This window comes from Patagioenas fasciata, chromosome 9, assembly GCF_037038585.1.
Source record: "Patagioenas fasciata isolate bPatFas1 chromosome 9, bPatFas1.hap1, whole genome shotgun sequence".
NCBI lineage: Eukaryota > Metazoa > Chordata > Aves > Columbiformes > Columbidae > Patagioenas > Patagioenas fasciata.
Window position 1 is genome coordinate 10,954,877 of NC_092528.1, and position 142,799 is coordinate 11,097,675.

Below are 142,799 nucleotides of genomic sequence, written 5' to 3' on the forward strand. Positions count from 1 at the left end.
ATCTTGAGGTAGTATTATGAATGGCTTACTAATTTCCTAAATATTCTGTGAGTTATCTTGTAACCTGAATTACTGTATTGTCATAATTAGATCCTTTATTTTAGAACATACAGAGGCTTTTATATATTTAGATTAACTCCATAGTATTGCAAAGTGTGTATTTCATATACAAAATTATTGTGAAGAGCTGTTAATTGCCAGGAGTTAATACTTGCAGTGCAGTGAAGTAAAACTCATTGCAGCCTTAACTTGGAAGATGGTAAAGACTGATGTGACACAGTGGGTTTAAAGAAAAGGTGTTATTAACATGTAGGTGGCAGAGCTGTGAGACAAACCCCACTGTAAATCTGAATGAAAAGCTCCCTTGAAACTGCAGTACTTCAGTTTGCTGTGGATCAGGGATACAGCAGTGTTGTGGAACACAGTTTATCTCTTTCAGTCTGAGACGCCCAGCGTTTGTCTCTTTTCACTCTCCTGGAAACAGACTAGCCCTGGATAAACCCTGGCTCTTATACAGAGCTTAGAGTACTAAACTCACTAGGATAATGAGGAATTAAAATGCCAGTAAAGAAATCGGAACTTGTAGCAGAACTGTCAAAACCATAGAGTTCATGTTAGAAAGAAGTAATCTCATCCTCTCCAAAATTTGCAACCTGCCAGTAGCAGCCTGGTGGTGTATAAACTGTTTAAAAAAATGGTTGTTTCTTCAAGTACAATCATCTATGTTGTGCATACAGAGAAAATAGATACTGCAGTATGTAAAGAAAGGATTGGAAGTTTTATATTTGAGTCACCTAAAATAATATTGCTTGACACTTTCATTACAGGCCTGCCTTTTCAGCTTACAATTCTGCCAAGCTTCAGCCATGTGAGTTTAGAACTTTTTGTATTAGATGTCTTCAGCCAAACAAGGGACCTGTGTCAGGTTTAGTCGTTTTTTAAAAGGTATTAAGGGAGCAAAAAATACCAGCTTTGTTAAAATCAGCAACAAGATAATCATCAATATTTTTAGCAGCATCTGATATGGACTTAATTTAAGCAAAAAAAAAAAAAAAGTATTAATTGTTGTAGCACAGTAAGTCACCTGCATGATAATAATGAGGAGAGAGATGTCCATCAGCAGGGAACTCTGACAAAATAAAAGGTTATCGGTGAGAGTGAAGAAAGTGTTTTACATAATATAAAGACTCCAGTTCTTACCCTCTTGTGCTACAGCTTCTTTAAGTGCACTTGATTCATTAGATAAGTGCTATCTTTATGTCATTCATGTAATCACTTAGCAGGAATGATCTTGAGGGGCTTGTTACTGCTTCTGATTTATTAACACTTACGTCTTTGCGTTTTGTTTTCTGGAGGCTGTAGTCACAGTTTTGGCATGATTCCACTTCCATTAAGATTGGTGTCAAAACGGCAGGCCTTGAAACCACAGAAGTGGTTTGGAATGCAGCAGTATCTCATCCCAGGTATTCCAAGTTTAGAGCATGTGATTTCTTTTTTTTATCAGATTTACAATGTCTTCCACTGTAGCTGAATGTTGGTATTAGTGTTCTTTTATTGAGTTTTGAGGCTTCAGATAAACGTATTCCATTTTCTCTGCTCTTCTTTAAAGCTATCATCTGTCAAACTGTTTCTAAGATCTGATTCAGCAAGCAGTTTAGTTTGCCCTGAATATAGTCTTGAGATAACATAAACTAGAGAATGTATATAATTATTTCTTCTTATCTGAGGAGTATCAGTTCAATAGCTACTTAAAAATTTCTATAGAGGTATTCACTGTTTCAGAACAAAAATATTCATTTATTTTCACTTTCAGTTGCTATTATATATTATTACCTTATCACTGCTGACCACAGAGTTGGAGTGTGCTTGGGAAATGATTCAGCATAGGGTTTTCCATAAGCTTGCAAAAATTATTTATTGAACAATATTACCAATAATCAGAATGATGTGTTGCCAGCACTCTGGAAAAATGAAAATACTGCATTTGTTTTCTATTACTGTTAAACAAGGTTGACATAGACATTTTTTATCTAGATATAAGGTGGTAATAAAACAAGATTTAAGAACAGCACTATGGACACTTAATCAATGTGAAAGGTTAGTGGCCAGGCTCTGATAATTGACTATAGCTTGTGAATGAACAAAGTTTGTTGTTTTCTCTTGATCAGGCAGTTTTGTGTTTTCCAGATGCAGAGGTGAGGTTTCAGCCCTGGTGTAATGTTTGCATATACAATGTATATAACAATACAGAACCAAACTGTCACAGCAGATTTATTCACTTAAAATAAGCTGCACGGTATTAGTGTCTGAATATTTACATTAGGATCTGTTTTGCAGGAACAGTAATGATGTTAAAACTACTTTATGTGATTGCAATGATATCAGACAGTATCTTTCAGTTGAGTATTTTCTCAACAAATGAAGGGAAGGAAATGGAGGTTAAAGAGTTGCTGTCATTCCTGTTACTAAGATCCTATTGCTTAGGCACTCAGCCCACATGACCTAGTGCTCTGCTATGAGCAGTTTTTTGGTTTATGGTTTGATAGCAGTCAAATGCAGGTCAGGCTTGCGGTGTGCTAGGCACATAAAACCAAACCCCAGCTATTTAGTTTTGCTTTCAGGTCAGGCTAATTTGTGCAGTGTGTCAGAAGAACCTTTTAGAAACCCCAAATATGGCTGTAATCCAGAACCATTCTTTCAAGATATGCCTGTCAAATGGAAAAAATTGGAAGTTGCTCTGTCAATGGGTTGGAGGCTTTTTTCTTTTAATTTGTTTTCAGTAGCACTAATATGTAGGGGTTGTTGTTGTTGTTTTGGGTGTGGTGTTTTTGTTTTTTTTTTTTAAATGTTAAGACCGCTGTATCTTTGTGATTTGAGCTGCACAGTTAGATGCTTTCTCAATTTGCATTGCAGTTCAAACGATTAGCAGTCACAGAACTGTATGGCATGTGTGTAGCTTTGAAGGTACTTCTTTGTATTTGACGCTTTTTCTTCACAATGACACAGTGACAAGAAATTTGTTGTTGTGGTTTAACCTAGCAGGCAGCTATTCCCTCACTCCATCCCCAGTGGAATCATGGTTAAGAATCAGAAAAAATGTAGAACTTGTGGGTTGAGATATAGACAATTTAACAGGAGAGAAAAGGAAGGGAAAATAATATTAATGATGATAAAAAAAGTGATGCGCAAGTGCAATTGCTCACCACCCAGAGATCGATGCCCAGCCTATCCCTGAGTAGTGGCTGCCACCCACTGTCCAAATGCCCCCTGTTTTTTGTTCAGCATGATGTCATATGGTCTGGAATATCCCTTTGGCCAGTTGGGGTCAGCTGCCATGGCTGTGTCCCCTCGCAGCTTATTGTGCAGCCCCAGCCGCCCCTCTGGCAGGGCAGTATGAGAAGCTGGAAAGTCCTTGACTTATTGTAGTCACTGCTCAGCAAAAACTAAAACATCAGTGTATTATCAACATTGTTCTTGTCCTGAATCCGAAACACAGCACTATGCCAGCTACTAGGAAGAAAATTAACTCTATCCCAGCTGAAACCAGGGCATTTATGGAAGACAGCAGTCAGTGGTGAAAGCTGTATTTGATTTTATCCTTGTTCTTTTATAATAAGCACACATAAATCAGGTATTGCCAGAGGCAAATGTTACAATGTATTTATATATACAAGTCCTGTACAAGCTCTGTTTCTTTTGTTTTCCCATTTCTAGTGAAACCTGAACCATTAAATTTTTCAGACATACATATATGTAATTCAATAGTAACAGCATAGGCAAATTCCCCCCTCCCTCCAGTTAGTAATAATATCATCTATACATGATTTTATATTGTTTATTAGGAGTTACATTGAATTCTTCTATCAAAAAATGGATATGCAATATTTTCATATGGCTGTCCAAATTAAAATAATATATGGCTAGTATGTAGTTGGAATTTAATCCCTTCAGAATAAAAGCACCTGTAAAATTGTGATACAGTTTAGACTAGACATCTTGTCAGTTACAATAGTGACAGTATTTTTTGTTTTGAGTCTGTGAAGGGGACATGAAACTCAGTATCAGATAATAAAACCATAGGATGCCTCTCTTACCTGTGTGTTTAAAAGCTTCTCCACTAGATGACGCCTTGATCCTGTTAATGTCTTTTTTTTTTTTTTTTGTAATATTTTCTTCGTCTATTATATTGATAACTCATTTTTCTTGGACAAAACCCCTTTTTAAAACAGCTTTCTTCATGATTATTTTTCCATGTCGCTCTGGTTCACATCTGTAACTTCAATGTAGAAGCAGGTCAGGATGGCGTCCTTCACACCACCTATTAACAGACATCTAGCAGATGTGGATAAGCGCTTGTATAAATGTGTTTCATTTGATGCACATTTTTCCTTACCGGGAGGGTGGAGGAGGGGAACAAACTATACTTTAATAAAGTATTTTAATTCTGGCATAACTGTACCCATTTTATAATATGTACTCACATTCGTAAAATGTACACACATTTGTTGTGCTGACAAAATCCAGGCTCATTAGATGGGTTTGTAACTGGAAGAGATGCTGTTCACTGTTTGAAACTTTTGAATTATTTAAAAACAGGCTTTAACAAAAATGGTATCTGGATTTTTATGTGAAGTATTTAATGACAGCCGATGAATATCGTCGTGTTAAACGTAGTAAAAATTAACGATGGAGTTGTTTGAGGGGCTTCTCAGAGTTGGGACTCAGAGGACTGGCTCTGACTGCAATCAGAAGGTGGGACCTTATATAAAATAACACTGGGAGCCAGTGTTATATTGTCAGCAGCATTTTTGGTGATTCTGTGTTGGCTGACAGAATTCTGTTGTCTGGGAAAGTAGATTAAATTTGGACAAGACAAAAACTGGGCTTTACTAGCTTACATTAGATTTGTATTTATACTTTTAGTGACAAAAGAAAGTTCCTGGCAATAAGCCTTTGCAGTGTAGACCAGACTTTTGAGGAAATTTTCCTATACTGAAAATGACAGCATAGAAAAAATATGTTTCTTGTATTACTAATTTTTATTAAAAATGTCATTATATAAATTATCTTCTTAAAAAAAAAAAACTAAATTAAAACATTTGTCTTCAGAGAAGATGCTGTAAATTCTTCTGTGGCTTCAAGTAACTTTGTAAAGGGCCATGGACCATATTAATATTAAGTATTTAAGAAAACTTACCTACATCATGTGTTCAATGGGACAGTTGTGCTATACTTTGCAGCTAATTTCACTGTACAGGGACATGGTTACAATCTTACACATTAAGGAGGGCTACATAAACCAAGATTTTTTTTCCCCCTCTCTATTACTGGCAGATAAGAAGACCTGGCATTGAACTAGGTATAGAAGTTCTCAGATTGAATCCTCTCCTACCTAAAGGTGTTCTCTGGCATCTTTTTTGATACATAATCATTATAATGTGGGAGGAAAATGGTAATAAAAGCACCAGGCTACCTTTATACTCTTCAGTCAGTGGAGATTAATTACTGCTAATGCATCTGACAGGAAAGGATAGGAGTAGTAATGGTTTTCATTACCAAAATCTAATGGAGTGGTCAGGAAAGAAGGATAAGTCTTAATCTTTCAACAGTCTGAGACCAGTTTCTGTATTTCACTCTTCGGTCCAAGTGAAATCCAGAAAACAACTACAACATGCAGCCCGAATGCTCTAGCACTGATCTAATATTTGAGAAAGTGATCTGAACTGTAAACTGCTTAAAGTGAAACTGACTGTTCTGTGTGAAACTTTATACATGTGTGACTGCAGAATTATATTCAGAGTGTATATATTTAGTAGTTTTGATTGTTACAATCGTTGGTAATCTAGGCAAAGGACTACGAACATTTTAAATATTTTGCGGACCCATATTCTTAGATAAGTTGTTGCACTGCTGTTATATCCAAGAGAGTGATACTGATTTACTCTATGAAAGAATATTAGTGTGTCTGCTTCCATTAGGAAATAAATTTGCAGTGAGAGGTGAATTATTTATGTCTTTTTAAGTGTATTCCAGGGTGTCAAAATATGTTCTGCTTTTCATTGGAAGATTCCTAATATGTTCTAGGTCTCATTTTATTTAAATTATTTGCACTAGGACAGCTACAGAATTCTGTCATGTACTTTATAAATAAAAACACACACCTGGTAAGTTATTATAGTGTTTTCATGCACAGCTTTGCTTATAGTTCATTTATATTGAGATCTACAGTAAGCCAAACAGATTTTTTTTCTTTATTTATGACTTTGGGAAGGATTGACTTTCTTCTTTGAAACAAAAGACAAACATAAATTGTATCAACAGAACATAGAGATTTATCCTTGTGAAAAGACAGGTTATGAAAACCTGTAAACCCAAGTCTGAGCTCAAGTGCCATAATCTTCATTGCCTTGCACTTCACGCTGTGTCAATGGAACATTACAGAGGTTTAAACTACTATATTAGTATACGCTTTGCCATTCATTTCAGTTAACTTATTCCATGGAACGAGTTCAGACAGTTGGTATGAGATCATCTGATAAATATGACCCTCTCATAGTACTGCATTGCTCCTGTAGATTCTCATAGTTCAGGTACAATGCAAGCTAAGTGAGGTAAGTCTGGTAGGAAGAGTTGTAACATGAACAGTTCGATAAGCCTGTTGCTGTGAGCAGATGCTGTATCTGGGAGTCCAAATGGGAGCAAGGGCTGGAGCTGTCTAGACTTCCATCGGGGACCACACTGGATCCTGCAGCCCAATGGCCAACATTTAATTTATTCCTGCCATCACAGTCAATGTTCATTTTGCTCTGCTGCAGAATGACTCTGCAATCTGTACGGCAGTAGAAAAATCTGGTACTGCTGCCTGTTTTAAATGGCACAAGTTCACTAAAACAGAAATAGTTCAATTATGATTACACAAAGCCCTTCTCTGGAAAATAGTTATTTTCCTTTAGTGACTTTTGATGTGCTAACATTTTAACTAAGTGTTCGTGTTTTCTGTGTATTCAGTTTATGCCATCAAGGAAAGCAATTTGCTGTAATGCCACTCAAGGCACCCATTAGTAGCAAAGCGCAATCTGTGTTTTTAGAGAACCAAGGCTGTTATTTCACAAAGGGAGCCATTCAACGCTGCCTTAATCCTCTAACCAGTAAAGCTCATCTTCCAGGTGTTATTCCTGACTGTTTTACTGATATGGGCTTCTCAAAAATGTTCAGAAAATGACAGTCTAATTTGATAGGTTGTTAGCGATTTATTTTAAAAAATACAATGTGATATATATCTATATAAATAAATGTTTAATTCTCAAATATTTTTTTGAGATAACAGAAAAAATTGCCATATGTCACATGCTTTTATTTTTAGTTGCATGTTTTGAACATCTAAATGAAAAGAAAAATATTAAACTTAAAAGCCTTGTTACTACACATTCAGGAAACTTATTGCATTATTTTGTTGTTGAAACTTTGAAGCAGATATCAATAACAGTGACTAGTAATACACATTTTTCTGACACTGCTACTTTGAATACATTAAATTCTGCAGCTTCAGCATCTGTAGTCTATGTTATCAGTAGATATGTATGACCTGACTCAGGATCTGATCTGGCTGAAAGGAATAAACGTCAGCATAGCAGTACTCTGACATAAGTAGAACTACTTTCAAACCCAGCTCCAGTCTACAGTTAGAGGCCCTTATAATTATTTCAGAAGTTGAAAATTGATTAAATGGGTGTAAAAAAAAAAAAAAAAAAGATAAAATTATGTATTTCAAGAATACACTGTTGGTTTACTTGTCATGCCAACTGAATTTTACTAAGACTTCACTCATTTTTGTGACAAAGGCTCAACAGCCTTTCTCTGATCGAGCTAGAAGGTATGACCATGGAACATGGTATTTTTTAACCAATGAATCAAGGTGTTGAAAAGATATACTAAAGTATTCAGCTGGCTTTTATGACTACTGCATTGGATGTCAATTTAGAAGAGCATTACTTTAGTCTGGACACCAGAAAATTTAAGCTATCTTTCGCTTCAGGGCTCCTCCTCCAGGAAAAACATATACTTAATCTTCAGTTCTTCAAGTTCTTTTTCCCTCTGCACGTGTAGGAAGAGATGAGCAAATTTCAAAAGAAAACAATTGATCAGATACTAGAGATAGATAACCAGAAAAAGACAAATCAGAGAATTGAGTAAGTAGCAAAAATATTAAATATTATAAGGTAGTCAATAAAACAAATACTACTGTGAGCAGCAGAACTACCAAAGCTTGGTTCCCTATGGATTTTATCTCATGATTGAATTCATTGGCAACAAGACACAAGTTCCAGCCAAAGATTTTCCATGGTTACAGGCATTTATTGGGTTTTTATCCCAAGTGATTTTTCTGATAAACATGAGTACACCCTGTAGCCTGTCTTTTACCGAAAGCTTTCTATCTGGCCATTAATTTTCACATAAACTTGTAGAACTGTTAGATCTTAGAGAGTCTTTTTGCTTGGAATGAAATCGAAGTGACAGAAAACATACAAACAAAACCATTTAAAACTATAGGAAAATGCTCTGAGTGTAGTGACGAAAGGCAGGAGAGGGTGCTACATTTTAGAAGCAGTTCAAAGGAAAGCCCTCTGCAGTTTTCACAGGGAGGCATTCTATTTAACTTTCATGCTGTGGTTTATTTCTGAAGTCATAACTAATTTTACAGGAAAATCCTTTGTGAAGGGTTTATCTGGTTTTCAGAAAGCCTTTCTATGATAGACTGTTACCTAAACTAAAACCAGCAGGAATCCAAAATATAGCAACGTGAAAATAGGTAAAGAGAATTTCCAGTGGTTCTTCTGGCTTGTTTCTGGGTCTTGATAAACATGAGTTTATGCTGTAGCCTTTCTATTACTGCAGGTACTCTGTTTGGCTTTTTTTTTTTTTCATAAAAACATTAAGAATGCAATGTCCTTGAGATCTTTCTGGCAGTCTTTTTTTTGGCAACTATTGCTACAGATACAATGAAAGACTTGGCTTGATTTGTTGATGAAAGTGGTTAGTATGGTTGGACCACAGAGACTCCACAAGCTCATCTGCCAGACTCTTCCAGCCCTTCATTATCTTTTGAGCACAGAGGTGTTACCTAATGTCCACCTGAAGCTTCCATTCTGAAATTAAAGTCTGTTACTTCTTGCCCTGTCTTTCTTTTCCCACCGTGGATGTTAGTGTGCCCTCATTCCTTTAGCAGCAACCTTTCATGTTTGTGTTCTTATGGCAAGTGGTGTCTCTGTTTGCTGTCACGTAAGGCAAAACTCCTAATCTTTTAATGGATTCCTCCACCTCTAAGAACTCTGGAATATATCCTGTCATCTATTGCATTCCCATTTCTATTTAATGATGACTGAAGAACTGTAGTGTGAGATATAATTAAAACAAGTGTGATATTTAGAGAATAACTGATTTTTTTTTTTTTTTTTTTTGCAGCTATTGAAAAGCTTGTCTGGTTAATTTTATTTCAAATCACATTTTCACAGAATGATTTCTTCTAATCTTCACCATCTGCATAACAAGTGTAATCACTAAGCTGAATTTAAAATATCTGCAACCTCTGCCCTCCAAATCAACCACAAATTAAACCTGAAAGTATGTATTCTATTCAGAAAAAACCTTCCAAATGCAAACAGATGTAATTAAACAACTTTCGTGTGTATATGATTTTTTTTTTGTCCTCATCGGATCTTTAAGTATATGCTGATTTAGAAACCTCAGACTTTTTGCCAGATGGCAGCGGAGTAGACATCTTTCACAAGCAGCAGATCTGCAGAATGCACAGGATATTGATGGAAATTTTGAAAGTCGTTCTGTGCACATAGTACCTAGGTGACCCTTCAGAGCTGAATAGAAAGATAGCATCTTAGGAACTAACCACAGAACATTAGTGGTAGGAGAATTTACATCATTCTTCTACAGCATTTGCCTGCAGTGTTGCTTTCTTCTTTTAACAGTTGATAAGAAAATGCTAGCTGACTTTTAGGGAGAAAAATGGGCTCACTGCAGAGGATTTTTAGAAATCCCAGCATAACCATTTCTTACACATACCTTTGTCATTGTCATTTGAAAAGTCCAGTGACAGGTAATGGTACTGACTCTTTGCCCAGTACCCTACTCACTAGCAAGTGCTTTTGTACAGGCTTTTCTATCTTCTTGATCAGAATGTTGCTGTTAAGTTCCCTTCCTGTTAGCTGCATTTGAGTAATATTCTCTAAGAGGAAAAGAATCAATGCAAAATAGCTGAGACGGCACTGCATGCCAAAGGGCTGAAAAAATGTGAACGAGCATTCTCTGATTTACCAGTTAGGTCCATTCCTCCAGTGCAAGTATTTAATCTACTGACAAGGAGACAAGGTACTTCGTACAGCTTAGAGACCAACCTAACATCACAGATATGATACAAACAAGTATGCCTTTGGAAGTAATTATAATGCAACATAATTAATATCTCCTCTGTCTCCAATGCTGTGCATACAGTTGTAAAAGATGCTGCAAGTTCTTGCATATCAGTAGGTGCAGGAAGAAAATGTTGTTTTGGCATGTAAAAACCTTGCACATTTTCTCCCTGTTCAAAAGTCTGGAATTTTCATTTCTAAAATTTTCAAAAAACAGGGTCAGATCCAGTTTTCTCCTAATCAAAGTCTACTCAAGTGCCCAATTGCCTACTTAATTTACTTCTCAGCCATATCCATTAGATAAAACTAGTAAGCATAATAAGAAATCAATTGAAGAATGCTTGCTTTCCGACTTCAAACTCATAATTTGTGAATTAATGACAGTTCTTTGTGATAGATGAAAGTTTTTTCATTGTTTTATGATTTGGTGTGAAGCTATGAAGTCCTGCATTGTGCAGGCTTACTCTTGGCAAGAACCAGCTGAGGGAAATGTCACTGACTAAAACATGCACATTTTATTTTCTAGTGATTACTTTGTTCTGATAACACTTTGAAAGCTTAATGAACTGTGGTACTTCTTAGCCTAATAACTAGCAGAGACTTAGAAACATGAATTAAATATGTTTCTACTGGAAAGTCCAGGTCAGGGCTGAATAAGAAAAAATAAGGAGTTTACCAACTCCAAATGCAGTTTCTTTGATGTGAACTGACATTAGAGCTTTACTCAGGTGAAGTGCTCAGGAAGTTTGATACCAGGTCACCTTTTATCAGGAGAAGCAAAGTCCATTTTATACAAATATCCCTACATATGCACTTATTTGCCCATGGCCATGTATGTATTAGTGACATATTAATCAGATTTGGGTTTTTGCAGACGTAATCTTGTTTTCAGCTGGGAGACTGTCTCACTCCTATTCTGAGCTATTGACAGTGAGTAGGCTCAGCAGGAGGTGGGGATGGGGAGAAAGCATATGGTCCTCCATTTCTGCAAAGCTTTTTTCCACATCTTTTCTCCTATTTCCTTACCACTGATCTGTTTAGTGAATTTCCACTCCTCCCATACTAAACAGAAGATGGGGGCATATGGACATAGGGAAATGAAATGGTGACAGTTTCTGTGAAAGTTTATATGCAAGGCAAGGTTGTAGGAAAGACAGTAAATTTTTATTAGAATAATTCACATAGTTGGGAAAAAATAGATGAGCTTTTGGGCATACAAGTCCTTCTTCAGTTCTGTGAATGTGTGCACAGATTTTATTGAATAATTTCAGTTTCCATCTACTGAAGTAGCGCTCACCATCCGTGGTTAACTTAAACTTGCCTATAGCAAAGAACTTGAATTCTTTTGAAAAACCCTAAATAAAACTGAGGAGAGTAGTGTGGAAATGACTTTTCTTTTTAAAATCTCTGAAAGGTAGGTACAAGGTGAAGACTGCATCATGCTGGGTATTCTATGCACAGGGTACATACAGCCTGTGTATGCTCTGCAGTTTTCCTGTTATGCCCATAAGTATGCCTTAGTTTTTGCATCACGGATCAACTCTTGAAGGTAAAGTTTGCTTCAAACAGCAAACTTCTCTGCTGGGATTATTAGTAGGATGCCAATTCTAACTGGAAGTTAGCAGCATTGCCACTGATCCACTTTAGGACAGTATTGAGGAGCTACAGCATTTCACATTGGCCATGAAACATTTATCAGGTGATAACTACTAGCAGCTATAGACCTGGGCCAAATTCAAATTAATAACCTAGATGTTAAAGGCTGCTTTTCATTTTCAGTGAGCCATTCTGTTACCTGAAAGTGTGGACTTAGTGATGCAGGACTAAATTAAATAGAAACAGTCCAATGAATATCCGATTTTACTCAGTCATCCAAATATATTAGGATATTGCAGCACTGTGGAGAGATATACTGTGTTTGAGATAATTGTGGCTGTTAATTTTCAACTGTTGCTAAAGGACATTCCTCTGGAAATGAATACAAAGATGTAGGAAAGCATTATTTGAAATACAATTACTTTTATTTAACTCCAGACTGAAGACAAAGGAATTTACAATGTTTGCAACTGTTTGATGTTATTTCCATAAAACTTGTTTGTTTCCATAAACAGGCACAAAATACATTCACAGAGAAGTGTCAAAGAATTATTGCAAATCTGACTTGGTTCTTCTTTTTAGACAAAATATAACAGCATAATAGTGTGATGAAGATCTGGGTGGCTTTCTGATCAATTTTATTTTTTCTTCCTAAATGTCTGATGGCACACCTGGTCTTCACATGTCAGTTCCTACAGTATTAAAACAATTAGTAAGTATATAGAAGTTGTATTTTGCATACACAGCAGATCCCACCAGAAATTACTACAACGGAGCCACGGCATGGAAAAGATATGCTTATGAAATAGAGAACAGAAAGAATAGTCTATGATATGTACCCAATCAGCAGGCATGCACTATATGTTGCATTAATTAGATTTTGATACTTGAATTGAGCTCTAAGAAGAATAAACATGAAAAATGCATAAATTTGTTCTTTAATGCAAGGCTTTTTCATGCTTTCTTATTAAAACAATGTACTGTAATAGTTTATGATTCACATTACCTCATCATTCATGAGAAGTGATGAAACAAGGAAGTAAAGAAAAAAAAAAGGAGGAACCTTTAAAAAGGTGAGGACATTTGCTTCAGAGATGTGCCCAGCCTTTTTTGAGGGGCCAGAACAACACACCATTTTTGCCCAGCATTGCAACTGACCATCCGTTTGGTTAGTCTTCTGACTAGCCAGCATTCCTGTGCCAAACAGGACTTGGAAGCGAGCTGAAGCTGGCTTTTTGGCCAGCAATTGGCCAAACTTGCAGTAGAGTTTCTGAAGACTGTGGTATGAATCTACTTCATCTCTCCATCATGCTTAGCCTGAACCCTGGTGCCAGCATGTAGAACCTTTGTTGAATCAGTTTATGCTAAAATAGAGTCTAAAAAGTGTACTAGACAGTTGGCTTTTATTTCAGTGGAAAATAGTGGTTTTTAATTCATTGGTTTGACCTTTCAAGCACATGGGCTTGAAACAATCTGTAGCGTCAACTCACAAAGGAGTAGATATCTAGATGCAAATCATGAAACAGAAAAATAAGCTCTCCTCCATAATCTTTCTGCACCTACCTATTGCACCATCCAACATTATAATGCTCATTTCTTCATTGCTCTCCCAAGAAATTCTGGAATCATTATCTCTGTGTATCTACTATTTTGAAATCTTTCTGGACTTCACTGGCTGCTTATTTCCTGCACAGGCACTTCTGGAATCTCTTGGTCTCAGATAATTTTCTTTGGGCTCCAGCTTACTAATTCAGATGTATGAATGTTTTGAATTTCTACTGTACAAGCACAAAATAATTGCCGTGTAAGTTGTTTGAAGGATCCTCTTGAGCATCCAGAGGTTTCTGATATGTATTAGAGCTTCATAGTACTTCTTTCAGAACAAAAATCAATATTTTTCTTGCAGTCTGTCCCATACTGTGTGGTGGTGGTTGTTTTTATTTTGTTTGTTTGTTTGTTTTTCTTTCCTCCCAGTGATTATGTAAGAACTAGATGATGTTAGCGGTGCAATGTAACAAGACGGGTTAATAGCTGGAGGGCAGTGGACTGGAGGAAAAAAAACAAGGCAGGGTTGTGACCTAATTGTGAGCAGGTGGAAAGAAACTGAACGTTCCCAAGTCATAGCAGAGGGGGCATTTCCCTATAGTTCAGAGATCAGAGCTGTCTAAATAAAGACCATTCTAACTAGAACAAGTAACAAGCCCTTTGAAATGGAAACCCATACTTGGTTGCAGTCTCCATTATGTGCTGTGTGTCTGTACAGCAGCCCTTACCAGATGCAGTATGTCCCCTTCAATCCAGTGCTTCCAGCCCCTGTTTTTCTTTTCACCTTGCTGAACACATACCAGTTTGTCACCATCCCAGGTCACTAGTGTCTGCAGGAATCAGATAGTTAACTCTGATATGTTAACAAGTTCATGAATACATGAAAATAATCTCAATCAAGCAATGAGAAGATATGATTGCAGTTGCTTCCTACCATTCCCCATCTTCCTCCCAAAACAACCCAAACCTTTAATAGGTATTTTGATGTGAAGCTTTTACAGTGCTTTGTTGTCATTTCCATGTATTTCTTCACGTACATGAATATAAAGTGTTCATACTAACCAGCAAATTGCTGAGAGAGTTAACAGATACTTGTGCAAGTCATGCAAATTGTATTTTTCCTTTCTTGCCTGTTTGTAAGGTTTCATGAGTGAAGACCTGGGTGCTTATACTAACTTGTGCCATGCTGACACCTTTCCTAGCTCTGCATAAAATAGCAAGATGAAGTGTATGTTAATATTATCTTATACAATAAATTTATTGATTTATTTTCAAGCACTTTCATGAAAGATCTTTGAAGAGATATATGATCATAAGCTGGACAATATTGTCTGGCTGACCCTAGCTGAGCAGGGGGGTTGCACTAGGTGATCTCAAGAGGTCCCTTCCACCTTCAAACATGATTTGGTGTGATTCAGAGTCTGTCACTAATAAACAGGGTATCAGGTATGCTGATTCTTGTCCAGGTGCAGGATTACCATATCTGTAATAAAAAGTTCTCTTTACATGCTAAATTCTCTAGTCAGATACGCTAGAGTACATTCAAAGCAGCTTTGTTTGAATTGTTCTAGAATTGAACCATTGTACTTTAGGGAGATATTTAACTATGTATCATAGACAAATCCTCATCAGAGACCGCTTACAGTCAGTGTAAGTTCAGTTATTAAAAAGCTCTAAGAGTATTGGGAGTTTAATTCATTTTCTAGTTCAGCCCTGGATGATTTATTTCTCTTATGAGGGGAATTTCTATTAATAATGAGACAAAACTAATTCTATTTCAGTCAACTTCTTTCTTATTTACGGAATTTTTAAGCTACATGCTCTTTAAATTATCCATGCCCTCTTTACATTTAAATGTTACTTGGCACTTTTAGCACCTTCAATTAACTTCAATGACTTCAATGTGTTTGAGGCATTGTTTTGTTAATAAAATGACCAGAAAACTCTTTTAGAACAAGACATGATTCCTTTTTCCTTCTCCTCTTGTCAGAAACAATTAATATAATTTGTTTATAAAATAATATTAGACAAAAATTATTAAATCGGGTAGGGTTGTAATTGTACGAGCTATTTTTCCTTCCTTCCTTCCTGCCCGCCTGCCTCCCTCCCTCCTGATAATGAAGAGGAGCGTCTGCAAGTGAAAGGGTTTTGCACAGAAAGGCAATGGCTTTGAGAGTGCTGAAGAGCATTAGAGGAGCATTAGTCTATGGATTTATTAGGCAACTAATGAGTTCTTAGATCCTTAGAAATGCTTTCCACTGATCTAGAGGGGTGTGGGAGTAATGTTTTAAAGCATGAACTCTGTCACAGGAATATGTGTAACTGAGTGCTCACTGGAGAAAGTGGTGGGAAGGAAAATTAGAGATAGGGATATTCATGATACTGGATCTTATTATTTGATGGCTTGTAGTGCTGTGAATGAGAAATAGTTCGGAAGAAGTCATAGGAATTACACTGCACAAAGTTAGTTTGAGAATGAAAAGTGATCTACAGTAAATAAACAATGTCTTCTGTTAAATTTGTGCCACTCCAGTGAAGGATGATGTGAGTTCAAATGTAAACATGTCCTTTATGCTGCCAATTTCCTGTGGAAATTGCCAAAACAAAACAGGTCTTGTTGATAATGAGCTTTGCACCTTTGTAAAGTTTGGCAACAAGTTCTGAAAACTGTTTATTGGGAAGATACGGATGGACAGGACAGCATATGTTTGGAGAAGAGCAAGAGAGCTCAGAGCTGAATGGAAGAATGAAACTGTGGTAATTGGCAGAACAGTTGATAGGAGTAGATTCAGGGAACAATGATGAAGAGGGGCAAGTGTTGCAAGATTAGCTAGACTCTAAAGGGGACAGACTACGGAAATTTGAGATCTACTGGCCTTTCTCCTTTTGAAAATCTTGCTTAAGTATTTTAGAGGTGAGAGGAGAGTAAAGCAGAAGCAGTATTGACACAGAAACATGAAGCTGAATTCAGTAAGTGAATTTAATTAGTGCTCATCTGCATTCTTTTCTTTGCTGACTTCCCAGATACAGCCTTGTTTGAAAGCCTCACAGGAACAAATGTATTAGTTGACTCTGTGTCAGGAGGTAGGGCATGGGCTGACACACAACATGGTCCTTAATCTAAATGTTGGTTCTCCACATATCTCACCAAAAGGTGTCTGAACATATGCCCACAGTTCCCCAGCGGAATTTTGAGCTCAGGTTACCTCTGTAATCCTAAAGATCCTAAAGCATGCACTGCTAGGCCTCCTTGCCTGTCTGCCCCTGCCAGTGGGCCTGTCACCCGTGTCAGTGGTACCTTTGGCTCACAATTTTTTATTGTCCCTTCCCAAACGTCCCTTAAGATTAGTAGCTGAGTGCAGTGTCCAACTGTTTAACTGTCCAATGGAGGTTGAGCAGGCTCAGATTAAAAATACAGTGTGAACCCAACCATTCAGAACTGAAAATATAAATTGACACAGAGAAAGACCTAAATTCAAAGGACTGAATTTATGGTTTCATTAAGGAAGATACATAAGTAAAAATACAGTTTTGCTACTTTCTAAATACATAAAGGTGTATCATAGAAAAGCCGGAACAATCCCCTACTGGAAAAACATGTAATTAATGATTCTCCTCACGTATATGAGTAATCATCCTGATTTGCATTTCTAATAAAAGCTTGTATCAGGAAAGAAAACTGTCTCAAGATTCAAATTATTTCTGCTTTATAAAAATCCTCTAATGTTTGTAATTTTTTTTTTAAATGTATTCAGCTGATTTTTGGAACTGCTCACTCCTGGTGCTGTAATGTAAACAGATATCAGGTACCAAGCTTTTACCTTTACCACTCGGTTATCCAGTCCTTTGGTGTGTTCTTCAAACTCCACTCCCACAGTGTAATTCAGTTCATAGTTTCTGAAAGTACTGAGTGTTTTTGTTTTAAAATTATCTCCATCTTGAATAATCTCCTTTGTTTGTTTCAAGTGTTTTGCAATCTTACGAGTTGCAAAATCAATATCTGCCAAAAAATAGAAAAGAGAGCATCACAATGAAAATTCTAGTATTTGTTACCAAAAATCATAAACTACAGCACCTGTTTTTACACATAATAAAATAGCCCAAGTATTTTATGTGGAACGTAGTTCCACAAGTGATGTTTTTCCTGCAACATTTTGCAGAGAAAAAGATAATTTCAAATAAAAATCACCTTGTGTTTGCAAGTAGACTTTCAATTCAAGGATCTTCCACTGATTGCAAAGTTAGTTATTAACAGGATATCTGTGGGAATGCTGTGAGCAGAGCTACAATGTACAACCAGTGGTGCATAGATGCGGGCACGTTAAATCATCCAAATTTCCTTCTTTTTTTAGAGACAATGGGGGCTATTAAGACTGACACTGCCTTTTTGGCCTCACTCACACATGAAGCTGCAGGATGCCAGGAGTGCAATTGTCATCTTAGGCCTGGGAGCCATTCCCTTTTCTAAGCAAGTACTGTAAATCATGTAGCTCTTGGTCCTTGCGGGGTTACAAATGTTGGCCACCCCCAAAATAAGGGTCTCAGAATAATATTCCTTTTCAGAAAATAAGCATGTTAGGGATTTTGGCATGTTCTTTTTATGATGTGGGAGTATGCAAGAGGTTAATTAATTAATTTTAAAATAATGGAGATTATACTAATGAATAAAAAATAAAAAATCAAATAAAAGCTTGTTTTTGTTAGACACAGAAATGAATTGTAGCTTAGCTGTTAAAAGGAGACAAATTCAAAGTCAAAAAAGTATCAAACTACAGCATTTGACAGTTCCTGTTTAATATTCTGTCAACATTTTATGCAGTATTGACCTTCTTAACATCCTTATTTTGTTCATGAAGACTAACATTATAATGTAAACAACTGCTTGCAACTGAATGCATTGAAAGTTATCAAAAGGAGAATATATATTGCCATGATGACAGTTTGCCCCAGACAATCCACCTAATGCCAGCTGCCTTACCATCTGTAATAAATATTTCTGACCAGCTGGCAGTGAATCTTGTTATAGTGCTATATGCAAATGAAATAATCTCACATGCTTCTGCAAGAGATTGAAATACGGTTTGGGTTTGTTAGCCACCCTTTACTGGTTTCGCATGTGAGTTAATCATTGTCAGCTCAGCAGTGCCACATACTAATGGAGCACTTTTTTTTTGGTAGATTCATTATACTACTTGTGAAATACTAATTGAGTTGAGTCAGAGGATTGGCTTGAAAAAAAATGGTGATTTTTTAACGTGGGAAATAATGCTCTTGTTCAGTATTTATATTCAAGACTTCTTGGGTATATTTTATCTGCTGTGGTGGGTTAAAGGTGTCGCTGAGTCTGATTTATAGCCAGGTAACAAAATTTAGTTCTCTCTGAGGAAAAAAAAAGTCTAGACTTCTAAAGAAATGCTGTTTCTGACTAATATATTAGCCTTGTGTCTCCTGGAGAAAAATCAGGGGAAGTTTTATTAAAGCATAGTTTTCATAACTGCATTTTGAACAACACAAGCAATAAAAATGATACAGTGTTCTATTATAGTAAATTAAAACACTTTGTAACATGTTTATGATAAAATCAAAATTTCTGGTTTAAAGGGCAAAACTATTCTTTAATTAAAGCATAGAAATGTGTATGCATTTATTAGAAGGATGGATGAATAAAAAACAACAACAAAACCTCAGTGTGCTTTGAACATGAGCACTTTAGTACTTAAAATATCAACTACATGTGGAATTGTGAGAAACAGAGCAGAACAATATATTTTCACTGTTTCGGTGTAATTTTTTTCCATTCTGAGAATCACTGATAGCCATATGCATCTTTGCATTGTTATCAATGATGTTCAGTTCTTTTGCTAAGTCATTGGAAGTTGTTGATTAATATAACTTATATTATATATCTATGCACATATCTACAAAAAGTCCTGATGTACTTCTGAAGGGCCATATCCAGACAACTTGTGCAAACAGTTTCTTCGTCCCAACCAGTTGCTGGCATTCTTATTGGGAAAGTAGTTTTAAAATCTTATCAGAAAGTTTTTATAATTGACGTCTTTACAAGCAAATATTTTGGAATCTGAGCAAACAAGTTCTTTAGATATTCATTAATTTGACTCAACACCTTTTGAACAAAGCCACAAATCTGATCTCGACGGCTGATGAAAAGTACAAGGCAGTTTGATCTGAAAAAACTCCCACACATCAACATCATTTTTACAGAGGTGTCAGCTACAGTGGAAAGGCGGAGAAGAGCAAATGCTGAACAGAATATAGAAATGAACGACCACTAGATAGAAAGCATTGGTATGTCTGGGAATGAGCAGTGCATAGGTCCAGTTCGGCCCTTGAGGGCTATCAAATGTAAGCATTAAAATCCAATACAGGTTTGATTTTTGCCACATGCTAATTTATGATTCAGAGCCAGACAGACTCCTCCAATCTAGATTAAATTACCCAACTCTAATGAGTACTTTTCTTGTGTAAGTTTCATAGCCATCTTATGGGGTAAGGAAACAATGGTCCTTTATGCCCTTCATCTGTTATATAGTAGAGTTGGGAGAAGATTCCTGATCCAAAAGATTACACTTCTCATGCATGTATAAATCTAACTCCCATATTTTTTGGTGGTTTTGGAATGCAGCTATATTATTGCAGTGGTGGAAAGGTGCTAACTATTCTTTCAATGCCAGTTCAGGGTGTACTGAAGAAATTATTGAGAAATGCTGATGTGTTCTATTATTTCTTCTTTTCAGCAAATTAAAGATCTGCATCTCTGCTAACCTAAGTAGAAGAAGGACTTCCTGCACACTACTTGCATAATCATAATGACCTAGAGCAAAAGGTTTATGCCTTTACGAGAATGAAAATCCTTGAAAGGCAATTTATATTGAAAGTAATAGGTGCAGTGAAAGAAGACATTTTTCGCATAAAATTATATCCAGTCATTACAAAAATTGAGTCTGTCAGTGTGGGGAAAAATAAGTACAAACAACATAAACTTGATCTTGATGTGAACTGACAAGGATACTTCTTGCATTCAGTTAACAGTGTTTCGGCATTCTAGCATCTACAAACAGTATGCTTAATATCTAATACATTGGATACACAAACTGTAGCTATCAGGCCTCTAATGATAAAGAGGCTAGTAAAGTAGTAAAATAAAGTTGCCTAAAGAGCAGAACATCTCTTTTTGCAGGTATATATATATCGTTGTCGTCAATGATGGCCGTAGCCAAGTGAAATGAAGCTTAGTTAAACATGTTTGAGAACTCCTGTGACCTAAGTCTCCTTGGTGTGTAAGGATGACTCCCACAGTGTCTTCCCATTTATCTTTTAAGGCTTTTAAAGGCTTTTCTTGCCTTTGCCATGCAATTGATGCATGCAATTTCTACTAGTTCAAAGGACTAATTAAGTACTAAACACTATTGTTGCTTTAGTGATATAAAATATTCTATTGTTCTTTAACACAGCCAACCAAGTTGTGGCGTGACTGTTACAGCAAGTATATACCAGGAATAAAAACAGAGCTTCTGTATCTGACAGCCTATTTTTTTTAAAATCCATCTGTATCTGTTTTTTCATTTAACTAAATAAACACTACTATTTTTGGCTACAAGTCTTCTCTTGCTTATATACTTAGATCATTCTAATTCTAAGTACATTACAATTACTTGATTTTTAATGTAATTAGCAGAAACCCTTATGCCACAACAGACATTACAGAAATAGTCTAATTAATTTTTAGAAGGATTTTACTTATAATTGAAACGCTTTCTCTTTATCACTATATAGATAATATTTTTTCATTTACCTAAAGCAACCATGAGGCCTTCGAAGTTTTCATTGCTTTCCATTTCCCATGTTCCATTGAAATCAGCAGGCATGGTGGCAAGAGCTTAAAACCAACTTCAGATCAAAATGTGAGGCTAGAAACAGGATCTGCTAAGGGAATATTTTATAAACCTTTTCATATCTTTTTTTTTATAAGGTTTATGGTTTTCTAGGTAATAAAGTCTAAGGGTCAGAGTGATAACCTTAGAAAACCTTGCCTTCATTAACAAAGTTCAGCTAAACAGCTGGCAGTCAAGGAACACTTCCTGAAATATATAGTAATACAGGTTATGATTTTGCAGTGACCTTTGTAAAGAACTACTGGCTATTGTGGGATACCTTTGAAATATATTGAATACAGTGGCAAATTGTACAATCCAGTTAAAGTTTCCAAGGTGAATTCTCTTTTTCAGTTCTTTTCTATGTGTCATATTTCCCTATGAAGAACCGGTCTTACAGAGCTGATATACCCAGAACTCCCATTTAAAGTGAATGGAAGTCTTGAACGTGTAGCAAACACAAGGCAGGGCAGAAAAGGGAATACTTATGTTGAAAATATTTTCATTTTCCTTTGATTTTCAAAATATCTGTATACTAATAGCTGCACTTATACCAACTGTACTTCCATATTTTTCTTTTAATTTAACAACAAGTTTAGCAAATATAAAGTAAATTGAAATCAGTCATAATTTGTATCAATCCTACCCTAAAAATTACTTTTTAATTACCCTGAAACAGAGCAGTTGATATTAGAAAGGTATTTTTCATCCAGCAGCATTGCATTGTTGTGGGGAAAAGTACAAGATTTCAGTTGTGCAAATAAGCACATTCAGAATATGTCTGAATGGAGAATTTGAATGTGCAGTAGAACTTTATTGTCGATTAACATAAGCATTAAAAGCAAATTAATATCAGTTTAAAGTTTTAAATTCTTTGGCTTTAGGTAGTTGAGGTAACTTATGGATGGCTCTACAGATAGAATAACTGAATTGATCAGGAGTCCAAAACTCCCTGCTTTTCTTTATCTCTCTCTGTCATCTCTTTTTTTTTTTTTTTTAAATAATGGGGATAGTATTAAAAATTTTACTAGGAAAATATTAAGGTCTAGAACTCCAATTAAGAAATAAGTAAATTGAAGAGATACTGATCTTATGATGTCTTCTGTATGCTTTCACTTCGTTAAAATTTAATTTAAATTTCCACAAATGATGACTAATTATACAGGCACTAAAAAAGAAAAAAAAAACTAAAAAAAGTTCAGAGTTTCTGGGAGCTGAGTTCTTAAAATGTCTTTGCATGATACTTAAGGACATCATTAAAGACAAGCAGAACAAGTATCTTGATCTATACCTACAGGAGATATTAAGAGGGTTTTCAATCAGACATCATAAAAAGGCTCAGGGAACTTCAGTGGCTGAAGGTAGAAGTTAGGTGGATTCCTATGTGAATGCAATAGGAAGATTATCTGTGTTTTAAACTGGAGTATAGTTTGCCTATAGACCAGCTTACCCAGGGAAACTGGTAGGCACTGGAATTTTTAAATAGGCTGAGGGTGCTTTTCTAAGTCATATACCTCATTATTGGACTAAACGCATCTGCTCATGTGCTGGCTTCCCCTATAAGAATTTTTACATGAAACATTATGAATGATGTTATGTCAAAAGTGAAATTTGAAAATCTTTGTGTTTGAAACATTGTTCTGTAGTGATATTATGTAATGCTTACACAATAGGTTTGATTTTACGTGTCTTTGTGTACTTTCTCTCTTAGCCTCCACATTGCATCAACATTAACAAACACATTATTATTATTTATGCATTTTATATGTATGTACTAAAAGATTCTAAACAAACGTTATAACTCCCAAGTCAACCATTCACAACCACTCAAAATCAGCTGTGTCAGCAACAGCAGTTCCTTTGTGCAGATGCATAATTTTTAAGTGCATTATCACACTGTTTTTTCCAACTGGAAGTGATTATCTGCTTCAGTGTACTAAAGGGATGATGTCCAATTTATAGGCAAGTACTTAGTGTTTTAGCTTATAGCTCCAAATGCCTAGTGGTGGATTATGAGGAATGAATCAGGCTGAACATCTATAATACAATCACCTTCTAAAAACAGAACATATTCTAGAAGCTTGTGCAGGGAGATTGTATACAGTCATTGATTTTAGATCTGAAGTAGTTTGTTTCCTCTGACAGTCGTTGTCGTAAGATGCAGAAGTGACTGAAACTGTATCATGTGATGATCAGAAATTAGCACCCATTAAGAACTAATAAAGAAACAGACAGTGCTATTGCTGTAGATATGCAGAGTTAGGCACATTCAGAGAAAATTAATTATGAGATGAGAACATCCTTTATATATAAGGCCATAATTAATTAACAGCATACACATATAATTGTACAGGTTTTTACAATGATGTTTTGTTTATGCCCATCCCTTATTATTTGGTTTTTTGTTTGTTTGTTTGTTTGTTTTCAGTGTGTGTCTTTTGTAAACTCCATGTTAGGAATTCTCTAAGCCTGTGTTTATCCATCAACCTGAAATAGCTCTTTTGAGCCTTTTCAGGTAAATATGCAACTAGGAGGTTTACAGACATTAAATTTAACCAATCGAAGAACCAGCTAAGTAGAGAATTAATAAAACATGAAATATTGACTTGACAAAGTTCTGTGATGCTTCATGAGCTAAAGAGCATTGTGTTAAGGTTCTCAAAGAGAATTTTTAGTTTATGAATCAGGATCTTAATAGGCAGTAAAACCTCTACCAGATTTGAATGCCTGCATAAATCATATTGAGCCAAGAGACAGTACAGGTGCTGCTATCACATTTTTTTTTAAATCTGTATCTGGCTAATTGTAAGTCAGCATTCTCTTGGGTCTCTGCCTGCTAGTTATACTGACCCACTTCTTGTCACATTGCAGCTTTAAAATTTTGACTTACTATCCACTTCAAATCTTAGAAATTATTCTATTTGCTCTGTGTTTATTGCTTAGACACTACATACTTAGAGACAAACTCTCTAAACTGTAAAACATTTCCTTCCTATACCACAAGTATAAGTTTGGAAAAATGAAAGAAAGGTGCCCTCTCTTAATTGTCATGCTTATTTTGTTCTCAGCATCCTTTCCTAGCAAGATCACCAGTAAAATCGGTAGGGATGCCATGTATAGCATTTATTGATCTCTGGGAAGAGGAGGAGGAAGGTGTCTTCTTCAGGTATTCCAATATGTCTCTTAAAAAACAAAGCTCTGAGCTCATATTATAGCTTGTATGTCAGGTTTCAACCCAGGGATAAGTTTTATGGCTGCGTAATAAGACCTTGGAAATAAAGTGAAGTCATGAAAAATCAAAATACTTTTGTTAAAAGCCTAAGCAACTTTTCCAGTCTTTATTTGTGTATGAAGAAACAAAGGTGATGTTTCTTGCCTCTGTCATACAAATCAATACTGATTAGTGGCAGTTTGAAACAAAACATCTCATACAAAGAGCCTAGACTGGCAAGACTGAAGAGCAAGGCCCAGATGCTGTTTCTGTGGAATGAGCCAGCAGTCATGAATGCTACTTCTAACACCTGCCTCCAGCTCCTCTTGCAGTATCTGAGACCTGCCCAGAAGAGAAATCTGTCGGTAGCCGAAAAAAGTTCAGCTTTCTTGCTGTTTGAAAGAGCTGGTAGTGTACTCTCGTTGGGAAAGATTATGCTAGAAAGCACTGTTAGGAGCACTATATAAAAACTAGAGCTACTGGTCAAACTATTTCTTCTGTAAACTATTGGACATGGTATTTTGAAGAGACGGTAGCACTCTGCCCTTGCCTCACTTCCGTTTTCCTTTTAAATTGCCTAATATGTATATATAACACAGGAGAAAAATGCCTTGTACTCCCCCGATCAGCTCCTACACTTCTCATACTTGACAGCTGGGACTTTTGCCTATAGTTATTTGGTTGTTGTTTAACACATAGAAATATGGCAAGCTGCATAAGTTGTTCTTAGCAACTGAATTTCCCTGAAGTATTCAGACAGAAGCAGCATGGTCACAGACACCTATTATTATTTTTAACTTGTTAGCACATGTGCACTCACTAGGTTTATTTTTATTTTTAAGAAAATTAATCACTTGAAATGTGTTCAGTGATGGCCGCTACTGCAAAAACTGTCAGAGGTGCTATCTCACCAGGCTGGGGGCTCTGTTTACCACAAACATAAGTAGTCACATTATGACAACTACAAGTAAGTCGGAGGGAGGCAATCCGGTTCTTGTCAGTATGTAAGATGGCTTGGAGGCCTTGGGGACGCAGCTGGGTGAAGATAGTTGTCAGCTACTGGGCAGAGAATTTACTAACAAGTCGCAGGAGCAGTAGGAGAGACATGTACAGCAGGAGAGGACAGAATCAAAAGGTGTTATTTGCAAAATGGGGTCAGTAAACAGTGTTTGATTGCCTGGTGGTTATTGGTTGCCCTCCCCCAATATCAAATGGCACTAAACAACCTTGGATATCCCCAGCTTATAAGCTTTCTTGCCAGGTCAGATACAACGAAGTATCATTAAGCCTCCCTTAGTGTCTTGGGAGTTAATTAGAGTTTTGGCTTCTGACTCTGAAGCTTACTTGCATGTTCACGTCTGGACCCTATAGAGAAGGAATGGAAGTTTTGACCAGTTGTACATATGGTTGTTGGCAAGCACTTACTATTTGATGTCAGTTCTTAGCTGATCATGCCAAAACAGAAATCTGCAGGGACAAACTTTTTGTTGACACATTAGAGAAGGGAGAATTCCTTCATTCACATCTCAGTAAAGGACCGTGTCTGACATCTTGCTGACAGAGCTGCAGGGACAGGTTGCAAATGCTGTGGTAGGGTGAGGATGAACACACAGCTTGCAGTTATGCCAGTTTGGTACATTTCATATTTACCTTCAATTTACAAAAAGATGCACAAAAATATGTTTTAAATCAATCTTTTAGAAATAAAATAATAGTCTTTCTGCCATTGGATTTTCTTTTCTTTTGATCAATGACTGTCTGTGTTCAGTCATTCTTATCTCTTTTACTCCATCTGCTTTTGCTGACGGGAGTTGGATGCAGGTGTTTCACACTTTATTAATTAGAAGCCTTCCTCCCCTCTAACCAAGGACTTTAGCTTAGCTCTTAGAGACTTCATAATGTCACTAGTGATCATGTTACTGAGTTTGATAATAATAAAGTCATCCAGTGGATCCTACTGGCTTGTGAATTCACTTTTATTAAAGCGGTTTTCATTATGAAAAAGTATGCTGTAGAGAAATAATAGCCAACAGATCTTGATTTTCAAAATAAATGAGGAATAGTGAATTTATTAATTCCTTAATTCTCCTGAGCATTTATTGAATGCTCTTTGTGCACAAGCTTCAAGGAAGCATTAGCTTTTGTAAAATCAGAAAAATCTAGGGCAGGGCATGGTTCGGCCAAGGGCAGGAATAAGCCACTAGTCAGAACAAGTTAGCAAGTATAACTGTTTATATTATCCACTAAAGCATGTTTCCTCCTGGACTAACTTTAATGTAACATGAAAACCCAAACTCAGTTTAAGTGCATTGTCATTGCCATTAGGCATTGCCTAAGTTTTCCCTCCAGAGATTTTTTCAGGATCTGAATTGCCTGCATGAGCTGTGCATTAACATCTGTAACTGTAATCTATAACTTAATTGCATTTATTCTGTGGCGAAGTTTTGTAATTGCAACTGCCACTTCTTATCTTCATCAGATAAAGACTGCATTACTCAGACATCGAGCTGGAATACTGATTGAAGGTTTTGGAATTAAAAGAATCTACAGAAAGCAGTATGGGTTGGCTTTTTTTTGATGCTTCTATGACATGCACAATTTATCTGAGAAAATGTGCATCTGCTGTTTCCTCATGCCTGACCATAAAAGCTGAAATGTCATTTTAATGTAGGATCTCATCCATTAGAATAATATGTTAAAGAATCAATTTTGTCAAACAGAAATAATCCTTTTACCTTATCTGGAGAACACTTTATAGGGGTACTTTCAAATATCTTAGACCTCAAGTTTTCACATACCTCAGAAGTGGTATCATTTCATGATGGAAAGATTTTTCTAAAAGTTCTGGAATCCAGATGAACAGAAAAAGTCATATCAGCTGTTACAATTACTCCACAATTTTGAATTCACTGTAGCCATTTAGAAAAAGATTAAAACCATTCTTGTGATACCCTTAAGGGCATAAAGCCACTGCTCCAGGAGGACTGTAGATTAGGTCCAGATATACTGAGAAAAAAACACAACAATATTCTGCCTGTTTGTTGTCTTTCACTATATTGCTACCAGTGCAAAGCAGTTACAGAACTGTTATCCTAGTCCCAGGAAAATTCCTGGGTAGGTGACTGTATCTATTTCCTGAATGCTTTCTTTTTGCCAGAAATCCATTTTACTGCTTCAGCTAGAAAAAATTACTTGCTCAGTAACCCAGAAGCAAAATCTTCTAGGTAACAGAATGCTATCATCCTGCGTTATTGCAGATCTCTTAGAATACAGGCATAAATCTCTATTTCCTATTGATTAAGGGTTGCTCTGTGTTGTAAATCTCATAAATATATTTCTCTTACAGTGCTCTATTGTTATTCTTTTCTGCCCGCATCTCCAGCTCCACAACAACACTCCAGCTGTGGGAAAGTCTCTGGCTTCATATCTATATATCCTATTTGAGAAACTAAATTAGTGTTTAATTCTCCAGTACATCCTGGAACTTATTAGAAAATAATTTGTTGTAGTAGCAGTGGATGGTCTTGTGGTGAATTTCTGGCTTTAAGTTTGCAGTTATTTCATAGAAACAGCATTTAAGGTAGTTATAGTAATCTTTAAAGAAATGTAATTCAAAAAATCCAAATAGTGTCTGATACAGTTAAATGAATTTGTATAATCTGTGTTACTAAAATGCAAATCCAACATAGCCGATGCTGCAAGATGGCTCTTTAAGCATGTATATAATCAGTCAATTTAAGAATCATTGGTGGTGGGCTAAGCAATATAACTCAGGACACAATCCTGCAATTAAGAATTCTCCCAGACCTCTGCCAAGATAGGTTCTTAATAGCAGTGATACCATGGGGCTTCAGGAACTGGAAGCACATGCATGTGAAGCAGGAGAGAGGATAATTTATATCTGATTTATTGATGTTTCCACTGGATGTCTGAATTGAAATAGGGAATTGATGTGTATTGTAGAAGAAAATGTATAGATGTAGATATAGATATAGGTATATAGATATAACAGAATGGCAGACTTTCATGAGAAGATTAAAAAAAAAAAGAGAAAAATAATTGAACAGGGTGATATCTAAATTGAAAAACTGAGGCCTAAATATAATGTCAAATTAAAAAAGGATTCCCCAGAAATTCAGAGTCATGATCATGATTATAGGTTTCTCTAGTTTATATGTGAAAATCAAGTTAACCTAACCAATTGATTAGGAGCATTACTTTTCAGACAGTATTTGAAAGTTACTTTTCCTAATTTCCACTAAAAGGAAGGAAGGGAAGGGAGGGAGGGAGGGAGGGAGGAAAGAAGGAAGGAAGGAAGGAAGGAAGGAAGGAAGGAAGGAAGGAAGGAAGGAAGGAAGGAAGGAAGGAAGGAAGGAAGGAAGGAAGGGTCTTTATTGATGGATGTAAAAGTATATTTTCATCTGTAATCTATTATGTAATTAGTATAACAGCTTGCCTAGAATGTTGCCCAAAAGAACTTAAGGAAGCTGAATGAAGAAGGCAGAACAACCATGTTTATCTATCTTGCTAAAACTATTCGGGAATTAGTGCAGGATGAAAATAGCCAGTCTGGTCTCTACAGATTTTTCCCACTTGTCCCTTTCAGGCTGTATTTGAAGTTGTAGTTTTTAGTTGTTTGGCTTCACCTTGTTTGTATGGGAATTTCCAGATGATATGAGGTTTGAGCAGAGAAAAACACCAATATGGAAACAAGTATCTCATTCTTATCAACAAACACAGACCATCAGGTGTGTGACAGCAGTGCAAGTGAAGTGCCAACTTTGACCGCTGTGATAGCAATCATGAAAAAAAGAGCTTGAGCTTGGAAATATATTTCCTCAGTACCATTGGACTCCCTATCCAGAGTCTCCCTGGGAAAACAAAGTCCTGTGCTGAAATGAAATGTGTTACTTGTAAAAATATAGATACCTAGGTAATGTTTTCTTACTTGCCAAACATAAACAGGATTCTTTGTAGCAAGCTATATATCTGTTAGAATGAAGTTTAGCATTACCTTTGTTGCTAGTAAAAGACAATCCTGTCAGGGAAAATAAAGTGTATTGCTTATCAAGGTATTGTCTCCATTGCTTCCCAGTTGAGAGATGAACTCTTTGGGAAAAAGACTGCTACCTGAATTAGCTCCATTATCAAGAGATTGCAACAGACATTTAACGATAGAAAAATATCTGTTATAACTATATTCAGCATACGAGGTGGAGAAATAATCCCGTTTCCTCCTTGTGAGTAATGCAGCTACATCTTCACCCAGCATTTCTAAGGATTCAAATAGCACCATGTTGAACAGTGACAGTGGCAAAGTACAACACGGTTGGCAGGTACATGGGTCCTGCTAATGGACCGTTGTGAAACTGCTTTCTGCCTGCCAGTCATTGGAATATGCTCATTGTCTGTGAAGGCTGATTTGCTATCTCTGTTCAGCGATGTGTCCTGCACTTGTGACTAAAGGTTATATTACTGCGTGGCAATCAGAGATATCTTAAGTTTCAAAGAAGCCATAGTATAATTATCATAACCTTTTATATAGTGCCTATTAAATGAACACTCATTGAACTGAGTCTCTAATGGGATGCTTTGAAAGTTCAGCTTTATCAAAAACATCCCCAAACTGTTCCTCTTCCCCCCATTAATAAGTTTCATTAGTGTCTGATCATGGAGGCTGCTGAGTAATCTGCCTTTTATCCAGACAGAATATCTACATAATTTTTTTGCTTTCTGTCAGTAGATAGAATTGTGTTTTAATCATTTCTGTATCAAGTTAGAGATCTCAGTACCTTGCAGAATCCCATTCAGGCACATTTACATTGCAGACAGTAGATTGAATTTAGATATTTAATTACAACAAGTAAAAATATTTGCATTGATCTTAAACATGGTAATAATATATTTTTTAAATCCTTGGTGCAATTACAGGTAGTTTTGCTATACTTTCAAGGAGAAAAAGAAAGAATGAAAAAAAGTGTTATTTCAGCAAATACTTTCATTGTAAAGAGAGCAAATTATCTGCAAATAAGCACCGAAAATGCCCCATGGTACAGCTTTACAAGGCTGAATCTTCTAAAAATAGGAAGCACTTGCATGAGAAAGGAAAGGAATATGAAGAAAGGGAAATCTTTTTTGCTTTGCCCAAGCTATTTCCTTAATGTTGTGGTTTTGGGATTTTTTTTTTTTTTTTTTATGCTATGGAATGCACATGTTGCACAGCAGCACATAATGCACTCTGGAAAATGTTGTAGCAAGTCCAGGAAGAGTGTAACTTCACAAAGAAATACCTCTTATGATAAGTACCCTTTTCTGTGAATGCCTATTACCTTTATTTTTTCTCTTGATTTATGCTGATATTTTTAGGAGGAGGAATTACGAGGCAAGATAAGAAGTCTGCCATCCTGTATTTAGGCACAGGATCCAGTGTCTTGAGGTTTTATGCTTCAGACATGAAGTGTCGTGAACCTTTGGTCATCTCTGTTACTGAAAGCTGTGTTTATTTTGCTATTGATGATTTTATTGTGATGGGGCTTTTCTTATTTTCATTGTGCAAGAGGGATGTACTCCACATTTGTGTCCACTTCACTAAGATTTAGGTATTCCTGCTACAAAACTTTAGTGTCTGATGAGAGAATCTGATTAATCCAAATTGATCTGTTTCTTTGTACTGAAAACCATTCACTTCAGGGGAATATGTGACTGAGAAGGCAACTAGAAGTTCCTAAAATTACACAAGCTGGAGTGGGAAGTGCTGCATGACACTGGGCCAGCTTTTCAAAGCATGTATGTGGTTGATGAGGGAAAAAGGCTCTCCTAAAAAAATCCACATGATATTAAAGCAAATTAGGTATTTATCAGGTATTTTAAGTAACAGTTGAGCACCTGGTAAGAGTTTTGGGTGACCTTCAGCAGTTTAAGTGCCTATTTGTTTCTTTGGTTACCAAAATGCATTTGGAAATACAGTAAAAAGTATATGCCATCATGCTGGGAGTTGGAAACAGAAATGGAATTTCGTGTAATGTGGTACTTTAAGCATCTACAAGACAGACTTGCTGTGTGAGAAAAATGCATTATAAAGGATTGTACATATGTTGCAAAAAAATATTACCTGAAATAATCCTGCATATGTTTTTGGGAGACATTTGCCTTGTGTTCCATTGCACAAAAGAAGACAAGGATAGTTTCTAATGGAAATTTGGAGGGTTTTGGTCCTTAAGGAACTGGAACCAGACTGTTGGGCAATTATTTTGCTGTGAAAATCTGATGTTCTACTTTTTTTCTGAGTCAACTGTTTCTGCATCGTTTAGGACAGTGTGAAAATTAGCTTACAGTTCTTGTTTGTCTAGTTCCTAAATCAGCCCCCATGTCTGCGATTGGTTGAAGTCAGTCTCAGAAGTTGTTGGTAGTATGTGTTACTGCTGCAGTGTTGTGAAAGCCTGTTCTGTGCTTTCTGCTGTTTCTTTGTTATAATAGGTCTAAAACGCATGAGTAATTACGTCAGAATTCTTTTGGAGTAATCTGTGAGCAGCTCTTAGGAACTGAGAAAGTATATGTGTTTATATTTGAAATAATGGAACATACGTGTTGGAATAAAGGAGTAGTGATGACTAGCTTTCTGACTAGTGGTATTTTAGACCATATGCTGCCCTTAAGGATTGTCCTGAGTAGTTAAGTGTCTCTGAACTCTGGTATCAGTGATAGAGTGGAGAGGACTGACTACATTACAGTGAACTACATTGTTGAACCTAAAAATGAGCGCTTGAAGGAGATGCTTGGTAGTGTATTTGAGTAAATTCTTTCCTGTGTTTCTGTAACATATATAAAATGGCTCTTTTCTCCCCTTTTCCTCTCCAAAAATAAACTTGGAAATGTCAGCATAAAGAATTGCAGCATGTTTCTTGACAGGATGAGTGAAAGATCACACAGTCGTTTCACAGAAGTACCGCTGAAATGTGTTAACTTCTGCATGCCCTTAACATGCCCAGCTGGAGAGAAGTGTTAGAAATTGTAATGGTTATGGGTAATAAGCATCAGTGTCTTGGTAAGAAAAGATGAATTGAATCATGCTGATTTAGAATTAGAGAAGGGGAGGAATGAACTGCTGTGAGTCTTGTTGCACTTGACTGAATGTTAAGTTTCAGTGAGCTCACCCCATATGCTATGGTTCTAAGCCCTAACAAATTATAAAGTGAATGCACTGCATTATAAATACCTCCTTTTTGTGGTGAGTGCATGGACTAGTGCTTGAGGAAAATTCAGTGCGAACATCAAGACAGAGAGGGACCTTTCAGTTTAAATGTTAGCTTCAGATTTCAGTACAATTTAGCATTAGCACCTCTGAACTGTGGCTTTGTGGAGCAGAAAGGGTAGGGGAAAGAAAGGCCAGCCAAACAGTTACAGGAAAGCTCTTGAAGTGATTCCACAATGTTGGTAAAAGCATTTTTAAGAATGGCACATCTTTGCAGTTTACTGCTGATAATCACACCCTGTGTATATCTGCACAGGCACAAACAAATTATAAACGTTAGCTACTTAATGATGCTTATGCACCCATAACTAACTGCTCATACTTCTGTTTCAATCTTGAACTATCAAATAGCTGAACATTTAAATAAAATAATTTAAATTTTAAATGCTCTTGTCATAATATTGTCATTTTAATTTGCTCACAGCATTAGAATAGTGTTGTACCATCAGATAAATTCTCTTGTTATAGAAATAACTGTAGCATTGAAACCCACAGACTGTTTCCCATCCTTCTTGTCCCCATCCCTTTAAGAAGAATGTGGCCTTAAAAGATGGAATTTTGTTCTGCCTCCATGGTGTAGAAACCTAATCTTCAGGCAGTCATATTGAAGAGACTGGTGAAGAACTGAAATGCCATTTTGCTTAAATGTTCCATGTGGATGCTCATTATCAGCTATTGATAGAGAGAAAGTGTTTGCCCTGGTAGTAAAAGAAATGGTACTGAAGGAATTCTACTTGTGTGTGCACTTTTGCCAGACAGAAGTAAATTATCTAAATAAACATTTGCTTTGAGGTTAAAAAACTCCTTAAAATAGAAATAGCAGTACCACATAGGTAGTATTCCAAGATAAATGTATTACTAATAGTGGATGAAAAGATGAGTAGCCATGAGTCTCTTATGCAATTACAGATGAGACTGTCCAAAAAAGAATATAGGAGAATATGAAACACACTAGGAAGTTTTATTAATGTTGTACAAGAGAAACTTTTCGCTTTTCCATTCGCAGTGCTGCTGTAAGCACTGGTCTTCCCTTACAAAATTTAAAATGTCCATTATCTAGAAGCAATGCAGTTGTGCAGAAATACAGGTTGGTATTGGCAAACCATAGCTGAAATTATGGGGAAGATCAAAAAAATTAATATGAAGTTTGATTCCTGAGTAGAAAGCAAATCTCATTATGAATTCACTGTGAAGATCTTGGCTACTAAGTAGCTTTGAATGTAGTTTAGGAGGATGATGTTTGTCAAGGAGTTATATAAGGATGTTATATATGTTATATATTCAGTAAGCAGCTATTTTATGGAGGAAGTTTTAAATTACATGTTATGATAACAAGTTCCTAAAGGTTTATGGAAACAGCATGGCCTATTTTATACGGATTGTTTGGAAGCATCATCATGGAAGCAATGAAAGAATATAATTTCCTTTTCAAAGGGAAATGGTTGCATTGCAGTAGAGATAAGAGGTTACACTTATAATGTCAAGCAATTGAGGTGATTTGAAGATAATCTATTCAAAGTTAAATATTTCCAAAGTTTCTGTATTTTATGTACGTGAACTGTGTAAGTACTTCCTGAGCTTGCCTTTTCTCCGTAATCAGAATCAGGTTATATTGTTTCTGGTTGCTAAGACACTAGTTACTAGTATGGTGCTAAATTTGCCGTTGTACCAAATGACCCAAAGGGAAAAAGCTGTCTGTTTGATTACAATAATAATAGCTTTTAACAATTGGATTTGCTTAGCTAGATGTTAATTGATCCATTTACAACCTTCTGCAAAAAGGGTTTGTGAATGTTACACAAGACTGCAGGGAGCTGCAGGCAAAAATTAGAAGACATCTGGTAAATTAAGGGTTATGAACTGCCAAATTCTATTGAAGGAAAACTACATTTCCAAAAAGGTCTCAGTTCTGAATATTAAAATAATTATTCAAGCTTTAATTGTGGATAGTGGTGTGAACCATCTCTTTATTATGTAGCTTCAATTTTCATATGAGAAAGTAAATATAGGTGGTCTGAAAAAATTAAAATCTGTTATAAATGAGAAGCTGGAGTTCATTCCTTATTTTCCATTGTTCTCTTGCCTTTCTTGGGGCTGAGACATATCTGGAGGGTGTGCATAGTTATGAAATCAATAATTTAGAAACTTGAAGGAAATAACTTTCTGTGTCCAATAATCTTTCAAGAAAAACAAATGACTGAGGAACTGAAATTTGGCAACTAGGATATCCCAACCTTGTGTAAAGTGATAACATTTTAACTAGACAGCTATTTGCAATTTCACTTAAGCAGAACTATGTTTTAACCCGAGATACACCCTTCTGATCCTTTTCCCTCCTCTACAAGCTTCCTATCTTATTTAACTGTAACCAGTGTTGACCTGTCCCACTTCAAGTACAAGAAAACAACCAGCATTCACTGCTAGTCTGTGTATCAGTCAGGAGGGACACCCATTTAGCTATGGAAACAGAGCTAGATGGCTAACATGCTTCCATGAGAGAAAAACAGCTTCTGCATGCATCTGGTTGACTAGGATTTAAGTATTAATCCCAGAGTCTTCCTTAGGCATAAGTATTACTCAAGAAAAAAATTACAAGGGAACTTATACAGTTGCATTACATATGTCTGTAATTTTAAGTAGTATGAGCCGCAGCTGTTGCAAGAGTAATGCGAGAATTTACGTGGACAGTGGGTATTTTTCATCAGTTTATCACATGGGGATGGTTTAGTCTTCATGCATGATATTTCCTCTGTACTTTCTGACGTAAAGTGGGAACCAAAACTTTACAAAATTGAATTAGATGTCCATTACAGGACATTTGGTGCTACACTCATGTCATATATATTATGGTTGCAACACCATAGTTCATAAAGTTTATCATCCCTGCTGTCCTAACTTCATAGTTTACAACAACTGTCTCTGAACCTCCACTTCTTCATGTTAGATCAGGCTGAAAGCTTTTCTAAACAAGCTTAAAAATAGTGCATATTTTAAAACTGTCCCTGGTTAGCAGAGAATGGCAGTATTCCCATTTACATGTCTAATATTCCTCTCAGTCTCAGTGCTGGGCTCCAAAAGAAGGCCAAAGCAATGCTATGCACAGGAGTTGCAGTGGAGTAGGGAAAGGCAGGTTCTTGCCTTAGAGCACCACAGACTCTGCCATAGCAACTTCCCCACGATTAAGTCCCTGAAAATGGCTAATAACAGTTATTATGGGAGAGATTTGTAATACCATGTCACGTGCTAAAGGTCTGATCCAACCAGGCATCCTGTATCCTTGTATCTTTTTGAACTTAATGTGAAGTGGTGGTGCTAATTGTATATCTTGTGTGTTAGGCTGAAAATATGACAATTTGGTTTGCAAATTACTATTACTATAACTAGTGGTTAAATCAGCATTGGAAACTGCTTGGCCAGTGCTTTGTTACACACTTCGCCTGCATGAGAACATGACTGTGATGGGTTGTAAAAAGCCTGCAAATGATATTGTACAAAGCAATGCTTGTTACATCTTTTGTATGGTGTGTGTATCAGCATATAGTTTCTAGCAGTGAACTTACTATTAATTTCTCCAGAGTAAGAAAAAAAAAATAAATGGGCAGATGTTGGCTAAAGCATTCAGAAAAAAAAAATGCTCCTTGGCCATACTTCTGTAAATACTGTTTTTCCAGACTATTGATCCATACCATTAATTATTTTGAGAAACCAGATTTTTTGGTTTTGGCAGAGTACTTTCAGTGAAGTACTGCTCCATTGGAGCTGCTGGTAAAATTGTCACTGGCTTCTTAGAAATCAGGATTTAAATGTAAGCCACAGACACTCTGGTTCACTTCCTTACAACTACAATGTAACATCTGAAAACAAGTCTTCCTGAAAGCCCCTTCCTAAGGCTATGGAAGGGTGATTTCCAATGCAAGTAAAAAGTGAGCTTACAAGGTCTTAAACTCCCACATCTTGTTTTATATCAAACAGTCCTATTTTGGTATAGTCAAGAATTATGGTATGCACACATTTGTAGTGTTTAGTATCTTTAATTGGCATTTCTAAAAATAGTTTTATTTGCAGTTATTTCTTTAAAATGATTTGTTAAAAATATTTTATTCTAGCTATACAGTTCTAATGTGATCTTCATTTCTGTATTTGCTCACATCACTGATGATGTTCATGACTTGCATTTGGAGATTTGGTGGTAAGTCTGTAAATCCTAGTGTTCTTCACTTCTGTATCAGCTGTAGAGTCACTGTACCTTCTTAAAGACCTGCTTACACTTGACTCCACACACTCTTATTTCCTAGGAAGAGAAAATAATTAAAAAATACAACTTTTACATAGGACACATGCATTATACATTCATGTGTATGTCCAACTTAATTTGAATCCACAGTTTCATATCAACTTAGATTAGGTAGCTTGTACATATTTTAGACTATTTTTAATACTAAAAGAAGCCAGCTAGTTTGGTTTTGTTTTCTGGTGAAAGGTGGAGTGAGAGAAGTTATTTTGGGATCTCAGATCTTAAAGGGTCAAATGTGTTCCTGGTGCATTATTCTCTATTTGCAGTGTGTGCAACTGCTTAGGTCTCTGAAATGGACACTCTCTATTTTAGACACACAAAGAAATTACTGGATTTGACTAATGAGTTCTGAATCTGTATGTTGATGATTGGTAGTTCAAGCCTAAACACAGAAATCACTCGAAAGCCCACTCTAGTAACAGGATGAATACGGCTAGAAAAGCACAGGTAGTTGCGTACAGCTAGGTCTATAAATCACAGCACAGCAGGGAGTTTTGACTGAACTTGACCATACTGGCTGCCTAATGCTGTCTGCTGTTCCTCTGTGTCCCATAAGAGCTTTTCAAAAATCCCTACTTGTGAGTCGTTGGATCATCGTGAACTGTGCATAAGCAGGTGCAATTATGTTTCAGTTTGGGCAGTGATTTGTGAGGCTTACTACTGCTTACCTAATCTCACTGAAGATGCAGTTTGATCTTCTCCATTGCTAAACTATTTAAGTTAGACCTGAGAAGTGCATACAGTATGTGTGGAGATGTGTGGAGGTCTTGACTGGTTTGGTAGAAGAAGAAGAAGAAGAAGAAGAAGAAAAAAGAAGAAGAAAAAGAGGTGGAACTTTGTAAGGGACATAAAAACAAAGGTTATGTATGGCCTAGCATAAGTGATGTAATTTTTATTTCAAGATAAGACTTTGTATAAGACTTCCTGTACAGTTATGTACATTTTCTTATGGGGGACTTTGACAAAATCATGTATTTAAAAAACCTTACACTGAGCCAATAGCCTTATTGGCATACGCTGCTAGTCCCTAGTAAGAGACAGTGCTTCATGATAAATGGATGCAACAAGCAGACTGACACAGTGATTTTAGTTAGGACTTGTTCTGTTCACTTCTATATAGGTAACCTGGAAGAAGGAGTGTGCAATAAGGGTTAAGAGAGCTGCTGGCAGTGACAAAGACCTACAGAGCAGAAGCAATCAATACAATAGAAAAGGACAATAAAACTGAAAAGGAAATGGAGAATGGTCAAATAAGTCACTCACATAAAACAATCTAAGGAGGAAAAAGAACCACAAAGTACAGGCCACAGAATGAAATGGAGAAAAAAGGAGGCAATAAACTACTCAAGTATGTGGTACTGCCTTCCACAGAACTGTGGAAAGAATTAAATTAACACTTCGCTTGTTGTGTAAAGTTCAATAGAATCATAAAGCTATCGAAGTATCAATTTTAGGGAGGTAACTGCCCATTGTATCAAAGGACTCTGAAGAGTACAGCACTTAGTAATCTTAGCTGGTCAAAAATAAGATACTAAATGGGACTCTTTTACTGTATGTTTAATGGAGAGAGTTACATTAACAAGGATTCAGAGAAATAAAGAGGACATCTTTTGAAATTAATGAAATATAAAAAGTGATAAAATTGAAATATTGGGGACTGACCTCTAAAATACTTCGTTACTTCCTTTGCATGAAGTACTTATGAACTGACTGTTGTGTACATGGGAGATAGACTGTAATAAATTGTGTAAGTGCCAGCAAGTGCGTGGATGCCTGTGAGAGCTGGCAGGTATTATAGAGTACAGAACTTTTCACAGCCTTCTGAAAAGGCAGCCTCAGATCAGTCAGGTTACCTTGTGGTACTCAAAATGGCACTAGACACATAGGTTTGAGCAACTGAATCTGAATTAATGACTTATAAAATTAAACTTTTGAGAGGGTCAGGTATAGAAAGTGGTCTGGCCTAGACATCCATGGCTAGGTTGTATGGCTAGAGCATGAATCAGAGTAAGGACAGCAGAACTTTGGGCCAAATAAACTGGTGCTGGGGACAGGAAATGGGAAGAAATAATGGCTGCGGAGCTGGCAAGAGACAGAAAGCAGGATGCAATACAGAGAAATCCAAGAGCAAGTAGTGCTACCGCTTCATATACATGCAGATGAGTGCACAGATGTGTATGATTGAGTGCAGCAAGGTGTAAGCTGAACTAGCCCAGATATTGTCTGGCTAATTGCAACCTGTTTCCCAGCAGACAAAATGAAAGGGCTGATGCGTGGTGTCATGGCACCAACTGTTGTGATGCTGGGAGGTAGTTTGGAAATACTGTAGTGTGTTTCTATATAGATAGAGGGAATATGTATACACAGGAAATTCTTGAATTTTCTTTTTATTGCTCCCCCTTACTTTCAGTGAGCCCATGAGCTCAGCTAGAAAGTATTCACTTATGCAGTAACTTTCTCCCTACCTCCATTATATCAGGTAAGCAGTCCAGATGGCAAGATCTGTCATATACATTCCTTTCCTGAACTGGTTTCTGGGACTTCCAGTACTTCCTGAAAATTGTGTTTAGTAATAAGGAGTTTGGGATATTTTAGCAAAGATTTCATAACTCTGCTACTGATTTGAATATTTAGAGAATATCCATTTAGACTGCTGAATGCTAATAGTACTGAACAGTGGACAGAAATGGAGGTTGGATTTTATTATCTTGGCGAGAAGACTGCCTTTTACCCACACTGATGAGAGAGTAAGGATGCTGTAAAGAGCTGTGTGAGAAAATAATAGGGATCCTCTTTCAGGTTCTGTCAACTTAGAAAGATAAAAATGATGATTTGAAAAAACATGACATTTCAAAATCTTAATTGCTGTTTTAGTACTCTAGGCTATAATGCAGTCAGGACTGTAATTATTTTAAAAGAACAATGGAGTATTTTCCTCTTATGGCTTATTGTTGGATGCATAATTTCACCAGTTCCCATACTGAGTATTTTGCAGACTGCATGAAGGACATTCTGTTAAATGTCTTCTTCAGTGTAAACATTTCAAACTGGTATGTCTGGACAGACAGTTAACACAGAAAGAGAACTGCTTTGAAATCAGGCAGTCTTTGTAACGGACATAAAAGCATAATGGCTCGAAATGAAATTGTTGCTTTAGAAACAAGTCAAATGCTGCACCAATACATAATTATGTCAGAGTAGCCCAAGATAACGTAGCACACAGCCTACTCTATTACATCTAACCATTTTAGTAAAGTGGCATTTAGAACCTGTTACATGATCTTACCAGGTGCATTTCATCTCCTTCAATCCACTGGGTCCAACCACGACCTTCTTTTTCTCCATTCTGTACACAGAGAAGCTTATCTCCATCCCAAGACACCGTGGTCTAACAAAACAGACATGTTCAGTGTTACTGTAGTGTTCTCTGATATAATGATTAGTTTCCTTAAAGCAAAACTTCTCTCTAATATAATAAATGATCTCATAAGAAGAATAATTGTAGAGTGCTGTAACACTTAGGATAATTACAAAAGAAATTATCTTAAATAGCAAGTTGCTGCCTAACTGCCTGTCAAAACCTGGAAGGATGAGATAAAGCTGTCCAAATGCAAGAAAATATTTTATCATAAAAATCGTGGTGTAAGAGGGTACTCCTCTCTCTCTGCTGACAAATTACAGCAGCAGAAGGGATGTGCAGCCTAACACTGTATTTGCAAAAGGAGCTGAGAACTTGAGATTCAGCTGTTTGTTTTTTTTTTTTTTCCATCATGAGAAGGACTTCCCAGCAGCTGCTCTACCTGAAAAAGTACCCACCTACTGACAGCTATGGATGAACAAGGCTTTTAAATCCTGAGCTGGTATTTTTTTCCCATGTCTTAATCTGCCTTCCGTCATTGAGCAGAGTGGTCTGGAATTATCAGCAAATTGGTAACTTTGCCAGCATCCTGTTTTGTGTAACCATAGCTGAAGAACTACTTGAGCCAGGAATGGCTGAATAAGAGTGTGAGTAAAGGTGTTGCAGGATCCAACACAGCATTTTTCTGAATATTGGTGCTGTCCTGAGTAGTTCGGTAGAACTGGATTCATAAAACTATTGAAATGTTCAAGCATGAAATCTACAACTTGTTACTCTGGTTAGACTTTACTGACAATATGACTTTCATGTCATCCTAAGACAAAGATGAGCAATACTCTATAATATTTAAAGAGGGAAGGTGAAGAGCAGTGACAATTTGTGCTCCATGAGAATAGTTTAACATCAATATTAGCACATGGCTTTTAAACCAGCTTGTTTGAAGTGAATGTGAGAACTAACTAGAGAATTACTGTCTACCTTGTAAAAGTCTTCAGCCACCACCTGTATGAGTAGTCAAATACAGAGAGAAGATGAATTCTGATCTGTCATTAAATGAAAACTTAATGCATCCATCCTGTGTAGTTTCTAAGAAAAGAAGTCAGCCTACATTTATCATTCTGGGAACTAAAACCAGTTCAACATTCAAGAACCACGCAGCCCTATTTATTTAATTTGTGAATATCACAAACAATTAATTCTTAAATTATAATTATGATAGCCACTATCTTTAAATGAGTGGAGCCAGCAGTCTTCACCCCTGGGAAGCTTTAGACTGAACAAGCATGGAAAATGAATCACTAGAAAGAGTGCCAGCCCAGATAATGATAGGCAAAGCATTGTTATTGATCCCATATAGTCTGTTTGCACTGTATGTGGTCTCCGAAAGACAATCTCATGTGTCCTTGCTAAAAATCTCTCAAATTTGGAAAATGCATTCACCAATTCTTCTGTTCACTCTTGTAAAATGAAGTATTTAAAGTATTTAAACCAAATAGTCGGTAACATTTTCAAAAAGCCATATCATTTTAATGTACAATATGCTAACGCAGGCAGGAACAACACATTTTGGTAAAGCTGAAGTTAGTGTGGTCATCAGAGCTTATATGCTCTTCTGTATATGTTTTGAAACTGTAGATGTCCAGTTGGAGAAGATACCAAATAATACTAGTCGAAGTGAAAAAAAGTTAATTTATAAGTTAACATAGCTAAGGCTTTCTGACATTCTAAAAAATTAATATATCAGAAAATGAACATTATTTCTACTGATGATTTGTAGATGTGAGGGATACTATAGAATGAAGCATTTGTATGTGCAACTTTGCTTAGTAACCACATTCATTATTATTCATTGAGTATTAGCTCAGCATAGTTTAATCATTAGACTAGTTAATCACTAATAGATAGTTAAATACTTAAATTTTGTGGCTTTATATGTGCATTCAAACGCAGTATACCATGATAAAGTAAGCTCCAACTTTATTAGTACTTCTAGTGTTCAAAGTCAGTTGTGGACATTATTAGTCCTGATAATATTCACTAGCTTAGTACACTTGGGGGCAATTGAGAAATGTTTGTAGCAGCACAAGGAAATGTTCACTTCTGCAGCCTCCAAGGGTGAATGAAATTGTTTCATCTCAGAAAACAACATACTTTTTTTCTCCAGCTTTCTTGTTTTTCCAGTCAAGATTAGATATTACTTTTGGCAATTTGGTGATAACCACAGAGAGTATAATACCACAGACTGTTAACCAAGCTGTTTTATCAGCCAATATTCTTGGTTATTATCCTCTGCTTTCCCTTTGAGAAATATAAACACCGAAGGGACATGAGTAAACCGTACAGTTTGTATTTTTGTATGTGGCTGTTTTGCTATGAAGGTTATAAAGGAGAGAATATATTGCAGGAGAACACAATGTCCTCTTCTTTATTAGCAGGAACAACCACTTTATGACAGTAAGATTAATCAGTAGCATTTTAATATTTTCTTTCTTTAGGTCAAACTGTAATGTCTCATTCAATAAAAGACACAACTAATATAGAAGATAGAAACTTCTCTTTTAACTCAGATTGAAACACGTTCTTCCATTCCAGACACACACTGAGTATGTGTTGTGGCTGGAGTTGCTGTGGTTGTTACTTGAGCACTGGCTGCTGCTCAGAGTCTGCACAATGGCTGAGATCCAGCAATGTTTCCCTTAGAACATTTCCGAATATTTGAGTCAGAACATAATAATAATAATATTACAAAAATACCACTGTAGGGCAAATGTTGCTAAATATAATCTCTTTTGTTGTAGATAAGAGCAAAGGTTTATTTTTAAAGATTGAATCAAGATGTTGCCATTGTATAATTAGGAGTCAAGCACTTGACTAGACCAGTAAGTCTTTCGTTAGTGATTTAATCTTTCTGTTACAAAGATTTAAGCACATGTACATAGCAACATTATCTTCCTGAAAATTAAAGCTAGAAGAAATTATAATTATTCTCGTTACTGTTTCAGTTATGAGACAAGATAGATTTATTAAAGTAAATATTTTGTAAAAACAAGCCAAATCTATTGACTACGCATTTGCATTTTCTCTAGTAGCAGTAACAGTAGTGAAGTCTTGAAGAATTACAATATATAATACTTCCAGCTTCTAGTGGCAAGTCATATTGACCCACAGGCAGAGATACTGACTTTTGTAATTTACTGAAACATTCATCAAACAAACTGTTTTCTCAGATAACTTTACATTTCCCAGTGAGGTCTAAGTGTAAAAACATTTGATGCTGGCTCTGCACAATGTTTCTCATTCCCATGCTGGCTTGTGTCATGCACTCTGCAGTTGAAGATACAGAATGTATTTCACAGGTGAATGAAAGAAAAGAACTTTAAAAAAAAAGAAAAAAAAAAGTAGTCCCTGAACATTTTACATTAATGACACATAGATTTTCAACACGTTGCATTTACAAATATGAACTGCAGTCACCACCTTTCACCAAAAAATATTCTATAGATTTTCCCATCTGTAGGAGAAACACAGCAGTACCAGTTTTGTTTTTCTTCTACTTCCCTTCAGAGTGTTGTCTCTGTATTACAGTACAGCAAATGTCTGCCATGCTCTAAAACTGCACTGCACACTCCATGCTCCACCATAATCCAGTAATTCTCTGCTTATGAGAATGACCAGTCATTTCGCAACTGTAATTATGATTTAAGAAGGATTAAGCAATGGAAAGTAATTATTTAGGTTAGATGACACTGGAAAACTCAAGTTGAGCTGCATCCTGTACTGTGTTTACTGATAGCATGAAAGAAAATATCCTAGAATTTTTGGCCAAACATGGCAATACATCCAACAAGATATATAACACCTTCCAAAGGTAAAGCATTTTCATCTGTACTAAGTATCAAAGGGATATTAAAAACCTTTAGTAAGTAGTCTGCAGGGGAATTTTTTATCAAATAAGTGTTGTTAGAATAAACTAATGTTGATACCACAGACAAAATCTAATGTAACTGTGAAGGGGCATTCCATGATGCTGTAGTCAGCTATGACCTTGTGCGTAGCGGGCATGCAGTGCACTGCTAACAAGAGCGCTCCAATCATGTTCAGAGTCTGTCATCTCTCCATCCAGTAAGTCCTTTTAGTTCATCAAATCTGTACTGAGCAGGCTGGTGACAGACATATAAACTACTGAGGAAACAACAACAAACCCAACAGGAAAACAAGTGGTGGGATTCCCAGTCTTTGTCTCAACATACTGTTGCTGGACAAAGGCTACACATCTTTAGCCATCCTGTAGTCAGGTTGGATGATTTAGTCTATACCAACCTTTCCTTCCCTTACTAACTTCAGTTCAACCCTGTAGAAGCACTTAAAAATCTTACCTCCCATCTCACCATTCCTGCTTTTAGCCATGCAGCAACGGAACTCCCAAACTTAACTCAACTCCTAGGAAATAGCAGGTAGTATAACACAACTAATTTCTCAGCTGCTCGTGGGGCTGGCAGATGTGATGTCTCATAACAGGTATCTGTAGCTACAGGACTCTGAAATGTGTTCATGCCTTTACAGGCTTGCTCAGATTGTTATGAAAAGACAAGCTGGTTATAATGTGGGCATTCTGTACCTGACTGATAAGCTTACTGAAGTTCACTGTAGTCAAAAGATGAGACACTTGTAGTGTATTTTTCTTCTGTGATTGTCAGCATCTCCATTGCTAGCAAAGAGGCTTAGGATTGGATTGACAAATTTTAGATCAAAGGGTAGGCTGCTGTCAGATAGGATCAGACCTGAAATGTTACAATTCCTTATTTTGAATCCTTGCTCACAAGAGCAATGAAGGAAAGCAATGACTGCAGACATGTTTCAGGGAAAGTAAATGTGGCAAAGCTCCAGGGTATGCAGGTGAAAATTCGTGGGAATGTTTTTTGTTTGTTTTTTTTTTTTTTCTTACTGAAATAAAATCATACAGAAATAATACAAAAATTAGAAAGACTTGTGTATATCCTATGCCATAAAAAAATACAAACCAGCGGATCTAATTCACTACGTAACAAGGATCAGAATCAATTCTAAGATACTTATTGTTTAAATTAATGTATATAACTGGTTTATCATCTGTGTAATTTTAGCAAGATGCAATTGTACATAACAGTAATGGTTTGTCATTCAAAATTGGATTTGGTAAGTCTGGTCTCAGCTTTCCAGTTGAGTCCTTCTGGTTACACTTTCTGCATTCATAACTCTGAGCTTTATAGGATCCACAAAAAGTTGAAATGCTAAGCCCATCCAAAACCACCTCCCCTACAAAGCTTCACTATGTTTTCAGTGATTTTGTAAATGATTAGCTGAAAGCTTCTGATCAGTCACAGGTTTCAGGCATGAATCCAGCACTGCAAAATTTGAAGTTAATGACATCTTAAATTATATGGCAAAAGATTTTAGAGATCTCATTTGATATCACCATGCAAATGTGCTGGGCCCATCCCTTACAGGTAATAACCGGTACTGCCAAAAGCGTGCAGTGTGAAACAAGGCAGAAAAAAGGAAACAGCTCCTCTTTACTGAGCCACAGAGACTGAATGAACCAGTGTTTTAGAGAAACTGAGACAGATCCAAGAGTGGCCCTGTGTCCTCTGAAGCCTCAGAGGGATTGCTTGGAGGACTGTTCTTCCTCACTTGTAGAAAGTGGTTTGTAAAAGGTTGGAAGTATCAACAGAAAACTACGTGAAGACTACCTTCTTTAAATAAAACCTCCCAAAAGTCAGAGATTACTCCAATGAGGAGCTGGGGATTTTACAGTGCTGCAGAGAGAGAGGGTACTAGATGTGAAAGAAGACTTGTACATGCACGCAGGCAATGACATAAAAACACCTCCCAGAAACAGTAATTCTAGAACAATGTTATATCGTATATGGAAAAAAGAAAAGGACAGCATTTGAAGAGGTAAAGAAGTCAAACAGTTGATTCAGAGGGATCGAGTAAACACATATTGCTGATCTTGCATCTTACTAGACATGCACAATTTGCTCTGAGTCTTCTCACCCTGTGGGGGATCCCTACAGAAATTTCAACTATTGGAATGTCTTTTTTTTTTTTTTTTTTTTTTTCCCAGCAGCAGAGTGTTCATTCCAATACCTACTCTAAACTAGATCAACAGCTGTGAATTGCAATTGTGCAACAGAGGAACCCTGCTTAAACAGTTACACAAGCTTCACGAGCCATTTAACTTCATAATAGGGCTTTATTCTGACCTTGCAGCAGTATAAATCAAATTATGTCCAGAACAACTAAACTTAATTTCATTTTTCCTGAATACAAACTAGAAAGGAATCAGTTTCACATTAGGCCTATTTGTTATCTAAAACAGAGCCATGATGAGTTTGGAACAACTTACCTCCTTTCACTAGGATACGACACATGTAACTAGCACTGGTCTGTGTGACAGATGGATTGGTCAGGTACCTATGAACAATCCTTATGTAGCTGTTTTAAACATTAAATGACTAAATATTTCCAGGAAGATACTTCATACAGTAAGATGAATGACAGATCTGATGAGTGAATTCTACAACTCCCAAATTGCCCTTACCCTACAACACCTCAGCAAATCTTAACTATGACTGGAAGTTATATTAGTTTCAATAATGGAATCCTAAACACCCATTTGATAAGTGGTTATATTCTGTTTGTATTCTGGTTTGGGTAACTAAATGGTTCACATGTACCATTTGCCACCTTCAGTTTCAAATTTGTGCTCTTTCATCTGTTTACCAGTCCCCAGTCATGGTCATTTCCTTTCCTGCTTCAATGTAAGAAGAAAATCACTATGCCAAAGAACACAAGGCTCTGAATTACTGAAGCATCCTTCACTTGCTTAGCTAAATATTAAATTCTAATGCAACTAATACTATTTTCAGTTACCCAAGAAATTCTGCTGTTCTTTATTTAGAATATAGAATCTTCTTTGATTTTTTAAACAGATGACTTGCCCTTAGTCTCTGTCAAAAGATAGATTCATTCTGGATAGTGTGAGCTAAAGCAATTCAGTCTCATTCAAATGCTTTAACAGCAGAGAAATTATAATGCAAAAACATCCTCTGAATTTAGCATTTTAGCATCTTTCATTTGAAAAGCAAAAGTTTTAGGGAAGTAATTTTTGCATCTGAGCTACTTCATTCTCAGTCTGCTTTGATTCATTGGGTGGGAAGACTTGGAACATGACACTTCAGCCTTTGTTTCAGCCTTTAAGTTTTTTCAGTTAACTTTTTTATAAACTTTTGGCTGTTGTACTAAGCAAATGCACTGTGAAGGTACATAAGGCTAACTTTTCTGCTTCATGTCAGATCCTGCCCTGTTGTTATGTTTACTGGTATATATATCACATTGCAGATGTTTCCTCATATTCACTGTTTATTACTGATGGTGAAAAAGGGAGGCAAAATTATCTGGTGATGTAGAAGACATACTTGCAGAGATAGTTTTCAATTAATTTTTGTTTCAATAAGGTCTTGCCTCTTGTGCACAGTGAATTTTTTCCACAGTAAAGTTTATGTGCCTGAAACAAGGTTTATACTTAGGGCAATACCTGAGACACTCAGCAAATTAATCACAACTACAGATTATAGATTTTATCTTTAAAATCAAGGAAATTTTATTATGAGACTGGAACTTTACTGAGAATGGTGACAGCAGGATAAAACATGCAGTTCAGGAAATACTCAAGCCATACTCATCCATTTAACTTTAAATTCATGTCTTTGTACACTATATGTCTGATATATTACCAATTAAAACCATGAACAAATTCTTCAGAGTAGTAGAAACTTTATCACATGGACCAAATAAAACTTCACATCATATGAAAAATAATGTAATACAATATTAATATTCTAAACTTCTTTCTATACCATCTAATGTCCACCTTATAACATTCATAAAGAATAAAAGGTGCTCTTGAATATATTAACTTTCATTTTACCTTTGTAGTTCAAACTGCCAAGTTTTTAACAACCCTTAATATTAAGTATGATTAAACTTATAGAAACACATCTTTCATGAAATTGCCAAACAAACAGACAAACTCTTATTTAACTTTTATCTAGGAGATAAGATCTCTGGGGAAAAGCACCAGGAGAAGCACGATAGCATTACAAAGCCAAGTGAATGCGGATATCTGGTCCGCATTTTTTAAGAGACCCGACTGTGCTGCAGGTTGCTCCAAACAGGGTTGCAGTAACACTTAGAACGCCTTGAGTATCAACTGTCTTCTTGGAAGCACCTTGCACTGTGATTTGTGATCCTCTCCCATGTCTGCACATCTGTGTGGTCAACTCTCCTGATCTTTGGTTTTACAGAACAGAGAAACTGCATCTTTAACTAAACTAGCAGATATTTTTGAGTTTTTTGAGATTGCAAAGTACCCAATTTTCACTCCCAACAGAAGTAAAATCTAAAGGAACTGATGTCACCAGCTGCTGTCCTCTATATCCCTTAAGAAAACAGAATCACCTAAAACCATGTTGCATACAAGAAAGCAACAGTTAAAGGTCAAAAAAAGGACAAAGTGAAAATGCTGAGATTTATCCAGCTCAATTAACTCACTGTTCCAGAAATTTCAGACAGGCTTCCAGAAGTGGCCAAATGTAAAAATGAAAAAATCCTAACTGAAAGAGAGGGCCTACACTGTCACAGGAATATCAATTCAAACTGTCAAGCCTTCGACTTCTAAAATAAGTATCAGCAAAACTTTGTAGCCTTTGCTCATCACAGACAGTATTGATTTGGAATTACTGTAGTTATATTCTACTCTGACTTAAAGATGTGTTTTACAACTGAAAGGTGAACACAATTTCAGTGAATTATACACAAGATCTAACCTGTTTGCTGGGCTCATATTATTTTTACTGATATGCTAACCTTAGTTAGATGATATATCCTTCATTAAAAGAAAAAATTATCTATATCTATTGGATGAATTACTTCTAAGGTTATTTTTGCTAGTCTCCTGATGATTGCTCTGCTATATAGATTAATGTTTAAAGTGTAATTTGTTTTATCTGTGTTACTTTGTACTTCTCATACATTGAGCTACCTGGATAATACTTGCCCAGTGGTCTGCTCTGTCCACAATATAAATTACAATAATTGATTCACAATCTCTCCTATTACACAGGTTGATTATTAATGATTAAGCCATTTATGGCATGCTGTTTCACAAGCTATAGATCAGAAAAGGAGACACCAAGAACGATATGATATTCAACCTTTGCTTTATGGTGGTTTTCTTCACAACACCACTCAGGCAGTGGTCCATGACCCTTCTCTCATGAGACTCTTTCTGGGCTGTTGGAGCTATTTTGTTGCGTAACAACAGCAAGTTTTGCCTGACATTATGGTTGTCAGATTTGTGCTGAAATGACTTCAGGACAGCTTCTTGTACCGCTTTGCCTTTGAGAAAACCGAATTCTCATGTAGAAAAGAAACCTTTAATACGAAAATTGAACTATAAAGGATGATACATTGCTGCAAGGCAAACAGAGAACCAGTGATGGGTGACCTTAACTGTGCAGCTGCAGTTGGTATCTGTTGTTGGAGGCCATGAAGGGACACAGGGGATTTCTGAAAGTTTATGTAGAGTTATGTGCCTCAGTCATTCTTCAGAATACAGACAGTGAGGGTTAGTGAGTACTGCTTGGGGATTTTTGGAAAAGACAAGGGAATGCTGGTACCTTCTGTTTCCAAAGCTGAGGAAACATTTTGCACCAAACAGCCAGGAGATAAAATGTTTAAGCAACCCTTGCCAGCAGGGTGAGCTAGGTTCCACAACAAATCAAATAGCTGTTGTAGCGACAAGAATAATCTTTCTCTAATTTCTTCTTTCTGGTTCAACATTTCGAATTCTTCCCCATCGCTCAATTTAGTAAACCAGGGAAGATAATTTTGCCTGCTACAAATAAATAAGTATTTAGGGTATTTTTTGAGAAGTTAAGAGTTGTGTGTTAGATCTATTCAGCATTTCAAAAGCAGGACTAGGCAAGGGCCACATTTCCATGTCTTCTGAATCTGATTTTTCAGCACAGTGGTTGTCTGACACGCATTGCAGGTACACGGTAGACAGCCTCAGAGAACACTTACTTTTTTCCACCAGGTAGGGGATGTTTTAGTCCTGCAGCTGGGGTTTAATGCTGTTTGAGATAATGCTTAGATGGAGATAGTTATGTACACACACAAACCAGTGCTTCACTGACTCAAACATTAAAGACTTTGGACATTTTCAGCGCTTGAGCAGATGTTTTGAACATTGCTACCGTTGATAGTAATTTAGCTACTTAAGTCTAAGTCTTTCTTTGGGCTTGTAACTGTTCAGTGGATCTGGACCTAATTATCCTGATTAACAGCTTTCCTGCAGTCAAAAATCTATTATGACACTAGGGCACCTTCCTGTACACAAATACACATTTCTTCTCCCTTCTCTGAGTTCTGTATTCTGAACTCTATCATACTTCTACCCTCTTTAATGAGGAGCACAGAAAGATTAGTTGAGGCACTCGCTAACTAGTCATTCTTTTTCCCCGATCTTCACAATCTTTGCCTTTCCTGCTATCACCAGAGCAAAGGCAAATTTGCATATCCTAGTGTTACAGAACAGTATCAGTTTTAAATGGCACTATCTTTCTAAGAATGGAAACCTATTATTTATTTTTTATGTGATTTCTCCTCTGTAGTCCCTCCTGAGATAATTTTCTTTTGCCCATCAGCTTCTTCACTGTAGGATATTGCAGGTCTCATGCTTTCAAACTAACAAGAAAGAGCTTGGTATTCTCAAGTTTTTCCCCGTTAATTGGTATTTATCAGTCATAAGTTAGAAAATATTGTCTCTCTGGCAAGCAAAAAGAGCTCATAAAGCAGAATCCTCAGTGTTTGCTTATTGATGACAGAAAGATTCGTTCCAGTAGGCTAATTAACGTGTCTGCTCTAATAAATACACCAGGAAGGAAGGAAGGAGCACAGGGACAAGAACCAGAAAGAAAAGCTGTTATTCCTACGGATTGGGCCATTCTTACACATACGGAATAAATAGTGCCTGACCCTGTAATCACTGAATTTCCTTTACTGTAAAACCTTACTTAGCCAAGAGATTCTGAAAGTTTAAACCTAAATGTCCTTTTGACTAACAAATATCTCAGTATAACTGAGTAATGTCTCATTGAAGTTGCTATTCATTCATTGATAAAACTGTTTTGTGCTCCTGATTAAAATTAGCATTTCCTTAATGTAAAGACATGCTAAAAACTGTGTGCAAATCTCAGCAAACTGAGAAAGACAGAAATAATTTTAGGAATAGCCACATAAAATGGTTAACAGATGTGGTCTGTGAAATGCCTCAGATTATTAATATCCCTTTTTTTGTCCATTGTTACAGCTGTAGTTCTTACCATGCATTTGCGATCATCCACCCCAGCCAAATCCTCCTCAAACTCCTTTCCTACATCAAATTCCATGATGTAGTTTCTAAAAGTGCTTAGTGTTTTAATGATCATATGATCCCCATTCTGAAGGATTTCTTTGTCAGGCTTTAGCAAGTTTGCTATTTTTCTTACAGCAACATTTACATCTGAAAAAGAAGAAGGATTATTTTAATCCAGAAAAACCTGCCACAAAAAGAAGCTTGTACCTCTTGGGAGAACTAAAACAAACAAAGATAAATAAGTGTCCAAATCTTTCAGGCCAGCTTTCTCATGAGGAAAAAGTCCATAACCTAATTATTTTAACTTAAATAAATTAATGTTTTGATTTCCTGATTATGTGGAGTCCTAAAAAATGCCATTTGTATTTATAGTTAATGAGGCCTTCAATATTTCTACAGAAATACTAGGAGTTCACATCAAATACAAACATGCAAAATTGCATTAAGTACATTATTGTTTCATTATGACACATAAAAATTTTACTCTTTTTCAATTTATGCTGGGGTTTTTTTCAGTTTGAAATTTGTCACTTACCTCTTAAAGCTATGTAGTTTAATCTGCTAATGTAATTTCAAGACAGTAGAAAATAGAGGCTGCTTAAGACAAAACAATTTTGCATAATGCAATTCTTAGAGTGCATTCCTGAAAAAAATATTTCTCACAAGAATGATTTATGACTGTACAAGAAAAATCAGATTATTGTAAAGACTAAGACAGGTTGCATTTATTGATTATTTGTTGAAGAAACATGAAGGGAACCTTACCCAATGCTTTCAGATACTCCTCAAAATTGTCATTGCTGACCATTTTCCAGTAACCATTGAAATCTGCAGGCATCCCTACTTTAGGTAATTGTCACAATCAAAGTCTCAGAACAGTGTGTTGATTCTGCACCACACAGCTCACTGCTTTTCTTTGTGGCAAGTTTGAACTCTGGTTTCTTTTATCTCTTTTTTAGACCATGTAGCTATGCAAGTCCTTCTAATCCGATTACTAGTGAAGTGTTGCCTTTAAAACCTTCCACAAGGCTGAACCTCTGAGACTTCTAAATGACAGCAGGATGACTTGATTTAAACAGAACGAAACATTCACCTTCCATATAACTTTTGTAAAGGTACTGATTATCTGAAGATCCATTTTAACCACACTACTCTTTACTTTTCATGCCACTCAGAAAAACAAACAAACAAAGCAACCAGCTAAACAACCAACCAACCAACCTACCTTCTAAATAGCTGTAATTTCAGATATTAGCCAAAGCTATACAAGCGTTTATCTTGTGTGTTTTTTGAGGCGAATCCTTCTTCCTGGAGTATGTTCCAGCTACTTTATGCCTTCTACTTTTCAGAAAGTGATCATATAGACTCTTTCAGTGGAAGTAATTTGAGCCTGGCATTACTTTAACTTGTTCCACAAGCCCCTTAATTCTGGAGAACTACCAGTGGAAGCTGTTTGGCCAACTGAGGACTCAAAAAGGGCCAGTGAGGTGGAAACTTGTATTAAGAAACAGTGGTTAACTCTGTGTATTGATAAATTCTCCATCACTGCTGAAAGCATGATTTCAGCTAATTTAAGCAACACAGAAACACAGAAATGGCATTTTCTATATTCTTTGAAGGTGTCCCCTGTAAAAATTGAGATAGACTGAATCAGCAGAATAGGCAATTAACATATAAGTGGATGGATTTTTCCAGCTAACACTAGGGCTCAAATACTGAGACAGCCTCTAAGCTGTTTTCATTTATTTTCTGCTGTGTGTTTTCAAATGTTACAGATGAAGTTCTTCTTGGAAATGTTATCTCCTTCAGGGCTTTGGCAATTACTTACTCCTATAGAAGACTCTGGATCAGAGAAGCAAAGAAACTTACTTTAAATCTGTGGCTGAGGACTGGTTGTCATTTGTGAATCTGGAGGCTTAAAAGTGACATGAATGGTACATGCATTTTTAAGCACTTGCAGGAAAGAAAGACTTATTTCCATCTCTTGTCCAAACTGCTAAAACACAAGAAGTTATTCAGGATCCTAAAAAGTTAAAGTTTAGCAGTAATATCTATCTAATTTTATTTGTGTGTATATATATATATATATAAAGAAATGTTACGGTTCATTTCATTTTGCTGCTTCAGAACAGTAAGGCATCTTCATGCTAAAACTGCCTGTAGGATTACAGAATAACAATTCATGAAAGTAATATGTTTGACCCTTAAGTATTACTGGAAATTAATATTTATTGTTAAGATCTTATTTCTTTTATTTTCACAAGGAAGCTGTTCTTTATATATATTCTAAGCTATGCAGCTAATCATCCCAGTTTGCTTAAGCACTACCACACACAAAAACAGGAGTTTAAAACACCACATGAATTCAAGAAATTTTTGACTGATGTACTTTCCCCTCAATTACAAGAAACAACTTTCGCAAGAACTTTACATGAGAAAACACCAGGTGTGTCCACTTCACACACTAAAGACATCAGTCATTTAGTGGGTTTACTGCTGTGTTATGCAATTTAAGAGGCTGAAGTAAGTCACCTTCATTCTTCCTCTCACTCTCTTCTGTGTAGATATTATGATGTGCAATGTAGGATATAACAGAATCTGGTATGAGATACTTTACACTTAATCCTCGGCACAAGGCAGAGCGTATCTGTGTTGCACTGATTTCATTCTGAATCCATTCTTTCACCAGAAAGATATTGTGCTGAAATTGAGTTAGAAGGTCTGATTCATTGATGTACTGAATAGGGTCAGAGCCAGCACGGCTAATGCAGACCAAACCAAACTTTTCCACTATTTCTTTGATGTGTTCTTCCTTCCAGAGATTGGGTGTCTTAAAAGTCTGTAGAAAATCAGCTCCACAGAGCAGCTTTAATTCTGGTAGAGCTGGAAAGACAAAAGGAAATGGGAGATTTCTGTACTTGCTTGGTTTTCTAGGAAGCTTATACTTAAAATTGGTTTTAACTTCACACTTTTTCCCCCAATCATTTATCTTTACTCCAGTTTTCTTTTAAAAGGTTGCAAGAAAAATTCAGCTTGGATTTTATGTGTCTGGTCACAATTACTTTATCTCCTACTCCATCATTCACAGTATATCAAATATTATCTATACAATGTTAAAGGAAAATTATTCCTGCACTCAAGCAAGCCAAAAAGGGGAAGAGGCAAATAAAGAAGAACTTATTTTAGCACAAAGACTAGACTTAGTTGAACCCGGCTACTCCACCCCAGCCTGTCCTGCTTGCTTTGCTCAGGTACGTGGGACCAAACTCAGGTAGTGACACCCTCATCTGTCCCCATAGAGCTGCATCGGGCTGCCTGTCCCTCAGGGAGCAGCTGCCCCACTGCCCTCAGGGCAAAGCATTTACTCTCCTCTTACAGCTCTCACTACACACCTTCCAACCCCTACAACAATGGTGCCAGGGGTACTGCACTGCACCCTCCTGTGCTCTGAATGCAGTAGTACTACAGCAGGACTGTATGAGACAGGGCAATCTTGAAACATGCCTGACAGAATCATCACAGACTATCCACATACTTAAAAAATAGTTCTGGGTTTTTTTAGACTTTATAGTGTCTTTGGTAGGAAAGTGCAGTTCTTGTAACAGCCCTCTCCCCCATAAGCTATCCAGTAAATTTTTATTTTGATACCCACAACTGCGAAGTTGAAACCTTTAGATTCAATGCTCTCATCTCTGGAACTTGAGCTAGTACAGAAGTACCTGCAAACGTTGCCTTGTGATCCCTGTGTGGACCAGGGACACAGGAAGAATGTCCCAGATACTTCTGACAGTTCATGAGCAATGAGACACCAAGAACCTTACGATTCATACAATTCTGGAAGCTCTCTCATGCTAAAGCTGATCTCTTCTGCATCATCCCTTTTAAGCTGTCCTCTGCCTATCTATTTCTTCATGCCAGTTTCAATCTTCATGTCTTTCCACTCACAGATTCTACTCTTCCTTACCAGTTCCCTGTCCTCAATTCCATGGTTCAACTGTTTCCAGTCCCCTATTTTCACAGCTTGCTTTTTACTTAACAGCAACCTCCACAATAAAACAGTACTCTGTCCCAAGATGTATTACAGCTAATATTACACTAGAATTTTTATAGTGTTCATGGGTTTCTCCAAATGTACATGCATTGCAGTTCTAGGTTACTGTAAGATAAATTAATAGATTGGAGGCTTTCCAAAAAAATTTTACAGATGTATCTCTGCATTTCCCCGCATCTTCTGAGTCAATGAGAAAAACATGTCTTTGGCCTTTCAGTGGCATTTTGCTAAATGATGATCTGCAGCTTCCACTACAGATAATGGTATAAAACCCAAATGGCTGCTGCAATGGTCCATTTTTTAAATAAGTACAATAACCTTTATTACAGGCCACGGTATGTCTGGATCAGGGAAATTTTTGCCTGTTTTTGTTCGGCGTAGTTGAGTCAATGATGGTGGACAGAAATGAATGCCAATTCTTTGAAGTGTTGTTCAGGGAAAAAGGAGAGGGCAAGCTAAAGGAGAAATAACTAATAACAGAAAGAAGTAGCTGGATTTAAGGTCTAATTAAGGGAGACTGCTGTTGCAATATGCCAAGGAGAAGCATTCAGCAAGGTTGTTCATGTAAGGCAACTGAGACTTGAAGTGCAGGGGATTCAATTACAAATGAAATGAAAACAATCAACCATCTCTTGTAAGCAGGAGAAGCAACATTGCACGTGAAGCTATATTGGTTGCATTAAGTAGGGATGGCAGATGCCTGATATAGAAAAAAAAGAACTCCATAGTCTTGTCGATTTCATCTTCTTCCTGAAGGACTAGCACCAATAAGTTTATTAAAACTGCAATAATTTGTTTACATATGTCCTCAGTGAACCTTTTCATTTGCAATGTATACTAAAGTGACCTCATCATTTGATGTGGAAAAAAATCATGAGGTTCAGCACCATGCAAAGAAGTCTTACAGTTTAGTAGGCATACCTTTAGTCAAAAAAGAATCTGTTATGGAATTTTGCCATTGCTAAATTCAGCCATCAAGCTGATCTTTGTGAAAGTTTTCATTAGATGACTGAACCTTTCTACGAACTTCACAGAAAACCCCAGTTCAACAGATTTCATTGTTTGGAGTGGGTTTTTTGGGGGGTACAAGTTCCCTGCCATTAGAAAGTTTGTGCTAATCAACATTTACTTATGAGAAATGGGAGTAACTCTATTCTGCTCTGGAGTTCCAAGTAGCTCTTGGTCATACTCCATACCATACCATGCTAGCGACCCAAGGAAGTGGGAAGAAACCATTTTGTTCCTTCTTGGTGGGCCACGTTTGATACAGCCAAATCTGAACTACTGCCCAGTCAGTCAAAACACCGAAGGCAGAAAACGTAACAAGAGGATGCTAGCCTTTATTCAAACTAAGGGATTGTTCTTTGCAGAGAGCTGCCACTCCATACTAGCAGAGAAACCTACTTCTTGCCTGTCCTCCTTCTCACCCAGTTTTTGCTATGCCTTTTGTTTTCAACCATAGGGGAATCCTGTGATGAAGACTGATTAATTCTAAACTGAGAATCTTTATCAGAAAAGACAGACTAACTTTAACATTTGTTTTCTTGACCATTTTTACATAAAATAATACAGAGCTTGAAATAACTACAGAAAATGATAGTCAAAAGTGGTTTTTTGTAATGGAAAATTAAAATAGTCTTTATTACTTTCACTTTAATTTTCTTTAGTATGTAAACGTGGAATAATCTGATTTGTTACTTGCCACTAATCATCAGCCACATCAGACACAAGATTGCACTGCAGTCCAAATGCCTTGAGACCTTTTTTCCCTCTACCATCTACAAAGATACAACAAATTATCTTTTGGAAACTTTTGTACAACCATGAACAACCTAAACATAATATTAATGTCCAAGAAGTGCTGCAATATCACAGGAAAATGTAATGTATCAAAAATTTACCAGCATTCTAGCAAATCATAGGGCTAGGGAATATGACAGAATAGGAAACCCAAAACTGGCAGTGTTTCCAGAACCTGCCATACTTCTGATGTCAACAGAAGCTTTTCTGTCCAGAAATGCAATAAACAGCAATGCATCAGCATCACTGCTGTGGTGCCCATATACCTCGTCCATTGTCTAACACTACAATTACAATTCTAAGCAATCCCTATGCTTTTTGATATTTTTTTATTCATAAATACTATGCTTTACAAGACCAGCAGGGCTGCGACATGCATCTCTGACACAGCTAAAGAGATGCTTATAAAACCTAGAATTAATACAACTCCAAAATAACTCTCCTGCCCATGTGGGAGTTACCACAAAATAACTGCACCAGCAGTCACACTGGCATTTAGCACAGCTTGGTTTTGGCAGGCAGCTCCTACCCTCAAAACTTACCAGCTACTATGTTCAACTTTTTCATCAATTAGTCTAGTCTGGTAAAGCTGCGTTGTTTTTAATGCTAAACAAAGAGTCTTGTTTACGGTTATGAACCAACCTGAGTGCTGGTCAGAAAGGGAATCCTCTGTAGATCTTTCTGTGGGCTGTTTGTTTTTCATTATTTCCTTCTTGGACTGGAGCAATCTGAGTGATTCATTGTAATGGTGCCTGCATTTAAAATAAAGGCTTCTGTGTGAGGTAATCCTCTCAGAGATGCACAAAGCGATTATTTGGCACTTTCAGATTCAAGAACACAGTCTGCTTTTATGCACTTTGGTTTTGAATACAATTTGTTAGGAATTTAGCATATTTATTCTACCATGAGATTAGTATCAACGTAATTAACATTTTGCAGAATTCACAAGCAATCTCTGTAATGACATTCTGATTTTAAATTCCTTTTTGAAATTCTACCACTATGGCAATTTTGGTAGCAACATTACATTTAAAACATCGTGGAGGTTTTTGCTAGAAACAGGATTAAATTACGCTTCAATCACTAGATTCGATTTCTTGATTCATTCTTCACAATGCTATTTCTATTATATAATATGCACTCAGTTTTCAGGAGAGGAGTCTTTCTCATCCTCTTCTTCACAAAATCATGTTCCCTGAGTTTTCAACCTTGTGGTTTTCCATTTCATTTTAATTAAAAGAATCAAAATCTTGATAAACTCAAAATATACAATTCTCATAAGATTTTTGACATCCACTATGCTTCTAATTTTACTGAGTTCAGATCCATAAGGATCCTTTCGTCAGTTTTTTCAGGTTTCTATTACTTTATTCTTTTGCTGCTCCTGATCACTTGTGACCCACTGCAATACTGGTTCTATTACCTCATGGTAGTGGTCCCTTCTTTGATCATGCAGGCAAGTGCCAATTTTAGAGCTAAACACCTAAACTCCCTTCCTTCCAATCAGCATGGCCTTACCTGTTTACAATAGTCCCTGACTTGCACCATCCTGAGTCATGCTCAGGCATTGCTCATATTGGCATGAGCCAAAATCATTTCAGGAAACAAGCTCACGGTTAAGCAGGAGAGGCAGACACAGACTCCAGCCAGTGTCCCATCTCTGTCAAGTACATATGTAGCCAAAGTGATCGTCAGGTCTTATAGAATTGTATCAAACCAAAGATTATGAGTTACAAGGTACAGTCTGAATTCAGTATGTGTATAAAGCCAAAGATAACCCTTTGAGTGTCTGGCCTAAGGAATGAATTTATAGTTCAGCGATTTATACGTACACTCTTTAAATCATGCAAATACTTGTAGCCACAGGACTATGTTGCACAAGTGTCAAGAACCTGCACCTGGACAGGCTGCGTAACTATCACCAGCAATTTTTGATGCTCAGCCATTGGTTAAAGAAACTGCATAGAACAGAGGTGACTGGCATACGGTAGTAGAGAGTAGGTAGCAGTAGCTTGGCCTGTGCCTTCCTACATTTCTATTTTTAATCCTGCCATGTTGTAAACAGGTTGATGCTATGTATAGTCCAGTACACTAACTTTGTATCAGGGACTGACATTCTTGGGCCATGATTCAAAAATAAGAACTCTTGGCAAAGAACTCACTGCAGGACTACTGTTACAAGTACTGCAAAATCTTAACTGCCAAAAGGTCTGTTCAGCAGGTGTTTCAAGTGCTGGGGCAGGGACGGTTCTGCTATTTTAAAGATGCACCAAAAAGCTCAAACCAATCTGTCATTTTCTGAACTGTGTATGAAGCTTTGAATAACTATACAATTAAATCACAAGCACAATTCAACAAAAGTTGGGTAAGATAGATCTTTGCCAATTCTAAATAAATTCATAGTATATCTGCACCGCAATCAAATCTACATTACAAGAGGAATGAATGTAGTTCTTTGGTTACTCACAACACTGTTTTCTTGTCTAGGAAGAATATTCTGGAACATCAGCTAAGTGGGAAATAGCTCTATCATGTTCCCTTTTCTTCTCCGAAAAAAGCCTTGGGATAGTCTCCAAAATTTCCATGCTCAATGTAACAGGCAACTAACAGCACTGCCACAAGTGGGATATAAGCTTTGTTGATTAAAATTCTTTTGTGTCGTAACTATTTGGGAGCGTCTGCAAAATCCACAAATTTTGATGAAATGTGACATTTTCATCACATTCAGGTACAACTGGTACTGCAGGAAAAGGTCATTCATGTGTCTCAGGACAGAATGTTCTACTGCAGTTAAGCGTACAATTCAAAATACTGATAAGAAGAGACATTTAGGTACAGTAACCTTTTTTTTTTTCTTTTTGCCTTGCATTAGAAAAATCTCTTTTCTATTGGTACTAAAGTTTCCTATCTGAGGGAGCTTATAGTGAAGGCAGCAATTGGTTCTTCGTTCTTTGATGAGGGAAGAATCTGTACCTTAAGCATCAACAGTTGTGAAGAAGCACAGCTCCACAATAAACCATAGCCTGTTTACATGTGGTAAGGATCTAGCCCTAAAGCCATCTCTTTTTTTAATATTTTCGTATGATAGTTAAAATAAAATATAGAGTCAAAATACCTACATGTGCTATTTCATCAGGATGCTGCTTCCCACTCAAAGGATAGAGTTCAGCATTAGATTATGACACTGGTTCAGCTCACTAATATAGGTCATCATTTGGGAAAAAATGATTTAATCTCATTTCTCTCCTTAAGAGACATTCTTTTTAACACGTTGTGAATTTATTTATAAAACTAATGTCTTACTCTGTAAGCAGAGAGGAAGTTTGGCTGTTTATAACACATTGATACTTTCCCTGAGCAGAAAATTATATATACAGGTTTTATTGACTGTACTTCTTATGCTAAAGGACACTGAAGTGGATTTACAATTTACAAACCAAATCTTGCAAGTAGTACTCACTGCAGTTGAGCTGTGCAAGATCAAAGCCTGTGTAAGTAGGATCACCTGATCTTGTAAGATTTGTGGCTGCTTCTTTGGAGGATAATAGTTTTACAAACTGAAGTCTAGGAGAAAAATCCCATACCTGACAAATACTGCAGGACAAACCTTTTGGTGATTTCTCACACTGGAATATACAATTTTGAATAAAGAAAAGAACACTGATGTTTTCTGCAGAGACAGGGTAGTGTTGCCTAGTCTTCTACTCACCCCATGCCTATTCTGCTGGCTGGAGGGAAGAGGCAAAAGAAGTAACTGGATGTCTATGTTCACTCAGCTAAGCAAATAAAAGAACTAAAAGGCTTCACTAGTTGTTTTGCAAGTGTGTAGGGTATTGTTATGTATGCTTTTGTAAAGTAACAGGTCTGGGTTTTAACTGCTTTCACATAGAGCCACAAGAGCTTTCTTGGCTGTTGTTGGAAGGTACATTTCAGAGCCTTAAGCTACACAAATAACTGTTCCCAGTTAGAAAGTAACCTAGAAAATGCTGATAGAAATGAAGAATCCTTGATAGTTCTTACAGCCCAGCTTGCTTTCTTGAAAGACATCCATGAAGTCTTACACTTTCACAGTATCTGTTGACTTCTGTAGCATCTGTGTTTCCAAAAAGCGGCTAGCACAAGAAGTTTGTACTTTCATACCTTGCCCCATGATGCATTTATTACCAAGCACAACCATACAGGAAAAAGGCACATTTCAAAGTCCTTACATCAAGTTCACAGATACTGAACAAATTGTTTAATTTTTCCTTCCAGCACAAAACCACAGCAAACTCAGTGATTTTGAAGAAAACATCAGCAGTTATGGGCTTGGGTGTAACTTGCCATTAGAGTTAATAAAAAAACTTTGCAAGAATGTGTGAATAAATAAACCTGCAGGCATAATAACGCCAACATAGCCCATCTTGAATAGGGATGATCCTGAAGAATACGTTTGTTTATAAACTCTCTTAGTTTCTGATAAGATATCTATATTACCTGCTTAGAGTCTTAAGAGAAATAATGTGAGAGCCAAAAACTTTTCTGCAGAACTCTTTCAGTGAAAATACTTTTGCTAGACTCTTTCTTGGCGGAGCATTTCCACATGCATCTAACTTCTTAAAGGGCACAAGTGCAGTACTGTAGATTACTGCAGTGGTCCAGGAAAAGCCTATCTGCCTTGCATTAAGAGGAAAGACTTCAGATGGGGAATACTGACTACACAGCCTTTCTGATGGGAATTTTCATTGCTCACAGTTTTAATACTTTATCTCATAGCAGGTGACGCCTAAACAGACATGTTCTGCTTTGCTTGGGTGTTTTACAGGAGCCAATTCTACGCATTGACGTGGTAGCCTGACAGATTTTTATCAATCAGTAACTTCACAAAGAAAGGAAAAGAAAATGTAGTTACCTTAATACTTTCACTGTCTCTGTCCACGTCTCCTGTTCACTCTCCCATGGATCAACTCGAATCCAGTCAGATGTCTCCAGTGCTAGTTTAGCCATCGCTATTCGGTGCCTTGCTGAAACCAAGCCTTTCTTCCTGTAGTCATCATTAACAGGAGACACTATGCCTTCAATCACCTGATATCTTCCTTTTGAAAAACATAAAAGAAAAAAAGAAAAATAAGTCAACCTCACAGAATTTTGACCATTTAGGGTAGACTAGACCTTGGGAGCTCATCTAGTCCAAGCCCTTCAGAGCACAGTTAACTTCAAAAGGCTACGAACAACTTGATCTAGGTATTCTTCTTAATACAGAAACAGTAAGTTAAAAAATTAAAAAGCAGCCTTCTTGTTCCTCTGTGAACTGCTCACAATTACTATTGATATGTTTATCCTATTAGACAATTCAAAAAGGAAAGCTGGACGAACATATAATTTTCAAGCAAGTAGAGATGTTTATAATTTATGATGCAGACTATCAAAATTGCTAGATATAATTAAGTTTTATATTCTGATAAGTACAGCTTTTATATAGCTAGAGCAATGGATAACTTAACTGACTGCTGCTTTGTTCTTAAGCATTTGACGCGTACTATTTCTCAAAATCTTTGTGGCTTTTCATTGTCTTCAAGCAAGAACTATCGCATATTACTGCAGCTGTGATTAATGTGATTCAAACAAATCAGAAGACTCAAGAACAAAGATGGGGCTAATGGAGTCTAAAATGAGGCTTACAGTACTATGGTCCAAACATCAGCTTAGCAGCCATTAAAGGCCCCTTCTATCTGGCTGATCATGCTAATTAAATTTGAAAATATGCCCATATTTTTCTACTCCTGTGACATAATGCAATCATTAACACAACAAGCTCTTTTTGTTAGACTTTGCAGTTCTGGCCTGAAATCAGGCAACAAAAATGTAGCTCTCATTTTAATAAATCAATAGGGAAATAAAGAAAAAAAAGCCCTTTTTTCTAATTCAATTGTTTCAACAAAGAAACTTAAATGCATCAAGTTCCCTCTATTGCTTTGTAATGAAAATGATGCCTCTGGAGTAATAATTTCTGATACTGGCAAATGACAATTTAAAATTCTAAAATACAATTAAGTAACTTCACATTTATTTTGATCTAATAGGAGAAAATTTTCAAAAGAACTTAAGCAAGTTGGACTTTAAAAAGTAGCATTAAGATTCTCTGAGATTTACAGGCCTGTCTCCTGTTAAAATGTCAGTCCAAACAACCCTCTGTTTTTAAACCTTCTTATTATAGGCAAAATGGTCAATGGAGCAAGATAAAATTTTCCAGAAACATACAAAGATGCGTCTGTAATGAAGTCCATCTCTTGATCTGAAATTGGAAATAATTTCACTTGACTTATGAACAACAATTATTCTCTACTTAGATAATATAGAATGCTACAACAAATTCTCATTTAAACAGAAAAGAAACAAAAGTTTCAATTAATTAATGTGTTACCCTTATTAAAAGGTTTTTCTTACACAATAATTTTATTTTGCATATTTCAGTTCATTTCTTTTCAGTTTCTACAGGTATAAATTGTTCCCTTATGTATTAAATGGATATATTGAATGAAAAACTTAAGATTGTGTGAGATCATGCTAGGTAAGAATGATTGCACCCCTGCCATATCCTTGTGAGTTGTAAAGATTTCTGTCTCTAATCTGGCCTAGAACTGCATAAATCGGATAAGAGCTTCTGATACCATATCAGCTGGTTCCAAAGCAGAAATGAAACAAACTGGAAGTGAAAAATCAAGATTGCTTACACTTAAGGTACTATACGAGAGATACATTAACTGTTTGAGATGATTCACAAGAACGAAGTGACTGAGCATTATGCAAGCATGATGCACATGAGAGCCTTCCACCTAAAAATACAACTTTCAACACTCAAAACATAGGACAGTATTTTATTACTGGCTCTAAACAACTTGTGTCCCCTTCAATAATTTAAAAGTTCACCTATTCAAACATGACCCTCAATTTTGGCAGGTGTGCAAAGAGGAAATCATTAAATTCTGCCATCTTGGGGTGTTCTTTTAATTTCTACTGCAATTTTCTTCTCTGTCTCATAAATTACTACAAGTAGTTTCAAAGCTTTCTTGGTTCAGAATTATCTTCAAATTCTATTTATTTGGAATGCTCTTTGTTTTCAACATGAAGTATGTTATTTTTTGTCCTAAGTATGTGTAAAAATCCTCCAGGCCCTTAAGTTCCTTTGTATTTCAAAATATACCTACCAAAAGCATCATAACATTTTCTGTTGCTATGAACCCATATTGTCTAAGAACAGCTTAGGATAACTGGTAAGAGAGTTAAATATAACAAATGTAATGAAAAAAAAAAGTCCCTTAAACATGTCAAAGTAGTACTATTAAGGTGAACAGGTATTTAGTATTCTGCTATAAAGGTCACTGTAAATTGTCACAAACACTAACACAAATTGTAACACTGAATTAGTTTATCAATATTAAAGCAAATTTATCAAATGCCAATTTCATATAAAATTGTAAGTGTACTTTGGCAGAGATTTTAAAGATTAATTTCTTCTAGTCATAAGTCTGGGATTTACTGTTAGAAACTATAAAAAAATAAATAGTAAAAGTAAATAACCACTATAGAAAACCAAATAAAATAAATTCTTCCATACATTTAGCTCTCGCCCACTTCTCAACTTCCTGTCAGTGCCACAGGAAAACCCACAACAGAGTGGGAAGCCTGGCAGCTCTATGGCGTTATCCTACCCAGCAAGCAGGAATGACCCCATTGCTGTTCTGCTTTCTGTCATCTCCAGAGCAGGTTGCAAGAGGATTTTATGCCTGAGTGCTGCTTTATTTCACTCCTTTTCCAAGATGCTGTTAAATAAGCATTATGAAATAGTACTGGTTTGGCATAAACAAAGTTTCTAGAAACTTTACTCGCTGCTGTTCAGTGCCTACAAAACGTAAGCCTCTTTTACATCTCTATGACAATTGAGAATTTTGCACAACTGTTTATCCAGCCTGATTATTTATATAAACTAACTACCCCAAGCAGTATTTTCTAGATAAGAGTACATTGGTCATAAGTAATGACTATCAAAAGATGCATGTTTTATGTTAAGTTTATGTCTGGAAGATTTTATGTTTTCATTTGACTGAAAACAGCAGATGAACCAACACACTTATTTTAATGAAGTTTGGTATCTTCCAATTGAAACTCAAAAGCTTAACATAAATATATTACAGATGAATGCCAATTTCATCTCTAGATTACTATGAAACTCCTTATCATTCAGTATTCAGCTCTCTCACCTTATCCTTTAGAACAGAAAAACAGTTAGACTTGGTGGTAGCTTCTATGACATCAATTACATGTGACGCCAACTCAAATATGCAAATTCTTCCTTTCTGCAGATATGGACATTAAAGACCATATACCTCTCATCCATAGGGGAAAAAAATATCCAATACTCCCTCCCCAAACCACATCGAAACACCATAGAAACCCAAACCAAAACCACCGAACCAAAAAACCCCAGACATCAAAAAAAAAACAAAAACAAAAAACAACCCCCCAAACCATTCCAAAGCAAAACACGAAAAAAACACCCAAACCCCCCCAAACCTCCAACCCCCAAGCCCCCAAAAAACTCCATGAACCCGAACACCAAATAAAAAAAAAACCCACACTGAAAACCAACCAGAAAACCTCCCCAGAAGCCCCACACACCTTAACCAAGGTCACAACTTTTAACTCATCAACTAAGGTTTCTGTCCTATGTATGCAAAGTCCATAAGCATGAGCCAAAGAAAATTCCCTGAGCTTTATATTTTTTTTCTGGAGATTGCCCCAATTTCTTTTTCAGCACTGGATGAGAGACTAACTTCAATATATTAGTGCATTTAATGTGAACAATCGCAGGACACAGGACTGCAAATTTTTGGTTTGGGTTTTGGAAAGTTTGTGCAGGAATAAGCCTATTCTCTGCTTCATTAAGCCTGTTCTAAGGGCATTGTTACCTACTTATCTAAGACGTAATAAAATGAGGCTGATGAAGAGTTTAAATTTTACTGCATAGTTTGCGCATAACATCAAACACATGAATAACAAAAATCACTTTGCTGAGGAGTCAGTCCTCTTTTGTAAGGAAAGTGGCAGCTATTTCACAACACAAAATGATGTAAAACCTGCTATCAGAAGTGAATAATGCTGCAAAATAGTTACAATACAATCTCATGTTCTAGCCATTTAAGAGGTAACAAGAGCTTACATGAATATCAGTTTTCATTTTTTCACTGAAACAACCACTGGCACACTTGCTTTTATGCATATGGTTAGTTGACTGGATCATTTAATTTCTTTAATCAGTCTTCTATGTGTGACTACACACACATTAAAATCACATGATAAAACTCTTTCTTTGAGTAACAGTCACGGTCTCCCTTGAACCCACAAGAAATCAGCAATTGAGCTCTCAGAACTCTCAGCCTACTAATTCTAGGAAAACAAAAGGATTTGACATTGTTCCATTTAAACCAAAATGTTCATTTTATTTCTAGGTTATAGTTACCTAGGGTGGAGGGGGGGATATCTAACAACTTTGTTCAGTTGACATGCAGGGGAGAAAATGAAAACAAAACCAACAGCTAACGACTAGATACAAGTAATCCCAACAATTTGAGTTGTTAAAAATTACTTACAGGCTAAATATCAAAAAGATACCATCCTATGCCTACCTATGCATGACATGTATGTAGAGATTGCCAAGCATGAAAAAGGAAAAGAAAATAGGCAAGAAATTTCTTACTTCATGTTCAGTCACCTTCTGCGAGGCGAAATCAACAGAAGGAAAATCAAAGGCTAAACAATTCAGCAATCATGGCATTGAAAGTCAACAACAAATACATCAGAGCAGTAATGGACAGTCTTTTAGGATAGCTCTCCATAGGATGGATGACTTTACCTTCACCACTTCAAAGTGCCTGAAAGGTGCATTCACTGAATTAGATGAGGTGTGCAAAAACTGTAGTGACAGATGCCATATGAGTACCTAGAGAAACATAAATCATATCCACCCAGCTGAGTGAACTACAGGGCCTGAAGATGCAGATTTGCCTCTGTAGTCAGACAGCCTTTCAAATACACTGCAACTTCAGGAACTCCTCCAACAGCTGGGTAACTGAGCATGCACAATCAGTCCTCAAATAAATGCTGGATGATCTCCACACACCACATCTATAATTAACATTTCGTATTAAGACCTCAAAATACAACTTCACTTCTATAGAATTCAATGGTTTTGGACAGAGGTAGGAAAAGCAGTTCCTTGACAGCTATGAAAATGAGTTTTTCCTCCAAAAAAGGAAGGCTAAAAACACCAACTTGAGAATAGCAATGTGAATAATACAGTATTGTAGCTCTGCTCACAGGACACCTTAGTCTGAAGTGCTCTCATCCAAGCTGACTTTAGCCATGTAACATGACTGGGAAGCAATGGTTCTCTTCAGAGATGCTACGAACCAGATTACAAGGATTCCAAAGTCAAATACTGGGTATAACCCAAAAACCACTACAAGCAGGGGATGTCCACCCCTTGTTTCACTGGGTTTTAGGGTAAGCAACAAAACTTGTGGAACAGAAAGACATCTACATTTTTTTCCACTTAGAAAAACATTCCTTAAATTCAGAAAAAGGTTGCACCTAAACCGTAAGTACTGATAACAGTATTCACAAACCTGAGTTTTGTGTGACAGAAGCATTTTTAGGGATGTGGTATATCTTGAGATGTCTTAAGATTTATGTTTTTGTTCCTTTGATTTACACCTCTGCAAAGTTCACTCTATAGCTTTAATTCTTTCTGAATGCTAAGCCGTGCATGCATCCCTCTTCAAGTGTCTTTCAAGGGCAGAGACTAATACAATTAACCAAGAACTGCTCTATTTACGCAAGCACTGCTCTAAATCTTGTAATTAAAAAAAAAATCAAATACTTGTTTCCCTTCATTTTTTAAGTTCAGTTAATTTTAACTTATGTCTGACAATATTTATTGTATATGTAGTGATCTTATTCCAATCATATATCTGTATTGCTATACACACTACCAACACAGCAGGAGCAAACCAGGGTTATTTTGTGTTGTTTTCAAATTGCAGTTACCAGAACTGCTGCAGGAAAACAAATTGAAGTCTGTGCATTTATGCTGGCTTGCTGCTGGTACAGTCTGTTTCTATCCCTTGCTTGAAAATATCAGTCGATTTTAATCAGATGCAGGCCTTGAACAACTTCCAAATTCCCAAGGCTGGTTAGTGACTAATTACTCCTTGGACTTCTCAGCTCTGCTGCCCAGTGCTGCATCTGACACAACCCATTGATTGTGTCACATTTTCCTCAAGTTTTCATAAGATAGTAACTTGTCCTTCACCTCCCCCTTGCATCTGTCTTGTCACAGATAGAAACACCTTGCCTTTCATATCTCCCTCCTTTGCCTTCTATCCCTTTTGGTCTTATCTAGAAACTTGGTAACGTAAGTATTTTCCACTGGCAATACTTGGGGAACAAGGTTTTAAAAATCTTACATGGATTGATTCTAGTACTCCTTCTTTAGACTTGGGTCAAATGGGAAATAGGCAAAGAGAAATAAAAGCACATGGCCGTAGGTATTAACAGACTGGAAAGGCAGTTGCCACAGTCAGTGCAAGTTTCAAGAAACAATTTTAAAACAAGGGATTGAATCTGAGAAAATTCTGGCTATGTGTGAGGATGCATAAAGAGTCAAATGCACACGAGACAAAAACTCAGATAAAGAGAGTCTTTAGAATTATGCAGTCACACATAGCTACATCTGTTGTATTTAAAAGCCAGCATGACAAGATTTGTCAACTGACATTAACAGGAAAAGGATGAATTACTTGACATGTGGCAATGAAACTGCAGATACTGCTGAAAGTATCAGAAACTCAATAAAATTCCCTGCCTAAAATAGCGATGTATGAAAAATAAGATTAGACAGCGTTTGAAACTGAAGTGATATGCAAAAAGCTGGCAGACAGAATTACTGGAGATGTCAGTCAGGATGCACATCAGGGAGAGTCACGTCATTCATAACAGTAAAACCTGACTGTGAAGTCAACTCCAGCCAAGCTATTGCACGACTCATTGTTTCTGCTGAATTTCTGATTGAGCAGAAATACTGAAGTAGCACCGAAGTCAGTCATTCTCACAGCCCAGGACACATCGCCCCTCATGCTGGTTACTTCTTCACTCACGCTAATTACCTTTTCAGGCATCCAATGTGTCTGTTAGCTCGGAATTGCACTGTTCTCACTGAGAGGAAATCAGTGTGAATATAGCAGATCACTGCCTCACTTCAAACGAGCTTTAGTCATGTACAGCCATTGTCCTCCAGCCCCGCTGTCAGTTGCCAGCCTGCAACTAGTGCTTCTGCTCAGCAAACAAGCTCCAATTTCTCAGCCTCCTTCCCTGGGTAACAGCAGAAGCAGAAACAGGACTAAAAACATGAGAGCATGACCAATTAATTTCCTGGGTGGGGATGGTTCTGCCATAAAACGGGCATCTAGAATAGATCATTTTTATAACATGTTGCTAATCCTGTCTGTTTGAGAAACTGTCTTCACCATAGCAAGAAAGACTATATACCAGATTTGTATACCCATACATATAAACACATATATTTACACTTAGAGTTACCTTCAAATAAAGCTACCTCTACTTGGGATGGGTAAAGCTTCCACAAGCTAATTGAGGATTCTTGCTTTGCAGACATCCTGCTTCAAGCATTCACAGTGTGCAGTGATGACAGTGTAGGCAACCCAGACATAAAGTCCCCTCTTTAATGCATGAAGGCCTTATACTAGTAAAACTCCAGACATTAATCTAAACAGTCAAAAGGCAAGTCACATCCTATCCAGAACTAAGCATTGATGTTAGAGAAGGGCAATGTAATGCACAACTTTCATTGCAGCCTTTTAAAATTTCATTTTCAATATGATTTGCACTAGACTTGTTTAAGTGAACTGCTCCAAGTAAGGGGTGGAGTCTTGTTCCACAGACTCTGGAGCAGACCAGACAATGAATCATGATTCAGACAGGATCATAATTCATTTTCCAGTGCAATCCTTCCTTCAAGGTAAAGAAATAAATTACTGGACTATAACATACGACTTAAACAGAATTACCAGTTGGTCTCAGATTACTTTCTACTCCTTGCACACCTGGGCAGCAGAAGCAGTTACAAAATTACGGGGAGAAAAGCCAAATCAAATCCCTTTTTAACCCTTTATTTCTAGTCCTACAGGAGCAACAAAATCATTGTACAGTTACAGGACAATAGAGACTCGTAGAGGCAGCCCTCAGAGTAATTGTGTAATTCTTCCTCAGGAACGTAAAAGTATTCTCATGGTATATGGCAAGCATGTAGTTGCTGCTTTTACTGTGCAGCAGTATCAGTGGATTACCAGATTCTCTCCCTTTCTCCCCACAATTTGACAGTGAAATTCCTTTTACTGTTGTTTTCTGTTCAAGTTCCTACTGAACCACCTCCCTAGGAACTTCTCTGTCAGGTTCCAATAAACTATGACTCCCATCCAACATCTTCCAGAAACATATGTGTGTATTTTAGCTGCCAGATGAAAAAAAAAGTAAAAGCCTCAGCAACTAAGTAGTTGATCAAGCTCGGAGTTCAGTGCATCACAGTAGCTTTTCTGATTCTTGCTGAAGTTCCTGATGTTACCCACCTTTCTCTTTTGTTGCCAAAACTTGCTGACCTGCTGACATCTAGTTTTTCTGATCTCCTTTATGAGAAAATTATTTTGCTAGGGGAGATGACTTGTAACTTGGTGAAGACGGATAATGAATAATTAATGTTTCAGCTTCTCTCCAGTTTCACCCGGCTGTCAAAACTGCCAGCTGTAACACTTCTTCATATTAAAACACAATGTATCATAAAAGCATGAAATTTGAACATAAATGTTTCTTCTCAGTTTCAAAATTGTTAAGCATACTCTTTCACAAGGCTCAGCCTGTTCCATGAATGTGATCCTAAAACTGCTCATAAAACTTTCACTTTATTTGCATGAACACTCATTATGATACTTGTTTATGTACTGAACAAAAATAAGAGGTATAGCTAGGCTTTCTATATCAAATATGCCATGAAAGCCTCATACTGAAGGATCAATAAAGAATATTAAAATGAAGCCAGCTATAAAGTGACAGCTTGTCTATAGCAAGTGTTAAATTTTTTTTTTCCTTTTCACAGTAACCCATCCTGTGTGTGTGACCTTACTGACCTGTTTGGTGCAGGTGATCTCTAGCCAGCTCAAACAAACGCATGTGCATGTTTGTGATGGGGTTAAAGGAGCCACAGGCTAGAAGAATAAGAGGTATCCTGCTCTTCATTCTGACATCACAACATTAAAACTCCACCTTAAAGAAAAAAAAAATTAAAAAAAGAAAAATAATTTTTAAAAAAAGAAAAAAAATTAAAGACAAACTTGGGAAAGAGCAGAATGTTCATTGTTCCTCAAACTATAAGGAGCACTGTTTTCAGAAGTGTGTATTTCTAGAACGCTAGTAGAGAAAGTATCAGAAGATCACTCCCCTGTATCATCACAGCATACAGGAAGGACTGGCTCAGAAACACATGTGATCTTTGATATTCATTAGGAGTGCATCAACAAATTCTGTTTCCCCACATAGAGAAATGGTTAGAAAACATTTACAGAAATTCACACTGTTGTTAGAAATGGTCAGATTTTTTGCATGTTTATTATTTTCAACCCACTTTCTTCAGAAAACAGGGTTCTGTCTTTCTGTCAAAGTTCTTACAATGGACCTTTGCAACATATGACAAAACCCCACACACAACACCCAAACCTACAAGTCTGACTCCCTTAGAGGTGCATGGCAGTGGTTGGTGGGCATTCAAGCAACTGGGAAATACTTCTAGCCAGATTACCAGTAATTGCCTATATAGTTTCTTTGTCAGATGGCAGAGCAAGTGATGGTGGATCAAGGACAGGGAACAGCATGGAGGAGAAACTACAGCTCTTAGAGGAAAACACTGGGGACATTAAAAAACTCTGAGTAGGGTGAATGGGTGGAGAGCAACACTGTTAGGAGTCTTGCAGGTGCATTTATAAACTGCCCTTATACAATTTAGTTAAAATGTCAGAGATATCAATGAAAGTGCAACAGAAATTAGTTTAAGTTAGTCGGTGTGCTTGGAGCTCCTTCTTTACATAGCTCTTTTTACAACTGATCCAGAATATATCCTGCATGATAAAAACAGCTGTGTCCCACATATATATCTGTGAATCTGATATTTTGACAGGGCTCTCTTATTTTCCTAGGATTTGAAATATCTACAGTGATTCCACCCATATATCATACATACACCATTCTCTTCCCTTCCCCTGGCCTCCAGCCCTCTCCATCAATTCTAACAGTCTTCTTGCAAAAGACACTTGCATCCCAAACTTCAGAAGTCAGTCTTGGGTTATCAGATGGAATCTGGTATGTGCTTTGTTTACCCAAATTTTCCATCTGCAGTGTACCAAAGCACTGTCGATCAGAACCTACCCCTTGCTGTTCTCAGTCCTTATATTCCCTTCCCCCAACACCCTGCTTTTTCTTGCTTAGAAGAATTTAACAATAATGGTTAAATCAATGTCCAGTTGATGTTTTATAGCTGCCAACTCTATCAGTTCATTTACAGAGGATTTATAACTCTGAAGACTAGGACTGTACCATTTAGTAACCTTCAGTGCACCTAGCAACGTGTTTTAGTATTTTAACTTGTGACATGTTGGCAGTTTGCTAACTTTTTATAGAGAAAATCCTGTGAAGCATATGTGCTACCTGCACCTTGACCATCTAATACTGAATACACATATTTAGATTATTGTATAATGTTTTCAATTTAGTTTACTTATTTCTCTTATCTCCCATCATGCTAAGGGAGATACACTGGGGGAGAAAAGACTTGCCTGCTGTAGAGCTGTTGAAAGTTAGCAACAATTTTATAGTCTACAATTGCAGCAGCTGTAGGAAGCACATTTCACAGCACCCGCTCTCTTTACTCTGATTTACTATCCCTGTATAGACACTAACAAACCCACATGTGAAAATTGTATGCAAACTTTACAGGTTCTTTATTCAAAAAAACCCAAAGTGTTCTTTTGTTCAATCAGAAATTCTGTAAATGTATCTTCACTGTACAGGGAAATGTCTTTAGCCTTGAAACAGGTAGCAAAACATTAGCATCTGTGATTACCTGAAAAAGAAATTGTTGATAGAATGTCAGTGTTCTATACTCCCAGATTTTTGCTACATTCTCTTGCCACAAATAAGTCCGTGCTGAACTCTCAATGATAAATCAATTAATTCCAGACTAAGAATTTCCTAGAAGCAGACATGTTTTACAGTAATAACTACAATGATGTTGCTCAGTATCCAGCCCTGCAAATTGGTTTATACAATCTTTTGTGACAACCTAAAATCAATGACACAGTCATATAACTTTACCCAATTGCCAAGCAGTGTCAGTCAGCACCTCAAACAAATACGTGTTCGGGGGAAAAACAAATTCCCATTTTTCTCTATTATACGTATCAATAGCAGGTCTAGCTCTTACATCTGCTAGCTGATGGCTCTGACATCCTGTCTTCTGTTCTGATGAAGTGCAGTTTATATTTCCTTTGGTGTTTTCTTTGCCATCTTAAAAGTTATGAATGGAATGATATTATTTTTTAAAGAACCTTTTAATTCTATAGACCTCTCTACTCCTCACCTGAAACAGATCTGTTGGATGGTTTGATTGCAGCTCTTACTCATCAATACCTCAGAGACCCCAGGGAAAGACTTCAACCTGTAATTCTTAATGATAACCAGACAGTATTGCTAATGGAAACTCAAAAACCAAACCAAACCAACAACAAAGATGACAACAAAGACAACAACAACAAAAAATCAAACCAAGAAAGTACTACTAGTAAACATGTAGTAGAGGGATTTCAAAAGATGTTTTTATACATATATACACCCCCCCACACCATATATAAAAATATTTCTAGACATAAATAAAAACCAAAGCAGCAGTGTTTTTATTCCTACTATCTCTACCTAGTGTGACCTAAACTTACTCAACAGGTATAGCGCAACTTTTAAGATTTCAAACAAAACTTTCTGATTCAACTGCTATCTCAGCTGGTATTAATTAACTAAGGGTTTATGATCCCTATATCACCATCCAAAATAACAGGAAAAAAAAGAATTTTAACTGTTTTTTCTGCTAAATTGTCTTTAGAAATCAAACAGAGGAGAAAACTTTTAACAGAAGAAAAAGCCTTTGACCTGCTCATCTGGTGTGATGCAGTGGCCATCACACTTCCTCCAAGTGCTACAGCATCCACGTGTTCCTACAGTTACAGGCTTCTAGGAATATTTGGTTCATTTAGCATTTTAGCTACACATGTGAAGAAGACTGTCCTTTACTAGTTTCACCAACTGAATAGAAACTACAAACAAGTCAGAGACTGTGTTGCTATCAGGCATTTACTGTGTGTGCTCATTGCTCCAGGGGAATACATTTCGATTTCATGTGTTCCATAAAAATAAGCCATTAAGCCAGTCCTGAATATGTCAATAAATTGCCTCTCTTCCATATGGCCAATAGACCAAGAAAGCAGTAGTTTATGCATCACTTTAAATATGCTAATAGGAATTTGTACTTATTAGTTGCTGTGTGTTTGCAAAAAGTCACCCAAGTTTAACATCAATAATGTACTTTGTTAAATAAATAATCTGTGAATAATCTGTTCCCTAGCAATTGTCCCTACACAATGCATATTCCATTAATAGTGCCCCAAAAAACAAAGAAGTGTTTCCTCCAATTGCTGCTCCCGAGTCTAGCTAAAATACAAAGTACTTTTGAAAAATTTGTGCATGGATAATTCAACTGCTGATCCAGTCTTGCTGCAAGGCTGTAAAAAGAAATCCCAATTAAGTCTAACTTGTATCTTGATCTCCAACAGCAAAGGAGAATTAAAACTGCACCATGCACACAGATTGGAAGGGGAAGAAAGGACAGAGTGCAACATCTAAAAAACAGCCACAATCAAGAAAGCAAACTTTCTCTCTGCTGTTTCCTTGGTATTCAGCTTCCGGGAGTACTGCAATGTAATGATGTTATCAGTCAGCAGAAATGGCCATCATTCAGCCTTTCTAGAATTCAGCTCTTTATCTCTGTGATTCCACTTCCATAACTGTGAAATCAGAACTAATGTTCAACAATTTCAGAGGCTTGATTCGGCTTCACTCATACCTTAACTGAGGTGAACACATCTTTAAATAATTTACTTACTTCACGGCTTCTCCCTAATTCTCGGTTTTACATCTGTGACATACAAAGGCAGTATTTATTTTGAAGAAATTCCTACACTGATATCACTCCTATTTTAACAAGCATACTATATGCATTACAGGGAATGATGCATTGTTCTGTGCATGCAATTTTAGAAGCTTTTCTGTCCTATAGAACAGCACTGTGTACCTTTCCAGTACATTTAGACATTGATTAAGCACAGGCTCCAGAGGAGAAATGCAACAAGAAATTCCAAGAACAGACACTTTGTTTCACATTGTTTTCTCAGCATTGTCTTTTGAGTTTATGAAGTGGTATTCTTAACAAATTAATTTTTAATAGGAAAAATCCCAAACTTTTTCTTTGACATTCTCTTGTTCGTAATAATCAGAAATTTCAGATGTTGGTGCTAGAAGAGATGAACCCCCACAATTTTTCATCTACTGCAACTGCTAAACTCTAACTCAAGAAGCAGAAACAGTAAATTGTATGGTAACATTTTATATTGATTAAGTATTCACTACCTGGCAAACCAGTTTCAAATCCTCAGTTTCTTGAGAGAAGAGGCAGAAAATCATTGAAAAGTTACATTTGTACTGAGGTTCTCCTCGCCTGCCCATAACCTGCTGTACCTCTGAACCGTCTTCGTATGTTTGAAATGATTTGCTGCTGCCTTGCTTAAAAATGACAAGATTTTAGCAGAGTCTGCTCTGGATTCAGGTGTTTGCTGCATCAGTACCGTGTCTATGTGTGCTCCCCAAAGGATCAAATCATTTGATCTGAAATCCCACTTGGAAAAAAAAAACACAACTGTATTTCAGAATTCTGGAGAAAATACTTATAGTGTATTAGTGAAAAAAAACTGTTAAACAAGAGACACATGCCAGCTGAGCTGCGAAAGCATTTTTTAATTGATGTGATTAATAATTTTAGTAATTGCTTACAATATTTCTACAGCAAAACCAGACCTTCTATTTCCTACTAGCTTAAAAGCATTTGACAGAAAACTTGGGAATAAGTCAGTTAACATAATTATTATCAAGCAGTATTAGTAAGATTTGTATGCTTGTTTTAAGAGCATAGTAATTGCCTTATTTTCTAAAATGTAATTCTGGTTTTATAAAGAAGCAACCATGTTTGATTTTTGCATGAAGTCAGTAAACTCTGTAAATACATCTCCTGTCAGTCCAGCTTCCCTCCTGACGTGTCAGACACTGCCTTTTGTTGTACTTCTGATCAGTAAAAGGTAACACATTTTTGTTATCTTTGCTGTCAGTCTTCAAAATTCATAAATAATAGAAGCAAATGAAAGCACAGCTCTGAACTGAGACTGAGAACGTTTGCTGCTTTAGAATATTACAGATATTGTTTTTAATGATGAAAGAGATGACTTAAAGAATAAAGTTTGAAGGAGACAAGTTACAGTACATTCCCATCTCGTGCAATAACTGTGTCTGGCTCCTTCTGGCAAGCGCTTCTGAGTCTGTGTGCTCTGCCCTGGGCACACACACAACAGCCCTGGCCAAGCAGATGTCTGCCTAGAAATGCCAGTTACCTGACACGTGAGTATCTGGAGTTTAGAAAGCTTTCAACACTATGATACATCATGTGGCTACATACATGAAGGCAGATACCTTCAAAGGAGGAGGCCACACTTAAGCTATATAAAAAAGGGTTTATGATTGAAAAATAATTATAATTTCCATCAGAAAATTCCTGCAAGCTCTTTTTCTGTTGCCTGTATTCCTACAATATGCCAATAATAGATGATATTACAGATTACCATAGTTAAGTTCTGCTGAAAGTCAGTAATTAGAGCCATATCTGATTAATTATCAGAAGCAGAACAGAGTGCTGAGCAGTGCAGTCTGATTCATGAGCTGTTAAATTAATAAACTGGAGGACAAGATACTGATTCGTGCCCACTACGAGACAGGCTCACCCTTGAGGTAAAATTTCTGCTAAGAGCAGAAATAAACTGAATCCTAGCACAGGATAAAAGCATTATCTCCCCCTGTGAGGGTGAATCTAGAGTAATTTAGATGAAATTTAGATTTGAACAAGTTCAAAGCTACATCCATCCATTCTTTACTGGGCCACATCATTACCTCCTATAAATTCATGTGGCTGCACTGAGCCCAGCTGAGTTATATCAGGTGTCATTAAGGATGTTATGGCTGCAAGACACCTTTTTAAAATTAGAAAATAAAAAGTACACTTTAGTATCTGACCCAAATCATAGCAAATCACAGAACACAAATATCTGTTAAAAATATGAATGGATATCAGATTTTATGACGTTGTAACTAATGGGAGTTATTGCCATAACAGAAGTTACTCCAGTCAGTAAGTTCCCAACATCTACTGTCACTGAAGTCAATCCTCTACAAGAGTGACAAATATTTACCTGGATAACCCCACCTTCCACTTTAGTAATGAACATAACATAAGTATCTGGGTGAGAGAAAAAATGAAAAAAGTATAATTGAGGGTGGTATTTTATTTGCTCATCAGAAAGTTACTCACCCCAGTCAAGAAGAATTTTACAAGATGCACATAAACAATACACATAGCCTAATGTGACACACTAATCCTCTCAAATAGCTTTTCCAGGGCCACATGATGGATCACAGTATTGTTAAACTACAGTGACTCAGGTGTATTTAATTTCTTTGACTTTCACTGGAAAGCCATCAACAAAGTATACGATAGGATACATGATTTTCTACCTGATTCAGCATATCAGAAATATGAAGTTGCCCCTTTCAATCCCCACAACAGACTTCAGAAAATACAAGTCCCACTACGGTTTGTAAATCAGCTTCAAAGAAACCCCCAAACCTCATCACCTCCAAGCTCATTGCAGTCTTCACTAGAGCAGCAGCTTACACAACCTTATAAAAATCATCCAGGCTTTTTTACATATATCTGTGAAAATGGCCCAAAGCACAACAAACACTGTCTTTAGTAATGCATAGGGTTTGCTTGCTTTAGATAGAGGATCAGCTTAATTTGGGGTACTCGCCATTTTTTCTTCAGCTTTTTCCAGGCAGCAATTTTCCCACAAACCACAGCATAATGCTCTTGTACTTTCTTGGTGTTGTCTGGGAAATTAAAGGAATGCTCCCCATTTTGTAAAAAGAGCAATTCATCCCAACTGCCCCTAAAACATTCAGCAACGCTTAGACACAAAGCTCCGTAGCAGTTTCATCTGATTACAAAGCCAATGATACTATGGTAACCCAGAACTACGTGAAAATAAGTAAAAAAAGACCAGTTTGGCAAACCAGACACACTCAGTGTTTGCTGGGTAATGCAGGATCTCAGCACTCATTCCACAACTGCAGTTCCTGCACCTTGTTGTAGCATTTCAACAAGGTCAAGAGAAGACAGTCAGCTCCTGGCATCTTCTTGTATTTACTGCAGTATGATCTTTAGAATTACCTATCCAATAACTCCTAGTGATCTCTCAACATCTAACATGACTCCTTTCCTATTTCTTGTGCCCTTATCACAATAGTGAATATACTTTTTCTTCTTCTACAGTTGTATAAACTATTATAAGTAACCAATAGTCATCCTTCTATTTGCATTATGAGTCAGTCATCCGCAAAAAACAAGATATTGATTTCTAGAAAAAGAGGACACATACAGAACTGCAACCTTGTGTAGCTATTATTAAGCAAACTGCTGATTTAGTGAAAGCACCAACTTGTCTGTCAACACAAATTCTTACTACAACTTCAAGAGTTCCTTTTTAGAAGTCGTTCAGAGTGATTTTTCTTCTATCAGTGTGTTCTGCAATTTTCTTAGAAATAGCAAAATATACTTACCAGAACCTAAGGCATGTCTAGGAACAGAAAAACAACTTGCACAAAAATGGTAGATATTTAAGTGGTAAAGAAAGCATCTTCGATCACTAAAATCTGTTCCTTTAAAGCTGGCTTTAAAAGGTAGCAAACTCATGAAATCATTAAAATTACTACTGCAGAACATACAGATGCAAAATTATCACATATAGCAACCACAGAGTAATGCAGGATTTCCAGAACATCCAGCAAGACCAAAGCTAAAACATCAACATCCATAATCCCACTGTTTACTTTCCTGTTTCCAAACAGGGACATTTGCTCTTTACTGTGTGAGGAGCAACTACCTCCCAACACTGTTTGTGTAGTTAGGAAAGCACATCTCACTGGTTCCATGGTTACACCGAACAGATCTTCTAGCACAGTAAAGAATTAAAATAAAATGAAAAACTTGACTAAGAAAGCTTTCAATGCTTCAAGGTTTACTTGATCACCTCCAGGAAGCAAGAAAGAATTCTGCTGTAATATATAGAACTGCTCATTCTGTTAAGTGCCATGATAGGTCTTTTAATTTTCCTCTGAAACTTCATCTATTAGTTACTGCCAGAAGCAACAAATCTAGTGCAACAATTGAGGTTAATAATGAACATATAAAGCTTCTGTTTGAAACAACATGCCTTCCCGCACCATTTCAGTGGCATCCAGGTGTCCCTAAGTGTACCATACTTGACAGTGAGAAAGCTATTTGCAATTAAATTTTTAAGCCACCAAAATGAAAACCATTACATGCATTTCTTACACATGAATTTGCCTACTAACACAGGGGATTTTCCATAGCAATGAGGTAGTTTAAGTAAATGGCTCCTAGGCTCAAGATTTCACATTGCTTATCTTTATGTTTTAATTAAATGATGAACTTAGAATTTCTATTTGCTTCATATTGTACAACAAAAGACTTCAAGGAAATTATACAAACACGTATGTGCCCTGCCTACTATCCAAAACATATTGCTTGTTCTTTAATAATATCCTCATCTGTATGGGGATTTCTATCTATCGAAGATGTGGGATTCTGAAACAACTACAGTTAAATTAGGTACCTAATTACCACTGCAATCCCTTTGCAACTCTCACCCTAAATGTTTAGAAATTCTTACAATAATTGAAATAAACATGATTAACCATACAGTTATACTATCTTCAAAACTTTGACTGCACCTCCTCGATTTTTTGCTGGCAGCCAAAAAGCCAACAAAATGCTGGGTGTCCTGAAGAAAAGTACTGAGCGCATCACACAGGGTGCTGTGTTAGCACTGCAGAAAACCTGGATGGGCCCACGTTTTGACTGCTATGAGCAGTTCTAGTCTCAGCTCAGGAACGGCACTTCAAATGGTCAAGTGCATGCAGCTACTGCTATTCAAGAGGCCAAAAAAAATTGTTTGGGACTGTTTGGTTTGTAGAGGAGGAGGCTGGGGGAGACTACAGCTGGGTTTGACAAAATGATGAAGGCACTACATAAGATGAATGCACAACTTTTCTGTACAATACTAGAGCAATGGGGCAGTTAGTGAAAGCAACAAAAAATCTTACAAGAGGAAAAGCGTGCACTGGGAAGATACAGGCACGTGTGGTGTCCCCAGTGAGCAGCTGTGGGTGGTGGCACAGAACACAGGGAATCAAGTGGCCAGGTTAGTTTCCCTAAATTGCATCTCCTCTCTCTATTGCCTGAGAGATCACTGGGCTGGACAGGCCGTCAGTCTGACACAGTATGGCATTTCTTATGTTTTTGAAGATCTCCATTACCCTTTGTACACCTATATGGCTAATTTCTTCATTTTTTCTTGTTGTTAAAAAAAATACACAATGCTTGGTGAGCAGAGGGGCTTCTACAGCATTTTTGAGTGGTGCATTGCACCAAACCAATAACATGGGAAAAAACAATGTAGTTGTGAGGTTGGCACTAGAGATTCAGGCAGCTGTCCTTGAGAGCAACAGGGCCCTGCTATGGACAGGGTGGACAGCTGGGGGTTAACACCTTCACCTGGCTCATTTAATCTGCTATGCCAGATGCAGCAGTAACTACTTGTACTGTTTGCGAATTAAGACCTCAGAAATCATCATTGCAATGAAATCCACTTTGTCTCATTAAATTATTTTAAAAGGCAGAACCTCAAATAACTCGAATTCCCCTTTGACAGGACTGTCACCTATTGTGTCCTCAGTGCCCGCCTCAGACATCTCGGGGCTTCTCTAAGGTCTTTTAGATAACTGAATGCTAATTACCTTATCATAGCTAGGTTAAATTCTACAATTTGCATTTTTGAATTTAAAGGCATGCAGCTGATTTACTGCTAGAATCACACAATATAACTAGACTTATGTAGGAAATAATAATGCCTGGAAAATGAACTACTGGCACATACTGTATTGCTACAAAGCTTAAAGAAAACAAACATGGGGGATTATTTATAAAACCAAACAACAGGTGTTGCACAACGGGGGAAACAACCTTTTAAAGTGGAGGAGAAAGAGGACTAAGTTACATAGTGAAAGGCAGATAAGATTTTTTAAAAAAAAGAAAAAGTAGTAACCATATATCCTCACCTTCTTTAACACTCACTGACACTTGAGCAGGTGTTCTGGGAAAGAAAAAGAAAAAAAGCTTTACTTTGCTATTTTAAATATACATAGATGGTCCTGGATATATGTTTCTGATGTATTTGACATGGAGAGTACGACAGACTTCAGTCCCGGAATTAAAGGCCTACATGTTTTTTCCACAGTGTTCTAGGGCTAAACTGGCGCTGCTGTCAATCCGACAGAAGCTCCTCCAGCTCGCTGCCGTCAGTTCAGACGCCCCACTCCACACCCGGCGGCGCCGCGCTGCGGTTCCTGTGTCCCCGGCTGCGGGCGCGGGGCCGGCACAGCCGCGCCGCCCCGAGCCGGCTCTCGCCCAGCGCCGCCGCCGCGCTGCGGGCTCCCCCCGCCCGGCTGCCCGCGGAGGGGCGAAGCTCGAGCGCAAGCCGCGCGGCGGCTGCCGCGGGGCCGCGACACCAACGGCAGGGCCGCTGCGCCGCCCTGCTGCCAACCCGCCGGCCCCCTCCCGCCGCCGCCAGCCCCCACGCCACCGCCTCCTCCCGTCCGTCCTTCCTTACCGCGGCCCGGCCCGCGGCGGCCGTGCAGGACAAGCGCGGCCGGTGCCGCGGGTTCCGGCCGCTGCCTCCCCCTTAGCGCCGCTCGCCCTCGGGGCTGCCTCCGCACCGCCAGCTGCTCCCCCCAGCGCCTGCGGCTGGCGACGTGTTCTTTCCCAAGCACTGTTAGGCTTCCTCCTCTTGCTACAGAGCAGAGAAGTTGGTGTTTAACTCCTTTATTCACCAGAAGGTGACGTTCCAAACTTTTGGCTTCCTGCTGTTATTTCTGTTTTTAATGATGGGCTCTGCGGCTTCAAGGTTGCGCTTACAGGGTGGCGAGGTCGATTTGCAACTGAAAACAGTTTTTGAGTTCCTGTGAATTTCTCAGAGGTTGGGAATGACAAAGCTCAGCTTCCTCTAGTTGATGAAAAGCCTTCTTCATCAGCTATTGAATATTTTGCAAAATACACGGATGGCATAAATGTGTGTGCTAAATAGATTCTAGCAAAAAGTGAAGTCCAAAAAGTTTTGAGTTGTTTGCTTATTCTCTTTAATTCCTCAGTATATAAAATCCTCTTTCTTGAGATGTCAGAATGTCACCAGCTAGTTTTAGACCCTACCCAAAACCTCCTAATTTTTATAATGTTAAATGCATAGCTATTCCTCTTCTCTGACATTGTGTTAAAAAATAAATAGGATCTTGGATTGTATTTTTAGGCTGTGCTGTGTAAAAGGCACATGCAAATGATAAAACTTCATTGCTGTATGAAGCTCATGAGCTGTACTTAGATCTCTGGGTGGCCTTGCTGGAGGATGGCTAAGGGGTGATTATGTCTTTGGCTTGTGAGTGGGAGCAGGGTATATACTTTTTAGGCACGACTTAAGAAAGTCTGAAATAATAAATTAGACTCCCAAGATAAGGCACAAGCTTAAAAGAAAAACGATCCAGGTAATCATATAAAATATCATGTCTTCTGCTTTTAAGCATACATACGTGTGGCTTTGGGTCTTTCTCCTTAATGCTAAATCCCTCACCCAAGCAGATGCTCCCTGGAGCTCATACTTAAGGATGATGAAAGTGGCGGTGTGGGCAGTGATGAAATTGCTGTTTACCTGAGTGTGGCTGTGTGCTTCTCCGTGACATTTCCTTGCTCTTCTCTGCTCCTACCTCGGTCCCACAAAGTTTTATTTTAGAATACAACTTATAATTTAAGATGGTAGGAAAAAAAATACTGCTGGTGGAGTGTTGTTTTTTTTTTTTTCATTGTTTAATACAGGAAAAATGTTGAACAAAGAGACAACATAAACCATTTCTTACTACAAGCAACCTAGACTAAAGGTGTTCAAGCTTGAAAATCCTTGTGGGATCATATAATGATGAAAAGCCAGATAGACAGTTTTGAAAATAACTAATGTGTATGTATAAATAATCTTTCTTATCAAGGGACCTACAATGTTATAGAAACAATAATTCCCTCAACTCCCTTTGAGGGAGGAATGTCCATTTTAAAAAACTTTATGAAGCTGACATCCTAGTGCATAATGGATCGTTTATTTTTGCTGACCAGGCTTACTAAACGTACAAAGCTTATTCTGAAAATCAGTAGCTAGAATTAAAACCTCCTCTTTGTAGATTTTGAATTACTGCTATGTGTTTTGGGAATAAATAAGATTCCCTATAAAAGGAAACATTGAACTTCATTTACAAAAGAAAAACCAATTCGAAGACTAAAACTTCTGTGTTTGAAAACTGAGGGTGAGCATCTGAGTTGACACAAGTGTATGTGGCTCCACTGATCTCAATGGGAACTGGTCTATGGTGGCTGAGGATCTGTGCTTCACCATTTTAGTTGTACATTGAATCATAGTTTTAGAAATAAGCATTTTTTGCTTGTTGCCTTTCAAGATTAGCTTTCTATTTCAAATCAGAGTTTTTAAGAAACTGCTTATTAAATAAAATTATTTTTGAACTGAGTTGTATCTGGAATAATTTGCTAATGGTAAACAAGCAGAGCAGTAGGTCTGATCCTAAACTGTGTCTTCCATTAAGACCTCTTGAAGTGGATGAAATTGAAAATCATGCCTGAAGTGCAGCAATTTAAAAAAGATTATATGGGAAGAGATGAGTATCAGACAAGAAACTGTGCAAGAGCCGAAGCACTGAGATGCCACGCTTCAAGGGAAGAACAAACGACCACAAAAAGTTGCAAGATTATTATGAAATATGAACTAATTAAAACCTGTCTTCTAGCAATTAAATTAAGACAAAGGTACCACTGCAAAATCATGTAACATTCTGACATTATTCGAAGACAGTGGTAATCACTGCACCAGCTTCTGCTCTTTGTCAGAGTAGTCTGATTTTCATGGGTTTCAATTCTGGACTGTTCCAGTGGGAGTTTGGAGCAACAATACTATGATGTTACTCTTCTATTACTATTAGGTAAAACATCAGTTAGAATACCCATGTCAAGGTGCAAAACTATGAGTATGAAATTCCAAGCCAAAGTTGTTCCAGATGCTCTGAATCGGTAACTGTACAAAAATCTGGCATCCACTGCAGTTCTCAAGACGTGAAGCTCCCAGGGTCCTACGTTAAGTTGTGCAAATCAAGGCTGTAGAATTAGGCCTTGTAATTGCAAAATCTGCCAAAACAGCGGCACAGCAAGTCAGGATAAACTTTTGGTTCTTGGCATCTGGCCTTTACTGATGTGTAGTTCAGATCTGAAAAAAATTCTGTTGGGAGGAGATGGAGAAGAGAAACATGAGAGAAGTGTTCATTAACCTTTACCCTCCATAACACAATTGGAAAGCATTAGCTTGAATTCTTGGCTTGGACAACGAGGTGATCATTCACTCAGCTTAATCTATGAAGTAAATACACAAGCTTTTATTTTCCAATTACTTAAATGTTGCACTTACAGTTAGTTTGAACATTAAATACCGCAAATATGGGTGGACAAGAAAATGTTAACTTCCTCAAAATGAAAATCATTCAGTTGCTTGATTGCTATTAGAATAAAAGGCAAACATTAGCAAATCCATTTTTACTGAAGCAAGCAGTAGAAACCAAAGGCTAAAATGCAGTGCAAAAGCAAAAATAGTCTCCAGTGTGCTCTGTTCCTCTGAAGCTGCAGAAGATAAATGGGCAGAGGTAGAGACAGGACAGAATACAAAGCTTGATTTGAAAGCTAAGAAAACAAAAAAACAACTTAAAAGGGATCAAATAACAATCATAAAACTTTTTAACTTGCCTGCAAGGGAGGCTTCTCTAGAAGATACAATGCAAACACTGAAGGGCAGATAAATAAAAATTTCTCGCTTGTTTCAGGCTCCATGACGATCAAAGCAATTTTTTGTCACAAGTGAACAGAATGGAATATTTGGTTCATTTCTTTCTCTCTTGTGTTAGGGAGTCTGTCAAGCATGTTTGTTTTTTTTTTTTTTTTAATTTATTTTTTCCTCTCTCCTTAATCCTGCACTGTTTGTAAAATTCTGGCAGTTTAGATCAATTGTATCTTGGTAGGCATTGTCTTCGTTTGTTTTGTCTTTTCCTGTTGGTGATCGATTTACCTACTAGTATTTTGAATTTCAGTGATGTTGAAATAGCTTCTTTTGTTTGCATAATGTTTCAGACAACATTCCATATTATCTTTCCAGAATAGTGGTATAATTGGTTGATAACATCTCAGCATTAGAGTTATGTTTGGTAGTTTAATGACTCTTAATAAAATTGTGCAGGGTTGTGTCTGGAAGTAACAACAACTTTTGTCAGATCATTTGAAAATCAATTTTTTAATACAAGAAACTTGTTAGTGTTTCTTTCAAGTGGATTTTATAAAAGTATTTAGCACCTTGCTTTTAATTCTTGAACTCCTTGGCATATCTGTTGATGGGTGTTAGCATGCTTCTATATTCTTCCTCTGTAATCTACAGAATTTTACTGCAGGTATTTTTAATGGTTGTGTTGGAAACCACATTTTGTCAAATCTCAGCTTTCCTATACCTAAAGCTTCTACATCATTGGACATTTGAGATCTAATAGTTCTGCTGGGCTGAAAGTGGGAGTAACCCTGTTGTCAAAAGGAAGTCTTTCCTGTTTTCCTGGTGTGGCTCTGCTCTAGCTCAGAAAGGAACGAAACAGAAAATGCTTGCATTTTAATATGTTTCTGTACAGCAAAGGTGGCTGTAGTGTCCCCACTGTGGTATGTGGGTAAATCAGCAGAGTAATCACTCCTCTCAGTGATGTGATGTGGCACTTGCTGGGTGTCTCGGTGCTGCTGCAGCCAGACAGACGTCCCTGTGCTGAGTGGGACAGTGGCCTCTGTAGAGCGAGAGGTGGCAGGAGCGCTGCGGGGAGCTGGACTGCACTGGGCAGTGCCCAGGCCACAGAGTCTCCAGAGCAGAAATGGCACTTGTAAAAAAAGATTTTATTGATCATACAGTATAAATTTTACATCTATTTACCAAGAATGAAATTGGATTGAAAACAAACATTTGCTTACAAACTGATAGATGACAGTAACAACTTTGCCTTCCTAGCCCTAACAGAACCTTCCTACCTTTACACTGATGTGAGAGGAACAATGAAGCTTTGGGCATTAAGATTCTATTTAAAATGCAGAAAACAGTCTTGTAATGATTAGAATTTTTTTTTTAATTAAATTAGTTTTAGTTAAAATATAGCACTAATCAAAATTGAAATGTATCGTGGTGGCATATTTGTTCTGCTAAAGGTTTGATTGTATAGTTCTTGCTGGTCTCTTGCACAGCTAGGGCAGAGAGAGCAGAAAACAAGTCTGATATGGGAAAGCATGTGGATTTTCATAAAACTGGATATCTGTCACAATTCCATTCTACAAAGATAACAAAAGGATTTTGTGTTCTTTCAATGCAGAACAAGGACTAATTTCAAAGCCTTGACAGTTTGTTGTGCAACAGAGCTGTCATCTTTTGGGGAGCTCTGTAATTTTCAGAATAGCTTCTCCATAACACGGAGTCATGTAACATAGAAAAAGGGGTATAATCTAGGGAATTTGTTATTGGTTATCTGAGAGGAATTACTGTGAAGGCTCATCATTTCCCTGCTGTAAGTAGTACAGGTGATCCAGACTTTGATTCCTGCTACTACAGCCACACAGGTTTGCTGAAATGCTCAAGTTTGTTGCTATTTTCTGAGGGCAAGCTATAGTTACAGGAATCTTTCCCTACGTGCCCTCCCTCTCCTCTACTACTGATGTCAGGAGGAAATTCAGGGAGATTTTGCCTGCTAATAACTTACAGTTAATACACCGTGATTTTTGTGGACCAACAAAGTGGTCAGTAGTGTGGTTTTCATGTTTTGAGGAGACATTGCAGTGCCACTCCTCCCACAAAAGAGAATTCCCTCTGTGCATGGGTGGTGGTGGTGCTCATGTTCTTAGAAAGCCACACATACACTTTCACGGGGCAGTGGAAAGTGTCACACAGGCCATGGCCAGCTGCAGCCCCTCAGTGTCAGCCGCATGCCTCTCTTCCCTGGGTAGCTCATATTGTCATCCTCCTCAAGGACCATTGATACACAACGGAGTTATAATTAAGAAAAAAAAGTATATTCTTTGTTTATATTTGTACACTTTTAAAAAACACGCAGTACTGTACTTTAAAGAATAAAAAAAATAGTGATCTAAGTATCACATTTTACCCATTTTTAACATAGTTCTACTCCTTGGTTTCTGTCATCTTTGTCAGCTAGGGGATTTCTCTCTCAGCCCTCACCTGTCTAGTTTTTAATGACTTGGCTAGAAGATTATTTAATCTGTTTCATATAAACTTTAAAATGATACTATGAGGCATAACTATAATGCTCAAAATCTTGATTTCAGTACAGTTTAGTATAAAAGTTCTTTTACAAAGCAGTATTTTGCAGCACAAAACATGAAGGCTTTCATCCATCTTTATTGTTTCTCATTTAGGCCCAGATCCACACTTACATGCCAGATGGCAACTGCAGAGGAGTTTCAAGTTATAGCTGCAATAGATGAGAAGATAAGTGCCTCTTGAGAAAGGGAAAGCCAGATTGCATATTCCTTTCAATTGCACCTGATGACTTATTGCTAGTCACTAATTGGCTTGTCCGTACACAGGCAATTCAGAATCTGATGGCAGTGCCTGACTTTATCTGTAGCTCTGTTCTTCCTGCAGAGATCACTGGTGAAATAAGCCCTTGCAGAGAAGAATATTCTATATAAAGCTCTGTGAAAAGCAGACCTAAGGGTTGGTTGGTTGTTTTTTTTGAATTTTCATTTTCATTACTGCTGTGTCAAGATTTTTTCCTTCAGGAGAGCCATAAAATCTTGCGTAACTGTCATTATTAGTTATTATTGCAAAATAAAGTAGCTGACCCTCACTTAACAATATATGCATATTAAAAAAGAGACTACCTATAAGTAGGGCTTTGTCTATTTTTCTTTAAAGATATGAATGCTTTAGTAGCAATCATCCTCTCTCAAAGATTTTTTAGTGCATTTTCATTTTAGTCCTGGGTAGGGCATTTGACAACTTACTTGAGACAGCATACAGAGAACCAAGAGAGCTAACTGGAAGAGCATAAAATAACTCCAGAATGAGAAACTGCTGGTTTATTTTCACTACTTAGAAGCCATCAGCAGCTGAAATGTCTCTAGAGCTTTAGAAGAGTGTTGTTGCTGCCATTGTTGTGATGAAAGACAAAATCTGTGTGTAATGGTACGGCTTATAGCCAACCTCGTAATAAGCCCTTTAAAAGGTGAAGTATCCACTTAGAAAACAGCATCCCTCATGCAATGAAATGTCAGTAATTTTCCAGCTAATGCAGAGCCTGCATTATCTCCCAAAGTCTTCAAAGCGTTTTCCCTTTTATCATTTTCCCTAGATACATTTTGCTAAATGCAGCAACAATTTAACAGTTATGTACAAACAAAAAAAACCACAAAACAAAACCAAAAACCAGCTTTCTGTGTTACAAATGAATATTAGTTGTTCAGAAGAACAGGGAAAGAAAAATAGGCTATGTAATTAAGATCTTTATGTGCAGTATCCTTGTTACCCATGTGTCTGTAGTAGCAGTCCGAACAAAAACACAAGTATAGGTGTGAAAGTGCCATATAAATAGCTACAGTGCATATCGTTTTAAATAAACATGAAGTAAAATAAATCACTGGGAATCAATAGCACTTCTCAAAGGTATTCTCAATAAAAAAAGGTGTGGATTAATAGAAATATTGTTAAGTACAACAGGACCACATTAAACACCTAGAGCAATCATTTTAGAGATTCCCAGCACTTTAACTGGACGGTGAATTGAGTCTGCAGCTTGTAAGTTACTGCTTGCTTCAGAAAATTGCAAAATTGACTTTTCCTGGTGATGGCTCCACCAGTAACAGATGAGACACAAGCATGAACAAGCATCCAATCAAGAATGAAGGTGTTTAACACTTGGATAGCTGCATAGCAAAACCAGCAGTCTTCAGGGAAATGAAATTTAGACATGTCAAGTGTGTTAGAAGTCAATGAACGTAGATTCCTAAAAACGCTGGGTCAGGTCTTTTCAGTGTGTGTTTTTTTTTTTTTTTTCTATATGGGATCCAGACCTAAAAGGTAATGGGGCACTTGCAGTGGCCCCACTGCTACAGCTGAGCCAATTGCTTGCAGCTGACAGGACTTTGGGTCCTTTCCATATATGCAAAGGAATTATCTGTCTCATCAGCAACACAGGTGGGTGACAAACAGCACCTATTTAACAGAATGCAGCAGCTCTCTTTTGTTGTTTTGATAGCAACAGTGAAAGGCTATTTGCCTGAGCATGTAGGGTATTTGTAGGAAGCCCCAAAAATAGTTTAACAACTATGTCAGGTTGTGTATACCTTGAACTTGTAAGTGTGAGGTTTTTGCTGTGATAGTAGGTCCCTTTGAATGGAGATTTTTTTCAACAGTGCACTTGCATGGAGGCTTTGGAGAGGAATTCTCATAGTGGGTTCTATCATAGCTTTGGCAAAACTGATCCAGTTTAACAAAACGCTTCTCAAGATACATCTGCATGGTGGTAGATAAAAATGTTTGCAGTACCCTTTGTTGTTTTGCAAAATGAGGGGTATGTAGGATTTCTTAAAACTTCTGAGGTAAAAATTAATAACTGCAAATTAAGAGAGGAAAGTCTATTGTGGTTTGAAAAGAACATGTTAAGAGGCTAAATTCAAAGAATCAGGATGAATGGAGAGACAGCAAGAATTAAGGTAAGCTTGCAAAAATATGTTTGAAATGGTAGCGTGCTATGTAGTTTTCTGAGAATGAGCACTTCCTAATAATGATACAGCAGTAGCACATTCTGTAACTGAGATCTCTTAAAGTGCTAAATTGAATCTCATCATCTGTTTATCATATAACGTGATTTATGTTAGCCTGTATATGTTATCAGATAGTACAACAGATGAAATTGTTAAATAGGAGCAAGGTTTCACTAGGTATGAGTGATGGAATCAAAACTGTGGAAGGTTCACTAATTATTTCTTAATCTTTCCCTATCCTAGTGACCAGAAGTAACCCAAGATGTGAAGCTCAAGACAGGCACATTTAGAATAAGTGAAATCAGTAAGACTTCCTATATAGTCTGTTATTATCCAAAGGATATCACTGACCTATCACTGTGCTGGGGAAAAGGAGAGTGTCTTGGAAGAACTGGCTAGTAAATTTAACACTTATTATTTTACAGATCAGGATAAAAATAACTTGTGTCTTACTTCAGGGCATTTCTATTTTACTTCTGAAGCATTAGGCATTGCTTATAGCTGGAGGAAATTCAAAGGCACCATTGGGCCGATAGTGCAGTTATGGCAAACTGACATGAATCATTTTCATGTGAATTTATTGCTCTTAAAGATGCTAGCTTGGCTGACATACTATAGACCAACTTCAGCTTTAGACATGCAGCTTCCAAAGATGAAAAAGTAGTTTGGTTACTGTATGGCTAAAAGAGAATTTTTCCCAATGGAGAAAAATTACTGCTCTTTCTCCTTGAGATTAAATGTCATTTGTTGAAAATGTTAGAGATTGTTTTTGTCAGTCTTATTTTCCATTCTCAGCTAATACTGACTAAATTCAGTGGGGTTGTGTGGCCTAAATCAGTAAGTTTGTGCTTCAAACTAAAAAGGCTGATTGACCTTGGTTGGGATTGTTTGGTGAGAACAGAAGTGATGGAGATGCTCATTTTTTTAGTGAGACAGAACATTCTATATTTCATTACAAACTGACTTGGAAATGATGGGGTAACAGGTCTGCATGGAACAGTGGAGACTTTTTTGTGCTTGCTTTTCTGCCACAGAGATATTAATATGTATGAAAAATAGCAACAGCCTTTTTTTTTTTTTTTCCCCTAACTTAATGTTTTAAATGCTCAACCCACTGTTTTTATTTGTTAATATACCATGTCACACACGTCTCTGCAAATACAGCAATGAGTAATTCTGTTTTTGAGGTCAGGTCTGTTACAGAAGGTGCTCTTTTTTCCAGATAAAGGTTCAAGGTGCTTTTCAATGAATCATTATCTTAATATATGCTAGCATATACAAGTTAGAATAATAATTTCCAAGCAGTGCCTATCGTGAATATGTAGGTTAAAAACCCTGACATGAATAAGTCATGTGGCCTTTACGTTTCAAGACCAGACCTGTAATTCACTGTACATTCATGCTGATACACTGACGAAGGCGAATTAGTTCCAGACAAAAATACATCAATGGTCTATTGAATAGTCAATTATTAAACACATAATGGCATCTGTGGTTATCAAGGCATGCTCAGAATGTGCAGAGAGTGCATAATTTGCACCAGAATGGAATAGAATCAGTTTATTTCTAAAAAATTCAGGCAAAATTATATTAACATGGGTTTAAAATGAGTTATTCCTTCTGCTGTACAATGAGTGGGCTGGCTTTATTTACCCTCCCAAGGAGCTAATTTCAGAGTATTATTGTATGTACAAACCTAGAAAAATAGTAGTAAACAACATTCTTTCCATTCCCTCAAGAAATAATCTATCAAATTTTCTATCTTCTATTTGGTGGAGGAATCATAGTTTTGAGAACCACACATGAAGGTAGATGTTATGATGTAAATGTTCTGGCAACTGTTCTTGTAGCAATTGGATGAATAAAATGAAAAAAGTGAAGAAGTTATTGCTGAATGATGAGGGGAAGTAACTCTTGAATGTCGCTTGCATGAGGTTCTAAATATTGCCCGTTCCCCTAGATCTATAGTGAAGACTTTATTCAGTGGGGGAAAATGTGTTTGACAATTGACTGGAAGAACATTGTCCACAAGCTATAAACACAATTCAGGCTGTGGCTGTTTATTAAATTTACTGCACTTATATACCACGATAAATGCATTGGATCATTGATCTAGTGCATATTTTTGATTAACACTAGGGAAGCTGCAGATTTACTGCAGCATGTTTAAAGGCACCATTTTAAATTGGAGTAGTATGTCGGGCTGGCATTTCAAGTGGGTTTTTAACAGAACTTTTTTTTCAGTTGCATTAAATGTAATTATGGCTATAGTTAGCTGAGATATTGCTATAGATATTTTCTTAATTAAGTTGTTAATCTATATTATTACCATATACAACTATATATTATGTATAGACTATATTAATAGTTATATATTGATTATTTATATTATTAATTTAAAATTATATTTCCTGATCTAGGGCTTTCAAAGATACTTATTACTAACAATTTTTGCAGTGTAAGTAATTATAGTTATTTGCATGCTCCAATAAAAATTGCAAAGTCTCTCCTTAGCAAGATTCAACAGGTTGCTGTTAGTTTAATTGCCAAAGAGACCTGGACAGTGTGCAAGATGATATACAGTTTTTATTGTCATTTTGTGCATCTTAAATGGGAAATGTGTGTTATCGAGTACTTTATATGTATAAATCAGTATATCTAACAAAAATAAAAAAAAACCAGAAATTGTCTAGCTGTAAGATACAGCAAAAATTTCTTAGCTAATGAGATTACAAGTGCAACTTAATTTACCTGTATGGAAGTAGAGGAATTCAGAGGCAGAAGTTCAGAAATGGAGGCTGTCCGTACATTGTTTTCCAAGATACCTTTTCTTCTAGAAATTTCTGCTAGAATTTGAATGCGAAAACTGATTCTGCATTTTGCAGTCTGAAATTCATTAGAGTATTCTTGTAAGCATGCTGATCCTCACTGCATGTTTGTGGTTTTGTTAAAGATGCTTAAGGTCAGAATGATTTATATGGTTTTGTGCAAAAGATTCTTAACTGAGTTACTTGATATGGAAGAACAAAAGGCAAGTTTGCAAGAGTCGGAGTAACACTTCTCCATTTCTGCATAAGATTTTCAATCCATCTCTAAGTAGCTAATGCAGATGGGAGCTTTTACTGCAGTAAACCCCACAAAGAACATGTTATGATTGTGTAAAAGCTGGTGTATCGTGTTTCTCTTCATGATATGAAATACTTAAATCATGCTTAGCTGTTTAAAAGAGCTATCTGAAATAGCATGGTATCTTACGATAACTTCTTGAAGTTAACTCCAGTGGAGTTGACTTTAACAGAAGATTTTAACAAAAACTTAGTAAATGAGTGTAGTTAAAATTACGAGTCCAAATCCTCAACATATAATGCACCATTAAATCCTAAACCCCAGTGTATCAATATTTTAACAAGGCTCTGAGAAGAAATATCTGTGTCGCGAACCATTCTTTCCACTGGGAATTCTGTAACTGAGGCCTCCAAGTGGGAATCTGCCATTAATAGTAATGAACTTCAAGCACTTGTAGTCAAGGCATTTGCTGTATCTGTCAGTCAGCTGGGCTTTCACTGAGGAGCTCATTTATCCTTCTGCTCCAGTCATTGATCAAGAGGCTTCTGGTGCCATTTTTTGAGTATCTTGTTGATACCACAGCAGGTGCAATTGTCTGCTATTGTGATTCGTGCTGTTACTTCTATTGACCTTTTAGCATTATTTCGCCCTTCCTGAAAAAGAGGATATTTCGGTGGCTATGGGGCTGTTATGATTAATGATGTGATCAGAGTATGGTGAGAACTGTCTTGAATATGAAACTGTCTTGATATGAAGGAAAGGTTCCTTTGTGTCACTGAGATTTTTTTTTTCGTCATATTATGTAACTGCAGGTGTAAACCTCAGAATAGGTCCACATCTACCTAGCTGTACTTCAGGCAGTGATTGTCTCGTATTAAAAGCCATTTGTGGGGGGGATACTGTTCTCGAAACTTTCTCACTGATACTCTGTCTTTTCCTCTGAAAGAAAAGATGCAGTTCCACTCATGAATTCATTAATTCCTAAGATAGCTCAGATTTTTGGGAGCCAAGGGGTCCTCATGGTGTCCCTAGCTGTGGTACCTCTATTTAGAAGGAAGATGTGACCAGTTACCACTTTCTACCTTAATGTGAAATCTGCATGGTTTTTTATTACCTATTTGGGTCCTGGGGAAGGTGGTTATTTGAGTTCTGTCCCTGAACAAAACTTTGTTTCCAGGAGACCAAGAGAGTCTGGAAAGATATGTCAGTATCCCCCATTTAAACAGTGCAGTATTCCAACTTAGTAGCTCCAGTGACTAAGGACTCCTCCTCCTCCTCTTTAGCTCAACTCTCATTTTTCTTGCAGCTTGCCCAATTCTATTTTGCTTATCTGCATTTTCTGTATTGTTCTTTTCAGGTTCACTTTCGTCCTGCTCTGCTGAGCAATTTTAGTATTTCCTCTAATGACTGCTTATGCTAATCTATGAAATGTTTATAGTAAGAAAACTCCTCCAAACATACAGTCATAATGACATGTAGTTTTTTTAGTGTAGCAAGACAGACACAAGAGTCAGCATTTGCTCACTTAATTTGTCAAAATTACAAGCTAAGGCTTGTGTAAACTAGCAACTCTTTCAGCAGCAGAAAATTCAGTCTGTTTTAAAAGATATTTCATAAGTGCTGCTTAGATGAAGAAGGGAGAGAAGGGAAAAGGAAAAAAAAAGGCAAACAAGCAAAACCAATTTGGCTGAAAATATTCGGAGTGTGCAGAGCAGACTAGTTAACTTCTTTCTCCCCTTTAGACATCTGTAATACAAATAAATATAAAAACCTAACCAGCAGTTACATTTGTCCCAGCATACCCTGGGCTTTTCAGGCTGCAGTGTCTATACCTGAGCAGAGCTTCAGTCCTGTTGCAGTTCACAGGACTCACCCATTCACATGAGGGCCATGTCTGCTGCTCTACATGCTCAAAGATTGCACACCTACATAATGTAGAGTGGTGTAACATTACTGTGGTGTCATTTCTTTGTGCTACTAATGTTATAGACAAAGAGAAGATGAAAATACACTAGAACAGCTCTTCATTTCTTTCTTCTGTTCTCTCCAGAATTTTCTGCAAATATTTCTTTGAGACTCCTGAGTATAACAAATAGATTTTTATTTTTGCTAAAGCTTTGATGGGTCTCCTCTCCCCATGTAGCCCTGACATTTGATCATTTCATTCCTTCCTGTTTCCCTGTGTTCCTCCCAGCAGGAGGATTTGCTGGTGGCAGAAGATGATGCCAGCACAGAGCCCTTAGAGTTGTGTAAGAGAACAAGTTCAGTGCCAGCTGCAGGACTGTTAGTCTTTTGGAGTCTAATACTGTAAGCCTCAGTGGAAATTATGACAGATTTTATTGTAAGATAAAAGTTATGAACCTTCAAGGTAAAGCATGGCATTGAATATATAACTAACTAAAACTGAAATTATTCATGAGAGGAGTGAAGTTTCTCTTTGGAGGAAATATCACTTGAATATGTAAAGAGGTTAAAATGTTTGTCTTTAACTTCTGTTTTTGGTTTGTGTATGCAATGCAGACAGCCAAACAACTGCAGAAAGGGCTGGACTCTGAGAAAGGAAAGGAGATGAGTAGAACAGTAGTAAAATGGAAGGAAAAGAAACCTAAAACTTCAATATATGTTGGCATTGAAATGCAATGAGTGAGTTCAGTAGTGCCATGGTGGAATGAGGTGGACAGGATTGAAGAAGAAAAAAATAATGTGGTGCTATTAAAATTATAATGGACTTTCTTTGAGAGAAGGGAATACCCACCAAAAAAATCTGGGGAATGTAATACCCAATTTAAATCTTTTTACATTTAAAATAAAATATCTTAACCCAAGGACAGTTTAACCATCTATGGACATGATATTCCTAGAAACAAGTGTATCAAAAGGAGGGTTAGGTCAAAGGGAACATAATTAACGTTTAATTTATTCTCCTCCAGAATTTCCTGAGCCCATGTGTACTAATGCTAGACAATAAAAGGTTCCATCTGTAAAGTTTTCTGTAGTGAGGATGCAGGTACTCATTATCTCTGAAATTGCTTTATGGAACTGAATTCCTGTTTCTTCCTAATTTGGCTTTCTTTAAACATGAATAATTTGAATCAAAGCAACAGTAGGAAAGGTGGGGTTTTTTGCCGAGGCTTGCAATTCAGCGAGGTTAATGACAGTGGTACTCTGTTATTCAAGAAATACATTTGCCCTTAAGTTAGAATGAGAATTCTTCAAAAGAGAGGCTTCAAAAAGCTAGGTTTCCTTCTGTCAGTCATTGGCACTTTTTACAGAGGAAGTGATGATCTTTGAAGTGTTTATTAGTTTTAACATCCGTGTCGGGTAAGGCTGTACTGTCCGCATTTTAGAGAGAAAAAAATGGATAGAGAATTTAAAAACTGTTTAGGTAGATAAACCCTAAGTAATCTATAGTAGCTGGATAACTTTTGAATGCCTAGGTTTGTGTAATTTGGCTAAGGTAAAATAGGAAATTTGTGAAATAATAGAAATCCAAATTTGAGTCTCTGGGCAATGGCCCATCCTTGCCCTGCAGAACCCTGATGGCTGTTGAGTATGACACTTCTTTGTGTGGAGGTGACATTGTGATGCCTCCAGGGTCAGTAAGAAATACTTTTCCCCCACACTTTCCTCTGAAATGTTTATTAAGCAATATAAATATTTTTGAACAACATAACTGGAATATCTTACAGTACTCCTGAAGAATGATTTTCAAATTCTACCTGTAAAAGAGACTATGGCAGTATGAGCTTAGAAGCAAGAAGGAATCTAAGAAAATATAATGCAACTCTTTAAAAATATGGCTGCCCCGTCTTGCTAAAAGAAGGGTTAAAATAGTTTTTGACTGGCAGTTACAGAAGCAAAGTATGTAACACAGTAAAGAATAACCAAATAATGCCATTCCTTTTAGCAGTAGTAACTGGAAATGAAGTCTTGGTCTATATCATTCAATATTCATCCCTGAGCTGTGCAGTGTGCAACACCTGAAATTAGTACCAAAAAAGGAGATAGACAATAAAAAGTTAAAGCAATTTATAGCAAAATTATAGGAAATTGCATCAAATATTTGTAGGATTCATTTTATTGGTAGCTGCTTTCTACCCATGTACCCTTCTGCAGCTTCACATACTGCCTACCAGACTGAATTGTCTAAAAATGTGATTTGTTTCATGTCTCTGTGAGTAAGAATGAAAGAGAACCCACAAAAAAAAAAAAATCAGAATGTTATGAATCCCTCTTTGTAGAGTCTGTAATGTCTAACTTTGTTAAAATTATACATACAGTAAAATCCTTGTTAGCATTGAAATTGTGCCAGTAGTGCAACTTTTACAGAAGGTCCAGGGAATGATCATTTGCTCCTCAGATACGCTTACTGGATTAACACAGAAAGTACTATATTGTTTGATTTTGATACATTTAGGGTTGGATTCTCTTTAGCAATATTTTAAATGAAGCGTTGGCACCATTAGTAAGAAATTCATACAGTTGTTAGAAAAACCCTATAACTAAAGAAAATTCATATGGGGAAAAGCTGGATTTCACGCACTGGAGAACAGAACAATAATAAGCTGCTTCAGAGACAAGACTGAATTAATGAGAAAAGCAGCTCTGAATAAAAACAAAGCAAGCATTTACTTTGTAAGGAGGTGCTGTTTGTTTATGGCATTTAGCCTCCAGTTCAAAACAAAATAGAAAAGCACACAACCTTCCCGTTGTGGTTTGCTGTGTCAGCTTTTGTGGGGCCTTGCCCCTTAAGGATGCGCTTTGGTTCTCCAAAATGAAGTCCCACGTGGGACACTTAGATGCTCTTCCTTGATCCAGTTCTAGTGTTTGCATGTGGAAATATCTGATATCAAAAGTTAGGTAAAAGTACTGTTGCCCAAGTGAGCAGGATGAACATAATAATCCCATTTTTTTGGTCATAGATTTGCATTTCATAGAGACACTAGTGCAGTTCGGTGTCAGTGCCAGAGCTGATCTTATTACATATGCAATGGTAACATGGAAAAGGGTGGTGATGTGAGAAGACAAGTTTAATCTGCCCTGAAAATAGAGGAAGCTCTGAAGATAACCACCAAACTTAGAGATACTGTGGTTTTGAGTTGGTGTGTGGTCTTTCACTATTTCTCCCCAAATCTGCCACAACCAGCAGTTTTGCACAACAGCTACAGACGTTATTCTCCCGATATCGTAGTTTAAACAGGCCAGTAATATGTTATGTTTCTAATAAACATCATGACCACTCTGCTAACAAATTCATATACAGTTGACACCAAAACGTCCTTGTTCTCATACCATAAGTGGTACAGTCCTGCCATGAGGTATGTAATACATATTTATCTCTTCCCTTTTGAGCTGATTAATGTAATCTTCCTCACTGAATTTGGAAACCTGGCATAGGCTCACTTTCATTTCCTGTTTCATCCATCCGCATTCTCACTGACGTTTACAAATAGAGGTATCCAGAACAGCTTAACAAGCTCCATCATGCAGGGAAATTGTTTTCACTGCTTTCCTGTGCATCCAGTCATTTTCAATTGGAGGTATCCCTTTTTTGACGTTTGTGTTTTACTGTAGCATCTTACTCTTTGACTGTTACAACAGCTGCACAGAAACAACAGCTCAACAAGCTGGGACCAGGTGCTGAATTAAGGAAAATGCACACAGCAGAGTTCCCAGTGCTGTACTGGCATTTTGTCTGATCTTAGATTCAACTGAAGATCTTGTGCTTTAGTCTTAAAGCTCTTGCGAAGTATTTCAAAGGCCATCCATCAGCAATCTGCTGTAACAGCTGTGAGAAACACAAGTAAGGACTTTTGTAGAACAACTACTACCAGAGATGAAGAGGCGAAGTCTAATTATGCTTGAAGTCTGCTCCAGGGCTTTTAAGTCAGAGTTTCTTCACAACATAATGTTTTGTTCAAGTTATTTCTCCTTGAAAATATTCATATTATCCTAAGAAATGACTCAAAATATAAGGAAGGCTGTTAAATGCTGACCTGCGCTCTTTAATAATATATGTGAAATTAAAATACTAGGGAGTATTTAAAGGTATTAAGTTACTGCAAATATAAAAGTAAAAATTACCTATTTTAATTATAAGAAAATTACCATGTTCAGTTGCATTTCTCCATTGTAAATTTTGGAGGCATTCTAAGAACCAGCTCTTTCTATAAAGTAGGCTTCTCTGACCCATAAGGACTAATATTGCACAAAAGGAGGAAGGACTTCACACCTGCTAAATATTGTGTCTTCTACACATAAAAGTTAAAGATAGAGCCTGACTTTTGGGACCTTTAAGACTTTTCCATGCTCATATTTTGAGAATGTATTTTTCTTGATTTCCCTCACACATTGGTATGCTTACTTCTGTCTCCCTGGGAGCTGGGCTCTGAGGCTAAATTCCTTCTGATAAAGAAGCAGCAAACAAGACAGTTTCACAGAGCCTTAATGAGATGACCTGTGAAAGTGAACAGCCTAAATTGGAAAATACAAGCAATGTTCCAGATATACTTCAAAAAAATGAAACACAAAAGGTGTGTTTAGAACAGGCAAATGTCACTCTCGCTGTGTGTTGTTTTCAGTTTCATACTGCAGCTGAGGAGGTTCCTGTTGTCCCGGTGCAGCAGGACATTGCAGCTCTGCTCCTCTTGGGTGCGAAGGAGCCAGACTCTTTCCTGTTCACCGAGCTGATCAGGGTTTGTGGCTGATTTGTGTTCCCACAGTGGCACTGGAATATGTCAGCAAACCTTGATATTTCATGTCTGTTGATATTTCATGTTGTTGTGTCAGAAAGAATCTGACATAATCTCACCTAGATTAAGTTGTTCTGGTACAAGTGCAAACAGCAGCTGTTATTTGTTGGAAATTGATTTCATGAGTGACTGTACAGAGGTATCTGCTTTTTACTGAGAACAGTAAATATTAACAATAAGCTGTATAGTTTGATGTAAATATCTCTTACAGGTATTAAAATAATGTGGTTGAATCAAAGCCTACAACTTTTAAATGAATTCCCCTCAAACATGTTGTGTTCAGATGTGAAGCTCACTTCCAGATTGGAATCCAGGTGCTGTGTCCAGCTGCAAAGATGCTGCAGCCCCCCCTGCTGCCCAGTGCTGCCCGGTGGCCCTGTTCTTGTCTGTCCTTCCATCCCAGTACATCATTCTCATGTGTGGAGGTCAGGGGCATGGGTCACTAGGCCAGCATAACTACTATGGCTTCCACTCTTGCTGTGTAGAAGTCTTGGCTTTAATTTGCACTTTGTATATGCCACCTGTGCTACTCTGGAAGAATTTTTCTCTCTGAACAGCTGGTGGTAGAGAACAGAGTTCTGTTTAATGTGAGTGAGGCTTTTTTTTTTTTTCCTTCTTTTCACTAGGTTGTGTCAAAATTCTTTAAATGGAATGGGTCCCTAGGAATAGGATATCTTCTCAGACCTTCTGGTTAGCGGAACGCTAGAGGATGAGGGGTATGCTACAAGGAGAAATATGAGCTGTACCAGGTCTGGCAGGCAGAGTGGAAGAACATTTATTTTGCTGTGATAGATGACTGGTGTCTCAGATTCAGATCTGCTTTTAGGTTATCTTTGTACCCGATGTTTCACCCACATTACGAAATCCTACATTGCTCTCTGTCTTCCCTTGAAATCATTATATCTGCTGGTCTTCCACTAGTATGATTTTCTTTAATTATAGATGATGTTATTATCTATTGCTTTTCCATAATTATAAGATAAGAAACATAATACTGGAGAAACTGGAATGCTGAGCTCTAACAGTTACTCATATAAGTAACCTAGAGCTGGGTAGGATGGTGGAGTACTTGAGAGCTTATATTGTGCAGCCTAGAGGGGCTCAGCTCATCTGTTGGGGTCCTAGAATCCAGATCTGAGGGATTAGAGTGGAGCTGATTAGGAAATTATAATTTCTTAAAGCAGGGAAATGGATCCCTGTTGCTAGTCCTACTGGTGCACAAACATCTACAGAACACAATGGAAATTTCCTTTCTTGGAGAACTGGGGTGGAAAAACTCTTATACTCTGAGAAAATGCAGCAACTGAAGTTTGACACAGAAAATGTACTTCAGTTACAAATGGAAATGAAGGTCCTTAGCCATGGAATAGTCTATGGTGCTATAACAAACCCAGAAATAGGTGCCTTTATTTTTATATCACTAAGGAACTCATGTCTCATGTTCCTCTTGATAATTTTTGAGGATTTCTGTAACTCCTGGTTCCGCTGACAGGAAAAAGTTGAAGACCAGATGGAACTGATGGATACCATCCTCCAAATCTCACAGTATAATTCAGCAATAAGAGTTAAATAGTGCAAGCCCATAAATAGGTGGTTTGTGTCAACTGGAAAACAGTGATTTCACAACACGTCTCTTTGCTGGATAACACTTAAGTATAAAAATCTAGAGTGCAAATGGATTAATTTTAATATGAAAGTTGAGGAAAGTAGTATGAAATGTTGACAGGATAAATCACTGAATTGTATATAGCTGCATTTGGTAAGAAAGACTTTGGATCACTGTTTAGTAACTGTTGTCATCTCTGGTCCCTGGGTGTGGGTACAGCAGGATGAGTTCTGCCCCGAATCTTTGTGGCTCTAAGGAAACTTTTCCACTGTCCAGTAGTATATATTTCAACTTCTCATGCTGGCCTGGCTTGGAATCCTCCCCAAATGTACTGGATTTCATAGTATTTTCACCACACTGGCCTTTCCTCTCATCTCAAGGAAGTCTCCACTTGTTTCCCATTGGAAGAAATCAGAAAAAAAAAAAAAAAACCACAAGTGAAGTGCAGCTAGACATCCATGACAATACAAATGTCTAGAAGAAACACTGCCTTTTCTGTATTAATTAAAAAAGCAGAGAATTTATTTCATTTCTATGATCACTTAAATTTATCTAGTTTTTGACAAGGGGGGGGGGCGGTTTCAGAATAAAGGAATTCAGGTTTTCTACGAGGGAGTGAATGAAGGAATATCAGAAATGAAATTTGAAGTTCAGGTCAACTGAACCCCTCCTTATTGAATTGTTGAAACCAGCTCGTGTACACCGGAAGAGGGAGCCCAGCAAGTAGATCCAAAGTTAACCTGTCTTTCAATATTGTGCAGATGGCTACAGGGTTAAAATTTCTAATTTTTGTCTGTTTCAGTACATTTATGGCATGTAACTGGTAGCAAAATGTTATTTTGATGTTCTATAGGTGTTTATGTTAGTAAGCTGATGAGAAAGTATCTGAAATAAGGAAATTATCCTGACTTCTCATGGAGACCTGAAACAATGGTTAGTAAAAAGGTAATGATTTAGTGCTACAGAGGCTTTCCAAGAAAAGGGTGCTCTCCATGTGCGTTTGTAGGCCTTCCCAGGGCACAATCACGTTTCATGGGTTTTGATCAAGTCACTGCTTGACAGGATACTCACATGGCACGATTTTCTAACTCAAAATATGTCAGGCAGGACTCTAGAATCTGTGACTGGTGTGTTCATAAAGGTCAAATTGTCCTTATTAGACATGAGCTGTGTTCAAAACCCCTCATTATTTTAACTGCAAAGGTTTGCTTGTTTCAGGTGCTTCTGGAACAGTCTGTGTTGCAGCTGATGGGTATAGGATACTTCTCGCTAGGAATGCCAGCTTCTACTGCTCCGATATCTCCCAGTCTGAAGTACAATCAATTCAGTTTTAATTTGGAAGCACTTTCAGATTTCAAGTTTTGCTATGTTTTTTTGCCAAGTGGGTACTAGAAAAACTTATCCAACCAACATAGAAAATGCTGGATATGTTAATAAAATATTTAAAAGCTTTTTAATATTTCTACTCATTTAATTTAGTGAAAGGTGGGGGTTTTATATGAAACAGCGGCATGACAGATCTTACTCTCATCATATACAGTCTCAGATTCCTAATATACTTACGTTATAACTTTCAGAGAAATAGAAAAAAAAAGTGACCAGAACCTGCACCATAAATTAAATCTCTAAATGCCTTGCTTTAGAGTTCCTTGCCTTTGAGCCTATGAGATTTATAGCTTCTGTTGGGCTCAGATACAGCCACAGGGGGAGCTTTTTGTTGTAGTATCAACAGCCTGAATAGATTATCATTATAGATTAAGCCTTGTTATTTAGGCACATGATAAATGAGTGGAAGCGATGGTGCAAGTAAGTGCTGGTAAATCCTTCTAAGGATGCAGCATATTTAACATTAATTCCTTGAAGAAATAATCTACTTACACTTTAAATGAATGTTTATTTAAAAGGAACTAGTGTCCTTGTCCCTTATAGCTGTCTCTGGGTTGTATAGCTATTATGTTTTGTGTAGTCTCATATTGCATATGTTAAGGGGACAGAAGACTATCACACAAATGTTTGTGTAAAACTATGTTGTTTGTCAAATCTATCAACATCCAGGTAACTTTCTGTATGCAGAGAACAGTAGAATAACTGCAAACTAAATACATCTAATTTTTTTTTAGCCTCCTTTTGGATAACTACTGTTTTAAGGAATGTAACTTCTTTGGAGGTGGAACACCTTGCTTATTAATACAGGGTATTGAAGGTGTGAAGGTCACCATGCAGTTTCACATTACACTTAAAACAGCTGTTGAAAGGGTGTAGCTCTGTTCCCCTTCAGGTCTAGTGATTGTGTGAGCAAGCACTTGGTGCGGTTGATCACTTAGTTCTTCCTAAGGAAAAATAATGTAGGGGAAAAAAGTGATTTGCATCAGATCGAGGGACTAATGTGAGTCCCTGAACCCAGACTACCAATTTATGAGACCAGTGCAAGCAGGGAAATGGCAATATGTGCATGGAAGGACATGGGGATGGAAACAAACAGCTATTTTGGCAACTGGCTCACAATGTGAAACTCTGCCTTCAGTGGAGGGAGTCTGGAAAGAAACAAAGCTATAGGACTTTTTTGGTTCTTTCAACTCTGAATTCAAATAAAGTAGAAAAAATGGCTGACAAAGAGAGATGGAGAGAATACAGGGACACTTTTCTCTGAAAGAATCTGGATACAGAGCAGTATGGGAGATTTCTGGAAGATAAGTCTGGAGTGGAAAAAGTGATAGACTGTAGCTCCTGTATTTGCTCTACCTAGATGACTGAGACCGTTCTGATCACATAATGTGGCTGCCTTTTTCCAGTTTCTGCATCTAGAGCAGAAGCATATTTAGCCTTTAGGTCTAAACACAAAGAATTCTCAAGAATATTAAGGAAACTGGAGTTAAGAAATCCGTATAGTTGTGGTTTTCTTTCGTGCCTGTGTGTGCTTTTCTTTAATGAAGAAAGGATCGAGCTCTAGGCTTTAAAAAAGAAAAGTCTGTTTCCACTATTTTCAGTCTCAAAAATGTAAATGTAACAAGCACCTATCAATTGTGCATTGGTAAGTGTAAGCCTTGGGAACGGGAGTTTGAGTCCTAATGCTGTGAAGGTGTAACTGGCAAAAAGCCCATGCCAAGAAAATGTTGGAAAGGCTAAGAAAAGAATCAGTACTCTAGTCAATCCAATCCAAGTAAACCAAACAGCTAAGAATTTAACTTGTAATCCTTGGAACATCAGTATTTTGCAGAGTCAGCAGGAGGAAGCTCAATTAGACTTGTGGCAGTGTCCCACACCTCATCAGACCTTTGGCTCACAATGCAGACAGGAATATGATGGGTGGGAGGGCAGAGCCCACCTGAGCTCTCTGTATGTCCTTGAGTTTTTCATTCCAACATGTCTGACTGAGGCAATAAGATACTGCTGTGTCAATTTATAGCTCCTCTCTTCCCTCTTTTTGGGATAAATTCATGTAGAAATAGTGCGACAAGGATATACCAGGTACAAAGGAAGGAATATCTTTGCAGTTTCTTAGTGGTCTGCCTTGCATATCTGTGCAAGGACATAAAATAATGGCACTAGATTACCAAGAGAGGATTTTACTACCTTATTTTGTAGACCCAAAGTACTCTAAAGCTCAGATTCTCAAAGCATATTTATGGCACGCTACTGGCTATGTCTCAACAGCTGTTCTCTCTGCTTATCTTTGACTTAAGTCATACTATACAGCAAACAAATCATGTCACTCTTGAAAGTTTTAGGCAGAGATTACATTTGGATAGATGGGGAGAACTAGACAGTACTGAGGCTGATGTGGTACTGGAAGGTGCATCAAGGAGACAAAGGAGATATTTGTGCCTGAATAGACTTGAATGAAAATTTAAGAAACAATTTTTTTTTTTGGATGGGACTGAAATAGTAATTGTTACCCCCCTCTTTTACATGCCTATGGCAGGGGCTTTGGGCAGTTGTGACTATATCATGGAGAACAGATCCTATGCCAACTTCTCTAGTTCATGCACACTGGTTGCTCAACAGAAGATTCTTTGGCCTCGTGGACCCCATTGCATTGCTTTGAGGCTCAAGAATCGGGCAAGTATGTGCGTTTCCCTGTCATAATAGATGTCTTCTCCCCTTTACTTTGTTATGGCACATATTACCACCTCTGGCCTAAGTATTTTGATGCCTGATAGTGAGTAAATTCTATTCATAAAGAACAATCTCTTGTATTTTGATGATATACAGTAATTGAAAGTTAAGATTTCCTTTGAAATGAAAAAAAAATTGTCTTCTACAGCTGGTGTTAATGCACGTTGCTTTCTACCCTTGTCAAGCATTAGGGAAGAGGAGGAGATGTGTGGTGTTCTTGGTTTTGTACAGTATTTCACAACAGCTATTTAAGGACAAAGGAGAAAAAAATTCTTAATGCTATCAAGGGCTATTGCTTATCTTCTGAGCATGTTAGTTGTTGTATAAGCAAAAACTATAACTATCATCTAAGCAACCGAGGCAAGGCATTCTAAACTTGCAGAAAGCATGTTATTTTTTGTTAGGGCAATTCTGATGCATGCTTTTAAAGATGTAAGAGAATATAGATAGGAAGGGAACCTGACCTGATTAAGGTATCTTTGTCTGTGATATCTCTGATGACCCTTACTGCATGTGGGAATACAGAAAATAAGGATGTCATCATTAGTATTAATTAATTCTCTTGGGTCTGTTTTGCATCTTCTAATCTTTTCTCAAATGGTTTTGGGCAAGTATAGTTCCATTATCAATACACCTTGGTTTTGAATTGGTCATTGGTTCAATTTTACTTTTCAAGTGTATCAAAGGACACTTAATAACGAATAGGCTGAAGTCAAATAATTCCAGTCTTCCCATCTTTCAAAAATATCTCTTCCTCCTCACTTATCTATCTGTATGCCTAATGCTTCACATTGACAATGACAGGAACTGAAATAACTCAAACTTTGCTGCTATTATACTTTTCCAGCCCTGACTTAAATGATGCTACTGTGTTTCTTGCAGAGTTAGGTTCTCTTGAAAGCGTTAGAGTAGTGTTCGTTTGAATGCCAAATCAATACCAATAACCTGTTGAGCTCTTGAGCTCATGCAGACTATGATAAAATATGTTTTATTATTGGTTACTTGTTCTTAACAATCTGTAGTTCATAAAGAAGCTCTGGCCTGAGCTTGTAGAATTTTTCCCAGACAGAAACTGCTCATTATGTGTTCTATAGTGGTTTGACTTTCCCATGTAGCTCTGGATATTATAGTGCCTACAGAAAGTGATTGCATTTTAAGTTTAGTAGAGGAAGAGTTAGTGGTTGTTCCTTTCAAGTCACTTTAATACAGAGCATTTCCTGTAGCAAAGTCATATTTCCATTGTTGAGAACAGTGTTATGTCTAGCTGTGTGGAGTGTCAGTTAAATATGCTGGCAGAAAGGCAAAAAAAAACTTACTGAAGAAAAAAAAATGGTATTCAAGAACTCAAAAAAAGTGGGGTCATGTTGTTCATTAGGAAAGAATTTGGATAATGAAACTTTACTGTAATATGTATGATTGTATGAAAATAAATCATAACAAAGCCTATATGAGTGATCTTATTGCCATGGCCTTTCTACCACATCTTTGTGAGGGCAAATAGACATTGTAGGATGATTTTTGTGAAAGTGTGAAAGTCTATCCACCATACAGTTACTCCAGATTTATGCTACTGTAGCACCACTACTTTTCCAAGTATAATGAACCTTAATATAACTTTTTATACTAAGGGTTGTCCTGGTTCTTTGAGCCTTTTGTTAAGAAACGCATAGTCATTCATGGATGGTTAATTGGTTTACTGTGCAAGCAATAAAACTACTAAAGTTGTTTGTGATTGTATTTCTCTTCTGCTACTGGAAACTTTGGTGTACACAGCGTTGGCTGAGACCCTTCACGCTGATCATGGCACGCTGCACTGATCCTGTCTGTGGTGAGGTTCACAAGCCTCGCTGTTCTTCACACCTTTATAGAGTGCTTCCAAGTGAACAAAGGTACCCATCTTTCACTTTTACAGTACTGAACTTTCTGGTACAGTGAGGTGCAGTGGAGAGCTTTATGCTCTTACACATCTCCATAGGAACAAGTTGTTACAAGCAGTACACATAGGTTGTATTGTTAAAGTCAGCACACACTAATGTCACAGAATGTGTTTGGATTATATAGCAATTGCTCATGCTAATGTACATCTCTACAATCACAGACTGTGGTTTAATCTCTGACTAGATTCTGCCTGAAATCAGTCTCAGTGTTATAGTGTCTTCTGTGGTGGTCCACTGCATCTACTGATGTTATCATGTGGAGAATAACAAGCATGACACACTCACAAAATTAAAAAATACCTAAGCAATGCATAAACTCATGAGTTTGACATCAATTATATGTGAAGACTCTAGGTTTTGGATGAAAGAGTAATAAAGGTTTCAGAAGTAAATGGAAATGGAATAACATGCAGTATAGTTTCAGCAAATGGGTTTTTTTCAGACTAATAAATGGCTGACTTCTTAAACAAGGGTAGTGCAATGAACCGAATCTGCCTAAATTTAAGCAAAGTATTTGATATAGTTCCCCAAGGGAAATTATTATCAAGGAATGAGAAAATGGGGATTAATTCAAGTACTGTGGAGTGGATAAAAAACTTGCTGAAGTAGAAGCTTCAGTGAAGAGAAGGTTACCTGACTGAAGAGAAGTTACTAGTGCTGTTTCTTGAGATTTGGTCTGGAGAGTAGTCCTGTCTAGTATTTCAGTTAGTGACCTTGTTACAAGAACAAGGCGGATGCAATTGTGAAATTTGTGGCTGACACGAAGTCAGAAAGTATTACCAATTTTGGAGGAGTGAGTCATAATTTGGGAAGGATTAGATGGATTTAAGAGAATAATTCTTTCTGAATTATGATCCAGTCTTCCTCCAGTACTAGCCATACTTTCTCATTTTGGCATCCACAAATTTTATATGACCTTGTAGACTTGACTAATGGAAATTGAATGAAGTTTAATTGTACAAAGTCAAACACATAGACACTAATTATAATAACTTTTGCTATGAGATGGAAGCTTTTCTTTTGAAGTTTGCTATTTTGTAGGTTGTGATGTGTTAGAGGTGGATGGTGAGAGGTTATGTCTGGCTATGTGTACCACGCTGGGGTCTAGAGCCAATGAACCAAAGTTCTATCTAATTCTATATGTCAGCATAGGTGAGGGACTATGAAGAAAAAATGTGAGAGTACTTGAAATGATACAGAATGACTTTTTAAAATGAAGCACACAGTGAATCAGTCGCAAATTTGTTGTTTCTCATGTCATAATGGTCATAATAATACTTGGGATCATTTCAAAACTGCTGCTGCTGTAATGATTGTTTCCGTCTGCTGTATTTTCTGCCAGTAAATGGTCTACCTAACGAACACCAGCATATACTATCAAATTATTTTTACAATATGCAGTATATAGGTAGGAAGCCATTGTCTATATAATCCTCACAAAATTTTCATTGAATTCTAAGTTTACTGCCAAATATAAAAATAAATGACTGAGAGCCCTGATAAAGCTAGGAAGTCAAATACCAAGGAATTAGAAAATGCCATGCCAATGAGAAATCTGAGAGCATGTAAACTGAGGTGTTTCTAAAAGTGAAAATTAGGTCAAGTGTAGAGTTTTCCATGGGAAGAGGCTCAGCATTGGTATGAGAAGTGGTGCCTTGCTGATTTTTGTTCTGTGCTTCAAATCCACTGATCAGGATCCTCCAAAAAATAATTATTACAAGCATATAAAAATACTGTAGATTTTCCAGAACATGTTCATGGAAATAGCAAACCCATGTTTTATTTGACCTTCAAAGGAAAACCTCCCCAAACCCAAAGAAAATTTTAAATATGGAAAACTTGATTCTGCACGCTTAACCTTTCAGAACAGATTAGAAATCAGAATGAGAACTTCAAAGATTACTTAGTCCTTTTCATTATCTCAAACATCTACAATGATATAATACAGGCCATTACCACCACTGTAGAATTACATACAAATGCTAACTGGTTATATAAAGGTTTTTATAAGGTTCTAAATCAGATCATTATATGAATGTATGTGTTAGGGAATAGGTATTTGATAGGGTATATTGCATTTCTGTGTCATAAATTTGTGTCCATTGCATCTTTGTACATTATATTAACAAATTTAAGGTTTCTTAAAGCTTTTTGAGATATTTAGTCAGATTATAGTCTGGTAAATCATTCACACAAGCTATTCCACTGACCTGAACAGAGCTATTTCAATGAGAAACTGTTCATCAGGAATGTGATTGCAGTATAGCTCATAAATTTCAGGGATTTTGATATTGCTAGGGTAGTTAATTAAGATCAGAAATGGAAACTTCAGTAGCAAGTATAACTGGAATTGCGCAGTAGTGAATTACGCTTTAGATTTGTATCTAATTTCTTGTGTCAGAAGGACAGGTTTTTGTAGGATTTTATATTGATACCTTCTAGAAATTATTATGGAATATTGGTGGCTTTGAACAATTGTCTTAGACAACAATCAGGGAATTTCTGAGACTTTTAGAAGTTGAAATGTAGGTCTTACGTAACAGGTCAAAATGCACTGTAACCTATTCAGGGATATTCCAGGCAGAAGGGGAACTGATTTCTGATGTTAAGGCTGCCTCAGAGAAAACTTGGCACTAGAAAAAGCCTCCTCCTGCTTTTTTAGGAGTTCCCTCTCCTGCTGCAGACACCGAGAGTCTCAGGCACAGTGACTGTCAAACTTCTCTTTGTGCAAGTGCCAAAACACTTTTCCTCATCTACTCCGAAGAGTCAGAAGCAGGAGTACCAGAACTTCTCAGCCTGTTCAGTACCTGGCAAGGGAAACTTGTGAGCCTTTTCCTACTATTGATCTGTCTCTTAGTACTGAACTTATCTAGAGCACAGGACTTAATTTTAAGTGGCACAACATTCATTCTCAAGAGAAATCAATTGTATTTTAATCTTCAGTTGTGTTTCGCACATTAATAGCACGTACAATTTGGGTCTGAAAGATCTATTACTGTACTTCTATTTTCTAGCCTGTTATTCTGTATTCCTTTATTTTTCTATTTCTATATTTCTGTGTTTTATTTCTGTAATCTGTTTTTATATGTCTAGGACATAACTCATTAATATAGCATTTTTTTAATATATCTAAATATGTGAGCATTTAGGAATATGTAATTCATTTTTTCTGACTCAATTCCTTCTGGATCATAATAGCAATACAGATATCTGATCAGAGACTGGGGCTAAAACAAATCCAACCTACTTATCTTCTGAGTATGGCTAATACAATTTAATATGCTATTAAGGTGAAAAATGTATGCCATGGGAATGAGGCTCTGTAGGTGGAATGTGAAGACAGGTGCATGATCTACTGTGGTAGCTGTCTGCTTTTTGCAGCAATCTCAGGTGTTTCCAAATTAAAATCTTGGCATTAGCCATTTGTGCTATTAACAGTTTTCATCTAGTAAATACCTTCCATTTTGTACTCTTTAAATGGTGACCATGTCAACCTGATTTTTAGGTAGAACTCAGACTATTCTTGATGCCGAATTCCTCCAGTGTTTGGATTTATTCACGATAGAGCCACCCTTGCAGGCTCTCCACACACAGTGCTTCCTCTCTCAAGTTAAAAATTTTGAAACAAGACAGAGTTTGGAGAGTCCTAGTGATTTCTCATACTTAAGTATTCCTAAAGCTGTAGCCTGTTACAATAAACAGTAATGAGGATTGCAGAAGAATCTCTGTTTCAGTTATGAATATGAAAATAGAACACTTCCTTTGGCATAATAAAATTCAGCCTCCTCACTGGATATTTCAGATCTAAGTATCAGCAATGAAATAGTTAACTGTGTTTTTTATATATGTAAGATGCAATGCAGTTAAACATGCCTTTCTAGAAAGATGATTATTAATTGTGGCCATTGTTTCAAATTGCTCAAGTAGTAGTCAGCACGCTTCACCTAACTAGGCTCGGAGCCAAAGTGAAAACCCCGTTGGAAATTCTGAAAGCAAGCCTTGAAGGATTTCTTTTTCTTCCATTTCATTGTTTTTTTTGCACCAGGAGGTGATGGTTCATTATGATCCCAGTGAAAAAGGCACTTGGACTCTGTAAAATGTTATTTAGAATGCTATATGCAGAAAAAAGGAGTAGTATATAAAATCTTACATCTCTTCAGATATGCAGTACCTCAAATTATGTGAGATCAAAAGATGAGCTTCCAGCCAGGGTGCAGCACACCAGGTAGATCTCATCTGTGGGAAATTTGCCCATCAATTTTCTTGAGTTCTTGCAGGTTTTTCTTAAAAGAACACACACTGATTAATACTTCTACTATTAAACAAAAAGGATGTTCACAGGAGAAGTTGTGGAACTTTTAGGTAAAGGCAAGGGCATGCAGGTGGTGCAATCACTGGTGCTGAGTGGGACCTGCCTCCAGCTGCCTCTGTTACAATTAGCCAGCTAAGTTTATTCTGCAGCCAAGGTATTTGTGCAGCACAATGCAAAGCAGAAGGTTGAGCTGTACATGCAGCATAGCATAGCACAGCCTGTGCCTCATTGGGCCAAACTGTTAAGTGGATCACTAGCTCCTTGATTTACATTGGCTTTCTGGTCAGCATCACAACAGTGATGATTTTGATTTTCACAGATCCTCTCTCTCTAGCTGGAGGGGCCAATGCAGTGCCTTCAGACCTAAAAATATGAGAGTCTTTTTTGCAATTGGAATTAGGTACATGCTGTCACACTGGACAGTGACTTAAATGCCTTTTTCAAATTTATTTCAGGTGGAATGTATACTAATTCTTTAAGTGTTCTCTAAATTTTAGAACATTTAAATATCACTCTTTGAATATTTATATATCTTCACCTTTTAGAAAGACTCATATAGCCAAGGAAAATTATGTTACCTGGTTCCAGAACTTCTGACAGTTACTAGTCCCTTTAGGAACAGAAGAGAGTGTAGATCCTTTTGCTTGTATATATATAAAATATTTTATGGAAAAATACTATAATTGATAAATTTAGTGCTGTCCATATAATTCATACCTTGGCCATTCTAACTAGCTTTGGTCAAATAGTGTGTATGTTACTTTCTTAGCATGCAGTAGGCTCATCTTATCACTGTATACAATACTATGAAGAGATGATAACACTCATCTTAACGGATACTAATAACACTCGTACTTTGTGCAGCTGCTGTGGAAGGCAAGAGGAGACTCCCCTTGACTAACCCCAACTGAAGGAGGATGAGACTCCATGGCCGACTGACGTGTTTGCAGGATTTTCATTCCGATAGCATCTAACAGTAACAAGTTTTATGGGTTTGTTCCCCGGACAGCCTTGTGAGCGGGCTAAATTTAATTAGATTTCATAACTGGGGTTAATCAAGTCAGTTAATCATTTATGTGCTGAAGTAGAGGAGAACCAGCCAATCTAATTACTAAGGCCAAATAATGATACAGTAGGAAGGGGCACCAAAATAAAGTATTCTTTTTCCGTAGGTTTCGGTAGCAGCTCTTGTTGTTCAAGACAGGGATAGAATTGATAGATTGTTACTTTTTTAATCTTCTAAAGGTAAAAATACAGTTTTTCATTATTATAGATTATTTTAAGCCAGTTGAGCTATTTATTTATTTTAAATGGATCTTTTTGTAGTCTATTTAGTTGGTCTTATGAACAATAGATTACCTTTTCAAGTCCATCTCATATTTGGTTGTGATTATGAGGGCACACGCAACTCTGATAGTCTGAAATATTTACTGGAGACACCATGGATTTGCACTTCCACACTCTATTGTTTTTACTCTTAAGATGATTTTAAAATAAGATTCTCTATTGCTGCATTGAAGTCCTGAGAACGGTGCCCTGCTTGTTTAATAATGTATTAGTATGGGTCATTCCAGAAATTCTGTGTGAGAATAAAGAAATAATTTATCTCAAAGCCTGGAAAAACTAATAACATTTGTAGTAAACTTAGATTAAAATAAATGTATTTTATTCTCAGACTACTTTGTAATATAGTTATCTCACATATAATAAAGCCTGTAGTCACTATTCTGAAACTTTGCACTGAGAATGGTTTCCTTTACTGATGAGCAGTCAAAATCATACATATAATTGGCAACTTCAAAACAATGTATAAAATTAATTTCTCTGACACATTTCCCCGTAGTTGTTAATACAAAGCTATAGCTTTATGCTGACTAACTTTGATATACCAAAATCCTTTTGTACAAATACTGGGGAGAAATGTGCTGTATCAACCAGTGAAAGAAAAAGGTTTCCCTTGAAATATATATATATATATATATATATATATATATATATATATATGTGTGTGTGTGTGTATATATAAAAATCTAATTTCTCTGTTTGTAACTGCACAAGCACATGTATCTGAGAGATAAAGTTAACTAACTTTAGGTTGTTGCTGTTATTACTGTCATCGCTCCTTTCAATTCAACATAGTTTTCAGGGGGGAGCGGGAGGGCACTCTGGGGCTCTAATGGATGCATGAACAGCTTTGTACTTTGGGAACAGCAGCTCGTAATTGGGTGGTTTCACAGAGAAAACTGCTTTGGTATAATGTGAAATGCCTAGGTGACATTTGTGTTCATCACATAGAAGCTGACATAGTTGTCACTTTTTGATTAGGGTAACAGGGAAAACTACATCTTCCCTACAAAGTACAGAGCTTGGCTAGTGAAGTTACCGCATCTGGGCAATGTGTTTTACTCAATTCAGTGTTACCTGTGTATTTTCTGAGAGTCAAGGTCCTAATGTTAAGAAGGGAATTGATTCTTGTTACTAGAAATGGAATATTTTACTGAATTTAATTTCACAAAGGTATAGCTCAATGTAGGCATAAAATTACACAAGTATTTGGCCTGTAAGAATTTTGTTTTAGAATTATTTTTACTACCAATTGGTGGGAGATGTCTTTATGTGAAAATGCTGCCAAGTCGACTGTCCACTCTGAATGCAGCAGGACAAAAAGGAACTGAGAGATCTGGGATCTAGTTCTTTGTCCTTTATAGACTTGGTATGGCACTGGGCAGTCATCTCACTTTTGCTGTCATCTGTAAAATAGGAAAAACTTCCTGTCTTTTAAAAAGGCTTTGAGATATATGTGCTTTCAAAGTGCAAGATATTTTTACCATGAAATTTAAGGGCATTGTTATTGTGATCGAAGTTTTGTTTTGTTATTGGATAAAATGACATCACAATATATGAATAAGGAATTCTGCAGCCAGATAGGAACATACATTTTATGTCTGTTTATTTTATTTACATCCCACAGTAAATGCTACATTGTCTAGAAGCTGAAGGCTTTAGCAGTTCTGTGAAGTATATCACAGGTAGCAAGCAGCACCCAGTTAGTTTGCTTGTATCTCGACACAGAGGAGCTGCAGTAAAATATAGAAATGCACTGTTTCCATGGCTATTAAGTGTCTGACTTTCTGAATGTACCTGACAATCCAGGCACTATCTGTGATGAGTACTTCTGTAGCATGGACACACATCTGTTTTGAGCTGTGTGTTACACAAACTCTGAACACGCTGACTGTTGGACAGCAATCAAACAGGAGTGAACAGCTATGCGTTACTGCCACCCACAACTCCTTTGAATTGGTAACTGATATTATTTTGTTGAAGCAAACACCAGGTACTCCTGTGCATCATACTCTTTCTTTACCTGCTGTTAGCTTTACTGAATACTGTATTCTGGCAATTATTCAAGCTATGATTTCAAGTACATTGATCAGACTCTTTTTTTCTTGTTAAGAATTAAGATGTTATTAGGGCTGTTGTAGAAAAATCCTGGACAGACTGGGAGTTTAATTTAACGTATGATGCCTCAAAATCCAAATAGTAAAGCTATTGTGCAAAACAGATCTGTTCCATAAAAACTAAACATTTGTGAATATGTCTCTCTTAAGAGCTGAAAGCTTTTAACTGCATCTTTTAGCCAACAAGAAGTTGAAAGTTTGTACCATCTAATGGAAAACATATTTCAGCACTAATAATGTAGTAAAAACAAATTGGACAATGATCACACATAAAGCAGGATAGAAGGTACCCTGGGAACATACCTCTGACAGATTGTTAAAGTTAAGGCTGTTTACTAGTTTCCAAAGAAATGCTATTTTGGAAGTGACAGCTGCAGCCTCTGCAGGGAATACTGCTAGCTTCACATTCAAATGCTGCCTTGTGGTACTTAAAAGAGGATTAGGTAGAACAAGAACAATCCTTAAACAGGCAAGAATATGTCTTTGAAATTAAATGCAAGGCTGAGCACTGTTAGAACTGCAATAGATTCAGTTTCTCTCTTTGCTTGCTCTTAGTTTTTTCCTTTCAAATACAGTCACAAGTATATATATTTTTTTAGCTTTTTCTTTCATCAAAATACCTGTCTTCTCTAAAAGTCATGTGGTTTTTCAGGTCAGACACTGTACTAATTAATTAAAAAAAAAAAAAAACAATTGTTTGATAGGCACAGCTCTTTCACTGCTGTGTATATAGATTCATAGTGCGTAACAGGATAAGGGAGTTTCCACTGTTAACTAATTTGATGTTTTTCATGAACTCTGATCTCATTCTGTTTCAGTAATTGCTTCTTTTCTAAAGAAGACCTAAATCTTGGCTGTTGGAAAATTCAACACAATCAATATTCTGTTGGTGGTCTTGGCAGCAAGATTTAAGTACAGTTTTCAGTAGGATCCAATCTCTGTCTTTTAAATGTGACTCCAACTCTATCCACAAGTTTTTGCTTGCCCTGCATCCAGACTGCTTAACTGTTCCCTGGGTATGAGCAAGTCCTGGAACACTTCAAAAGAAAGAGCTGATCTCTCTCCCATCCCTTCTCAAGGGCATACACTGTATGCTGAATTACAGTGCGGGTGAACTGACTACACTTGCTGTGTGTGCCACATAAAGCTAACAGAATCATCACTGCTATCAGGTAGACAAGGCTGACAGTTCTTCCTTGTGGAGTCCAAATTCTCAAGCAGCAAGGGTTGGTGGGATGTGAAGAATATTGAAGTTTAGGCTTAGAATCCTGTGGACACACCACACTTAAACAACATCTTAAACTTCTGTGCATGGGTTGTGTAGTAATTTGTGCTTTAGCTTGTTTTGTGACCCACAGTCTGACAATCAGTACAGATATAACCAACCAATTTATGGAACTGAAATGAACATTTTTGTTAATTGAGCGTATCTTTGAGTCTGAGGAAAAGACAATACCAAAAAATGGTCAATCTGGACCTTCCTCTGTCTTTCCTGTGAAAACTCTCAGTGTGTCTGTATCTTGAAAGATCTGTGAGGGCTGCATACTGGCCCACTGGGGTGGGAACATGGGAAAAGACTGAGAGAAAAATGGCAAGGCATTCCCCATTTTTTAACCCTCAAAGTGTTTTAATTGCTTTAACAAACTGGTGCTTAGGCTTTCTGTTTCCAGGAATAGAGAAATTGAGAACACATTTGTTATATTGTAGCACTAACTAGTGTACAGTTCAGTCAAGGCACTGCTAGCCCAGTAGCAGTTTTGGCTAAGCCACCGAATTTGCTTAAGGCAATTCACCATAAAAGGGAGCTCTTCTATACTTAATTACAAAAAATTATTTGGCTTTTAAAAGAGAAAAATTATCGAAAGAAAAGATATGAATAATAATATGAATAACCTGAGAGAAGAGAAAGGCTAATTAAGAAAGCTTATTGTTTGGTTGAATCAGAATCTCTGAAAAATTTGGCTGCAATACCACTGTAGATTATTTTTGTAAATACCTGGCTTTGATTGTCAATAAGTGTGAAGTGTGTTTTGGCAGCTTTATGTGCTCTAGGTATTTATAATATAAGAGATAGTAGGAGGGCCAAAGAATGTCATGGATAGTTAAAAATGAGCTGGTGAAGAACAAGTCAATGAAAAACTTAGTATATGACAAATACACCTATTAGTCTTGTCCTTACCGGATACAGGATAAAAAAAGCCTATTGGCCAAAGTTAGGCATCTGAATTTAGTTGAATGTTTGTTAGAATTGAATTGCATATGCTTGCATGTTATTAGTGGCCAGTGTCGTGGCTAACAGTCACAAGTATCCAGCACTTCTGAAAATCAGTTCTTATATTTAGGAACCTATAACTGGCTTAAACATGTCTTCTGAGTCACTTGGATTTTGAGAATGTTGACCTAAAACTTGTTGAATCTGCACTTTAATTAGAACATAACAAAATACTTAGTAGCAGTTATTATCTTCTGGACAAGATGAAGATAATGCTAATTTTCACGCATATTCTTTCCACTTTTATTTTTAATATTTAGAAGAAGTTGCTGCAACTACCTAATTTGACACAAAGGTAGGCAGTGCTGTTTCAAGAAACTGCTTCAGACATGTGGTGGTTCACAGGAATGGAATCACATCATGGGGTGATGAAAGACATGGTGTTGTATATGAAGGACATCATAGCTTTGAAGTAGGGCACTTGAGCATATTACTGACAATGTTCATTTAATTCTGATCTAACAAAAGCTGCCCTATCTGTAGGACTATATTTTTTGAAGCTAGATACACACTAGGCAAACCATGGGAGAGTCAAACATTTTTGAGCATGCAGACTCTAAGTTCTAACCAATAGAGTCATGAGGACTTAATCTTATTGTCCTGTGATTTAAATGGGGTGTGGGGGGGAACGGGAAGGGAAGGGAGTGCCTGTCTGTTAAGAGAGCAATTGAAAACAAACAAAAAATAAACCAACAAGCAAACTGCACAGAAACAAAAAAAGTCTTGGAAAAAAAAGCCTTGGCAGAGGAAATTGAAAATAGGAACATGTGTTATTGCAGAATTTAATGGAAAAAAACCCCTTATACTAGTGCCCTAAAAATTAGACCTCAATTTTCGTGTGAATATTTCATAATGGGAAGCGATGGCAGTGCACCTCTGTGTGTGAATGTTTGTATGTTTAAATATAAATTAGACTCACCAACTTTCATTACATAGTAGATGCGATTGTGATAGTGCTGCACACAAGACCTGCAGGTTCAATTTTTTGGAACTCTCCTGCTTAATGATAAGAACTCAAGTCCCACATGGTCACTCGTTGTCTGGGACAGGTTTCCGAAAGACCTTCATGAGGTCTACATTCTATTTGCAGCATAGTAATGATAGACCTCACAACCAGATGAAAATCATAAACCATAATTTATCGCTGTAGGTCCAGGCAGTACCTTGATTGACAATTTAAGGCACCCAAGTGAGAAAATTGCACCACTAGTTGAAAATGAAGAATTAGGTTTCAAAAACTAATCTTATTTGCATTATACAAGCTATTTAGGGGTTATCCAGGACAAAATCAGACCTTAACAGACTGGTAGAAAGTCTAAACTTGTAGGTCATCATTCTCCGCTCTGGCCCAGAATATAGGTCTTGCAATTAAATATATCCTAACCCATATTTCTCATTAGCTTGAAGATTTAGATTTGAACTTCTGTCATAATGGCTCTTCAACTATACTGAGCTGTTTTTCTGCTGCTGTTTCTTCTGCTTGTAAGGATTATATGGGCTTTGAGCAAAACTGATCTTCAGTACAACTGTGCTGACATCAGTCAGCGATAAATCTGGGTGGTGACTTAAGAAGAACAAAAAGGTGAAATAGTCAAGAAGGACAGTTATGGTGCCTTAAATCTGTGTTTTCAAGTATCGTGTGTGTGTACCACTATGTAACAGTAGAGCTTGGTGCAGGGGTTTTTATTTATTGAGGTCATGTCTGTTTTTTTAGGTCACTCTTCAAGGGAGAAGCCACATTTCTCCATAAAATACAGAGGAAATACCTTAGAAGGAAGGATGGCTTTAAATGTGAGACCTGTGAATGAGCCAGAGATCCCACAAGTCTCACAAACCATGGCCTAAGAATTCCATCCAGAAGGCACAGTAGATATGCCTAAGAACTCATATGAAGCCAGGTCAAAGGTATGAATGACATGCTAGATCCTATGTAGCTAGTGGATCCATACAAAAGAGTATAATAACAAAGGTACGGTAATTGTTCAGTGGTACACTTTTGCTGCTTCTTGTATTATACATTGTTTGTTAACAATCTTTTGTTATTTTTGCCAGTGGTTTACATGATTCAAGAAAGATTTAGATAAACTGTTGCCATCAACAATGTCATGCAGTGAGGAGTTCCACAATTTAATTCTGTTAGGTGAAAAAACACCTCATTTTCTTGAATTTAAAACTGTTTCATTTGATATTCTGTAATTATTTTACTGGGAGATATGATAAAAATTGTCCAGTATTCTCCCTCTTCTTGATTTTGTAGGTGGTCTGATACATGTGAATTGACTACAGCAGCTGGAGTTTTGTCACTGGCTGGAAAGTTGTGTTCAGTACAACAGGCTGTAGATTTAGCCTGCATTAGTTGCCCTATAACACCTTCTAGCCTGGACATTCCCTCAGTCTTACCAGTACTAGGAGTGCCTGTTACCAGATATTATTGTTTTCTTTAAAGGGGATATGAGTTGTCTGTACTTACTTTGCATCATCAGTGTGCATGTTGGGAGATGCCATACTGCACAGTGACTTCCTCACAGGACAAGCTGTAGACACCTTGCTGTAAACCTATATTCTTTGGCCCATAGGTCACTGAAATCTGAGAGGTGGTCAGTATGAAAAGAAATATTATCAATATTAAAGAAATAATTGGATTTTTTTTTCTGTTTACTAAGCTGTGGGTAATCTTTTTAGTCGCTAGAATCAGTGAGGTGGGTGTTCAGTGTGGAACTTTTCACTTTCAAGCAAATACAATAGTAGGATTTTTGAAGGATGAAAGAATCCTTTAATCAGTAACATGTACAATTACTCACCATTAAGTGTAAAAACCCAAGCCCCAGTGGTCTTGGACTGAAGTCAGGAGTGGGATTTGCAACCTAACAAAGGACAATTTGCTAGCTGTTTTAAGGAGGAAGGATTTATCATGTGCTGATAAGTTTGGTGCTCCTGGCTGCAGAGGGCAAACATTCAGGCTTGCCAGAGTGCTGGCCTGTTCCAGGATGGATACTTCAAGCTGCCAGACTGGCTCTGAGTATGTGAAACAACCTGGCTGGATGCCACAGTTTGAGACTCCATTCTCCTGTCATCTGTCTTTCCTGTATCTGGCATTGTGATTGTTTCCACTGCAAATCAACAAAAAAGAATTACATTTTTAGCAACTGGTGACGTGGGAAAAATCCCTGTCTCATGAAGTGCAAGAGGTTTTTGGAGAAGCAGGCCACCTGCAATATGGGGACTTACAAGAAACGCCTGCCCATTTCCCATTGTGGAATGCCTCTTACAGAACAAGGCTTTATGCTGTTGTGCATTCTACTTTGGCAGGTTGAAGCTGATAATTACTTTGCTGTGTCTATTAATGGAAGAAAGCAACAGATAAGTCATCATTTGAATCCAATAAAACGGCATCCATTTTAATTGCCTTTTTAGCACATGTGCACTGATGCTTCTGGATTTATTAAAATATTCAAGTAATTTTTCATTGGTGTATCTGCAACACTTTTCAAAAAGTAGCATTGCAGAATGTTACCATTTTGTAAAGAGATTCATCATTTTATATAGAGAGAACTGAGATACAGACTTTGTGAACACTGGCCAAGAGTTCCCTGCACTGTTCTCATAATTCTGGTTTCAAGATGCACATCTTGCCATTTCCATCCAACACTTTGATTTCCCAGTGAGGTGAAATGACTCGCTCACTGTCAAGAGAAGAGGCTGATAGCAGAGCCAAGCACAGACCCTAAAGTACTGATTAAAGCCGTTTTTCACCTTGGTGCAGTGTCAATGCAAAGCATAGAAGAGCAGCTGAACAGAATAGCTGCCCTCCATTCCATCATAGTTCTTGTTCCTTTGCTGGGTCTACGCATCATTTTTTCTGTGTTGTTTTCTGTCAGCTCTCCATGCAAACTTTGATCTCTCAGGGCTTCCTTCCATGTGTTTTTTTAATGATCCATTTCCACTGAATTACAATAAATAAATGTAATATGACAGTGTTTGAAGGGCTCATGCATGTCATTATGGATGCTAGCTAAAGTGCACATACATGGTCTGATCACCAAGAAGAGATATTTTTAAGAAATGTGATTTGTATGTAGAGTACCTTTTATTTCTCCCTCCTTTTAATCTCCAACCTTTCCCCAACAGGTAGTAATCCTTCTCAATAAATCACCTCAAAACCTGCCAGAAACAAAGAACAAATAACTACCTCACAGGATGCTCAATAATGTCAAATATGCAAACTAATATTGATGTATTTTCTTTACAAATGTGGCTCCTTTTTAGTTTGGTAATATCCCATTACATTGTGACTTTTATAAATCTCATCCAGATAGCTCTAAGACACTAACATTTTCTTTAACTGCTGTTGTCTGTCTTTCTCTTCATCTCAGTTTCTTTCATGAACTGTAAACAATTATTTCCTCATTCTTTCCAGTACCTGAAATTTGAACTTGTATTTCTTTTGGTGATGGGCGACTGTGTGGATGTATTACTCTTAACCTTACCAGTATTCATACTAAAATAAATGCACAAGGCAGAGAGCTCCAACCTGCTGCTCAGTGTGGCTGTGCCAGCAGAGGAGAGCAGTGACCTGTGTTGACAGACCCCTTGTGTTCATTAGCCTCTGCTATAGCATAACTATATGCCAGTGGGTCTCTGGCAGGTATCGCCATGCAGGTGCTGCATTTTGCTCTATGGGTGCTCTGGCACTAACTCAAATGGTTTTGTTTGACATAATCCTGCCCAAGGTCATACAAAGTAGATGCCTGAGTGAAGAAGGGATTTGGGGAAGGCAAAGATAGCAAATTTAAGTAGCAATTCTAAATAAGATTTTTCCTTCCTATTTGTGTTGTCTGTTTTGATCAGGAGCTCCTTAAGGCCAGAGAATGCCTTTGCTATGCCTCTACAGCATTGAGTACAAGACGACTCATCCTCTGTTAGAACATGTAGAAACTACCAGGATATAAATAGCAATACAAAATGTTTTACAGAAAATAAAAGCTCATATTAAGAGAAAGGCAAACAAATGTATAGCAAATAAAAAACTGGAAAAAGCAGCCAGATGCAGTTATCCATGCTAATAGCATCTACTAGCATACTTACTAGCAAGATTATGTAAGACTACAGTGCCTCCGTATGACAGACAGATGTACTGACACACACCCACACACAGGCTGTGTGTTGGTTCAGGCAGAACTGAAGAGTGCTTATTACAGAGCAAATAAGAACAGTTCCCCTCTTTCTATTCAGTAGCTGAGCTGAAGAAGTAGGCGATAATATAGTCTATTCTGTTTCTAATTGTTATTTGTTGTGTTCAGATTGTGTGCTGTAGGAAAGTTCCTGCCCTTCAAAATTTGCAATTAAAATAGCTTTGATGTGAAGACAGTTGGATACCACAACAATCTGTGAGAGGATAATTTTTCCTATCATTGAGATGATTAATTTATTTTGTTGCATACTAGGAAAATAACACCTAGATATTGTTTCCATCAGTTAATCTCACTCTGCAAAGATCAATATAATTTACAGGGTGTTGGAGAAAGTGGCTTTTCCAGTGTTGCTCAACTATAGGGCTGGAGTGAAGAACAGAAATCCAGTCTCCAGCATACCACTCCAGTGCTTTGTTTACTGGGCCAATCTCTTTGTTTGGGGGTGCTGAAAGGCATAGAAAATAAGATGACATATCAGAAGTGCCCATTCAGGGTACACTTTTAGTCTTTATTACTCAGTGACAAAGGACAAGCTTGAATACCTCTCTCTGTTCTGCAATGAATGTGGGGTGAGTTGACCTTTTGTCTTGTCGGGAGCTCCCATTGCTATTTGGCATTCCTCATCCTCATCATTATTCAGTGGCTGGCAAATGGACTTGCTGTCTTTTGGAGTGACCTACTAGGCTTTATGTTTTATTGATGTCATATGGTTTCAGTGGCTTCAGAATTCTCCATTCACTTTAACTAGTTGAACCTGAGTTCACAAACTCTGAGACCCTTTAAAGTATTTGGCAAGCTGCATGAAAGTGTCACTGCAGAAGTCTGTGAAGTGCACGATGTAATCCATGTTGAAAACACAGAGGGTTTGTTCTTTTTTTTTTTTTTTTTTAGATCATAGAATCACAGATACCTTTTAAAATCTCAAATATTCAGAAGAAAAAAAATACATGAAGAGAAAAATATGCCTACTCCTCTGCTGAGCATTCCAAAGAGAAACTCAGTGTGAGCTTTCTCAGGTACTTGGTGTAGACCTAGTGGACTTCTCATTGCTTTTAAATCAGAACGGAAATAGTTCTGATATCAGAAATCTCTCCCTGACTGAAGTTTCCTGGTGTCTTGTCTAAGTGTGCCCCACAATCTATCTGTAATTCCACCTGTTTGTTCCAGTGAGGTCTAAGTGTTATACAGGGTGTGGATATATAATCAGAAGCTAATGTGTTCACATGGCATAAGAACTAGCTGGTGACCTGCTGACCCTGTATGGTGATATGCCCAACATAGGTCATCTGGTCACCATGGATGTGCTCTTAGTTCTCTCAGCTATGAGAGTGGTATAAGCTAATCCATCCAGCTTCCTAACTAGGGGAAGCTAACAACAAGTATTTGGTCATGTATTGAAGTTGATGGATGACAGCCTGTCAAGTCATAGTAACGTGGTGATTTTGTCTCATTCAGTGTATTCCCACTGACATACATGAGTATTGAATGAGGAATGAGTTGCGTTTGGGTATCATACTGCAGGGGTTTCTGTATTTCAGGACTTGCCTGCCCCTGCTGCCCGTGCAGAATGAAAGCGTGATGTTAATGTACAGGCAACCTGTTGTTCAAGTGGCAGCTGGTGCCTCAAGTATAATTTTAAGTCTATCAGACATTGCATTGTATTTTTAATCAACTGTACGATGTTTGCAATCCAATCGCTTCCCAGTGTTAGTTTGCCAATAAGTAACAGCCATTAAGGAAAATAACCATCATCCATGAGCCTTGTGGATTTTGCCTCTGGTATTGTTGTTCTATATCAACCACTGTGGTAACTGAGCACTGAAAGTGTAGGTACAAATCTCTTGGGACTTCATGGAAATACAGTGACAAAAATAAACATCACAATCAAAAGACCAGAATAATTGCTGTTGTATAGAATTTTAAATATTTAAGATTTACTTAATATTTAAGTATATTAAAGCCTTTGATATTGAAGTAGTTGTGCTTAGCAGAAACTATTTCAGGGCTGGTATTTGAATCTCAGGTCAGTTTGACTCCAGACTATTAATTTGCACTCTGGGTAACTGCACCTATTTCATTCCCTGGTGATCATGACAGCTCTCATCCTTTTTGCTGTCCTGTAAACTACTTGCTTCTGTTTTCTCAACGCAGTTGCTGACTTGTTCAGATCTTAATGATACAAAACGGGCATAATGAAAAGAAGTGGATGATCACAGACTTCCCAGCAGACTGGGAGCAAGCTGTGCAAGGGGAAATCCCTACCTGAGGCACAGACTCCTCCAGCCTTGTGACATGATGGCTGTACTGGAGATCTTATGTTGCTTGTAATATTGAATACCCTGAAATTAATCAATCAAATTGGGACTGAAGTCTAGCTTAAAGATAGGAAGCAGACAGTTTACCTCAATTTAATGACTGCATGAATAAATAACATGTTGTTGATTCTTATTAAAGGCATAATAAATAGAGGATGCTGTTTTTAAAAATGTTTGGACTTTGTCATGGGAACTGGAAGAATTCTAGAACCTCTGGGTCAAATTGCATCTTGTCTTTTATTGCTTGGGTGCCTGGTTTTTGAAGAGAATGGAATTGCAGAAGGAACCAGCTGGAAAGGAACCAGTGGAGGCTGTGATTTCATGGCCCATCTCTTGTACAGAGCTGTTGGGAGCAAGGGGGGAAAATGACCTTGTGGCTACTCTGAGCTCTGGCTGCTTCCATGGTAACATGTGTTAGCCTGCTGAAAATGGACTAAATGAGAGTTTAGAAACAATTCTTGTTTTAAACGTCTTACTTAGTTTTTTTGGAGTCTGACAACTGTTCTGTGGTGACAGCACCAGGTAATGGAGTGACAGTTGGGTTCCCTTTTGTCAGGTTCACATCCAGCTACCAAGTGACAGCTGAAAAAGTCTCGTTTTGTTAAGAGCACCCCCAGGCTTGTGGATCTGAGAAATGGGAAGTGTTTTTGAACTGATTATTAGGAGAAAAAAAAAACAAAACAAAACAAAACAAAACCAACCAACCAAAAAACCCAACCAAGCAAAAAAACCCACACCTGCCTCTGGGACAGTATAGAAGGGGAACATTAAGAGTGTTTTAATACTCCAAGAAATCCTCACACTTTTTGGTGGCAAGAGCAGAGCTGGTCTTTACACACATACTTACAACTTTGTATCACTTTATGTTCAGCTCTTGTAACACTAACTCTAAGATTTCAAATCCACTCACCCTTGAGGTCTTGAGGTTTCAAGGACAAGCACTTTGTGCTGGTTTTCCTAGATTCCTATTATATCTTGGTGAGTCTGTAGGGAAAGTGGAGGAGAAAGAGGTTTTTGGTGTTGTGTGTGTGTTTTTTTTTTTTTTTTTTTTTTAAAGGAGGTGTGTATAGAAAATGTAGCAAAGTGAATCTGTCCCAGTATCTAGCTCGTAGTTGGATTAAAAGGGAATACATACTGGCAACACTTTCAAGTGTGTGGGAAAGGAATTTGCAGTATTTGCCTACATTTTTAGCTCCTATTTCTGCAAAAATGGATTACAAGTGTATGTTTGCTTTACCAATCAACTGAAACCTCTATTGCTTCTTTCCTGTTTCTAATGTAACCGTTGTTTATCATCTTGTTTGCCTTTCAGGACCTGGTCTGCATAAATAAAACTGAGAGGCATTGTGTTGGATTCAATCTCTAGACATTTGGGAAGCCTTGAGCTGATCAGATGCAAGAGTGGAGTTATTTTATAGGAAGTAGACGCAAACTAAAAACTCAGTGCACATAATATCTTGTTGACACTATTATTTTAGAAGTGTGATACTTAAATTGTGTATAAATAGTTGTTGATTTTTGCAAAATTGTAATATTTTTTAAGTGGAGGCTTCTGAGTAACACCAGATTTCTTTTTGCTGCTTCTGAATTTTGCAGTGTGATTCAGGACTTATGTCCTATGGCAAAGCAACACAGATTCCAAACTCATTAGGTGCAGTATCTACTTGCCAGATATTTCACTCTCCTTCAAATCCCTCTCTAAAATCCACATCTGTCAGAAAGCTTTAGAAGAGGTAAACTAATTAAAATGTTACAGTGAAATAATTTTGCTTACCAAACTGTGTATGATTTTACGGAGGCAGGGAAGTCTTATCAGTAAGATACCTCAGCATTTTAAGTTCAGCTGTCTATCATCTCAGCTTTGCATTCTTGAGTAGAGAGTTCACAAGTCATATGTGCTTTACAAGGTACCGGGGGCATTTGTGGGCAAGATGAGATCAGTAGTACTAATTAACAAAAATTGTGGTAGGCATTTCAAATGTGATTTTTTTTCTTAACGTTAATTAATGTCAGTATTATCCTATATGTAGCTTCTCTGTTATTTTTTATACTAATTTACTATATAAAAATCAGTGCTTCTATTTTTCTCCCATAGTTTCTCAGACAGCTCTCAATCTGCTATTCTGCAAGTGAATTTTTTTTTTTCCTCCATTTTCTCTGCCATTTCTTTGATCTTCTGTTTTGCAATTTAGAAAGCTTTCACTCCCCTGGATAACGTGCTATGTTATCAATTTTCTCAGGAGATATGCAGAATTCTTTCTAGAGGCCTCAGAGCAATTCTGCAGCATGAATCTGGCAACTCTGTGGAAATGCCAAACTTCAGGTTTGCATATCATAGGATTCCTCTCAATTTTGTATCCCTAATATCTCATCTTCACAGTGAAACATCCATGCAAATAGTGAAGTTTAAATGCAGAAGGCAAATGAAATAATTGCTATTCTGAAAATACCTCCCAACAACAGCCAGCTTCAGCTCAGTGGAACAACTCCTCAGGTTGTCATATATCCATTGCTTGAAACGGTTAGAAATAAATGTAAAGGCATTTGTAGAAATAAGGGAGTTTGATCTTCAAAAGAAAAAAAAAAAGTTAACTAATAGTAAATTAACAGTGGGTAGACTGATCTGCATGTGGAGAAGCCTACAGCCATTTGGACATCTTTCTGGAATCAGCAAAACCTGAATTCTGGTGTATATCCCCAATTTGATCTTTGTAATGAGGGTGTTTATTGGACACTCTGGCAGAATTTCAGGGTAGAGACTCAGTGGATGTCTTGAGCACTCAGTTGTTCTTGAGACCTGATGCTGCTGCTTCCCTGGAGACTCTACAAGGGAAAGGAAAACGTTCTTCTGCAGATAGGAAGAATTTACAATCTGACCATTTCAGTGGAACTGTGTAAAGCTGTTCTCTTCCTAGCTCTAGTAGTTCTGTTCTTAGAGTGAAGGGGGTTGTCACAGTGGTTGTAGAAATCTGAGAGAATAAATTTATCATTAAAGGACTAATTAAAAAGTTCTGTCAAGTGCATTGAAGACTCTTACCTAGTTGTGAATTGAGAGGAAGATGGGAATGGGGAACCTATCATTATTCTCTTCCTTCTTCCAGCTGCCCTGATGGAATTTCTAACAGCAGAGGCTTGAGCATTCAAAACACAGGATTTTGAAAAATGCACACTAATCCGCTCGTGGATTTTATTAATAGTAGCCTTTAGGTCATCTAACAGAGCATATTGGTGGTCACACTGTAAACTTTGTCTTGATATGAGGGAACAAGTACTCAGAGATTTGTTCATAAGTGACAGTAATGTATATTTCAGGAGGAGCTGACTTGCCCCTTACAGTATTCTGAAATGAGACGTTTTAGTAATGTTTTATCATCTCTTCTGTATATTTAATACAAATAGAAGCCTTATCCTATTTATGTAATCCTATGGGCAGGTGGTTTCATGAATGAGTGACCATCTGTGTTGTGATAAGAGTTTAAGATTTAGAAGAGAGTTAATGGATCTCTGTTGGCTGATTTGCTGAAAAGGTCTATTGAGTTATGTTCTGTTGTTGGTCAATATATTGACAGTACTGGTTTTGTGGCACTTAGAAGCATATTATGAAGGGTGACCACTTCATCTCTCATTTTAGGGCTCTGGTATTAGAAAAGGAATACAACAAGGTATCTTTCTTTTCAGTGTGATTGATACAGCTAAATATTTGCTCTCGTTCTTGCTGGTGTGTTGTTGTTGGTTTTGTTGTTTTGTTTAGGTTTGTTTTTTGTTTTTTAATGATAAGTAGTATTAGTGTACTTTAGTTTCTTTCAACCAGTAAAACTGTTGTTATTAGAGAGGACTGAAGCATGGAAAAATGAAAGCAAATTGTAGCTAAAAAGCACATTAGACTTAAATTTAGCTCATAGCTATTCAAGCTTGATGTTAGTTAACGTGGTGGAAGCCATCAGGAAGTTCTTTTGCTATAATTAAAAAACAAAACAAACAACTTTTGAAGTTGATTTCTAAACTGTAACAGTAATGGCCTCTAGAACAAACACTGTGTAGATGATGAAAGGAACTGATTAATATCTGAGTACTTGAAGTTAGGACTGATAGCCAAGAGCTGACAAAAAGCCATTTAAAAGTGAAAATTAAGCAATAATATATTCAAAGAGGTGAAACGGATATTACTCCAGGGAGATGTGATGTATTAATTTTGACTTTCAATTTTTTTTTAATAAAATGGGAGCCAATTATTACCCAGTTGCTCCAGGCTGGATTTCCAACATGATATACAAAAACGTCAGTCGTCCACTAGAAGTGGAGAGGGAGGAGTACATTTATGCATCATGTTAGTACAGTCAAAAAAAAAATACATGGGGAGATAGACACTTGGTTTCCAAACCAAAATTGTGAACTGCACTTAATACCATGGCTTACAGAAGGTGTTGTGTTAGTTGTGTCTTAGATAATAAAAACAATCTGGCATTTTCTTTCTGGAACCAAAAGGAAACAGCCTGCCCAGTAAGGTCCTGAGGGAAAATGAAGGTCAGGGAATGAGAAGCCACAACTGGCAATCTTCCTGAGAAGTATGTTCTATCTGAAAAATATTTGTGTATTGTTTGGAAGCACAGTTTTGATAAATCTTTTTCAAGTCATTGAGAGATTTCTTCTGGAAACCTAGTTGATTTTCAGTTGCACTGGCTGGGAGGTTACTCAGGAGTCAGAGCTTCTGTGAACTACCAATTGTGTCTTGGAATGTAAATGGTCCAGTTCCAGTTGCTCCTCCTTTCTGGGCAGCTGGCATGAGGTGCTGCCAGTCCTTACTGCTTTGGGAACCAGTTGAGCCATGTCATGGAAGGTGTGGGTCTTCCTGTTTCCAATGAAGTCCTTGTGGGAGGACTCTGCTAGACCAGAGGTGCCGAAAAAAGTACAGAGAAGAAACATCTCTTATTGGATTACCTGTGGATGGTGTTCTTTAATGTGTTGCTGTTGTTCTTTACCAAATAGTTAACTATAGAATGCTAATGATATGTTAACTGGAATTATTCAGCCCTAGAACTACTGAAAGCCTCTCCCATTCCTGTGATTTTATGGATTTTGTCTGAACATAAAAAAAAAAAAGAAAAAAAAAAAAGAAAAAAAGACTGAAGTTCCAGGTACTACAACCAGAGAAAATAGGAATTTTGCTTGTCATATTGGTTAAGACCAGGCTAAATGAAATTGCAGCTGTAAGTGAGAATTGAGAACAAGTATCACAGATAACAGAGCTGTTGACCGTGGAATGGACTTTTGAGGTATTTGGTCTTGGTACAATGCAGTGAGATGTGCTGCAGGCTCTGTATTAGAAACCACTGCCATTCTCCACCTGATCTTTGGAGCTTTTTTGGGCAATCCTACACCAACACTGTTCCTCTTTCCACTGACACAGTACAGAAGTGTGGAAACTTGCTTGGGGACTTAATAGCTTCATCATGAAAAATTCCTTCAAATAAAATTGTAAGAAAGTAGGCAGCTGGAATTTAGTACTGCAGAGGTGGTACTCAAGGGAAGAGAGACTACAATGTTCATGCTTATAGAAGGTAGAATTTTCTCTTTTGTCGTGGCACTATATTCAGACTTTTTTTTTTTTCAACACAGCTGATTATACACAACACAGGAAGAGTTCATTTGCATTGCATAGGCACCATTCTGATTTTTATTTATTGAGTAAACATAAATGAAGGCTTAACATATAAGTCAGCTAGTCAACAAAACACACAGTAGGAAAAGATCGTCACAGTGAAACAGGTATTCATTTCTGATTCGGGATAACAGGAACAGTATGACAATGTCTAGCACAATAGGGGTTGCTCCAGTGCAAAATTTCTTTGTGCTGGTCCTGGGTCACTTCTGCTACAGTAAATATGTTTATTAAATATCATTATGTTATATGCAATGAGATCTATGACATTACATTCATAGGAGTATAAAGAATATATTATCTAAACGAAACAATACCATATATTCTCAAAAATACCAAGAAACTTGCTACATTAAACTGTGCTTTAGTATAGCGGAAGTATGCTTTGTAAAATCAGACTTCACAAAAGGTACTTTTTTTTTTTTTTTTTACCTGTCCACTTATTGCTTGTAGCACTAAGAAATCACCCTGGCTACTTATGCTGTAAAGAAAAATTCTATTGTTAATATGCTATTATTGTCACAATTCGTACCATTGCACTTCTTTCCCCAACCTTCTCTTTGCTCCCAAGATATAGCAGGCAATGTCTATGGAAAATTCTCCATGAAGCATGCTAAATGATTTTCTGCTACTTGTACTACTATACACCAGTAATTTTACAATCTGCATGCATATTCATATATAACTGTGATAAAGTGTACACTTGTGGAACTTGGAGAACAGGATTTGATGTGTTTTATTGAGGACAGCAGGTTGGGCTGTTTTCACCAGGCCTTCTAAATCAGTTACACTTTGGAAAATGGACCTGTCTTCTTCTGGCTGGACCAGAATATCCAATTAACATTTCAATGACTTAAGTGTATCTTATAATAATCCATCTCCTGGAGCTGCGTTAATTGCTCATAGAAAAATAAGTTTGTGCCATAAAAAGATCTATTTTGGGGCTGGAAGAAGATGAGCCTGGCAGTTCAAAATACTGAACAGATGGTGGTGCAGAGTCCTGGACTGTAAATTCAGCTGTGCTTTGGGGTGCCTGCAGATTAGGCCAGCCCTTTGGAATGCTGCAGAGCCAACAAGGATCCATTCAGGACCCTTCTATAATAACTGGTATTGCATCCTATGTTGAAACACAAAAATAGCAGTTGGTTTTTTTCATTTTCACATAATAATAGTGCCACAAACTGCTGGATCTACTTTCTAGCTGTGAATGTAGGTAATCAGATGCTACCTAGCAGCTGTGCATCTGTGGGAAGTTACTGTAAATATCTCAATTAAGTATTTTTATTCTTCGGATAAGTAGTGTTTATTGAATAGTACTAAAATGTTTTAAGGCTTCACGTTGTTAAACTGGAAGCAAACTCCTGTATTTCATTAATTACATGCAAAAGCATTCTGGTAGTGCAAGGTTGTAGTTTATGCTAAATAAAATAGTTTCTTTGGACTTTAATTACTGTAAGTGTTCAATACTTAGATCTTAAAATCCACTAGTGTATAATAAAAAGGAAAATCTATAGTAATGCTGTTCACACACAACTGGGGCTTAGATATTGTTCTCCCACCAGTGTTCACTTCAAATTACATCCTCCTCAATAGTTGGGCAAGGGCAGAGAGGAAGAAATTTGTGGACATTACAGTATGTCCTAAACATTAAAACAGTTGCATTTCATGCAACTCATAGGCAAGAATGGAACAAATCTGAGCCAAAAATATTTCAGGAGAGTGTTATACTTACACCCTGTTCATATGAATAAAAGAGCATCCAGATCAATCACTACTATGGATCAAAACTACAGTATTTGAAAAAGGGTGCTTAAAACCAGCACCATATCCTCTGTACCCACAAATCTGAGAAGCAGGTTAAAATCATTAATATACTTCCAATAGTCTCATTTTGAAGACAGATTTTAGTCTTTAACTGTAAGTCACACCCAAGGAGTAATTCCCTAATAAAAAACAATGTTACATACTCTGCTACCTCTAGCTAGGGAGTGGTTTTATGATATATATGCCCGTATAGAAAGTGTAATACAAATTTTAAGAACGAATAGGTCAGAAACTCAAAGGTGGAGTTCTGTAAGCAAGCGAAATGTCATCCTCTCTTTCTACAGTTGTGTGTAATGCTTTGTGTTTAAAGGTAATGATTTTCAGGGACAGGTATTTCCTGGCAGTTGCTGGCTGTCTGGAAGAGTTGATGCTCTTGGCATTGCCTGAGGTATAATACTTAACCTAGCTGGTCGTTAAATGATAGGGATTGTCTGATCTGGAAGTGCTTATTGCCATTATAAAGATAGATAAAAATGATTCTCATAGAAAATGAGAACATTGAACATTACATCACCATAGGTGTGGATTTTTGCTAGTAATAAAAGAACAAAAGCACTAATAAAAGCCAGCTTGTCTTTTCTGGAGTCCATTACGTTTGTAATTCTGTTTAGGTTAGGTTTTATACCCTCAGGTATAACAGTAGTACACAGAAGAGCAGCTACGTAAGATGACATCTCCCTACTCAACTAACTGAATTACTGAAAGTACAGAACCATGTCCTGGTTTTAGCCCAGCCTTAAACAGTGACAACCACCATAGTCTCACTTTTCTTAGTTCAGGCACAGTTTTGTTCTGTTCAGTTTACTCCTTTCATCACTAACCAACCAGAGCTCCAAAGGGAAACTGAGCTTCGCAGAAGTCAAATTGTAAGTGGTGCTGACACCACTGGAGCAGTCACAGTTACAGGGGAGGAACCTCTAAATCCAGGGCTTGTGTACAAGGGAAGCACGAGTTCTGAATCACTGATAGCAATGAAATTGTAGCTGGGGAAAATATTAAAGCCATTAAACAAGCCTGGAAGTAGTGTGATCAAGTAGAGACTTACTGTAAAATATTTAAAGCTTGCTAGACTTAGGTATCTAAAAGGCGGCCCTCAGCTCTGATCATTACTGTGGTATAGAACAGTAGGAAGCTGGATCTGCTTTTTGTACTTTGAATTTCATCTGAACCAAAACTTAGTGGGTTAGGAGGGAGCATTTCAATTTGCTTCCCTTGAATTTATAGACAATATCACCAAAACCAATACAGCTGCAGTGAAAGCAGTAGCTTTCTATTTGTGGCTGGGTCATTTTGTAATATGGTGTGGGTGCTGTAGTCCCCAGTTTTCCTCATACAGGCAGCAGTAGAAGCCTTGAAAATGGATGTCAAAACTGAAGAGAAGAGAGAGAAAGGGAGAAGTGCAGAGTAATAATTTGATTTGCTGTAGGTTCTGCAGCAATACAGAAACATAACTGAGAGTTGTGCTCATGTCCTCTCATTCTCAGTTTAATGAGCTATTCATTAATCATCTCTCCATTCATCATTTGTGTTTGTGGTGTGTTTTGTGTGGTTTTTTTTTTTTCCCTCTCCACTGATGGCATATTCCTTACAGATTTGAGAATTGCATTTCTACTGGGGAAAAAAGGGCTTTTAATGTGATTTAGTTTACTCGTTAAAACAGACAGAAAGCAAGGTTAAAAGAGAGCTATGATAAACTGGACAAAATAAATAGAAAAAGACCTTGAAAAAAATATAGCTGTGCCTCCTGCAGATCTGTGTTTATACAGAGGGCAGTCATGAGGTAAAGCATCATATACACATGCAATTTTTTCATCATGAGGCTTTTTCTTTGAAGAAAAATAGCTTGTGTTCATCACTTGAGGTTCACACACAGAGTTTTCTTTTGGCTAGACATATAACCTAAAGGCTAGGGTTGAACCTGCCTATCATCTAGATTACACTACAGAGTTAGATATGTAATCAGATTTAGAGCTTTACTCAATTACTTGAGAATACAGTTAAAAAGAAATGTCATTAGATGTGTGCAAACATCATATGTCCTGAAGTTTTTCCCTTCAAATTTGTGACAGCTGATGAAGCTCACAGTGGCCCTTTGAAGAAGCTTATGTTTCAGAGTGCTATTAGCACAAGAAAAAAATGCTACCAAATGTAACATCTTGGTGTTCATTTGAAATTCACAGAAAACCTCAGTTTGCACATAAATGATAGATTGAGCCAGGTCTATGATCATCTGTTTTAATACAAATCTGTTTCTCAGTGTTACATCACCACGACTACAAGAATGCTAAGTAATACAACTCTTGAAAATGCTATGCAAAGATCTTTGGTAATGGGCTATGCAATTTGTGCACTATTCGCACGGTGTGCTATGATACCGATGGATTAAATAAAGTGGTTAAACTCCATTCTTCCAGTTTTAAAGTAGGTACCTTTAAGCTGAATGTGATTCACCAGAATTAGTTTCATTACTTTAACTCTCCCTGTTACAGTGCCCCCAAAATCATTATTGTTCCACTTCAAGTCTCTCAAATAGAACATTTTTACCTTAGTTAATATCTGTGTGTGTCTACAGTGAGAAGGAGTCAGCCTTCTATGACACTTTACAACCAGCTGTCGTGCATCTTGTTATTCTTGGTATTTTGCAAAACATTTTATAAAAAAATAAATTGACAAAGCTAACTGATAAGTACAACACATTAGTACAAATGACAAAGAACACTTGCCCTAAATCACTGACAGACTTATTTGGATGTTGTTACCACTAAACAGGTGGGGATGTCACTAGAAAAGCTGCATGATCTAAATATCTCAATCCTCTAACTGTATTGGGGCATATTAAAAAACCAAACCCAAAAGCATCCCCATCTCTGTAAAGAAAAATCCGAGGACTTCCTAGCAGTCAACACCTTTGGGGCAGCAGGGAGGAGAAATGCTGTGCACCACTATGCCAGGCTAAACATCCTAGCCTGAACCCCCTCTTCTAGGACCATGGGACAATATTTTAAAAAGTGACAGTCAATGCTCATGAGGGAAAACCAGTTTTTACTATGGGTTAGAGAAAAAGTCCAAAATATTCCAGGAGCTCAGCAAAAGACAGCAGATGAAAAGACTCTGCATTTAAGTCACTTATTATTTTCGTGGGACATGACTTACAGTATGAGTACTAGATGCTGGCAGTTCTTCATATTCTGTCATAATTAGTCTATCATTTGCTCATTTTGTTCTTGTTCTCAGCTACTTGTTATGTTACCGGCTATAGCTTATTTGTATTCAGGGCTTCATATTCTGTTTCAGTACCATTTTGTCCTACAGAAAATTTTTCTTTTTGGTTCTTCTTTGGCCTTGTACACTGAGGAGGACCTAGACCTGCAGGTGATACCTTTATCTTAAGCAGAAAGTAGGTCATTGACTTTTCATAAAACTGAGGATGATGCTTCCCTAGATTTTATCTTCACCTGCTGCTCCTGCATTTTTAAAAACATCAGACACATCCCAGCTCCCTGGGAGACACTTCCATATTATTTCCCTCAAGCAGACCTCAATTGCGTTTTCATCCTCCAGCTGGGAGAGCACAATGAGACATTCCCCAGAAATCTGTCAATGCACATCATTTAATTAGGCCAGATGGGATCACTCTAGCAGAAGTGCAAGGCGCTTTTTCCTCTTGGAGCTGCTAATGCTGCCTTCCCAGTGTTCAGTCTTGGTCGCTGGGGAGATCAAGTTAAGACGTAATGCATCCTTCTCACTCTGGTGCATGCACTGTAGCTTATTATTATAGATCTAAAATATTCAACCTTAACTTCCCGCCTTCTTGCACTTCAGCGTTTTCCCATGTTTGTACATGGCTGTTACCGTTTATCCCTGGGTGATGGCCCAAATAGTAAGCAGTTGCTCTCTCTCACCTTTCCTTCCCAGGAATGGGAAGGAAGGGGAAAGGAGGAAAGACTCATGGGTTGAAATGGAAACATTTAATAGCACAATAGTAAATGCAGAGTGATATAGAAAAATACTAATCTGCTCTCTCCCAGCAATGAATGCTGAGGGGTGTGCAGAGCGAGTCCAGGAAAAATGCAGAGATCGGAGTGGGTGTAGGAGCAGGACTGCTCCTGGATGGTGGCCATCAAGGAAAGAGGGCAGTTGCCAGCACCTTCCTGCTTTATATATGGAGCATGATGTTCACGGTATGGAATACTCCTATGGGCCAGCTGTCCTGGATCTGCTCCTCCCTGGTGGTGTCTTGCACCTGCAGCCGGGCAGTTAGAAAATCCTTCATCCCCTTGGCAACAGCCAAGATACCAGTGAATTCTTGTATTATTTTTATACTAAATTCCAAAGACTGGAAAGCTACTTTAAGGAAACATTAGCTTTATCCCAGGGTGCTGTCTTATTATTTTCAAACTAAACCCAAATAAAAGACCGTGCTACCTACCAAGAAGAAAATTGACTAACTGCGTGGAAAATTATCTCAATTCAGCCAAACCACTGCAATGGCTCAAGAGCAGTCATTATTCAGCTCTACTTGAAGAAATCAAAATATTTTCCCAGGCAAAAGAAGCTGATATTGTAGTTGAGTACATCTTGATAGCTGAAGGCTAAACATGACAAAGTTTTACCTGTATATTGTAAACAAGTATTATAGGCTGAAATGTATTCAGATGTAATGCTATATTCAAAATATAGCCAGACAATTCAGAACAAAGATGTAGCTAAAGCACTCATGCAACTTAATTTGCACTGTCATGATGGGCAAGAACTATGATTATGATGGAGTTTTAGTATTTGTAGTGGTAGATGGCCTGAAAGTGGCTTTTAAATATCCAGAGATTATGCCTGACCATTTATTTTTACTGTTTGTGTTATTGTTAAATGGCGGAGTTAATATTGTCGAACTGTGTACTTCTTACCTTACAGCTTAACTGAGACTAAAGAAATCTTTAGATATCTTCAGTTTAACAGCCTTTAATGAACTTAAACTAAGGCTAGCAGAAAACTCCTTCCCTATCCAAAGATAACTTTATATTCAGAAAAGAAACTAATATTTGGTTAAATAAGATAAAACTTTGATTTTAGGCAAAAATACATCCAAACTGAAGTAATGGTTTCATGATTGCTTAGAGAAAGAGCAAATATTCTTCCTGCTTATTTGAACCCCAGCAATAGGCTTAGATAGAATCTAGTCTTAGAAGTAGCCTGTTAGTGAGAATAAGGTTTGCACTTTTTGTTTGATATTTAACATGTTTATGAACTTTTTTGAATAATGACAGTTGTGGTGGTGGGCTACTTGTAGCTATTTGATCCTCTACCTGGATGGAGGCAATCAGCAAAATTAACATGGGCAACTGAACTGCCATTATTATTGACCTGAGCTGGATTCACAGCAGTGACCCAGTGATAAAAGCACCCATTATTGGGTCTCCAGAGCCTCACACTCTTCTGCAATGTAAGCTTGAGTATAATACAGAAAAATTGGCCAGTGGAATTTCCATTATAAAAATTGTGTAATCCACTAAAGCAAAATTATGATCCCCTTATCCTGCCCCACAGCTGGAGTGCACATGAATGGAGGTCCCAGATGAGGCTGCTCAGGGCAATTAAAAGCTGTTAAATACCTTCCTGTTGTGGCAGGTATGGACAATCCGCTCACAGCTTTTGGGGTGGCAGCTAGGGGACAGATTAGTTAGCCTAGAGAATCTACATGGGGTTACATGCCTGTGTTTAGGCCACTGAAACCCCCCTGCAGTGACTAATTGCAGTATGAGCATTGCAGTGCCTCCTTGCTCTGTATTAGTATTCTGAAAATAAGTAAATGAGACTGAGGAACTCAGCAATTATGGCACGGGAAGCTGCAGGAGCATCTTAATTTAGGGTTGGATAGGATGGGGATTCCAGAAATAAAATTGACAGTTAAGAAAATTAATCTGTGCTTGATTGGAACAAACTCTTAAATTGTTTCTAATTTTCACAAACCAAAAATAAAATAAATTATTTTTCTATTATTTATTTTATTTTCTTCCCTCCCCCTCCCCCCCGGCCCCAACTCCAGTTAGGGAAAATAATTATATTAATACTTTTTTTGTGAAGAATTTCTGATTGACTGTGCTATTGAATACGGACACTGAAGAAGTTGAGTCAAGAAATGCATTAGATCTGTCTTTTCAAATAATTATTATTTTGACAAAGATGCAATAACCAGAATCATGTTTGGCCAGCTCAGCTTTAATAGACATTTTGGTGCAGATTATATAACAAATTCTTAAAATACGAATGCGGTAAATGTTCTTTCTTCCCTTTTTTGTGTGTTTAAAAATGCCTTTTGGCTGTCTTAGTAAACTAGCTCTGATGTTTTTTCCCTGTTTATTGAGTTTGCTGTTTTGGGCTAATGCATCACACCAAATTCTGAGTTTGCTTAGAGGTAAAAGGTTTAATTTAGTCCATTCCATATACCTTGCACAAACACACTGCATGCACAGACTAGCACCTGGGCTTTATCTGTCATCATTGAGGTAGAGAGAAAGCATTAAGAAAAGCTGATAGACAGAGTATTGAGATTCTTCATGCATTTTGTGAAGAACATAAAATCTGCTATATCTTTGCTTTTCATCAGCACTGACTGTGAGTACAGTATCTTTCTCTACTTATGAAATTTTGGGGGGGGGTAAAAGCTACAGTTCCTTATTATAACTACCTAATTCATTGCTGCTGCTATTAGTAATTTTTAAATTGGTTTTAGAGATGGTAATTGGTATTTAATTCAGATGTTTGAGGTGTGATTGTTCAGAAGTCATATAGTAGGAGTTCTTCTCTTTGGTGTGAAAGGAATAACTAGAGGTGGCTTTGATTAAGTGTGGGCTTAAAACCTGTCCTGGAGAGTGGGGAAAGAACGACTGTCACAGACTTTTAAGGTACTTCCTGAACCTTTTTATTTTTTTTTTTTTCTGGTTGCTAAGACCTACTTTGGGCACCTTTCCTACAGAGCAAGCAAGGCTTTTTGCATTTATAGTTTGAAATACAATTGGGTTATTCTTGCCAGGCACATAAAGCTGCAAAATGGCCAGCTTGCCTCACACAGACACCAGAACCTCCTTCAGCATTTGGCATAGGGTGTGAGGTGGGCTTTGGTCAGAGAATGGGGAAGGGTCCACACTTGTTGGTTTGTTGTTGTTGTTGTTGTGGTCTTTTTTGTTGTTTTTTTTTTTTTTTTTGTTTGTTTGTTTGTTTGTTTGTTTTTTGTTTTGTGGGGGGCTTTTGTTTGTTTTTGGGGGGTGTGGAGTTTTTTGTTTCCTTTTTCTCCTGATCAGCAAACGTTTGTTTTCTGAAGTAGTTCAGAGTTACAATTCTGATACAATTCAACTGCACCAATTAAGTCTGCCCATAATATCATAGATAGGATAGTGTATTTCCATCACTCAATTTCAAAGTAAAACGTCAACAGAATGGGAAATATAATTATGACAGAATGAGGAATATGCATCATTTATTACCAGGATCTGTCTTAGTTCCCGATTGGTTTCTTTTTTTCTAAGGGAATGGTCAATGTGTAGTGTTCTGATTTTTAATGATGGCTAATACAGAGTTAGGGTGTGGTGTAAAGATGTTATTGAAACTGCTTTGTTATGAATATATAACATAATTGTAGTTCTTGATGTGCACTCTGTCATTAGATTTTGTGCCTCTTTTTAATCTGATGAGTTATTTTATATGAGAGTAGAATTAGGTGATTGCAGTAGAAATGCCAAGAGTTAGATTTGATGTCTTTATTGAAGAGAGGTTAATCCAGTTTCCCAGAACAAATGCTGGTTCTGTTGGTTGTAAATCTCTTCCAAGGTGACTTGAGTTTCCCTCTGCGTACTCTGAACACTTTTTCCTACTTGAATCTGAGAGTTATGTAATCATTATGATTTTCTTTAATTAATTAAATTTTTTACAACAAAAAAAGCCAGAAACAATCTCGCACACAATCAGTTATTGGAAAATATAAATATATGGCTATTTTGAAATACTGCTATGATTCTGAAGGACTAGTACAGATTCGGACTTCTTTAATGTAAATTATGAAATTAAATTTAAATAAGTTTCACTGAAATTTGTTTGAAATACCATCAAATATAAAATAATGTAAAAACCCAATAGATTTTATTTTTGTTTCCAGAACACCACACCTGGCCTTCACTCTGTGAGAAGTATGCAGAGACAAAGTACCACACACATCCAGTTTCTCCTGCTAGGGAAGTAACTCGCTGCCTTCCTACAGCAGGGCTTTTCCAGGACTTTCAAGATGCTTTACAGAATTACTGAGTCAATCCTTGACAGACAGTTTGATGTGAGGAAGCCATATTCTAATTTTACCAATTGGCCAAGAGTCTCTTTATACTTAAAACTGAATTTGGGTGAAGTTAAGGAGGTCACTTGGAACTATTGTGCAAGAACTCCATGGACAGAAAAGAGCAGATAGACTTTTGCAAATTTTATAGTTGGCCACAAAGAACCACAACCAAGTTCCTTCATCTCACATTGCAGCCTGTAAAGCAGATACCTTAGTGCCTTACACAAATCTCATGTATCCGATCTAATTCATAGCACTGTTTAATTAATATGAAGTACCTCATGAATGTGTATCCCGTTGTGTCACAACATGATAGCAGTATGAAATCTCATTTGATATATCTGCATGTCTCCGACTACTGGTAACAAAAGTTATACATAGAGATCAAATGTGTTTTATAGCAGGTGATTCATCATTTTCCCTATGTCTGTTCATTTCAAAACACATGTACTGTTATCCTGCTGATTCTCTAGATTAGAACAAAACCCAGGCTTGGAAGTTAGGATGTTATTTATACTTTTATTT

At 37.2% G+C, this 142,799-nt stretch overlaps 2 protein-coding genes across 13 annotated transcripts; both read right to left on the reverse strand.

The window, feature by feature from the left end:
* Nucleotides 1-12,423: 12,423 nt before the first annotated feature.
* RBP2 (retinol binding protein 2) lies at nucleotides 12,424-21,454 on the reverse strand. The gene is made up of 4 exons (XM_065844793.2): nucleotides 21,382-21,454; nucleotides 17,387-17,565; nucleotides 14,294-14,395; nucleotides 12,424-12,712 (listed from the first exon to the last, which is right to left on the reverse strand). Exons 1-4 carry the CDS (start codon nucleotides 21,452-21,454, stop codon nucleotides 12,659-12,661), a joined length of 408 nt encoding a protein of 135 aa, XP_065700865.1. The 3' UTR covers nucleotides 12,424-12,658.
* Nucleotides 17,487-83,248, reverse strand: LOC136105182 (retinol-binding protein 1). Of its 12 annotated transcripts, XR_011740469.1 has the most exons (9): nucleotides 82,610-82,644; nucleotides 74,625-74,710; nucleotides 72,124-72,259; nucleotides 62,778-62,961; nucleotides 58,529-58,638; nucleotides 52,004-52,182; nucleotides 40,503-40,604; nucleotides 37,071-37,213; nucleotides 17,487-17,565 (listed from the first exon to the last, which is right to left on the reverse strand). XR_011740469.1 is itself a non-coding variant. In XM_065844796.2 (8 exons), exons 3-8 carry the CDS (start codon nucleotides 72,230-72,232, stop codon nucleotides 37,160-37,162), a joined length of 738 nt encoding a protein of 245 aa, XP_065700868.1. In that variant the 5' UTR covers nucleotides 72,233-72,259; nucleotides 74,625-74,710; nucleotides 82,610-82,644; the 3' UTR covers nucleotides 36,934-37,159. The 12 variants fall into 12 exon arrangements, 10 of the variants coding, with proteins under 10 accessions (XP_065700868.1, XP_071668541.1, XP_065700875.1 ...); XM_065844796.2 differs by lacking the exon at nucleotides 17,487-17,565 and having other exon boundaries at nucleotides 36,934-37,213; XR_011740470.1 differs by lacking the exons at nucleotides 17,487-17,565; nucleotides 52,004-52,182 and having other exon boundaries at nucleotides 36,934-37,213.
* Between the last annotated feature and the right edge of the window lie 59,551 nt (nucleotides 83,249-142,799).

Coding starts and splice junctions, on each gene's coding strand:
- RBP2 (XM_065844793.2), bottom strand. CDS start 21,454: ATGCCTGCTGATTTCAATGGAACATGGGAAATGGAAAGCAATGAAAAC. Junction 14,396..17,386: donor TGGATAACCGAGTGGTAAAG/GTAAAAGCTTGG, acceptor TGATTCCTGCAG/ACACTAGTGACCTGGGATGG. Junction 12,713..14,293: donor AAGGGGACATACTGCATCTG/GTAAGGGCTGCT, acceptor TTAATACTGTAG/GAACTGACATGTGAAGACCA.
- LOC136105182 (XM_071812436.1), bottom strand. CDS start 72,232: ATGAAGAGCAGGATACCTCTTATTCTTCTAGCCTGTGGCTCCTTTAAC. Junction 58,639..62,777: donor GAGACAGTGAAAGTATTAAG/GTAACTACATTT, acceptor TTTTAAATGCAG/GCACCATTACAATGAATCAC. Junction 54,919..58,528: donor CCTTTCTGACCAGCACTCAG/GTTGGTTCATAA, acceptor TTGTCTTTCCAG/CTCTACCAGAATTAAAGCTG.